Below are 130629 nucleotides of genomic sequence, written 5' to 3'. Positions count from 1 at the left end.
CCCCCCCAGGGACGCCAGCAGGGCCATCCAGAAGGGCTATGTGAAGGGCCCAGGAAGCAGTCACTTGCCTCATCACAAAGGTGATTGCTGTGGATGGCCGACCCATCTCCCTAATGGAGGACATAGCTTTTCACCGGCTGCTGTATCACCTAGCTCCCTGATACTCTGTGCCCTCATGGAAGACCATGAGCCAGTGAGTCTTGCCTGCCATCCGCTGCTCCGCAGTGGTGATGATCAAGGCTAAGCTCTTCAGAGTGCAAGACAGAACTGTGCACTTCATGGCAGACCTCTGGAGCAGTTAGTGGCACAGCTACTTCTCCCTCAGTGCCCACTGGTAGCAACCCGAGGACCTGTCTGTCTGGACTGTCAGGGCATGGCCCAGGCCCCAGGAGGGGACAGTCCTGACACCAGGCTACAAAGTGGTTCTGCTTCATGAGCAGTTCTACTCCATGAGTGGAGGATGGATGTAGACCACATGGTGTAAAACATTGCTACCATGATATAGAGTAGCCTGAAGGAATGAGTGGGTGGTGGCAACATTGTCCGTGGCTACATGGTCACAGATGCTGGTGTCAGCATGCTGGCAGCCAGGGCCGGCTCGCCTGCTAGGTGAACTAGGCCTTCACCTAGAGCGCGAGCCGGCCATTAGGGCGTGGGTGGAGAGGTGGGGTGGCCACCGGCGTGCCTGGCCAGCAGCTGGGAGGAGCACCAGGGCTGGGAGGAGCTCTGCCAGCTGCAGGAGGAGGACTCGCGGTGCTGCTGGCATGGGCGGCGCTGTAGCTGGCCGGCGGAGGAGCAAGAGAGGGGATGGAGATGGAGGCAGGGGCGGCTGCCGGCGCACCTGGCCAGCGTGGGCAGGGCGCGACGCTTTCCTCCCCCTGTGCCGCCTTTCTCCCCCACGTGCCGCCTTTCTCCCCCTCGTGCCGCCTTTATCGGTCTCTCCTGCCTGGCTGTGGCAGGGAGGGAGGGAGGGGCCCCTTCTCCGGCCCAGCCAACCTCTCTAGGGGAGGAGGAGGCCCCACCCGTAGCCCTCAGGAGAAATGGGTTTTTTCCCCCAGCCGGGGGTGTCAGGGCCTCTCCAGGCCATGGCGGCCCCCTCCCTCAGCGGGCCAGAGGCAGGGAGGACGGGCTGGGTGACCGGGAGAGGGTGAGGCAGCCGGGGGACCCCACCCCAGGCCCAGACGGCTCAAAGTGCCAGATGGAGGGCAGCCAGGCCGCCGAGGCCACCGGGGGGGCAAGCAGCAGGTCTCTCCCCCTCCCCGGTGGGCCTCTGCAGGGTGCTGCTGGCACTGCCTGTGCTGCCCCCCACACCCCGCGCGCAGTCTCCGGCCGTCCAGGGGGAGGGGCTTCCCTTGGCACCACCTCTCCGGCTGGCTCTCCCTTCCTCTGCCCACGCCGTCCAAGCGCAAGAAGCCGTGCACGTCCTTCTCGCGGGTGCAGGTTGGCGAGCTGCTACTTGGAGGCCGGCTTGGAGGAGGCGCCCCCGCCTGCAGCTCTGCCAGGCGTGCTGGGATGGTCTCCAGGCCCCATGAGGAGGTTGGCATCTGGGCTCACCTAGAGCGCAGGACAACGTCGGGCCGGCTCTGCTGGCAGCAGTGAAGTCTGTGCATCTCAAGGGCATTGTCTGCCTGGCAGACACTTTACCTAGTGGTGAAGAATGCTCTGGGCCTGGGGAGCACTGTCAAGGCCACCTGGGTCACTGCCATCCTCAATTTGTGTCCTTGCTGGAGACCTGCTGGTACCTGTCTGCCCACTTCTTGGGCAGCATGAAGTCTCCCTGTCTGCTGTGTGAGGCAAAGGAATGAGACTGAACATATGGCCAGCCCAGGGCAAGTCATCCCCCTGGTTTGAGGGCTGGACCGGGTGCTGGCCTCCACACTGGAGCTGTTCTCCCGCAGGTCAGGGCCTTGGCAGAGAGGTTGCAGGTGTGCATCACTACCAGGTTGCATCTTCTCTGAAAAGAAGGGGTATAAAAACTGGCTGGTATCTGTGACCCCCAGATGAAAAGGAGCATTCTCTCCAGAATGCAGAGCTAATGCAATGGAAGTATGAGCTCTGCAAAGAACTATGGAGAGTTCAGGCTAACAGATGGGGTCAGAGGGATCAGTGGGTAGAAGTAGCTGGGGAGGGGGGAGGATCTGCAGCCCAGCGCCTCTGCCTCAAGGAGCACAACCAGGGAGAAGCCCCGCTACTGGTTGTCAGAGGTGAACTGGGAGGTCAACTGCAGGGATGCCAGGCATATGATGGCAAAGGTTTCGACAGTGGTAATGATGATGGAGTACCTTGTTTACTCTCCTGAGCCTGCTTCTGCCAGTCCCCTGGAGTAGTGGTCATGCAAGGCTGCCATCTGGCCCGACCTCTCTTGCATGGCCATGAGTCTCCTTTCCTGTCCTCCCACCAGTGTCCAGAGCAAGTGGGTGTCCTCATACCTGGGCAACATTCTCAGCCCCTGCCACTCCTGCCTGGACCCAGCCTCAGGGTCAACCTCCCCCTGCTAGGTTACCCATCTCTGGCACTTGAGGGGTAAGATCCAGGCCTCATGTTGTAGCCCTTTGTGCGCCCCTCCTCATTCCTCCTCTCTGGGTGATCTGGCATGCAGCCTGCGGGTTTCACCCTTGGTGCTTGCACTGGAGGTTGGCCACCTCTGCTAGGTGGGGGTGAGCTCCCTCACCCAACACCTACCTCATGAAAAAATATCTGTCTCCTGTCAAAACACCTACCTCATGAAATAGTACCTACCTCTTGGAACAACATCCACTTCAACAACCTCTGCCTGTACATGCAAGCCACAGTTTGATTACCCCTTTCCATTGCGTTTGTACAGATTCACAAATGATCTCTTATCTGTACAATGTGTTCTGCTAATGGTGAATAACCAGAAATTTCACCGAGGGGTGGGCTGTGACTGGAGGATCTATGTGTTTGGGCCTGAAGGGGCCTGGGAGCATTGTGGGCACGCCTTGCTGGGTTCCTGCCAAGCTGTTGTGGGGTTACTTTGGGGAGCCCTTGTCAGAAATTTTGTTTTGTTTGCCTTTCTGTCATTCCAAATTTGCCTTTGGAGAATTGTGGATGGCCCAGCCAGCCCAACAGGTGTTTACTGTGTGGAGTAGAAGAATACATTGTGGTGTGTCAGCCCTTGGAGGGGCTGTGAGAGTTGTGGGCATGCTTCCCTTGCTTGTCTTGTGTGGCTAGGGTGCCTACCAAGCTGCCGCAGGATTACTTTGGAGAGCCCCTGTTTGAACTCTGGAAATGTCTGCCTTTCTGTCCTTCAGAATTTGCTTTTGGAGACTTGGGAGGGAGACTGAGAGCATGGGGGGTTGCTTGCCTTGCTTCCATTGTCTGGCTGGGGGGTCCTGCCCAGGTAAAGATACCCTATGAGTTTGGTGTTACTGGATTGTTCCTGAGCCGGTCCATAGACTCCTGTAACTGCAGCTGTCTTTTCCAGAGAGAACACTGGGGAGATCTTTTTTGGGGAAGTCTTTAACTGGGACCCCAGAAATGTAATCCACCCTCAGCTTGGAGAGATTGTAGAGGAGTGAGTGGCAGGATGAGGTTCCCTGTGCGTTTGGTGTGTATAGCTTGCAGGGGAGCCATTCTGTACACTTTTGAACCTGTGCCTGACATTTCCCTCAAGAAAACTTTCCTGGCTTGACCTTAGTGTCTACTGCAGAGATTCTTGAGGACTTTGATTCTGTTCTGTTGGACTTCTATTGCCCTTAGTGTTTTTGCTGTTTTTTCCTTCATTGGAAACAATGGAGGATAGGGTACCTTCTTTGTGGGGGCATAACTTGGTCCCCGTAAATTCAATCTTCACCAAACGTGGAGGACAAGTCGATAAGAGTCAGCCAGAGATCTCCTGTGAGTTTGGTGTCTCTACCTTGCACAGAGTCTGTTCTATACACTCCTGAACCTTCTGAATGTTCACCTGTCATTTCCCCAGGAATTACTTTCCTGGGGGCATCTTATTGAGGGGCCATAACTTGGACCCTGTAAGTCCAGTCATCACCAAACTTTGAGGACAGGTAGAGGAGAGTTAGCCGGGGGAGGGTTCTACCCCATCATATACCTCATGAACCAAACTGATTCATTTAGCACCAAAATGTTCGTGACAGTCCATGGTTCACAAATCAGGGACACCGTGAACCAAACTGCATTTTCCCTGTTTGTTTCCACCCCCAGAAATAATAAATCATTAATGTTTAGGTAGACTTTACACTCATAAGTGCTAATAATATATGTTAGATGTTGTATTTGGAATACTCTCCAATGGGATGCTTGCAAGGACAAGAAAATGGAGCATGGCAGTTCCAATTTCCCATTACCTAGACTGATGACCCTGTTGTCTATTGGGGCACTTGAACTGGGAGACTTCTGGATGCTCCACAGATGCTGTGCTTTGCATATGTATGCAGGAATGAATAAAAGACAGGTGCTACTGCCAGAGGATTACAGCTTAAATTGGGATAGATGAGTAATGGAATTAGCAGCATTTATTTTTTCCAGTGAAAATTCCTTTCCGTGCATGATGTGGTAGCTGTGTAATGTAGAGTGTTAGTACAGCAAAGGTGGATACTTCATTAGTAAAACACTGTATGCTATGCTGCTGTATCTGGAAAGGCAAGTTTAAAGCAGGGTGTGGTTGTATTATATTAATTTAGAATTGTATATGGTGCACATTCTTCAAAGGCCACTGTTAAGAACTTCTATTTGTAATGCCAAAAGGGTGTAACTCAATGAGTCAGCAGCTCATGAGAACAAGCAGTGCTTGTGTGGACAGAGAGTTTTGCTTTTCTACAATCTGTTGCTCTTAGAGTCCCTCAAAATATCTATAGTGAAATATTCTGTAGGCCAATCTGTGTCAGTCTATTGTAGCAAAATTACAGAGTGTTCTGTGGCTGCTTAAATACAAACAAGTTTACTGTGCAGTCTTAAACAGAATTACACCCTTCTAAGACCACTGACTTCAGTGTATTTAGAAAGGTACAACTCTGTTTAGGATTGCACTGACAATGCAGGATGAACTGTTAAGGGTGAGATTTCCCTTGGTCAAATGACTGAAGTGGCTACCTGAGGGGATAGTTATAGTCAGTGTAGAGAAAAGGGGGGAGAGGTTTCAGTGTAGTTTGACTTTAAAAAAAACCCCTTTATATAGTTTGATGCTCAACAAAAGTTTTTGCCACACTAAATTTGTTAATATTTGAGGTGCCCCAGTACTTTTTTTGTTCTAAATAGCTGTTTTCTTTCTATGATGTCTACGTTTGTGGAACACCTAGTTCCATGATTTGTCTACTGAAAAGCCCAAGCATTGTTTTCTGTTACAGTGATGTTGGTGTGTGTACGTGCACATGTGTGCACAGAGTGTATTTAAAGCTTTTTTTTAACCACTGATTACAGTTACTGTTGCACAATGTCATATGGTGAGGACTTATGTTTTGTATGAGTTTGTTGATATTATTTTGCAATCCCAAACTGATCAACTCCTCTGTATGAAGTAATGTTTAAGAGCTAAACTAACCAGGATAGGGTGCAGTTAACATCCACAAAGGACAGTGCATCATACTGCACACTTATAGAATTACTCATACAGAATGGGAACACACTTGTGGTGTGTAGAATCTAAAACATTTATGATCCTGGTTGGCAAATAATGTTTAACTGGGATCAGAGTTTGAACTGAGATAGGGCTGGAGGCTTGGAAAGCATACCTAGTGACTTATTCCTGCATACACCAACACAGGAAAAATACTGTTTCACCCCTTCCTTCATAGGCCCAATTTGCATCTAGCATTTGCTCTGCTGTTTTACCAAACCCACACTGGAACAGAAAAAGATGCGGCTCAAAACCACATTCAGATACCCCCGTGCAAATGCCATACTGACTGCAGAGTCACCCCTGAATGGCCATAAAACGGCCATAAGTCTATGCAGACGGCTACCATAAAACCGAGAGATCAAACGAAGTGAAAGTGGCATGCAGTCTGGACACTGCCATAAAATCTGACAATCAATCAAAGTGAAAGTGGCATGCAGTGCAGAGGGGAATTTCTGTTCCAGCGTGGGTTTGGTAAAACAGCGGAGCAAACGCTAGATGCAGATTGGGCCATAGTGTGAGCAGTGCTAGCTTCTGCTTTGGTATGGACAGCCAAGGTGCACAAGGGAAGAACTATGACTGAGACTAGGACAGGATGGTAAAGAACTAGTTCAGCCTTATCTGTTTTATGCTACTTTTTCTCTTGTAGGGAAGCATTTACAAGTGACATTCTCCACAAGCTTGTATCTGTTGAAGGGAGCACTGTCCCCAAATCTTGTTGGTTTCAAAGGTGCTTCTGGACTCAAATCTAGCTGTTCCCCTCTAGTTGTCCAAAGCTGTCCATTGTCCCATTTCAGATTGTACTACCAGGCTCTGTGTCATGTGTAGAGATACAGGACAGAGAGAGGAGGGCTTATTTTAGCCTCCCTTTCCCCTACCTCTGTTTCTCAGCTGAAGACCATATGGTACCATATCTGAAGAGTTCTTTGGTTGTAGTACTGGGCTTGTATGGCGTCACCTTGCCAACCTCTACAGTGACTTTGGTGCCAAAAGATGAAAGAGAATCTCCTTCCCGTTCTCTTCAGCTTTAGATCATGGGGGCAGCCTAATCAAACAAGCTTATCCCTTGTGCATGAGGTGCTCCAAAGACAAGTTATGAACTGAAGGTGGGAGAGAGAAAAAATTCTCCCACTGGCCCTGAACCCATCACAGCACTTTTGCTAGGTGGAAAGGAAGAGAGGGACAGCCACACAAATTTTCAGCCCTGGTTGAGGGCTGTACCTGTGTTCTCCAATAGATTTTTTGTAACTGCAGAGGAGAGCCTGCATACTTTGAACTGGGGATGCAAGGGATAAGAATAATCACATAGTATTTTTGGACAAATGTTGATACCCAGCAATCTTGCATGCTTCCCATGATTGACAAAAAGATTTTGAGAGCAATTAATCATTAATATATATTTTATTATAGTAGAATTAGATGTAGCCAGACTCAGTCATTCTGAGTATTAGAAAATCAAAATTCCCCTTAGGAAAACCTGTCTTTATGAAAAGACTGAAATGCTGCATTTGCACTGATTATTTGAGACAGAGACTCTAAATCCATGAATTGTGCCATGTTGTTGAAAATTTAACCCAGCTGCATTGCTTTGAAGGCAATTCTTCTTTTTACCCTTGTATGTCAGATCTTTGTTTCTAACCAGGCTGCCTGACTTGGTTGGAGGATTTGGGTGATTTTTTTTTTTTTTTGCTTCACATGGTTAGGAGTGCCTTTCTTATTAAAGTCTGAAAACTGAGGATGTGATTTAGACCTATAAGCACCGTATGTTTTGCATATATTCAGATGTGAGCATTACAGTAGTCCAGTCTTGAGGTGACCATTGCATGGCTCGCTGTCGCCAAGTAGTTGCATTCGAGGAAGGGAACCAACTGCCTAATCAGCTGGAGGTGGTAAAAGGCTGATTTTGCAATGGCTGCTACCTGGGCCTCCATTGTTACTGAGGCATCCAGGAGCACTCCTAAGCTTCTAACCTCCGGCACTGGCACCAATGGTGCCCCATCAAAGGTCAGAAGTAGGATCCCTACCCTCAGGCCACCCCGGTTCAGGCACAGGACCTCCGTCTTCGTCGGATTCAATTTCAGTTGGGCCAACCAGCCACAGTTTGCAATGCCCGGTCCAGATTTTCTGTTGTAGAGTCAGACTGGCTACCCAACAACTGATAGAGCTGGGTGTCATCTGCATACTGGTGACTTCCCACACCATGGCCCTGGGCAATCTGGGCAAGGGGGCACATGTAGATGTTAAATAGCATTGGGGACAGCAACGCCCCTTGGGGCACTCCACAAATCAGTGGGTCCCTTTGGGATAGCTGCTCCCCTAGCACCACCCTTTGTCCCCAACCCTGAAGGAAGGAAGCCAGCCATTGCAAGGCAGGTCCCTGGACTCCAGTGTCGGCGAAGTGGTGGATCAGTAACTGATGGTCGACCATGTCGAATGCTGCCGACATGTCCAACAGCAACATCACTGCCAGTCTGTCCCAATCCAGATGCCTCCGGAGGTCATCTGTGAGGGCGACCAGTGCTGTCTCTGTCCCGTGGCCTGGGCAGAAACCGGACTGGAAAGGATTTAGAATGGAAGTGTCATCCAAAAAGCTCTGTAGTTGAATTGCCATGGCCCTCTCAATTATTTTGCCCAAATAGGGCAGATTGGAGACCAGCCGGAAATTAGCCAATTCGGCCAGATCCAGAGATGTCCTTTTCAGGAGGGGATAAACCACAGATTCCTTGAGTGCCCTGGGGAACTGTCCCTCTGAGAGGGACTTGTTGATAATCTCCCTTAGGGCATCTCGAAACGGTCAGCTTTAATTAGCCATGATGGGCATGGGTCAAGGCAGCACGTGGTAGGGCGTACAGTTAAGAGCAGTTTGTCAACTTCCTCCAGGCTGAGTGGACTAAAATAATCCATAACCTGACTAGAAGACTTGCATGGAGCCTCGAGTTCACTTACTGTCTCAACTGTGGCAGGGAGGTCACGGCAGAGCATCAGGACTTTATCTGCAAAGTAGCTCGCAAAGGCCTCACAGCCAGTGTCCAATTCCCTAACATTTGGTTTGCCTTGTGGCATAACAGTCATAGACCAAATTATTCTAGATAATTGGGCTGGGCATGAGCTTGCAGACACAATCGTGGCCACATAATACTCAGTGGCTTTGATTGCCATTTCATAGGATCTCATAAACGTCCTATAAGATGTTGTTGTAGCTTCGTCGCAGGTGCACCGCTACTGCCACTCTAGCCATCTTAGCCTTCGCTTCATCAGCCGCAACTCCTGGGTAAAGCAAGGAGCCAGCCTAGAGTGAGGGCGCAGAGGATGTCGGGGAGCAAACTCATCAATGGCTGCTGAGAGTCAGCTGTGCCAATCCTCCACAAGCTCATCTAATGAGCCGCCGGGGGCATCGGATCCCGCAGGGCCATTTGAAGCCACATAGGGTCCATTTGGATCCGCAGAGTTGGGGTGAAACATTCATATGGGCCTTCAGGGTATGATGGTCTGACCATGGCACTGCTAAGGCAGTGATCCGGTGCACTGTGACCCCTTCTGTGAAGATCAGATTGTGTCTGGCCCGGTGAGTGTGAGTCGTTACATATTGGGAGGGTCTCAGCACCACCACGGATGACACTAGGTCTATTGCCTGAGTGGAGGCCACATCGTCCACATGGACATTGAAATCATGCAGGACAATCAGTCTAGGGTGTTCCAGTGCCCAGCCCGACACAGGTATGGCAGGCTGTTGTCCGGTTCTTTTTTGGTCAGTTTTTTTGGAATTTTGGTCAGTAAAATCAGTATTTTTGACCCTCTGACTAGTTTCCACCCCTGTTATCTCAGTTCCTCTAAAATCAGCCTTTCACAGCCTCTTTCAAAGCAGTGTTTGCTAGATGAAATCTTCCTAAAGCAGTGAGTGGTACAGAGCAGACTGATGTTCTCAGCAGTCTGTATGTGTATCCTATGTGGAAACTAATTATAGGAGTAAACAAAGGACTGCAGAATTGAGAAATAACTACATTGTGCATTCCTGACACTTGTAAGGTTGTAAGGTTAGATGGGAGAGTCATCAGGAAGTGGCCCATTGCAAGCTTGCTGCGTTACATATTGCAACTGGGATATGATTTATATTGTGCTTTGTTTTATGAAGAGTGGTTGAAGAGAAAGTATCAGATTTTACAGTTGGGCTGATGTAATAGGCCACAAGGAATTTGGTTAGTTCTTCATTTTTATTAGAACATTTGAGATCACAGTTGTATGCACATGTAATTGTTCAGTGAACTTTAGGATTTATTTCTGAAGGAATCAGATTTGGTGTATTTGTTACCCAGGATACTCAGCAAAGTGTGAATGGGCAATGGTCTCTTTGTCTGTGATACTCATATCTGCATGTGTCTTTTGTTAGCCACATGCAAGTTGAGACCCTGTGTGTTGTAGTGCTTAGAAGGTCGGACTAGAATCCGGGCAACCCAGGTCAGATCTCCAGTCTTCCTTGAAGCTCGCTGGGTGACTCTGGGTGAGTCAGTCTTTGAGCCTGACTTACAGAATTGCTGTTAGTTTATGAGGAAAGGAGAGAAAAATAAATATACTCCTCCCTGAGCTTCTTGAGGGAAGGGCAGGATAAAAATATGTATCAAATAATGGGTTCGATCCTGGGATCCATTAGCAGAGGGCACTGGCAGTCATCTGCTTTCCCAGCAGTCTTTTTCAGTTCTGAGAGACGTGGCACTCCTGTGGAGTGATAGTCATGTGTGTTGGGAGGCTGCTTTGGGGAGGAGGAAGAAACAAAATTGTTTCCTTCTTCCTGTGCCATCAGTAGAGCTCCACTCACAGAACTGCAACCTCCCAATGCACATGGCTGTTACTTCAAGGAGGTTCTTCTGCTGGATTCAACATAGTAAATAAGTAGTATATTTTCATTGCACACATTTTATTGCAGCTGTTGAAACAATGTTTCAACGGAACCCACAAAATATTTCATATTTTACCATGTTTGCAAGTTCACTCCTATGACTTAGTTACCTTTCTACTTTCTGACAGGGATCAAAAAAGAACTCTAGCAGTTGCAAAACTTTTTTACTCCTTTTATCTGTTGGGTGATAAGTGATTAACAACTAGTATCAATTGTTCAAGATCAATGTATCATAGAGTTTTTATTGGATAAGAGGGAAGGAAAGAACCCACAATATGAACTTTGACATACAATGAAAAGCAAATAATTGTACTTTAAAAAAGAATTGCTAGTTAACTGTAAGTCCTTCAACTTAGCAACTTTAGCTTCTTTTTGTTACAATGTAGATAGATGCTCAGCAGCAGTTCAAGTAAGTTTTTTTTAAATGGGAAAAGCAATTCCCCCTGTCTCTAAAACAAAACAAATGATTTCACCGGTACTAGGTGATTTTGAGCATCTTATGTTTTTTACAGCTCTGCATCCTGTGAGCTATTTTTGTCTTTTTTTCTTCTTGGACAATGGTACTGATGTTTTCTTTTTTTACTTTTCAAGCCAAGGCCCTCTGTCTTCCATTAAAGCAGTCATCAAGAGGAGTAAGTATGCTTTCATACAGCTTTATCTACTTTTGGGGCAGGTGTCTAACTTTATGAGAAAAGAAAATGATTAGGCAAGTATTTTATAGCTTCATTAAGCAGACTGCAAATATATTTTGCTTTGTACTGTTGTAAGTCTTTTGGTTGCTGATAAACTGTTCTCTGTTGCAATGCTAATATTTTTTTCCTGACCTGCACTCTGTAAATATCTCAGATTCCAGAAGATCTGCCATCATGGGTTATATATATTGTTTATATAAAAACATAGCTTGTGTTGCTTTTGTGGGTCAATCGCAAAACACCCCCCTGTCTTGTTTACATTAATCTGTGCTGAATGTTTTGAAAGTTATATTTAAAATAGGCTACTTGTACATAAAGTTTCCTTCACAGTACTACCTTCTGGTCCAGGTCAGTCTCTCGCCAACCCTTTAAATGAACTATTTCTTCCTCACTCTTTTTGTTAGAGTGTGGTGGTTTGTTTAATTTGATTCTATGGTGCCCACCCCTGATGTTTGAGAGTCCTAATATTTTGTAGTTTTCTCCTGTAGACTATCAGTGCTTTTGCTTTTTAAAATTGTTGTTGTTGGTGATGGTTACGTATTGGTATTTTATTAGCCAGCTCAAGAAACAGCATTTGTTGAGGGGCAAAACTGAAATATTTTAATAAATATTTTCTTCTAAGCCCTTCTACCCTTACATACAGAATAGTGGCAGATGGAAACCAGAGACCAAGACTTGGATCCTGCCTACATTTCTGTATGTGTGGGCTGAGTATTGCAAACTCTTCCCCTCTTGTGGAGGCCCCCAACACACCCTGAAATGCTGCTCCTGGGGAGTGGGGGGCCCCAGGAGTAGCTTGAGGGGGAATATGAGTTTTCCCAGGGCAGGAAGGGATCAGAAAAAATTGCCCCACTCCTTGGGAATCTCAGCAGGATCAAACAAGGGCTTTTTCAGTGTTGGTACCTTGCCTTTGAAATTACCTGCTCCTTGATTTTGTATGACACCTTCTTTTCTGGCTTTTTAGGTGCCAGAACGTTTACTTTTGCTTACCCCAAAATATTTTTAAAAATGACATTTGTGTTCCCTCCTCCTAACAATATTTTGCGTGCTTCATAAGTGTACAGAGGCCCTGTGTCCTCTCTTCTAGCAACTGGTATTCAGAGATGTACTTTCTATAGACATGGAGATTCCATTTAGTTACTGTTAGGGATGGGCATGAAGTGTCTCACAAGCCAAAATTTGGGCTGAACTTGGGCCAGTTTGGGGGTCGGGAAGTGATGTTTGGTGAAACACATGTTCCCCAAACATTTACTGAACGTTGGGCTGTTCAGTTTGGCTCTTCAGGGCTGTTCAGAGGTCTCTCTCTCTGCCAGCTCAGTTGTCTTGGATTCCCTCGTGCAGTCCCTTTCAACACTGTTAACTGCTACGCCACACTGGCTGTCTTATAGACAGGTATTTGGATATGAGCCACATCAAAAGTTTGACTTGACTAGTTAAACAGATTATAGATTTTTAAATCAAATACCATGGAAGATACTCTGGGCTCCTTGGAGTACAGGTGAGCCAGCAGAAAGAGACCCCGCTGTCCCAGCTGTCTTGGGCTCCCTCATGTAGCCCATTTAAAGAGGCAGTGCAAGGGAAGCCAAGAGAGCTGAGCCAGCAGACACAGACCTCTGCCCCATTGGCCCAGCTCCCTTGGGCTCCCTTGTGCAGCTTGTTGAAAGGGCTGCGAAAGGGAGCCTGAGACAACTGAGCCAGTGGGGAGAGACCTCTCCCTGCTGGACCAGCTGTCTCAGGCTCCCTCGTGCAGTCCTTTTCAACAGGCTGCCCCTTTAACCCTCTGGTTTTGCTTCTTCCCCTTCAAAGAGGCAGGGAGCAAAACCAGAGGGTTAAATGGCTGCGAGCCATTTAAACCTCAGTCTTGCTCCCCACTCCTTTGAGGGGGGGGGGAGCAGGACCAGAGGGTTAAATGGAGCTTTTTTATCATCTGGTTCTGCTCCTTGCCACCTCAAAATGGTGGGGAGCAGAACTGAAGGGTTTAAATGGCCCAGAGCCATTTAAACCCATGCTTTCTGTTCCCACTGCTTTCACAGGGAGCAGAAAGCAGGGTTTTATGGCTCATGAAGATAAATGCTTTGGTTCATGGTTCAGGTCCATCCCTAGTTGCCGTAGCTGATTGATAGACCTATCCTCCATAAATTTGACTCATCTTAAAGAATTAAGGTTTTCATATTAGTTGTCTTACTGCATTGAAGTCAGAGAACATATCTAGGTTTTTTATCTCAAGAATAATCAAAACATTGCTATGAACAGTCTTGAATTTATCCCTGACATTGGAAGTGGCAGAATCATGTGCCAGCATGACCAGATTCTACTCCCATGGAAATTAAGGTTCCGTAGATTTGTGTTTGACATCATCCAGTTTAAGATATTAAAATGTTCTAACCTTTGCTGAAGCCCCTAATTATCTTTCTCATCATAGAAAATGACATCAAAAAGAATAACTGCAAAACCAAGCCCTTCAGGCTGAATTTGCTGTCATTGGAGATAAATTTTAAACATGATTTGTGTGCATACACTGGGTTGCAAAAACCTACCTATTAGCATGAGTAGCAGAAACGAATTCCTGCTTAAACACAGTAGCATGAGATGGTTTAAGATAACTATTCCTTTGGCAAAAGTGGGTCAAGGAGAATGTGGGCTATTGAACTTTGTTGTTAAAATCCTGATCAAGCTGCTGTTCTAAACACACAAAACCGACATTAAAATTTGTTCCATTTTTAAGACAGGCATTTTAAACAGTTGCTAGAGTATTCCTTGTGGAGAAAAAAATACTATTCTCTTCTTGTGCGAGTAACAACAGAAATCCAGTGACCTTTACTAGAAGCATGGGTTGTTCCTTTTCACCATCTTCCCCCCCCCTTTCCTCTTCCTTTGCCATAACCCCTTCTTTTTTCCCCTCAGCACTCATGAATAGTGCACTTCAAATATGCCCCGTGGAAGAGGTATGTTTGAGCCATTCTTCCCCTGCTGGTGCTTTTACTGACTTCGACTATGAATCTGCAATGGCATAATTGTGGCACTTTGCTTCTTGCACAAGAAAATTAGACTTCCTAAATCATATGCTATGCAAATGTTCCTCCTGGTTAATTACTTATTCTTTTTAATTATAGAAGACAAATTAGAAAGGTTACATTCAAATAAAATTGTTAATAACGCTAATAAAAAATACACTGAGCCGAAGCTGTAGTGGACTCATTTTGCTTTAATAAAATGCCTAATATCAGCATCATTTAACATCTGCAGTAGTGCCTGAGGAGCATTAGGGCTGAGCTCAGAATCACAGCATGGCTCACAGCCGCCTGCCTGCTCCTGGGCTCTCCTGGGGTTTTGACCCTCAGAGCTGTTGGAAGGAAGAAGCAGATAATTCCTCCCCCCCAAAAAAAAAAATACTAGGCTGGATTAAAAAGTAAGCATTTCTATTTATTTTATTTTAGGAACTGTGAATACATAATGATACCCCCCCCCCAACTTCATGGGTTGCCTCATTAATTCCAGTGGTAGAAATGGCTCTGTTTCTGAGCACGCAGTGTAAGCTGCTCCTCTTCCTCTTTTGAATTGAAGGGGGTAGGGTCTAAGGATTTTGCAAGAAATGCAGAGCACCAGAGTTTTGCATTAGGGATTCTCTGTGTTGGATCAAATCCAAGGGTGCCCTTCTACTCACAGATGGACCCCCCAAAAAAAAATCAATGGAAGGGCATCTTTAGATGCAGACCAATATTTTAAATAATCTGTTGTTTGAGTATCACCTATATTTTAATGTTGTTACAATCACTGCTTTGCTGAGCTATTGGGAAATCACTTTCAAAGGCCAAGGTAGGTTTGAGAAACTTCCTGTGTTTTAAATGATCGTTACTCATATGAGTGAATTATTTTGCTAATGATCAAGTGTCAAATACAATCAGACACTTTAAATTATTTGTTAAGAATATGAGAACTGAAATATTGCATTAGTGCTTGTTCCAATTAACTGCTTATTTCTTCTTTTTAAAAATTAGCTTCCCGTACTTCTGGCTATGGTGAACAGCAAAGAGAGAGAAGGTATGATCTGTGATCATTGCTGTTTCATTTATTCATTAGGTAATTAGTAGGGATGTGCCAGACATTTTATCCTGGTTCTGATCTGAGTCACAATGTTTGTTAATAAATTTGTTCAGGTCTTTTGATATAACAATGTTATGTGTTTGGATTAATCAAGCCATTTTCTTTCCCACCGATTTGGGAAGAAATTCCTCAGGGGCTGTGCTATGACTTAAATCCCCCCCTCCCTTTGCATCATAGACAGGAAAACTTCAAGTTAAGGAGAGACCTCAGATCCTTATTCGGGGGGCCTGGCACATGAAGAGATTTATCTGATTGTGGATATCTTGCTTGACTGTTCCTGTGGGTGTGGGTGTACATTTGTGTGTTTCTTTTTAAAAAAATTCTTTTTAAACTAAGCTAAGAGAATCTTAGATGTGGCTCTGCAAAGCTGGAAGGTCTACAACTATAAGATGGTGAATGGTGTACATTAAGGTTGGTTTCTGGCTCTTCCACCCTAGCAGCAGAGCAGCTCTTCCCACCTTATGGATCAAAGCCTATGCCTCTTTCCATGAAGGTGCCAAGAGGCAGGCATGGGGTGAGCAGAAACTGGACAAGGTCCCCTGCCTTCCATTTTCTACCAGTAGCTCCAAGAAGCTCCCACACTTGCAGAAAACATAAGACTTCTGCTAAATCAGATCAGTTCCACAAAGCAGCCAACCAGTTGCCCTGGAGGGCCAACAAACAGTGTAGTGAGGCCAATGATGCTGTTTCCTAGAACTGATATTCAGAAGTTCTCTTAAATTACCATAGCTAGTAGCTGCTGATGAACCTATCATTAGAGTTGCAAACCTCCAGGTGGGGGTCTGGAGATCTCCTGGAACTACAACTGATCTCCAGACTACAGAGATCCGTTCTCCTGGAGAAAATGGCTGCTTAGTAAGGTCAGCTTTATGGCATTATACCATGCTGAGGTCCCTCCCCTCCCTAAACCCCACTCTCCCCAGGCTCCACCCCCAAATCTCCAGGAATTTCTCCACCTGGAGTTGGCAGCCTTGTCTTTATATTAATTTTAATCATAGTACTTGAGGATTTTGAATTGTTTATTCATTGCTTATAAATTCCTAATTTTTTTAGTTGTTAGCTGTATTCAGGCATCATGTACAAACAATGGCTTGGATTCAGTGGATTTCCATGGCTTGTTAGGAGAGTGGTTTTCACTAATTTACCCCCTCTTGCAGCAGATGTCAGACTCTCCCCTCATATTGTTCCCTGGGGTCCTTTGTTCCCCAGGAGCATCATTTGGGGAGCAGGATTTGGGGCTGCAGGAGGAAGCAAGGAAGTTACACTCTATGGACAGAAATCATCTATTGAACAATGATTGTAATTTTTGACAAGAAAGAAATCCAGGAAGTTCTCAGCCTTACATACTCTGTCTTTCTTTCCACCGCCACCCTTTAACATACCACATTGATATATATCCTGATCTAGAACTCATCACAATTTTTGTGATGTCCAAGTTGAGTACTTAAGCAATTAGTGGATTGTTTCTTGCCTGAAAACCAGTATTCTAAAGTATGGTTGAATTCAGGTTTAGCAGTCTGATTTTTAGGCAAGATATAAATTGCAGTTGGTTTAAGTGCTCAGTTCCAATGCTCAGTTCACAAATTGTGGTTATTTCTAATGAAGAAAGTGTTGAATATCCCAGTGGTGTACAAGGGGAAGAAGCACCTGAGCCAGAGTATGTCCTGGTTCATTTTTATGCAGAACATAACATGGGAGTATGTCAACTGGTGTTTTAAAAGTAAAATGGTGTGATATTTATCAAATATTGTGTATTTTTTGTGATTAAATTATCAGTATCGATGCAGGGAAGCAAAATGTAATTGCAGCGTTATTTAACATATAATTACAAACTATATTCCACATTTTTCCATATTTGAATTATTCATACAGATGTACTTTGAAAGCTAATAGTGCTATGAATGCACTTTGAACTTTGTATTTAATGTGTGTGTACAAATTCAACACTGATATATAGAATCATAGAATCACAGAGTTGGAAGGGGCCATACAGACCATCTAGTCCAACCCCCTGCCCAATGCAGGACCAGCCTAAAGCATCTCTGACAGATATTCGTCCAAATATGTTACAACCCTGGGACCTCCATTGGTGCCACTGCCTATTGCTCAATCCCTATTGGGCAGTTAAATTTTGGCTGCACGTATCCTCTTCAGTCTTGGGCACTCAGCTACAGGATGGTTCCATAACCACTAGGTGAGGGAGGGAAAAGCAGGTGTCAGTGAGGGAACAAGCATCTTTTTTCTTAGAACATAAGAAAAGCCCTGCTGGATCAGACCAATGGTCCATCTAGTCCAGCATCTTGTCTTTCACAGTGGCCAACCAGTTCCTCTGATGTTCCCCGATGTTGCCTCCTGGCTATGGAATTCAGAGGCTTAGTGCCTCTGAATGAGGAGGTTCCCCTGAGTCACCATGGCTAGTAGCCACTGATAGACTTATCCTCCATTACTCTTTCTAATCCCCCTTTAAAGCTGTTTATTCCTGTAGCCATCACTACATCCTCTGGTAGTGAATTCCAGATTTTTATCACTCTCTGTGTAAAGTGATATTTCTTTTTGTCCATCCTGAACCTACTGCCCATCAGCTTTGTTGGATTTTGTTTCCTTCTCACACCATAGCTTCTGCCTTTTATTGATGGGCATAAAAGCATCCCCACTGCCAAATGTCTGAAATGGAAGAGAAGGTATAAGTAGCTAGTGGTGGTAGCATATAACAGTCACACATATATTAAAAAATACAACTCAAAGAACATTCACAAGTACTGTGAGCCATTTCTGTGATACTTTGTGTACATCTGAAGACTTCTTTCAGTGAGAACTAATGAAACACCCATCCTTATGACTGATGTATTAGAAAGGAAGAAAAATTTTTTGCAGGGCACCCGGATATATGTGTGTGTATACTGCAAAATGTGTCTGTAAGTAATGCCTCAGTCCCTACTCCCTCTGTGTAAAGCCTTGAATTATCCAGCTGCCCTACCAACTGACAGCTCAGGGCAAACTTTTGTGTTTATTGCAAAAATTCTACCATGCTTTGCAGGGCGTGGGTGAGGCTGCATGAACCACTGAGACTGCTGTTAATTTTTATAGGTGTGCGTGCTAGAATATAAGCCATTAGAATATCAAAGCACAGAAACAGAAGGCTGTGAATATTCCTGTTCATTGAGTTTTATTTATAAAGTGGGTGGAAATACAGTTTGGTCTAGAAGGGCTTAACGTCTTTCCTGAAGGACTAGGAATAAATATCAAGTGTCCTGACTTCCCAAAATACTTGGACTTCATGTTGTTTATTCCCCCCCCCCTCCAGACGCCCTGAAATCACTATAGTTGCTGCTGAGCCGCTTCGGCCGTCGTCCTGGTTTCCGAGTGGCGGCCGTGTCCCTCAGCAAGGGCTGGTTTCCCCACCGTCTCCCATCCCAGGTTCCTGGAGAACAAATGAGCTTGTTCTGGCTGAGGTGAGCAGTCACAAGGTTTCCTGCTGTTTGCGCTTGATATTAATGGAATATCCAAATTAATTTTCATCAGCACTTGGGATGTAGAAGAGATTTGCCGAGATGATTTTTTAAAATAATTTCAGACACGTTGCATTTGTAAATGTCCTGTGTTTCTGATGCACCCAAATCAGATCTACACTTTTGTTTCTCAGCCACCTTCATATGAACAGGTAATCAAAGAGATCAATCAAGTGCAAGTCGGTACAACCAGTCACAACAATGCTGTTGGCACTGCTAATTCCAAATGTACTGCTACATCATCGACACAGACTGACTTTCCAGAGGAGATAATCAGCAATTCGCTAGGAGTTAATGAGAAAAGTAATCCGCATGCTGTTTGTGAATGTGAAACCACTCCAGGTACATAACTCTTAATTGTACTTGAATGATGTTTCAAAACCATTTATATTTGGCATAAAAGTTCTCCATTTTTATAAGCATTTTACATGGATTTCTGTGATCCTGGTTGCCGCTCAGCAGCTCCAGTAACTTTTTAATTGTTATCCAGGTTGAGTATTCACAGACAGTGTAGCATTGGACTGTGTAGTGAGTTCAAACTAGCACAAGGTTAGATCATACAAGTTCCAGTCTTTGATTTTTGGAACTGGCTCTGTGTCACGGGCTGTGCTTGGCTCAGAGGCAGGAGTCAGGTCCGGTCCAAGGTTGTTGCCAGGAGAGTCAGAGCGAGGGGCGAATCATGAGTCCAAAAGAGGGGTCATCTGAGGCAGAGGTCAGGAAGCCAGAAATCCGAGCAAGAGTGGGGGTCTGCGAGCAGGAGCCGAAGGTGGATGTGAGGTCCACACGGAGGTGAGTCGTTGCTTCCACGGAGAGTCTAATCCCAAGTGGGAGCTATGTAGGCCTCCAGCCATGTCTCCTTTGGCGTTGGTGCCACTCCTGCTAGTACTCAGGACTCAACGCTCGCCTTCCCTGCCAGCATGTGCCTTGGCAGCGGGTGGCTAAGTCCCTGCAGAGTCACTCTCTCAGCCGAACCACCCATGGGGGTGAGTCAGGTGGGCTCCCCGGTTGCACCTGTACCTCATTGGCTGCTGCAGGACCATGTGTAGGGTTTACAGGCTCGGGCGATGGCAGCGGCAAGCTGTCAACTCCCAAGGAGTCAGAAGGGCCAGCTTCTGGCTCTGGCAATGCCAGCGCCTTTGACTGTGCTGCCAACTCAGATGGGGGCCTGGCGTGGTTGTGCTTGCCCATGACACTCTGCGATGCAGAAAGTGCCTGATAATATAATTATCCCAATTTTGATTTTTCCCACATCTGTAAAAAGAATTATGGGAAAATATGATTGTGTATTTATTGTAACAATTTTTTTAAAATGATAAAATTACATTTTAAAACTGTTAAAATCAGCCTCCCTCCCAAACACATCATTAAATCATTAAAACAATTACAAAACAGAGTTAAAAGACATACAAAACATAAAAAGATGGCTAGGAAGGACGGATCATTGAGGGAATGTCAAACACAACAAAAAACTTCATCTTCTTGCCTATCATCTCCAAGGTCCACAATCCTTGAAATTTAAAGAAGTGGGAGTAAAAAGTTATTAAATAGTATTGAAATAATATGTAAATCTGTAGAGAAATGTTTTTGGTTGAGGCTATTTCATAGTAATAGGTTGTGCCATACCTCTCTGTTCAGCTAAATGTAGAACCACAGACTGGCAGAAAGGGTCTTTTCCATTGTAGGAAGTCCTGCACATAGCTGAGTGGAGTGGTAGGATACAGCCCGGTGCTTGCTAAGGGACCTCATTTTTCTGAGCATACTGTAAATGGAAATACTTAATTTTTGATCTTAACATGACACCAGTTGTAATGAGGGCCCTGTGATGATGCATAGCTAGGGTTGCCAACCTCCAGGTGAGGCCTGGAGATCTCCTGCTTTTACAACTGATGTAACCGAATGATGTAAGCTAGAAAGGAAGAGGGAGTAGAAAAAATACTAAAGGTGTAAGGTCTCACCTGATGAAACCTTGAGTGAAACAGTCCATTGAGCGCTGTACCGTCAGAAAGAAAAACTTGAGACCAATTTACTTCAAAGAAAATACCTTTATGATTTGTTATTCACTGGATAATTAAAGAAGATATATTTTTCTCTAACAAGGTTTCGTTATCACATCACGGTTGTTTTTCCTTACAAAGTTCCCCCTGGAGAAAATGGCTGCTTTGAAGGGTGGGCTCTATGGCATTGTACCGTGCTGAGGCCCCCTTCCCTCCCCAAACCCCACCCTCTCCTGGATCCACCCCAAAAGTCTCCAGGTATTTTCCAACCCAGACCTGGCAACCCTACGCATAGTTCTTCTATAAATAAAATATCTTTTATCTCTTACGCAATAGAAAAGTGATATGCCTTTTTTCTGGTGTTTACTACATTTTGATCTTTGAAAATGGGAGATATAAAAATGTTGTGCAGTGATTTTTGTCAGCAGCCCAGTCCATAAATGTAATCAGTGCTTTAACTGCCACATGTAGCATAATCGTGTGAGGGCCACTGTATGTGGCAAGCCATTTTGCAAAACTGTTCTTCATGCATTTTTGGTGACTTTAGCTACATCAGTGTATCCTCTTTTCTGTGTTCGTTGCTTTCACATGACTAAAACTGCTACAGCTGCATGGAGAGCTGTTTGTTACAAACTTCTTGCCATGTCAGCCAGCTCCTCACATGGTCATGGCAGCTGCGTCACTGGTTATGTTGTAAGCAGCAGTAGCAACAGAATCATACTAAGTAAAGTAAATGAAACCACAGGGGCTGTGTCTGGTTAGGCTAGAATGACCAGAAGCATAAACATATGTGTTCTGTTAAGGTGACTACATTTTAACTCACTGAGTTCTTTTTTCAGCTGTACAAATTCCTCGCACTCCACCTAGGCCATTTCCCTCTCTGCTGAACAACAATCCTTCCAAAAATGAGGACCTCCTAGTTGTCTTGGAAGAGCAGACATGTCAGGAGAAGCCTAATGCTGCCTTATGCCCAGTGCCAAAACCAAGATCAAAAGCCAATCTGAAGCCTGTTGTTAAAGAAACTCAAAATAATACAGAAGACAATCATGAAGAAACAAGCCAGTCAAGGAACTCCTCCTCAGTTCAGCTGGAATCCCTGCTAGATGATAGCTTATTGGATAGTCATGTGGTGATGGTCAGTATGGATATAAACAAGAGCCAAAGCAGTATAGTATCACGGACCAAAGCTTTGGAAACACAGGCAAATGCAGAAACTTCAGGACTAGTAAAGCAGCCAGAAATTCCTCCACGTCCATTAGCCCACAAGCCTATATTTAGTGTAATAAAACCTGTGGTTGCTCCAAAGCCAGGAGTGACCAGAACTTCAGGTGAGTGGGATTCATGGACAGAAAACAAATTTAAGGTTTCCCAGGAAAGACACCTTCAACCTCAGGAAGCCGGGAGCAGCATTACAACCAAGCCTGAACTGCCAAAGAAACCCAAGCCAGACACTGTAAAAAGCAGTACCAATGGGCCACTTAATACAGGGGGCAGATCGACTTCAGAGAACACAGAAGGACAGAAAAAATACCCTATTCCTGCTCCTAGGCCTCTTGTACCCAAGAAGTCAATCTCTTTTGAAAGTCCTGCAGCTCCTCTTATTCCACTGCAACCACCCACTTCTGCTTCCAGACTCTCTGTAGCTGCCCAGGCAAATGCTTCCAGGTCTCTGGGGGAGCCAACTGCAAGCAGCCTCTCAGCACCTCCACGGCAGAGCACACCATCTAGGGAAGGAGATCTGATCAGTTTTGATGATGACGTTTCACCAGTTAACTCAGATGGGGCTGTTCCAGAACTTGCCCATTCAGAATCAGGTAAGATTAAAAACAAAGAGAGGAGTTTTTAAGGATGGTTACAATTGTGTATGTATGTTGAAGAACTGTATGCGTTCCATGCGCCTTGGTGTTTAGTCATGCCGGCCACATGACCACGGAAATGTCTTCGGACAGTGCTGGCTCTTCGGCTTTGAAACGGAGATGAGCACCCTAGAGTCGGATTCGACTGACTTTCGAGCAAGGGAACTTCACCTTTACCTTTACAATTGTGTATGTATATTGAAGAACTGTATGAAATCAAATTCATTTTTGGCCTGCATATTAGACATCTGTGTATGATGTGGAATTAAATAAGACTGGCATCTAGATTTCCAGTGGAGGAACTGGAAAGTAAAGTAACTCTCATGGAGAAACGCTAAAGCTTAGTTAAAGTATTTATTTTGCATGCAAAAGGTCCCATGTTCGATCCCTGGCATCTCAGATAACACATGCTGGAAAATTCTTTCTCTGAATACCATCAGCTTGTCTGTGTTGCAGAACTATTGTAAAGATTACTGGGGGGAAAGTGTGATGATTTGAAAATTTAAGAAAAGCACTATGTAAATTGTTGCTAGTGACTTGACTTAGCACAAGTTATTAATTGCATAAGAACTTCTGGCATTTGTGAGGTGTGAAGATATATATGTTTGTGCTAATTTAAATAGTGATAGCATGTGTCGGTTGACGAGTGAGCCAGTCTTACAACACATGACAAAGGCAGGAATTGTCTGTTCAGAAGGACACTGTCAAGTTAACATTTTGTTCAGTATCTTCTGCATGTGTTTGTGGAATGAATGGCCCCCATACTTATACAACTGTATAAATGCTGTCCAGTGCACTGGTTTTTCTCTTGAGACTTCCTTGGTCTTCTGAATACTTTGTGATTTTAGCCATGCAAGAGAGACTCCAAACACTGTCATAAATAGGAATGGAATGTGTTTGTGAAATTCAAAAAGCATTTATCGCTTTCTCACTAATTGCGTTGGATTGGTGTGACTGGTTGTAGGGCAAAATTTGTCATGTGCTTATATCCTGTAGTCTTTCCGCTAGAGGTCATTTCAGGGGGGATCGCGGGGGATTGCAGTTCCCCCAGGTGAGGTACGGGGGTGGGGCACATGACGAAGCCCCGCCCCCTGCTTCCGGCCGCCCCACTTCCGGCCCTCATTCAGCCAGGAGGAGGCAGGAGAAGAGGGAGGGTAAGTTGCTTCCTCCCTGCCTCTCCCCACACCTGCCTGCCTGGGGCCAGGGAGGGCCTTCGCGGGGCTTCCTTGCACTCCCGCCGGCCTTGCAGGTCCACCGCCGGGCCCCTCATGGGCTTGGCAGTGAAGCTGCAAGGCCGCCGCTGGCGGCCAGGACCGTTGGGGGCGGGGTGTGTGGCCTTATGACACACTTCTGGTGATGTCAGGGGGTGTGGCCTTATGACACACTTCCGGTGATGTCAGGGTGTGTGGCATATGCTAATAAGTTATGCTAATGAGTTCCCCTAGCTCTTTTTCTACGAAATGACCCCTGCTTTCCGCACAGGTCTTGCTTGCTCTGACCCATGAAGAGTTTGAGAAACTGAATTATTAAGTTGCCTCTGCACCCTTACATGGGTGGATAATTTGGGATAATACTGAGAAGAAACTCCTATGAGAGTGTCTCTTCTAAAATGTGAAATACATCTTATTAAGTGAGGGAAAAGCTTGTCTAACAAAGCATTTTACTCATACCCAATGTACAGCATGAACTGAAAATTTTGGGAGCACTGGGGGGAAAACACCCTCCTGTACTGTGGATATATACAATATTGTCAATATTTTTTGTTTAAATATAATAATTTTGCAATGATTAATAAGCTGTAATATATTTAATGATTATACATTTTTAAAAGTTCAGTATTTTAAAAAGTTAATATCCAAACTGGCAGTGCTACCTATATTTCCCACTCAAATTCTGGGTTTTTTCCCTTAAATAAAAAGAAAAATTATGTGCCCCTCACCCATTGACTTCAAACTCTCTCGAAACTCTCCTTCACCTGAGCTTCCACTATGTGTGGTTCTACCTCCTGTGGCAACTATTTTGTGGTTACGCCCATCATCCTGTGTTAGAATCCCAAGGGTGCCCACAGGGTGAAAAGGGTTGGCAACTCCCTACTATAGAACTTATTGCAGCCAAATATTCAAATATGTGAAATTCAGCACCATCCCACTGGTTTGCCATCCCTGCCTTCTGTCTCCACATTTCCTTAGTTTTGAACCTTCCTCTTGCCTCTGGCGCTCTAATCTAAGCACTGCATGAAACTTTCCCCTTACTCTTTCTTCTCTCTCCTCAGTTGCACGTATGTGATCACTTTTCAGTTACTTGGTCTCCGTGATCCCTTTCTTTCCTGTCATCAAGCAGGGTTGCCAGCTCTTCATCAACTGAGCGTGGGAAGGACCCCATGATGTGAAGTACTTAGAAGATTCTCACTGTACTTAAAGCAGAAAGCCCAGCAAAAAGCTCACTGAGCTTCAGAATATCTATATCTACCCAGTTTGGAGGCCAGGGGTTCAAATGATAGCTGATAGGGGAAGAAGATCAGCAACAGGAAGTGGAACAAGAAGAGGGGTGGAGCCTCTGGCTGTCTCTTGAGAAGACAGCAGTCTAGTTTTCTGAGGCACTAGATCTTTCTGAGCAGGAGCTCTTGACTATTCCAGACAGTGATCTCTGGTTGAAGTTATGGCTTGCTTTGAAGCCACTCTTCTTAGTATATGGATATCTGGCCTCTCTGTAAAGTAATCTTGAACCAGCAGGTCAGGAAACAAAGGCAAGGGATTTTAAAAGGCATTTCTTCTTACCTTCATACCTGTACATTAACCTTTGACTCACTATCTTCCTCGAAGGACCTGCCCTAGGAAAATGTGGGTCCACCTAATCACTTTAAACTGTTGTCTGCTGTGTCTGGCAGCTTCTCCCTTCATTGATATTCCTAACCTTGCCATGGGAGGATGATGCTTCTAACCTGGCAAAGATTGTGCCTGAGGACTTATGCATGCAAAGCATGTGCTGTGCCACTGAGTACTAGTGATTTTTAGTTTTGATGGCATTGCTGAATATAAATATATTTTTTTTAATCTGTGTATGTGCAGTCAAGTCACAACTGACGTATGGCGACCCCAGCAAGGGGCTTTCAGGGTAAATGAGAAGCAGAGGTAGTTTGCCATTGCCTTCCTCTGCTGAGTCTTCCTTGGTTGTCTCCCTTCCAAGTACTGACTCTGCTTAGCTTCCAAGATCGGATGAGGGAGGGCTATACAATGCCACCTTCCCTCCAATCAACTTCTTAGGAAAAATATATTCAGTATTGGTTGTCTTTGTATTTTGTGGGACAGAAACATTTGTGCTTTGTTTCTATGTAACTGAGTTGGAGACATGATAGTTTTATCTAATGTAGATAGCCAAGCTGAATATAATGTGCAGCTGCACTGCTTGGTATAAAAAGAGAAGTCAGCTCTTTCTATTTGGGTTTTCCTCTCAGATGTTTGTAATATTTCTAAGCAAGTACTCAGCTAGACAAAACAGTATAAACGTGTAGGATTGCAAAATTTCAAACAAACATTTCCAGCACTGTTTTGTTGTCAGAACTGACTCAGATCATTACAGCAAAGAGTAATAAGAACTGGGGTTGTTTTAAGCAAATATACATTAGAAGGAATCATGAGACTCTACTGCCTCCGAAAAACAGAATAATCTTGCCACAAGAATGTTTGTATCTGTATTTGGGGGCTTTTCAATCAAATAACCCCACTCCTAAAAAGCATGTGTGTATCCCAGTCCTCCTACCTTGGCAGATACGTTGCATAACCAGGTTGCTATCTCTCTGTGTGCAAATAATTTGGGCAACTGCACAATATGGGAGGGATCCCAAGTGCATCTAGATAGTGGTGCTGAAATAGAAATCAGCTGAACACTCTGTAAGATGTTACCCTCTTGTCTGTGGGTTTGTGGGACAAGTTTGCCAAGTGCCTTAATAGGTAAAGGAAGAGTAGTAATGTCTTTGAGGGAGAATTCCACTTTAAACAAATGTCATAAAGAAAAAATATTAGCTGCATGCATCCTGCCTGCTCTTTCCCTTCCCTACAAAATGTATGTTTATTTTACAAAATGTATACCCCACCTTTCAGCCCTCACAAGGGCCATCAAGGTGGCTGACAAAGTAAAACGCACATAATAATGTATGTACTCTTTTGTAAACAAGGGTAGGAGCTTCCAGCCTTCAAAATCCCCCAAAATGTATCAAATTATTGTAGACAATAAGCAGAGAACTCTGACTGACACTGATGATCCCCTTGCAGGTTTGTTTTCTGGAATGGAGATTAATTATACAATATACAACTTGGTATTACTGATAATTGATAATGTCATTTAATAATCCACAGAGTTTACATAGCCCAAGCATTTGTTGTTGCAAGTCCTTTATTATCGTTGTTGTTGCTGCTGTTAATTTAAATTTCTAAATTTCCCTCCCCCAGAGGGCTCAGAGTGATGTACATCATATCCAACGTACAGTTCAGATAAAAACATTCAGAATATAAATTAATTAGATTCAAACCCAACCATTGATCATAAACCATTAACCTTCAGTCCTACTTGGCATTCGGCATGTGGTCACTTCCTCCAGGGTCTCGCAATAAGTGATAAATACACACAAGAGCACCCTGCACAACTGTTTTAGTGCACAGTCTTAAACCTGTGCATGATTTTCTCTTGGGTTACTGGCAACTCTTTACTTCTGTGGTTTCCCTCTCTGCAAAATATTTCTAAGAATACAGTCTTTTCCATAAAAGATTCTAATGCCATTCGGTTTAAACATTTTTATACTAGCATCCCACCAATCCCTCCAATATAGCTTAGTGTAAAGATTTCTTAGTCTTTTTAAAAAGAAACGTATTTGTTTCTGTGTTGAGCCACATCTGGTTCTAGATCTGTAGACTGCAGATCCCTAATTTAGTGAGTATATTAAGTTTTACTGTCATGTTTTATGCATTTTGCTCAGTGTCCCTCAACTACTGTTTAAAAAGCGTTCAGCCATTGCATACAACACAAATGATTAGTTCGGTAGGGCTATCTATACAATACATTGTGCTGTTTGAAATTACTGAAAAGTGAGTAATGCAGAGAGGTTACTGGCTGGCAGCATTCTTTTTCATCTCAGGACTTTGATGGGTAGAACAGTGGAAATGGGCAAGTAGCTGACCTGCCCCGTTCTGCAGAAGCCTTCTTTATGTGCAAACAACAGTTATGATCCTGGTGAAACACTCAGATTCTTCCCATGATCGCACTATTATGGCTGAGTGCATTCTACTGTGACTAATTCTTCCTTGATTACAGCAGAGGTTGCGTAATTTGTATCTTCAGTTCTCCACTATTAAAGCATTGATTTAGTGCAAAGAGAATTGCATGGAATAAATGATACTAAATTCAGCAAACATTCAAAAATGAAGGATAGAGTGTCTGATACCCTAAATGGCGTTTTACAAAACAAATGTACAGTAGAGGTATTTTTCATATTTTTGTCGTATAGATTTTGTCGTTAGAAGAAGCAATGTTTCCTATAACATATATACGATATCCTGTAATACTCAACATAATACAATATAATGTAGTGTGTGTATAGTATACATTATATACTTTAATAAATCTATGTGTCTTGAATTGAAGATAATATGCTGAATTTTGTATTTTCGTTAGATCTTTTAAATTTGCCCTCCAAAAAAGAACCCGCAAAAGAACAGGTAATCCAACCAGCTATAGTGCGGAAGCCTACTGTGATCAGAATCCCATCAAAAACAGCAAAAGGTAGGTTCTTTTATTATGCTTGTTTTGTTACTCTTCAGTTTTGAATCAGAATGTACCAACTCATTTTCTCGAGATTTGTTTTTGACACAGAGTTGGATGCAAAGTGGACTTTGAACGGGGGGAGGGGAGTATGTAAACAGATTTATTTCTCCAGCTGCAGCCTTCTGCTTGGTTCCCTTCCATCCTATGTCCCATCCCAAGATGTGGGTGTGAGGACTAGGAATTTTTACCCCCCTTCAACATTGCTGCTGTGTAATGCCAGGTCCATCAATAATAAGACCTCTTCACTACGACTTTATATTGCGGCACAAAAAGTGGACCTGGCATGCGTGACCGAGACCTGGACAAGGGAAAGCGAAATGGTCACCTTAAAAGAACGGTCTCTTCCAGGTTTCTTGGTCCTCCATCAGTCTCAAACAGTGGGGCGCAGTGGAGGGTGGGCAATACTCATCCGAGAGAGTTTTTCCTTCAGGGTGCTCCCCGCCCCAAAGATCACCGGCATTGATTGTGTTGGCCTAGGGTGCATTTGGCTGTCTTTCTGGTGTACTGTACACCTAGTGCCCCAGCAGACAGCCTCCTCAGCCTGCTTGAGGTGGCAGCCAGCTGGGCCTTGGAGTTCCCTAGGCTTATAATCCTTGGGGACTTTAATGTCCATGCTGATGTTGCCTCATCACAGCAGGCTGTGGACCTGGTGTCATCCAGGGACTCACCCAGATTGTATCAGGTTCCATGCATCAAGCAGGCTACATGCTGTATTTGGTCTTCAGTATGGGGGTTGATATGGATCTGGTGGCCAAGATGTTGGTGTCGTGATAAGATCATTGCACCCCGAGGATCCGGCTGGGTGTCCCTGACCACCATCTAGGTGAGGAGTGGATTTATGCTCACCTGCAAAGACTAATGGATCCAGTTGGATTCCAGAATGCTCTGTGGGAGCCAATGCCCTCTAGCAATTCCTTAGATGAGCTGATAGAGAACTGGAACTCCCGGGTCTTTGAAACCATTGATGAAATCACCCTCCCCCTGCCACGTCCTCTCTGTCGCTGGCAGAAAACATGCCCCTTGTATACGATGAAACAGGAACTCAGACGACTGGAGTATATTTGGCAATGAGTTCGCAACAAAGCTAAAAGAGCATCTTATAGGATGTTTATGAAATCTTATGAGATGGTGGTGAAGGCTGCTAAAAAAGAGTTTTATGTGGCCACCATTGCATCTGCTAGCTCTCGCCCGGCTCAGTTATTTAGGATAATTTGGTCTCTTACATCCCTCTCAGAGAGGACCCAGAATAATAATAATAATAGTTGGAAATAATAAAAAATAATATACTAATTATTATTATTTTATTCAACTGTAAGCTGTGAGGCATTTGCGAGCTTTTTTGCAGATAAAGTCTTGTTGCTCTACCGTGACCTCCCAGCCAACATTGATACAGTTTGTGAACTGGAGGCCCTTGGCTGTTTAGATACCTTCAGCCAGCTCTCCCAAGCTGATGGTAACAGGATTCTGGGTGCTGTGAGGTCAACCACCTGTCTCCTTGATTTGTGCCCCTCATGGCTGGTGAAAGCCAGAGGTGAGGGGCTACAAGGTCCCCTGGAAGATATCACTAATTTGTCCCTGGGTACAGGGACTTTTCCAGTGGGACCGGAGGAGGCAGTGGTTACCCTGCTGTTGAAAAAACTGAACGCAGACCCTATGGATCTGTCCAATTATCTCCCAGTTTCCAATCTTCCATTTTTGGGTAATTGAGAGAGCAGTGGCCGAACAACTCCAGAAATTACTGGATGACACATTGGTGTTGGATCCATTCCAATCTGGCTTCCACCACAGGACGGAGACGGCGCTGGTTGCCCTCAGTAGGCAGCTGGATTGATATGGGTTGGCGCCAGCCCCATAGCTAGGGATTTTTGGGGGAGGGGGCCTTGGGGGGGCCCCACCAGCTGATTACATCAAAGGCTCCAGGGCAAGGGGGGTCTGCCTGGCATGCACCCACACAACCCCCACTAGAGCTTTCCTCTGAGGTAAGCCAGAATCCTAATGTTAATAGACACTAAAAGGTCTAGAAAAGCTGCCGTGTTTCCTCCCTCCCTCCCTCCCTCCCTCCCACACACACACACACACACACACACAGAGAGAGAGAGAGACAGACCCTTATTGGCATTACTCCTCCCTCACTACTTCCCTGAGCCAATGAGCCTGAAGCAGAAAATCCAACAGGGGGAGCTAACTGCTGCAATCCAACCAATGTGTGTGTGACTCAGCCAACCACCAGTTGCTGCTGGGTCCTAAAGAGACTCAGCTCATCGCAAATGAGCTGAAACGGGGAGATGCCGACTCAGATCAATCAGGGGGTGAGGGGGCCAGAGGGGAGGGAGGGGGAGCTGAGGATCGCCCCCCCCACAAAAATAGTGGGGGGTCGGGCCCCTGGGCCCCATGTTAGCTATGGGCCTGGTTGGCACTGCTAATAGTACTTGCTCTTAGAGCGGTGGTCGACTGCATCTATTGACTCACCGCCTTGCCGATGTGGGAATTCGTGGGGTGGCCTTGTAATGGCTTACCTCATTTCTCCATGGTTGGGGACAGAAGGTGGCATTGGGAGGGTCAGTGTCAGGAGGCACCCACCTTGTTTTCCTATGATTACAGCCCATTTCCCCATTTTAAAAAAAATATTCTTTCTAAACAATTTTTTTCCCTTTAAAACTTGTTTTAACAAAAAAATGCAGTTTTAAGGAGTTCCCCAAAAAGTAGCATTTGCAACCCTGAAATAACTAAAGTTATTGTGTGTTCAGAAGAACAGAAACCTGTACATTATCTGAAGAAGTGTGCTGAAACTTATGAAATCTCATACCGCGCCACAAATTTTCTAGTCATTAAGGTGTTACTGGACATTAAAATCTCCTTCAAGCCAACAATGAAATGAATGTACTTTTAGATTTGAAATGTAAAATTTGAAGTTCTGAACAAGAACTTCAACAGTATAACTGTACATGTGTGCAGTGTATTTGGTTGAATAAGCATTGTGAATGCTTCAGCAATCAGTTCAGGCTTGTTTTTATAGATTTATTTCAGTTCTACAGTATGTAAATGCTTCACTGCTCAATGTTAGCAGAAATCTTTATGTGTCTCTGCAAAATTGACTGCCCTTGTCTTTCAACACAGGCCAACTTCCACAAGGATAGGGAATTACAGATAAGAGGCACAAGAGCAGTTTGTGTATGTGTGGCAACATTCAAAATGTAATTATGATTTTTTTCCTTTTTCCGTTAGTTGGAAAATCTTAACATTTCTCTTGTTCAGGGACCGTACAGATTATGGGAAAGTGTGTGTAGGGGCTATTGGAAAGCATCCTGAGAGATCTATAAATTGAGGAAAGTTTTGCCTAAGCCAGCATTTTAGGGTTTAGGGGAATTGGTGAGGAAACTCCTTTGGGTAGGGCAGAATCCCTGAACTCTAAGGCTAACCAACCTGGGAGGAGGGCAAGCTGCTAGTCTCTTTTAGCACAGCTGTTTGATGTGCAGGACGTAAAAGGTGAGGCACAGACATCACTTGTGCTGATATTTGAGACGAGTGGGTTTGCCCAGCATTCTGAGCTGTAAGATCTCCAGAACAGCAGTTTTAAGGCTACCCAAATTAGGATCTAGGAGCTGCGGTGGCTCAAGTGGTTAAGACGCTGAACTGCAGGCTGTGGAAGGTCGGTAGTTCAGCAGTTCGAGACCCAGGTGCCGCATGATGGAATGAGCTCCCGTCTAGTTCCAACTCCTGCCAACCTAGCAGTTCGAAAGCAAGAAATTGCAAGTAGATAAATAGGTACCACTTTGGTGGGAAGGTAACAACGTTCTGTGCGCCTTGGTGTTTAGTCATGCCGGCCACATGACCACGGAAACGTCTTCAGACAGCGCTGGCTCTTCGGCTTTGAAACAGAGATGAGCACCGCAACCCTAGAGTCGGATTCGACTGGCTTTCGAGCAAGGGAACCTTTACCTTTACCTTTAATTGGGATCTGGGAAGAAGGTTATTAACTAGGTTTTGCTGCTACAGATCAGTGGTTTGTTTATAATGTTGTCCCTCCTTTATACAAATATGGAGTGCTTTCATTCTGAGATGCAAGGGCCAGAGCAGTTTGTTTATTTGTGGTCACATTCAAAATGTAATTATTTGATTTCCCTCTCCCGTTTTCCATTTCATTAGAAAGTCTTTATGCCTAATTTTCTGAGTTTGGCCTTGCTATTATGGCAGACAGAAGCACTGGTGTTTATTTTCATAAAACTGTAGTAAAAATATTGGCAAGAGAAGTAACAGTATTGATTCCCACACTGATGATAAAGATTTAACAACAGCTATATTCTTTTGTGCATAGTAAGATTACTGACTGAATCTGAAGAGACTAGTTTTAAAATAATCAAAATAGTATCCCTTTGTTCATACCTTGGTATTATCTTGCATGCAATCCTTCAGCTTCTCGCAAAGCTCCAGCTGGAAACAAGGCTTTTTTGGGTATTATAGAAAATTCAAATAATTATACAACTGAAAAAAGATGCAGCAAATCCTTTCTCAGTTATTCTTACAGTGCCCAGCTTGTACACTGTAATACAGAGCAGGTCCCTGAGAGCTGAAAGCAACCTTCCCCTGTGCATGAAAGCTATGAATATTGAAGAGAGCTATATTAATGCTGCAACTTACATCAAGGGTCTTATGGCACTTTGAAGTCTAACAATTTAGATTTTTGTGGTCACATGTGTAAAACATTGCCTTCAGTTTTTAGGTAGATATAAAATTATACACGTATAGTTAGAAGGGACCGAAGTGACTCAGAGGTTAAGATGCTGAGCTGCAGACCTTCTGGTCTGTAGTTTGACAGTTTGGGACCTGAGTGCCACGTGACAGGAGTGAGCTCCCGTCTTTGGCCCCAGCTCCTGCCAACCTAGCAGTTTGAAAGCAAGAAATTGCAAGTAGATAAATAGTGGGAAGGTAACAGGGTCCCATGCACCTTGGCATTTAGTCATGCTGGCCACATGACCACGGAAACGTCTTTGGACAGCACTGGCTCTTCGACTTGGAAACAGAGATGAGCACCGCATCCCTAGAGTCGGATTCAACTGGCTTTCGAGCAAGGGAAATGTTTACCTTTAGTTAGAAGTAGAATGGTAGGGGTGTTATTCCAAAGCAAGTACAGAAGATCCAGTGATCCAAGCTGTGTTACATCACTATGCAGAGCACTAATAAAATAAGATCCAGTCGAAGTGAGTGTAGATTGTTCCCAACTGGTGTTGAATCCATAAAGCAAGATTATTTGTTTCGTAGTGCATTAATTACTTGCAGGCCCTGTTGAGCCCAAGTTTAATTGCATCAAATCTGCATATGTATAATGGTCAAGAAGGGGATTCAGAAGGACTTGTGAGGGAACTCATTTCCCCCTCCCTCACTATTTTCTCTTTTCCTTAAGAACATTAGAGCCCTGCTGGATCAGACCAGCATCCTGTCTCACACAGTGGCCAACCAGTTCCTCTGGAGAGCCAATAAAAGGGTATAGAGACCAAGGTCTTCCACTGATGTTGCTTCTTGGCTCTGGGATTCAGAGGTTTAGTGCCTGTGAGTGTGGTGGTTCCTCTCAGTCACCATGGCTAGTAGCCATTGATAGACTTATTCTCCATTAATCTATTTAATCCCCTTTTGAAGCTGTTTATTCCTGTGGTCATCACTACATCCTCTGGCAGTGAATTCCACATTTTAATCATTCTCTCTGTAAAGTAGTATTTTCTTTTGTCTGTCTTGAATCTACTGCCCATCAGCTTCATTAGATGCCCTTGAGTTCTAGTATTTTGGGAGAGGGAGAAAAAATTCTCTTTGTCAACTCTTTCTAACCCATGCATAATTTTATAAACCTCTAGCATGCCGCCCCTTAATCGTCTTGTTTTCTAAAATGAAAAGTCTCAGACACCTCAGCCTTTCCTCATAGGGAAGGTGCTCCAACCCCCTAATCATCTTGGTTGCCCTCCTCTGTAGTTTCTCTAGCTCTGCCATGTCCTTCTTGAGATACAGTGACCAGAACTGTACACAGTATTCCAAATGAGGCTGCACCATAGATCTATCCAGAGGCATTACAATATTGGCTGTTTTATTCTCTATTGCTGACATAGAGTTGCCTTTTTCACCAGTGCAGCATTGAGCTGTCCACTTTCATTGAGCTACCCACTGTGACTCCCAAGATCTTTCCCCCCTAAGTCTCAGCAAGTTCAGAGCCCATTAGCCTATTGTTGAAGCTGGGATTTTTTGTCCCAATGTGCATGACCTTACACTTACCAATACTGAACTTCATTTGCCACATTGTTGTCCACTCACCCAGTTTGTGGAGGTTCTCTTGGAGCTCTTCACAGTCAGCCTTGGATTTCGCCATCCTGAATCATTTTGTGGTATCTGCAAACTTGGCCCCTACACTGCTCACCCCTAGTTCCAGATCATTTATGAATAAATTAAATAGTACCAGCTCCAATACCAATCCTTGTGGGACCCCACTGCTTGCTTCCCTCCTTTGTGAGAAATGCCCATTTATTCCTACTCTTTGCTTCATGTCAGTTTTTAATCCATTAGAGAACCTGTCCTTTTATCCCATGACTGAAAGTTTACTCAGGAGTCTTTGGAGAGATACCTTGTCAAAAGCCTTTTGAAAGTGAATATGTATAATGGCTCATCATTGTCTACATGCTTGTTTACTTTCTCAAAGAACTCTAAAAGGTTGGTGAGGCAGGACTTCCCTTTGCATAAGCTATGCTGATTTCCTCTGAGCTGACTTTGTCCCTCTTTGTGCCTAACTATTTTATTTTTTATTCCTGTTTCTACTAATTTGCCTGGGACAGATGCTAGGCTGACTGGCCCGTAGTTTCCTGGTTCCCCTCTGGATCCATTTTTTAAAAATGGTGTAACATTTACTACTCTCCAGTCTTCTGGTACAGCAGTTGAATTTAGTGATAGATTACATGCATGGGTTAGTAGATCAACTGTTTGAGTTACATGCATGGGTTAGTAGATCAACTGAACTCTGAGTTCCTTAAGAAGTCTTGGGTGTATACCATCAGGACCTGTAGACTTATCAGTTTTTAATTTCCCCCATAGGACTAGAACTTCATCTCTGGTCACCTCAATTTGGCCAAGTTCTTCAGACTCCCTGCCTGAAAATAGGGGTGTGGCATGGGTACGTGCCCCACACTTTGTACAGTAAACACAGAAGCCAAAAAAAATATTGAGCTTCTCTGCCATCTTCCCATCTTCCTTTAGCAATCCCTTGATTCCTTATCATCCAAAGTCCCCTCTGCTTTTCTGGCTGGTTTCTGGCTCCGTATATATATTTAAAAATGTTTATTGTTTTTCTTTCTTCTTTTTTTTGAAACCCCCGAAAGGGTATTTTTATTGTTTTTCAATAGACTACAAAACTATAAAGAAAAATTTGGGAAGGGACTACATCTATGGATAAAGAGAAGATACCCACACTAACTAAAAACCCAAGAGTGAGAGATCATATCCCAGTTAAACTAAATGTTAGTATTACATTTGTTAATAAGACAATATACTTGTAGAGTTCTTGCTTTGCACTGCTTCTATGTTAGTAAATTAGTTATCTTGAGAAGACTTTCTGAGCATCTTCATTTCTTCAAAGAGCAATTTTCAGAGTCCTTCTGCCCTTACTTTGGCTTTCTGTCTCTAAAATCATACACAGTTTTCGTCGCACCCATAGCCGCTTCAGCCGCAGAGTCCTCATCCGATCCAGAAGTTGAGGTTGCTGAGTCACTTGAATTGGTTTCTTCCTCCTTAGATTCTTTCCCCGTTCCCAGCTGGCGTCTCAAGAATTCCTTGGCTTTAAAAATGGAATCAATCTTCTCTCTTTTATCGTTGATTTTAAAGATGACACCCTCGGGGATAACCTGTACTGAATTCTGTTGTTTTTCTTGATGCTTTTAGCAACCCAGTTCTCAAAATCTCTTTTTGCATGCCTAATTATTGACTTACATTCCTTCTTCAAGAGCCCAAGGTCCCTCCTGTTCATTGCAGCAGACTTTCAGCTTTTTAAAAGAAGCCTCTTTACTTTTTATAGCTTCCTTGACTTGACTTGCTAACCATGTCGGCCTTCTTTTAGACTTAGCAGTGCCTTTCCTAACCTGTGCAATGCATTCTATTTGGGCTTCAATTAGTGTGGTTTTAAATAGCTTCCAAGCAGGGGTCATTTCGTAGAAAAAGAGCTAGGGGAACTCATTAGCATAACTCATTCCGGCCACGGGCGGCGACCTTGCAGCTCCACTGCCGAGCCCCATGAGGGGCCTGGTGGTGGACCTGCAAGGCCGGTGGGAGTGCAAGGAAGCCCCGCGAAGGCCCTCCCTGGCCCCAGGCAGGCAGGAGTGGGGAGAGGCAGGGAGGAAGCAACTTACCCTCCCTCTTCTCCTGCTTCCTCCTGGCTGAATGAGGGCTGGAAGCGGGGCAGCCGGAAGCAGGGGGCGGGGCTTCGTCATGTGCCCCGCCCCCATACCTCACCCGGGGGAACTGCGATCCCCCCCGAAATGACCTCTGCTTCCAAGCATCATCTAGGGATTTGATTCTCTTATATTTCCCTTCCAGCTTCCTTTTTACTATTTCCTTCATTTTTGAAAAGTTCCGTTTTTTGAAATCAAATGTGACAGTTTTGGACTTTAGGGGTAACTTTCCATTGACCTGAATGCTGAACTTAATAGCATTATAGTCATTGTTCCCAAGTGGTGTAAGAATCTCTAAATCTCTCATCAGCTCTTGGGACCCACTCAGAACCAAGTCTAAGATCACTATCCCTCTGGTTGGCTCTGTGACCAACTGTTCCAGTGTATAATCATTTATGATGTCTAGGAATCTCATTTCTACAGCATGACTCGAGCACATGTTTACCCAGTCAATGTGGGGGTAGTTAAAATCTTCCAGTATAATAACATTATCTGTTTTAGTCACCTCCTTTATTTCCTGCTCCATTTCAAGGTCAGCCTTTAAGTAACCATTTGGGCCCAGTATTTTCACCCATATCACTTCTGTTGGGGAGTTAATTCCCCTGATGTTTTCTAACTTATTTGCTTCTATGCCCTCTTTAGTATACAAAACAACACCTCCCCAACTCATCCTTTCCTGTTCTGCCTATAAAGCTTATATCCAGGAATGACTGTATACCATAGATTTTCCCCATTCCACCATGTTTCTAAGATACCTACTGTATCTAAATTGCCTTTGAACACCAAGCACTCCAGCTTCCCTGTCTTGGCTCAGAGACTTCTAGCATTGACATACAGGCACCTGTTATATGTTTCCCTCTCCAGTAACCTTCATCTCCCTCAGCCCCTTAGTTGCCACACATGGCCCTCAGTTGCCATCCTGCCATCACTCCTAAATTCTATTATGCACCTATCGATATTACCCCGAGTGTTTACATACTCATCCCTTTAGACTGACTTGTTCTGAACCAGAGGCTCCCCAGCTCCTGTTGGCTTTGCCCCTGGGATTAGTTTAAAAGCTGCTCTGCTACTTTTTTTGATATTAATCCTTCCCTGAAAGCCACTGTAGCCTCTCCCTTTTCCTGTTTTCTCCTCTCCTTCCCACCCAGCAGCCAACCTACCTTTATATGTCCTTCTGTCTACAGTTTTTTATCCTTCCTCTACCCTTTGGCAGCCTCTGCTTGGGAAAACTATGGCCCAGTTGTGCAGTGCTGTCTGCAGGGCCCACTTGCACAGTGGGAAACCTGCAAGGATTTGCAGAGTGCATCTCTTTCTCCTATATCCACCTCTCCACACTCTTCTCTTTCTTCTTGTTGCAGGCCACATATCTTCACCCTTCCTTGTTTCCATCTGTCCTTCCTGCACATCCATCAACCAGCCTAACTTTTATCTTCACTGAGAGGGCATTCACTTGTTAAAGTTTCAGACACTGCTTCTATTGTTTGCAGGGTTTAATCCCCTCCAATGTATTTTTTTCCAGATTTGTCTGCAAACCTGGGGCTTTTCTCAGGTAGAAGGATCTGGCTGGTTTGTTCATGATTCCAGTCTCCAGATCTAAGTATCCACAGATGGGGCCAGGTTGATAATTAGATACATTGGTTGGATTCTGTGTACCCCAAGAACAGTAGCATACATGGAATGGATCTTTCTCACCTCCCCCTTTCCTGCAGTACCCTATGGTGCTCACCAGAATCCCACTGCTGAGAGTTGTGTCACCCTCAGGACACCAGGAAGTGTTGCAGGGGGTGAAATAGCAGGATTCTCACACAAGCAGAAGTTTGGCTTGCCTGAGCAGAACAACATAGAGGATCTCACCCAATGTGTAGGGAGTATAATCCAGTGGTTCTGAAACTTCAGCAACCCAAGGATCCCCATGTTAATTTTTTAAAAAAAATCACAGACCCTCTTCCAACCTTTTTCTCTTCCTTTCTTGTTGATAGGCATCACATGCTGGTGAGCCACTTTTCAAAATATGTATAACAAGCTATGTGTACCCCGTGAATTGTTATGTCCTCCCATATCATCAAAACAATTAGTGAGGAACTTATCAGCTACACTTTAAAAGCAAGTTTAAGAGCAAAAATGTTTTGATTTTATGTAGCCTGACTTGGATGGACCAAGAGCCTGCCTGTGCAAGAAAGGCGGGATATAAATTGATGATGACGATGATAATAATAATAATAATATAGATCTCAGAAGCTAAGCAGGGTTGGCCCTGGTTAGTACTTGGATGGGAGACCACCAAGGAATTCCAGGCTCACTACACAGAGGCAGGGAGTGGCAAACCACTTCTGAACGTCTCTTGCCTTGAAAACCCTATGGCTGCCATTAGTCAGGTGCAATCTGACAGCATTTTCCACCCCCACATAGCCTGCAAAATCAGGACTTGGTGGGTATTTGATTATATAGGGGCTGACCCATTTTCTAATTGAGCTCACTTCTTGACTGGAAGAGGCTTTGCACCGGAGACTGCAAACTTTATCAACCAATAAGAAAGTTTTGGATTGAGCAGCTTGGGAAAGGACCTGGAAAAACAATGAGCTGCTCATTGAAATGGAAAAGCATCACATACAACCTGTACTTTCAGTAATGCTGTTGAAAGTAATCTTTGGCTGTTATTGTCTGTGAATGCAGAAATCCTTAGCATTAGAAAACAGAATGACAACCAGTTCAGTTTATACCAGAAGGAACCACTAGGACCTTAGTTTCTTGATACTGCTTAGCCAGTTAGAGCAGAGGACATCAGCCTATGGTCCGGGAGCTTCAGATGGGACACAGGATTACACCTGCTGAGGCTCAAGCTCCTGTAGAGCTGTCATTTGTTTCTCTGCATTTTGGAAGACCTGCAGGAAATGTGCACGTGTGAAGAACAAGAGGGCCTTTCCTCCTGGCTGTTGAATGGACACTGAGAGGAATAACAACTCAGTGAACTTGAGGGAGAAGCCAATTCTGTCCTCTCCCCTTGAGGTGGAGAGTCCCTGCCCCCCTTCTAGAACACTGAGTAAGGCTCTGTTTTCACATTTGCTGGATGATAGAGAGGAGTTTATCAAATGTCCCAAATTCAGTGAGGAGAGAGACAGAGATGGATTACCCTGATACTTGAGAAGAATGAGCTCACAAATATTAATCAGAACTTTTCTTTTCTTTTATGAGATAAGGACCCAAATATCACCAGGTCACTGGCATCCTACCTTTTAGCAACCCAGTTTAAGATTTAAAAACTTTTGTGACTGGAGTGAGCTCCCTGCCACCACCACCCCTTCTCTCTGTGTGATTAGGCTTCCGGCTGTGCTCCAAAGAGCTGTATCATTAAAGGGGGAAAAGGAAAAGGAGAGGATTTTACCTTCTGTCTTTATAAAGAACTTGTGGACCCTCTGGAGCACCCTTGAGGACTACCAGGGGTTCCCAGACTTCAGATTGCAAAAACATGGTATAATCCATATAAAGTAACATGACTATGTATCATGGTTTGCGACTTCTGGGACTGTCATCAGGTTCTTGATCATGCCAGCTGGATACAAGACATGTGTGTCACCTCATTTATGCACATAAATTTACATAATTTTCAATTAGATTACGTAAATTAGCTACAGGCTCATATTCGGTTTCCCTAGATGGCCTTGTATTTAGTGGTTTCCCTCCTTTTTCAAGTTTAAAAGAGAATAAAATGTTACTTCTAGAAGTCTGCAGTATTGATTGTCTAAAAGAAGTCAAACTGCTGTAACTGTGTCAAGAACTAAAAACTGTGCTTAACTAAACCTCAGATGTTCTTTTTAAAATCACAAGTATGCACTAAGAGAGAAAAAATTATGAAATTTTGAGGTTTTATAATCCCTTGCTCTCAAATTTATAGCTACAACAAAGATTTGTTCATAAAATCATTGTCTTTGTTCTTTTATGAATTATTCTTCCTATGAGTTCTCTACCTAGATCTCCAGTGAAGAAAGATTTTAAGATGCGTTCTCTCATGATGACATTCCATATAGTAAACAGCTCCTTAGGGACATGCAAATATACTCCATTAGAATGTGGCTTCCATTATCTGGGTATTCTAGAATGCCTTTTAAATAACACTGCATTCAATAATATTCAGGTTGACTTAAGGAAAATACAACTTGTTTGCAAAAAACAATTTTAAACAAAACTGACTAATAATCCAGATCCAGAAACAGGAAATTTAGACTAGCACTACCATAAGAATTCTGGCCCACTCCAACATGTGTCAGAAAGACCGACATAATTCATATTTTCCGGTGTAACCTTAGTGAAGAGGTCCAAAGCTTTCATGCTTGACTTTTTGCCTTTATTTCACTGTTCTTTCGTTGATGTTCCTGATTATAGATGAGCCTGATCAAGATAAAGAATCTGTGCTTGCCAAGATGTGATGCAATTTTATTTGATCAATAATATCCATTGATACTTTACTACCTCTGCAATATACATTGTGATATTTACAAATTACTATTTTTTCAGCTTTAAATGAAGTTTCAGAAAGTCCTCCACCACTTCCTGCCGAGAAGCCTATTGGGAACACATGCAGTATATCAACTGAAAAGCCCAATAATATCAAAGCACCAAAAAAGGTGGTACATTTATTTAAAGATTAAAGAAAATTAAAGCTGATGTAGGGTGTAATATTTAATCAATCTAAAACCAAAAAGAACTGTGACGATGTGGCGCTAATACATTTCTTTAAGAATCAAAACTATACAAAGAGTGAACAATATAGTAGAAAATATACAGAATAATAGGAAATGTGACGGTAGTCTCCGGAATGCCTTGCAAATAGGAAATTGTAATAGTGTTTGTTGCATTTTATAGAAAATCATCATTGATATCTATGAATCTTTGATACGTCACCAGAGGAGATGAATTGTTGAGAGACAGTATATGTAAGATTTCATACTAATTTTATTAATATTTGTATTGGAATTATCCATATAGAGTCATAAGTTTTACAAAATTTATGTTGTTATATTTGATAAGGTCTCACATCTTTGTTCGGAAGAAGATCAACTATCGAAACGGCAAGGCATTCCGGAGACCACCGTCACATTTTCTATTATTCTGTATATTTTCTACTATATTGTTCGCTCTTTGGATAATTTTGATTCTTAAAGAAATTTATTAACGTCACATCGTCACAGTTCTTTTTGGTTTTCGATTGTCTTATGACTGTGCCAATCAACTTGATATTATAAACTGTACATTGGGTATAATATTTAAACATATATTTTTAAATCACAGCTCTAAGCTATTTGGATTCATTTTCTTGAGCAGCCTTGGTATGCTAGATTTGCAAACTATGCACTGTGATACAATAATGTGCTGCTGTGTGAGAATTGCTAATGTGGCACAACAAAAAATTAAGGCTTTTGGAGTTCAAAACTGCCTCCTGCAATCAGGGTACCTGTTTGTATCTCTTCATGTTTTACAGAACAGCTCTGGCCTCTTATCTTTCTAATACATAATGTAATTCTGCCATCTCTCTCATCGTGTATGGCTAGCTCATTCAGCCACAGAGCCGCTGCTGTTTGAGAAGGCTGCCCCCTGGTTTCCTAGAGTGTCTAAAAGTAAAGTATTTCTGGTGTAAGAGCAATGTATGCCTCTACTTCTAATTCAGGGGGAGAAATTGAATGTGTTAGCAATCAGTTTGAGAGCAATGGAACAAATTAGTTCTCTGTGCCAGAAAGCACATTAATGAGTTCTATCATTTGCAGTTTTCTATGTTTTTTTAGTGCTTACAATTATTTACATTAATTTTCAAACCTCTACGAAGTACATTTTCTAGCATGAATTAAATGAATTTTCCATTCACCCATTTGAAAATCTATCTTATTTCTCTTCTCTAGAGGGATGGAAACACTAGTCATTTGTACTACAGGGAAGAGTTTGACAGTAGATTTTCTTGAGACATGTTGGACCCCCTAAGCAGCAGTCAATAGACTTTCCACATATATCCTTCTCCTGAGAAAAATAATATTTTGAAATGTTTGCCCCATCTCATTCAAAGTTCTAGTAACCTTTTAAAAAGATTCTGAGAGCAGCTTACCAAGCACTGCTGCTATACAGATTCCATTTGTTTCCTTGGATTGTGGGAATGAGAGGGTTCAAGACACAACTATGCAACCAGGCCATTGTCCTGTGGCAGTTCACTGTCTTGGTTCCCTGTCTGCTAAAGTAATAGTAACCTGCCTCCTATTTTTTTTTGTAAGGGTAAATTAGAGAATTTAAACATTTGTATTATAATCATCAAAGGCCAAGACAAAAATGAAATCCCGTCCCTGGCACTGAAAACTCATCAAGCACCACACAATATATACAGTTGGGAAAGGGAGTCCTTAAGGAGCCCTGTTCGATGGGACAGGCAATACTTTAGTTACCTTAGTTCCAGATCATATAGGGCTTTAAAGGTAATAACAAACACCCTGAATTGCATCTGGAATTGGCAGCCAATTAGTTATTTTAAGAACTAGTGAGATATATTCCAAGTTAGCCAATACTGGCTATTAATTTCACTGTCATATTTTGTGCTACTTGAAGCATCCAAAGTTAGTACCACAAAGAGCATTATAGTAGTCTGTAATTACTAATTATGGTCAGTGCATGGATAACTGTGGCCAATTCCTTAAAGTCCTTTGCAAGTATTAAGTGCTATGTACAATAGTATGAATTCTCCAATGGGGAAGTAACTGTATTTACATTGAGAATGAAAATTCCTATGCCCTCTTGACTTAAATTTTCCTTTGAAGAAAAAAAATTGTGAATTTTTAAATGTGATTTTCAAGTGGTAATACAACATTTTATGTATTCATAGGAATCTGAGTGTTCTGGTTTGACACAGTTATCTAAGAATGAACCTACAATGCCCTCAAGGTGAGTCAAATATTATGATGATCAAAAACATCACTGCTGAACTGTTAAGAGCTGGTAGAACTTTTAAAAAGGTATTAATTGTACCACCACCATATGATATGGAGAAATGGGCTAAATATTTTTAATTAATTAAAGACTATTCTTTGTAGGTCTCAATTATCACGGCCCCTGTTCAATTATGTGCATGTTCACACCTATCTCTTCACACAGTAGTTCACCCCACATTAACGTTAATGATAAAGTACTTCTGTACTATTGGCATCAACACTTTAATGGGGCACAAATCACTGCTGTTCAGTTGTGCATTGTACCCCATATCCCAGATGTGATTTTTTTCCCCGCCCATCTATATATCTAATAGTCAAGTGGCCCCGTGAGTGCGGATTGATAAATCCGCGCTCCAGGGCCACCTGGGGGGGCAGGGGGAGGTTTGTGCACTCTTGGGGCAGTCCCCAGGGGTGCACAAAAATCGCAAAACTAAAAAAAATATCGGGGGGATGTTTAAATCCCCCCGAAAGTGCAAGCTCTACGAACCCGCCGCCACCACTTGGAAGGCAAGGGGCAGGGCGGCGCCGCCACTTGGAAGGGGAGAAGGGGAAGGGGCGGGGAAGGGGTGAGTAGACCTGGCCTCTGGAGGCCATGTCTACCCATGCAATACGAAGGAGTGAGTAGACCTGGACTCCTCCGGAGGCCAGGTCTACCCATGCAAAGGGAAGGGGTGGGTAGACCTGGCCTCCGGAGGCCAGGTCTACCAATGCAGTGGGAAGCGGTGGGTAGACCTGGACTCCGGAGGCCAGGTGTACCAATGCAATGGGAAGGAGTGGGTAGACCTGGACTCCGGAGGCCAGGTCTACCAATGCAGTGGGAAGCGGTGGGTAGACCTGGACTCCGGAGGCCAGGTGTACCAATGCAATGGGAAGGAGTGGGTAGACCTGGACTCCGGAGGCCAGGTCTACCAATGTAGTGGGAAGGGGTGGGTAGACCTGGACTCCGGAGGCCAGGTCTACCCATGCAGTGGAAAGGGGTGGGTAGACCTGGACTCTGGAGGGGGGGTGCGCTCCAGGGCAGGGGGAGGGGAAGATCGAGCCAGGGGGTGGAGGAGACGGGGAACCGGCGGGATAGGGGGGGAACTTACCTCCTCCTGCTGCTTCCTCCTCTTCCTCATAGGTGTGGAGGTCCCCCTCTACCGCGAGTATCGCAGGTCCCCCCCCTTGTATTTCTCTGAATTGTGTGAAGGCGTATGGATGATACTGTTTTTGAGGACACTTTCTCCAACTAGTTCTGCTTAGGAGGACAAAAGAAGTTATATATTGTCAAGCAAAAGGCAGAAAAACAGCATTATCTTCTGGCAATAATTTAATGCCAAATAAACACTGGTCAAAGTGTGAATTATAGAGTAGTAAACTCAGCAATAAACTTCAATGAGAAATGGTATGTATGAAGCTGCTTCAGGTATTATTCTGATGCAAGGGTCCCCAGCCTTTTTGAGGCTGTGGGCACCTTTGGGATTCTAAGGGTATTGTGGGTACAGCCACAAAATGGATGCTGCAGGAGATGAAGCTAACCATAAAAAGTCAAGGAGCTGAGGGCATGCATAACTCTAATACCGGTAGTAACTCTTCAACATATCCGGCAGAAGTCTGCTTAACAGGATGCCTTTTTAAACAATCATACGGTTTTAAAGTCTCTTCTTGTTTATACACCACTTACTTTCCATCACTCAGTAAAGATCTTTGTGCTGGGGTAACAGCTGTTGCTGAAGCAATTTTCTTAAAACTCCAGAGCCAACCAGAAGCCCAGCTAGACAAAGCCCCACCTGGCCCCAGTAATTTGCAAAAACCTGTTTGCCTGGAAAGGTGCCTAGAAAGGTGTCAGCAGGTGCCATGGTGACCACGGGTGCCACAGTGAAGTGGTGGTTTCAGCTTCACAACACAGTCCTCCTTTTTAGGATGTTGTTTCTTTCAAAGAGCTTTCCATGCAACACTGTGTTCATATCATTCCACTTTCAAATAGTCACTGTTGTACTAGGGTAACATAGGAGCTGGGCCTTAAAGTAAAGGTAAAGGTTCCCTTGCTCGAAAGCCAGTCGAATCCGACTCTAGGGTTGCGGTGCTCATCTCCGTTTCAAAGCCGAAGAGCCAGCGCTGTCCGAAGACGTTTCCGTGGTCATGTGGCCGGCATGACTAAACACCAAGGCGCACGGAACGCTGTTACCTTCCCACCGAAGTGGTACCTATTTATCTACTTGCAATTTCTTGCTTTCGAACTGCTAGGTTGGCTGGGCCTTAGGGAAATGTTTATGAAGTTCTGCTCTACAGAACAGTGCTAAACCTTATAGACAGCAGTTTTACAGTAAATTAGAACTATAGTGCTGATCTTCTTAGACAGCTTGCTCCAATTGTGGAACTGGATCTGTCCAGTCTAGCATATTAGAAAGACAAAGCTCTCTTTCAATTTTCAGTGGTTAAGAAGTGATGATAATAGGTGTAAGCTCTAGAGCATTGTTGCAGCAAGATTCAGCTCATCTCAAAAGGAGATGATTCATCATTCTTGTTTACCTAAGCATGGCTTTTTATTTTCTATGCTTAGTATTTTATGTTTGGCTTGTTGCTTTTAAGTTTGCTAACAGTCTAGTAAATATAAAATATGCCCTCTCCTTTTTCGCATTCAAATGCTTTCCAATTGTTGTCTTTTAAAGGTGCATAATAAAGCAAATATTTCCTTGATGGAAAATCGCTTTTCCAGAACCTTGTATTCAGTTGGGATGCTTCATATGGGGGTGTGGTGGGTGGATATTAGAGAAGAGGAGATTGGATTTATACCCCGCCCTTCACTACTTGAAAGAGTCTCAGAGCAGTTTACAATCTCCTTTCTCTTCCCTTCCCCACAACAGACACCCTGTGAGGTAGGTGGGAATGAGAGAGCTCTGAGAGAGCTGCTCTTGAGAGAACAGCTCTGTGAGAACTGTGACTGACCCAAGGTCACCCAGCTGGAGTTGGGAATCAAACCTAGCTCTCCAAATTAGAGTCTGCCCCTCTGAACCACTACTACACCAAAGAAAGATGGTGGAAAGAGAGACAGTGCAAGATTTCTGTGCAAACCAGTTGAGTGAGGGAACCAGGAACTCGTGTGTAAACAGTGAGAAATCAGTTTGTAGTATAAACTGCACCACCATTCTGTAACAAAAGGTGTGGGGAAATTGTGGACTTTCCAGTTCAGTATATGAGCTGAGGCTTTTAGTCAAATTAATCACTGTATGAAATGAACAGGATAGTAGAAGAATTACTGGGACAAAGATTATCTTTGAACAGGATTACTACTACAGAGCCAGCAACTGGAGAGGAAGAAGGAGCTGGATTAGCCAGGGAGTAGAGCTGTTCACTATACTTTCCCTGGTCTTTTCATGAGGATATATTCAACACAAGGATAAGGAACCATTAAAAGAAACAAAATATTCCCTACCTTCCTCTCACCAACAACATTAATGTTTGGTGAAGTAACTCGTGTTAGGAAGGTGAAGACTCAGCTTATACAGAAAGTCCTGGGGAAGGGGGGCGGAGTTTCTAGACTTAGCAAATTTTGAGCTGCTAAAAAATGTGCCTATCTGTATAATCAGAGTTGGCCCAAGACATTTTGTTGCTTGATGCAAACAATACCCACCCTGGGGTTTAGACATAATTAAATTAAATAATGTGATGCCTTTTAATAGTACTAGAAGTTTTTCAAAGTTGACTGCTTCACATTGCCTAATGGTAACACTGGTCATAGGTTTTCCTTCCAATTTTGATTACCCTTTAAAACAACAGTACTTAGATTTTAGATAATACTTTGAGTATTCAGAGTACATAGAATACTGAGGAAAAGCCATCTGGTGTTTCAAACATAATACAGTGCAAAAGCGGGAAGCTTTTTTGTACAGATAGGGATAGCCAAAGGTGTTTCTGCAGAGGCAACTGAACTACCTGTTTGGTCGACTGATTGAATAACTGAAGCACTGATCTCTATGCAGGAACATACCCCTGCCAACAACCACTTGCTGTGACTTACTGCTGTTTTAACTGTTGTCCCATTAAATTACATCAGTAGAATTTTACTGATTGTTTTAGTAACCCAATAGAAAGAAGTTAAGAAAAGGCTAGATGACATTTGTTAGGGATGCTTTAGATTATTCTGCATTGTGCAGGGGGTTATTAGGCTCCTTCTAACTTATTATTTCTGTGAAATGTTGTGGGGAAAACAGCTGTTTGTAGCATTTTTGTAATGTTGTGTAAATATTTTGTTCTAAACTCTGTCCATAATCCCCTAATATTCTGTCCTGGGGCGTGGCATCGCCTGGCAAGTATGGCAGACGCTTGGTGCTAGTTCTCCTTGTTTTCCACCATCGATAACAGCAATAACTGCTCTCAAAATCACAACTTAAAGGCTAAACAGATATGAAAAAAATCTGGCGGACTGAAGAAAATAATAAAAAACTTGAAAACTACTGACTTAAAGTCTTTTTTGAACAAAATGGAAGCGGCTCCACAAACCTCTACAAAGACTCCTCAGCAAAACAAAATGGCCACCAAGACAGAAAACATAGATGAAAAAGTGATACAGTCGTAAAATGACAAACTAATCAACATTTTATCCTCACTGACGCCAGATATATTGGACCATATTGATGCAAGATTAAAACCAATAGGGGAACAACTGGAAAACATCACTACCAGTGACGTGAACAGCTAACATAGCTATGAAAATGGACGTAGCTGCTCAAGAAGAGATCCAATACTTACAGAAGAAAGATGACTGAGCAACAGATAAAATCTTGATGATAGAAACTAATTAAAAGAAAACTCACTAAAGTTTTGAGGACTGGAGGAAAAGGAGGAAGGAAGCATGGAACTCATAACTTTTATGGAACACTGACTTACAGAAATACTGAGTCCAGATGAAGATATTGTGCCACTGATACTTAGTGCATATAGAATTGGTTCCACAGCATCCTCTCCAAACAAAAGATCAAGAGAAGTCTTCACAGAATTCAAAGATGCAAGAATAGTACAAGCAGTACGCAGACTAGCAAGAAAAGAAGGCACACTTAAATATAAAAATCAGAGGTTACAAGTTTACCTGGACCTGCCCAGAGAAAATCTTCAAATCCGAGCAGTATTGACGCCAATTATCTACAAACTAAGAGAAGCCAATATTCAATCTAAATGGTTCCCTTCTGGTGCTGTACAACCTTGTCACTAAGAATCCACATTTGCGACCAAGATCTCGAAAGTGGACAAGCCCTCCTACAGTATTTGAACCTTGATCTGGTGCAAGACCTCCCTGTCAAAAAAGCAGCCAAAAGAAAATCGTATCTCCAGAATTCACCATTGTGTTGATCTAAGATACCAGTATGGAGTCAGCCATGACTGTGACTGGTCCAGCTCTGCTTTAATTACACTTGAGTATTACCACAAGTTTATACTAAGCCCTAAAATAAGTTACTTTTGTATATAAACACTGGGTTACAACGGGAGCAGAATTTCATTTAAAATATTTTTATACAGAGGGTGGTGGAAGGGGAATTAAACCTGGTTTGCTCCAGTTTACTTTTGTATTCTACCTTTGTATTTATTCTTATTTTGTTTCGGAAGACTTAAGAATGGAGAAAATGTCCTGTCTTGCCACTTTGGCAGGTCTACCTATTTTGCTTTTTTTTTTTGTTCTATTTTTCCTGTGTATTTCTTTTTGCTTTTTGTTATCTATTTCTTGGACTTGTATATTTCAGTAGTACAGGAACAAGTCTCGAGTTCTCATAATGATTGACTATGTTACATTAGGTTTTCTATAATAGTTAATGTTTTAAGAAGTCAGGAAGGGGGTGGGGGAGAATTTTTTTATGTTTAGTTTCATAATGTTAAATCGAAAACTGCATTATAGATTTATACTGTTTATGCAAAGGAGACTGAAAAAGACTTTTACTTATTTTGGGGTTAAATACAAAATGACAAGATGCTACATTGCTAAGAAAAATTAGTGTTTTTATACATACAATAATATTGCTCAAACACAATAAAAATTGCTTAGCTCTTCTACTTTTCTTAGAAAGCTGTACCCCCCCCCAATCTAGAAATTCATAATTTAGGAGTTTTACACGCACTTTATTCATATCTGAAAGAAGGTTGGAAAAAATTGCTTTTACTACATATATCAGATTTCAATTTATGGGACTTCGGTTTAGCTACTTTATACAATACCTACCTCATAATATTTTAATCTTATTTATATCTTTAAAGATTAATAAAGTCTTGCAGGTAAATGAATTGAAATATATATCAAAAGAATCAAATTTATATTTTTATTGTAAAATCAATATTATATATCTATTTTTAAATAATGAAAACTAATTTAAAAATTGTTTCCTATAATGCAAGGGGCATGAATAATAATATTAAAAGAAAGAGAATTGAATCAGCTATGTTTAAAATCAGCTGGACATTCTTTGCATTCAAGAAACACATTTAAAAAATAATATATTAAAAAAATACAGAACAAGCAAATTCCCCTGCTAATATCATACAGCAGGAACATCTAAATCATATGGACTCATTTCAAATTAATTTTAAACAAACATCAATACAGGGAGCCAGTTTAGTATAGTGGTTAGGAGCGTGGACTCTAATCTGGGAGAACTGGGTTTGATTCCCCACTCCTCCACATGCAGCTGCTGGTGTGACCTTGGGTCAGTCACAAGCTCTCTCTGCGCTGTTCTCTCAAGAGCAGTTCTTGAAATAACTCTCTCAGACCCACCTACCTCACAGGGTATCTGTTGTGGGGAGGGGAAGGGAAAGGAGATTGTAAGCCGCTCTGAGACTTATTCAGGTAATGAAGGGTGGGGTATTAATCCAATCTCCTCATCATCATCATCTTCTGATAGATCCAAAAGGAAGGTTTCTGTTTGTATCTGGCAGTTTTGAAAATAAACCTATTACTATTGCTACAATATATGCACCTAATGATGAACAGCTACCATTTATAGAAGACACTCCAACAAAATTAAACCATTTTGCAACAGGGCAAATTATAATAGGAGCTTTCAACTATATAACAGACAGTGCTCGGGATAAATCTAAGAAGAAAGTAGCAAAATCCAACTCTAAATACAAATTAAACTCTAGAACACAATTAGCGCCTATTTTATACAAGCTTAACTTTGTAGATCTATGGAGAATTTGTAACCCTACAACAGAAGACTATACCAACTTCTTGGGATGAGACCAAATTCATACAAAAATTGACTTTATATCTTTAAATATAAACCAAAGTAAAACAAACTCGTATATAGGCCCAAAAATATATTCTGACCATGCTTGGGTTTTAGGCAAGGCTCCCTCTAAGCTGTGGAGCTTTGTGAGCAAAAATTCTACTTTGTGAGCTACTGGCATTAAAGTTGTGAGCGAGCAATTTGGCTTTTGCATAAATTAGTTGGCTCTGGAGCCATCCCTTCCTGAGAGACAACAAAAATGTGTGAGCCGGAGGCTAAAAATCTGTGAGCTAGCTCACACTAACTCATTTTAGAGGGAACACTGGTTTCAGGTACACTACAATGGGCAGCATCCAATTTTATACTTTACCAATGGAAGCTATATCTGTAAATACTTTTAAATGATTATATATAAATTGAAATAGATCTAGTCATCCAATGATACTTTAAAAATAACTAACTGGAGTTCCACAAGCAACAGTGTGGGATGCCCTAAAAGCAGTGTTAAGGGGGTATTTTATTTCACTTGCAACATATAACAAGAAACAAGAAGAGTTACTACGTTTAGAACTACTTAAAAAAATAAAGAGAAGAGATACACAAGAAAACAACTAGTAAAAATATATATCAAAGGCTACAATTAGAAAGACAAAACTTAGAGAATCTTGAGCTTTCTCAAATAAAACAAAATATATTACAGTTTAAACAGGAAAAATGGATCAAATCACCCAAGTATTTGAAACTTCTAGCATGTAGGATTAAAAATAATATATACTCCCCAATCTCAGTGATAAAAAATGAACAAGGAAACTTTTGTACCAATACAGATCAAATTTTACAGGCATTCCTACACTATTATAAAAAATTATATCACATCTCCAAATCTCACAAAAATCAAAACATATTTAAATAAAAAAAGATGAGATTCTCAAATTCAAACACTATCAGGTCCGACTGACCTTGCGGGTAAGTTTACAGCTCAGCAGAAAAACTCTCGGAATGCAGCCAAAATATATTTTAAAATATTGAATTGAATAAAAACATTTAAATTCACAGGATGCATAAAGTCCAGAAAATCATCCAACATCTGTGTAATTGGCAATGAAACGTTCAAGTGGCAAGATAGGCTAACAATTCTTAAAAGGGAGGTTGCAGTTTCTTACAGATTAAGTCCTCATAACAAGCTCTGTAGCAAAGTCATAATAGAACAGGTCAATTCCATCTTCGGAGGCAGTTTACCACTTCAACGCCAAACATACTCTGGTCCCTCCTGCAAAGTTAGCAGCAGTGGTAGCCCAAGCCAAAGGACGAGAAAAACAGCAACAGAAGCTCCCTGGACTGGTGTCACTCTCTTCAGATAATAGAACCTTGCAGCTGCCTGCAGTTACCACAACCAATCTCTATCCTCCTCCCTGCCAGGTAAGGTCCTGCCAAATTTATGACTGTCTCCCAAACGTCAGGGCTTATCAAATTGTAGGCTTATTTGGCCCTCATCCCTTACACCTCACCCACTCCATCAGTCTGGAGAATAAACCATGCTGATGGGATCATAATGTTCACTTGCCAGATTCTTGGCCATTTATCCTCCAATGAATACCTGGAGGATATTATTAAGCCTTCACAGCTGATTAGACCGAATGGGGATATATTAGCTCCAAACTTTCAGTCAAGCTCTTCATAACATCTAGATAGGGAATCAGCCAGGGTGTTGTCTTTCCCTTTTACATGTATCACATTGCAGGAGAAGTCTTGGAGGCTTAATGCCCACCTTAAGACTCTAGAATTGTTCTCCTTCATTTTGTGCATAAATGTCAATGGATTATGATCTATTTCGAGATTCAGATGCTCTCCCCTTGGACATGTTTTGAGCTTATTCAGTCCCCATACCAAGGCTAATGATTCCTATTCCGTAACACTGTTATATTTTCTCCCTTGGTAGCATCTTGTGGCCGAGATGTACCACTGAATGAAGATACCCACTGAGGTCCCTTTGCATGAGAACCACCCCCAACCCATTTTTAAATGCATCTGTTCTTATTGTAAAAGGTTGTTTGTAGTCCGGGGATCTTAAAATGGGAGCTTGAGTCAAATGTTGTTTTAAGGCCTTAAAAGCTTGTTGGCAATCAGGCCTCTGATGGGAGTGTTCATTTTACATAAATCTGTGAGCGGGGCAGCTAACTCACTAAATCCTGGTATGAACCAAAGATAAAACCCACATGCTCCCAGAAAACTTAGGATCTGCTTCTTCATTATCGGGATTGGCCATTTAATGATAGCCTCCACCTTTACCTGATGGGATTCGATTCCCCCCCCCCATTTGATGTCCTAAATAGAAATCTGGGGATTGCTCCAAATGTGCAGGAAAATCTCTTTGCCCCCTAGGTGCCCCCGATGTGCGGATTTAGATATCCGCACGCAGGGTGTACCTTGGCTATTAGATTTATAGATATATATGGCTCTTTTGTAGCAGGAACTCCTTTGCATATTAGGCAACACACCCCTAATGTAGCCAATCCTCCAAGAGCTTACAGAGCTCTTCTTACAGGGGCTACTGTAAGCTCTTGGAGGATTGGCTACATTAAGGGTGTGTCGCCTAATATGCAAAGGAGTTCCTGCTACAAAAAGAGCCCTGTCGTGTGTATGTATATGTGTGTGTGTCTCTCTCTCTCTCTCTCTCTGTGTATATATATATGGATATATACTTTGCATGAGCCGATCTCTCCAAAATTTCTTCTATATTTGGGGTTCGACACTGATCCACTTTACAGAGCTTATTAAATTTTCTATAATCTACACAGTCTGTACTGTAAGGGATCTGCCTCATTCAGCCTCTTCTTGGGTACTATGACTAAGTTGCTAGACCATGGAGAAGAGGTTGGTTCAATAATACCCATTTCCAGTATTTGTTGGATTTCTTCTTGAACTACCTGACGCAAAGGCCCATGAATTGAGAGACTAGATGATTTTACTGGCTCAGCATTTCTGATATCAAGATCATGTTTAATTAGGTCTGTCAGACCTGACTGATTGGTAAACACTTTTTCATATTTCCTAACAAGGCTAAGAAATTCACTAGATTTTTGGGCAATTACATTTTTACCCCAGTGGCAATTGAACCAGGCCATCTGGTCATTGGCTCCCTGTTAACAAATTGGGCACTTCAAAATCTTGCTTTGGCCAGACGTCTGTAGAGAAATGCTTTTCCACTCTGGGTACAGTTTTTTTAAGCGATTAATGTGGAGTAATAAAATGCCCCTTGATCATAGATTTTATCATTATTGTCTGCACAACACTCCACTACCTCATAAGGCCCAAGCCAGTGCAAATCTAAGTTTCCCACAGTTCTCGGTTTTAACACCAAGGCCAGGTCTCCTTTTTGCTGTGTACAAGGTCTGGCTGCCCTGTCAAAATACTTCTTCTGTTTACCCCACTCCTCAATTAATGCCTTCTGAGCGATGTCATGCACTTTTTTCAAGTTCTCTTGTCAGTTAGCAAAGAATTGAGTTACTGATATGGGAACCTCCGATGGGCTCCCTCCCTCCCAATTTCTCCTTAACAGGCTTAGAACACCTGGCAGTTTTCTTCCAAAAACCACTTCTTTGGGGGAGGAACCCTCTTAAAGAATGGATATGGGGCTTCTCTTTAGGCATTGATCCCAATATCTTTGTCGCTCATTGCAAAAGGCTTTTATCATCCATACCAATGTTCCACCCCAATGTTCACTCTATCCGTGGGATTGCATATCATATGTAGTACTCAGTTTCTTGTTTATACCAGCAATTTCATAGAGCTTTTGCACTAATTTGTTAACAAATTATGTTCCCCTATCCGAGGTTATGATCTGTGCCATTCCATAATTGCCAAAATATTCAAGCAAAGCCTTAGCTACATTTAATGTTCTTTGCCAAGTCTTCCAATTTGTGCCTGTCCTTGCCATAATTTTCAAAGCATAAGGTGTCCTTTCATCTGGAGACAACCTCATTATAATCCCTGAAACATACAGTAGCAGCTCTCCAGGCCTCTTCTAAGAGTAGGCCTGAACCATGAGACTCTGCAGGAGATAGTGTGGGACCGCCAAATGTTTCTACTTCTTTCATCAAATCAACTTCAAAGTGAGAGTCATTGGTGCCAATCACTGGCTTCTCGTCCTGGCTTATTCCCTCTTTTTCTTTCTTTTTATTAAAAAAGAGGAGGCGGAAAAACTTATTGCTGTACTTTCTTTAAAATATTATCACAACATTCAGCTGGTGCTACTGATTACATTCTACAATCCTTTTACAACTGCTGCCACCATATCAGGTCCAACTGACTTTGAGGTTCACTTCAGTGGGTAAATTTACAGCTCATCAGCAGAAAAAGAAATTCTCAGCATGCAGCCAAAATATTTTTTTAAAAAACTATTTCATTTAATTGAGTAAAAACATTTAAACTCACAGGATGTATGCACTCCAGAAAATCATCCAGCATCTGAGCAATTGGCAATAAAACATTAAAGTGCCAGGATAGGCTAACAGTTCTTAAAAGGGAGGTTGCAGCTTCTTACAGATTAAGTCCTCATGACAAGCTCTGTAGCAAAGTCATAACAGAACAGGAGTTGATTCCATCTTCGGAGGCAGCTTACCACTTCAACGCCAAACATACTCTGGTGCCTCCTGCAAAGTTAGCAACAGTGCTAGCCCAAGCCAAAGGAAGAGAAAAACAGCAACAGAAGCTCCCTGGACTCCCTTCAGATAACAGAACCTTGCAGCGGCTGGCAATTACCACAACCAATCTATATCCCCCTCCCTGCCAGGTAAGGTCCTGCCAAACTTATGACTCTCTCCCAAACGTCAGGACTTACCAAATTATAGGCTTATTTGGTCCTCATCCCTTACACAAAGATTTCTTAGATGCTCCTATTATATCAAGTGAGGTAGAACATGTTATTAATTTTTTTTTATAAATTACAAAACACCGGGTAATGACGGGTTTGCGAGAGAATTTTATAAGGCATACAAACATTTAATAGTGAGTTCATTAACAGAAAGCTGTAATGAAATATTGAAGTCTGGTGTAATGCCAAAAACATGGAATGATGCAATAATTATACTTATTCCTAAACCAGGGAAAGACAAAACAGATCCTAGGTCATATTGCCCATTAAATTTATTAAATCAAGATATATATTTTCAGCTGTATTAGCAACAAGATTGGGTCAAATTATTCATAATTACATTAATAGCGATCAAAAGGGGATTTATCCCACAATACAATATGGCTGATAATGTTAGAAAATCTCTTAATATAATTAATTACTGCAGACAAAAAGAAATAACTTCAATTCTTCTCTCGTTGGATGTAGAAGAGGCATTCGATTCCGTACAGCCATCCTGTTTACACCAACTATTGGACTATATGAATTTTGGCAAAGGATTTCGCACAGGTATTTCAACCCTATATAACTTGCCACAAACTCGATTAAAAATTAATGGTTCCTTTTCTGAATTTTTTAGCCCCATGAAAGGCACTAGACAGGGGTGTCCACTGTCACCCCTGCTGTTTGTCTTGTGCTTGGAACCACTAGCATCACCTGTTAGAGTTAACGCAGAGAAAACTGGTGTCATTTGGGCATAGAGATCCCAGTAAGCTTAGAGAATCTTTTTAATGAAAACTTTGGCATAGTACAAAAACTAATTAAAAATCAACTTTATGATTGATCAAAACTGACATTATAAAAAATTTTATACTACCGAAATATATTTTTTATTCCAAACAATCCCTGTATTCAGTCCTTTATCAACAATCAAATCATGGCAATCAATATTGAACCAATTTATTTGTAACTATAAAACAGCTAGGGTATCATTTAACACACTATATGGACAAACTAAGGAGGATGGAATGGCATACCCTAATCTGTTGCTTTATCATGATGCGGCACAATTAAGAAACCTGGTCAAAATGCTGAACATATATACAGCTCCAGATTGGTGTATAATAGAACAAGCATTCTTCCCTAAGAAAACTCTACAAGAATTAATTTGGGACAAGAGTGGAAAGACCAGTAGAATTGAATCAAAATCCATTTTTATTGAACACATTGAAAGTTTGGGAATGTAAGTGCAAAAAAAAAAGTTCCTTCTATTTCTCCTCTCACAGTTTTTGTGAGACAACAATGGTTTTTACCTGCAAGATAAAAAAGTTCTTTTACATTACTTCGCAAACATAATCTGGTTAGAATAACTGACATTGTGAAAAATTGCTAGATACGATAAAAATAGATTCTATGCTAGAGGAGCCTTTGCCATGGTATGTACATTTACAACTTAGACATTTATTAAACCAACCTTCTTTCAAGGAATGTATTGCAAGACCACTAACAGAATTTGAGCAATTATTAAAAATAAAACCTTTGTGTTATAAACGTTACATATCTATTTTATATTCAGTACTATTGCAATCCATGAATACCACACCGCCATCATATGTATCCCATTGGAATAAAGACTGTACTGTTTTAATCATTCTACAAGAGTGGCAAAAACTCTGGACCTCTGCAACATTTCAATCTAAAAACATATTTGTTAAGACCCAACTATTTAAGGTATTATCTAGATGGTACTTAACACCCTTAAAAATCCATTGTATGACAAAAGAAGCATCTCCTATGTGTTGGCCAGTTTGGTGTAGTGGTTAAGTGCGCGGACTCTAATCTGGGAGGCCCGGGTTTGATTCCCCACTCCTCTGCTTGCACCTGCTGGATGACCTTGGACAAGCCATAGTTCTGATAAGAGCTGTCCTTTAAAAAGAGCAGTTTCTGTCAGAGCGCTCTCAGCCCCACCTACCTCACAGGGTGTCTGTTGTAGGGAGGGGAAGGGAAAGGAGCTTGTAAACCGCTCTGAGACTCCTTTGGGTAGTGAAGGGCAGGGTATAAATCCAATCTCTTCGTCGTCTTCTTCTTGGCAGGGTTGTGGGGGGAAAGTACATACTGGCATACCTGGTGGTCATTTTAAAAAGTGCAAATTTTTTGGAAAGGTTATCACTTTTTGTTATCTATCAAATAACTAACTACGAAATATCTCTAGATCAAAGTACACTAGTGCTTAACCTATGGAGGAAACAAGTCTCCAAAAATAAACGACAAAACTCTCTTAGGAAACTTATTTGCAGCAGCTAGATTAACAATAGCTAAATCATGGAGGAGCTCTAAACCATTATTGATTTCTGACTAGATATCTAAGATGTGTGAACTCTGTATAGGAGATAAAATATCAAAGTATTTAGTGCAAAGAAATAGGGAGGAATATCAGTCAACATTTATTTCAGTATGGTTTCCTTTTTTGGAATATCTTTCATTAAAAGTTTAGACACAATTATTGTAATATGATATTTGTTACTTTGTCTTTTAATTCAAAGTTTTAATGACATCTATAGTTTGGTGACATTTTAAAATGTATTCATGTTTATTACTTTCAATAAAATATATTTTTTTAAAAAAATTCTGTCCTGGCTCAGCAACCCTTTCACTTCAGGCATCTTAGCCACTGTACATCCTTCATCATCAATAAACTCAAACAAACCTGTTTAATGATGGCTTGCTGACCTGAGGTTTTTTTGTAGCAGACTATAATTGGGAAACTGGTCAACAGGAATGGAGTTCTAAATGCTACTGAGTAAGACCATATTGATTCCCCAGTTCCCCAAGTATCTGAAGCTCTTGGGTTTTTTAGAAATTTCCAGTAACCAAAGTCTACATTATTTGTCTACATAACTGTTTTCAATATGCTTTTCTTACATGACTGTAATTTTTTTATCACTTGATTATCTTCTAGGCCTGTTGAGGGGAAAAACATACCAGCTCGACCTCCTCCCCCTAAGGGTGCCCCAGGAAGGCCACCACCACCAAAGAACACTAAGACTAAGCCCTCATCAAGAACGGACAATTTTTGTCGCTCATCATCTGACACAATCCTCCACAAAAAACACAGCATGTTTGGATTAGGAGTTAAGAGGGCAAAGAGTCAGATCAATAAAAATCAAGATCCAGCATTACCTCCTCGGCCTAAACCAGGTCATCCTCTCTACAGTAAATATATGGTGAGGAACGACACCAGTGTACTGTAGCTGTAGAATAAAAATGTGTTTCATAAGGTGAGGGGTTGAAACCCTTTGCAATAGGCAGTACTGGATAGATTGTCTGACTTTGTAAGCACTAACATCTAATGTGTAAATATTTATTTCTGGTGTTCCGATTAAGTTATATGGTAGATTTTGTTGGCATTTGGTAGAGATCGTTTGTTTTAATAAAATACAAATACTTTATCTTAAGCTTCCTGTGCCCCATGGAATTGCCAAGGAAGATATTTCTCCTAAAAATACTGGAGGCCTTTCCTGCAAGGTAAAGCAGTTTTCTTTCTTCTGGGTGCTTGTAGATATACACATGGAAGTTAAATAATCTGCCTTACAGTGATTTTGTATTTTAAAGCGCGGTGATGTCCTTGTCCTTGTGGACCATATTGACAGCAATTACATTGAATGCCAAAGGGGAGAAGAAACTGGCAAAGTGAGATTATCCCAGGTGGAGATAATAACACCAATAGATGAGAGTTCAAGGAACAGAGAGAAAGTATGTATTAATGTTTTATGCAAAAATTGCATAACAAAAATTGAACAGAAAGTAGCTACAATAGAGTGACATGGTCCACATATCTTAATACTAATTTCTATAGTACAGTCAATGTTTTTTCTATAGTACAGTCAGTCTTTTCTTTTAAATCACCAGGACAAAACATAGTTCAAGATTGCACTGAAGTAACAGTTGATGTGTTGCTGACATAAGTATGGAACTGTTTAACATTTCATAATTTTGGAGCAATTTTATGATTGCGCGTTCAGAGATGTACTAGCAGGACTTACCTATAATACATATATAGACACTAACTTGTGCTAAGTCTCCAATAAGAATTGAAATTGCGGATAGTATTAAAGGGTCAACACCTCTGAGAATTGGGAAATGTCCCAAATGTGAAAAAGCTGACACACATCTCATTTACAGTAACAAAGTAGCTGCAGCAGTTTCCAAAGACTTGATTTTTTTCCTGTTGATGTACGTACTATGCTGGTTTAAGACCATTGATTTTTTATGAGATCAGGCAGTATTAAATCAGGATTAACTGAGAAAAGAATCAGGCCTACATTTCATGAGTAGCAGGCAGATTCCTTGAAGCTGGCATTTAGAATAATAAATCTGTATGCTGGTCTTAAGACCATAATAATAATAAACTAACCTAAACTAAATCAGTGAAGGATTTATTTAAATCTGTGGTGGCTGCTCCAAACAGAAAAGTAGCTTCCCAGCAAAATACATTAGGCATCATAATATGCAAATCTATTTTGTTTTTAAGGATTCAGACAATACGCAGACGATCTCTGACACAAGTGTTCCTCATGCTGTAGTCCTGCATGATTTTCTAGCAGGTGAGTATGGATTCGCAATAACCATGTAATTGCGAAATAAAGTTTTGCTTTCTTTTTCCTTGGAGAACAAACTATTGTAATCTGAATCCAGGCCCATAGCCAGTGGTGGGTCATTGGGGGCGGCACCCCCTATCGAACCTGTAGTTTCCCCATCCTGCAGCCTCTCCTTGCCCCACTCCGAGTTGGCCAAGTGGATGTGGGCATGGCCAGCCAAGGAGAAGCTGGCATCATTGTCGGATAGAGGTGAGGAGCGGCCATCCCTCTTCCAGCTGCTGCTCTGCGGCCCAGTGAGCCAGGGTGCCATTTGCTGCCACTGCTGGCAGAAGCAACACAGGCAACCACCGCCCTGGCATTGCCCTCCTCCTGATCAGCAGGGCTTGCTGCAGTGCAGACAGTGCTCCTCCCCCTTCCCCCTTCTATGTTTCTCTCTGCTCCTCCAGGCTGCTTGACAGGGGATGGAAATGGCAGAACAGGTCCCAGGGGTTTTGTGGGCGGAGGCTGCAGTGCCTTCCTTGTCCAGTTCATGCTATTGGGGCCTGCTTTTCCCCCCCAGGAAGCAGGAGTGTGGTATGTCATTCCCCTTGCAAAAAAACTCAAGAGCATTTGCATTGTCTTGTGCTCACTTGGGTGGTGGTGTTTTTTTAAGTTAGTATTCCAACCCCCAGGGCTCCTCTGCATCTGCCTAATAATGTAGTAAATGGTCAAAGCACTTCACTTTGCATTCTCTCAGCAATCCTTGCAACAGCCCTATATCATGCCTCCCAACTGCGGTTGCTGTTGAAGGGCTGCTGTGGTCAGCTTCCTCTGCTATAGCAGAGCTTGCTTCCATGCAGACAGTGTTCCTCCCCCTTCCGGGCTTCCCTCCACTCCTTCAGGCTGCTTGACAAGGGATGGAGACAGCAGAAGAGTTCCCAGAGATTTTGCGGGAGGAGGCTGCAGTGCCTGCCCTGTACAGATCGTGCTGCTGGGCTCCCCCCACCCCCACGAAGCAGGAGCATGGTATGTCATTTCCCTTGCAAACAAACTCAAGAGCATTCCATTGCATTGTGCTCGCTCCTCACTTGGGTGGTTTTTTCAAAGTTAGTACACCAGCCTCCGGGGCTTTTCTGCATCTGTCCAATAATGTAGCACTTCACTTTGCATTCTCTCAGCAGTCCTTGCAACAGCCCTGTAGCATGCCTTCCAACTGTGGTTGCTGTTGAACGGCTGCTGTGGTCAGCTTCCTCTGCTATGGCTGAGCTAGAGAAAGAGTTATTGTAGACCTAGAGATAGAATCTGGGCATGGTGGTTTCCTTTATCACTCCCAATAACATAAAACCCAAGTACCTAGCCTTTGCTGAAGTTATATGAATAACTTGCAAATAAATACTTGCAGATAACTACTTCCTTTCACTGCCACTCATCCTCTCCATTAACTCATAAAACAGAAACAAACAGATCACTAGTCATAACTCACAAATAAGCACGGTAGTTCTGCATAGACACATAATGGCTGCCCCTCAAGCAAAAAACCTTGCCCCCTGAACAAAAAAATCCCTGGCTAAGGGCCTGTCTGAATCACTTGGCAATCCGTATCTTTCAGGTTAAATTGCATGCTAGGTGTAATGAGTCTTTGAAGACAATGGATTTAGTAGGGTATAATTGTGTAAGACTGCTTTGCTAGGCTGCAACTTGCTGATTCTCTTCTCATTTTCTCTTCTCATTTTCTTTTTACTAACATAGTCTGAGCAATCAGGGTAAACATAGCTAAGGCTATTGCTGCATGAGTACAGTGCAGAGGCTTAAAAAGAATGGGCCTTTTCACATAGAGGCTTCCCCCACTATTTGGATGCCAGTATGCAGCAGTTTTTCTCTGTGTTTCCTCAAGATGTCATTTTCCGTTTGTTGACTTTTTGTGTTTTCTTCATGGTTTGTTCATGCTTTTTCAGCCCACCTTTGATTTAAGGAACTTTGGGAGTTCAGCATCCAGTATATATTTAACGAATGTATTATAGATACCAGTGGGGTATAATTAAGAGTGTCATACTATGATCTGAGAGACCTGAATTCAAACCCCACTTCACCATGAAGCTCCTCAGGTGATCTTGGGCATGTCACCCATATCTCAACATAGCCTAGGTCACAAGATCAGTTTTGAGGATAAAAAGGGGAAGGAAGGAACTAAGAATAGTGCCCCAAGCTCTTTAGAGGAAGGGTGGAATAAAAAGGCACTCTGTAACTAGAGACAGAAACCAAGAAATGAAAGAGCTGAATGAATAAAGGAATACCCGGCATTAGAGAGCCATAGCAACAGAGTCCCTTTCATGAGATTTCCATAGAAATTGTTCACATATAGATCCACCACTGCAACATCTTCTCAGCCTAGGGAGATCCCAGTTTGAATAGGCTTCTGGCAGAGGTCTTCACCACCTTAAAATGGAATAATTCATTGTACCTGTCAGACAAGATGACTGTTAGAAACTATATGCTGCTTTAAAGTACTTGTAGCTAGCTAGATATCTCCAAGGCTATTGGAAAGGCCTTTCTATGAGCCAGGCAGTTATATATCCCTAGAGAATACAGCAAAAACATACTTTCCCTGGTGCTGTTGGAAGGACTGAGAAGACTCCAGTGCTGTATAATGGGAACTGTGTTTCACTTATCACAGGCCCTTCTTCAAATCCTAACATGCTGTCTTCCCAAACCTCTCAAGAACCTTTGTGGGTTGTTTTTAGGGGAGGGGGGAGAGAATGTTTGTTTTTGCATCTTAAATGAGATTTGTAAAATAGATTTTACTTGGCAACACCTGCTGCACTAGGCATTGAAAATAACAAATAGAAACCCCCTTTTTTTCCTCTACAGAAGATCCTGATGATTTGGGCCTAAATTCTGGAGAGACTGTTTATCTTCTGAAGAAAATAGATGATGAGTGGTACAGAGGAAAATGCAAAAATCGCACAGGGATCTTTCCTGCCAGCTTTGTCAAAGTTATTGTAAGTAGGCCACTTCTAGTGAAATATAGCACATTCCATCTGTGTGCACATCCCAGTTCTAATTTAATTTCTCCCCTGTGCATTTTATTGAGCATGCCATGTACATAAATCTTGTATGAGTGCACAAAGAAGATATCAACTTGCTTGTGAGGTGCTGTAAACCTGCTTAATCTTGCAACTCTGCCTGACTGTTTATGGGCATCATTTTCATGATAATTTAAAGTTAAGTGAGAACCTATCCTTTACTTAATTCAAGAGTGCTCATAAATCAGTCTGGAGCATGTTGTGCTGTTTCTCACCCTAGCAGTTTTTCTTTTAGATTTTGTCCTTAAGACTGTTGCTTTCCACTGATATCCTTAAGCCAATAAGAGTGGGTCAGTATGTTTCCTTGGAAGTTAACACTAATTTACTAATTCTTTCACTGCAAAAATCTGGATTCTAAAATATGTAGCATCACTAAATGTCAAAGGGAATTCCATGAGAAATGACACAAATTCAAGGGAATTTTATAGTGTATTTATATATTCTGGCACTACCTTTTTGAAAAAAAATGTTATAGAGGCAGGAGTCTAAACAACTAGGGAAAAACAAGGAGGAACAAGAAATGGCTACTCACATAAGACTTCAAGCTAAGATAGAATTAACATGATATATAAAGATAAGAGCTTTACTAATTCTTGCAGCATGCTGCACATTCTGCTTTAAGATATCACCACATTCATGAATCCATGGAATAATCTGATAATCTTAGAAACAGCTGGGTAGATTACTATCTTCCTGGATTAAAACAATATGTCAGGAAAAGAGTTTTACTAATTCTTGCAGTGTGCTGCAATTCTTCATGGTTTAATACAGTATATCAGGATAAGAGCTTTATTAATTCTTCATGAATAAATGCATTACTATCTTTCTTCCTGCCCTGTTCTGACAAGTATGTTACATTAGATTTGTCTACCTAACAACTAGGTCTCCATAGCCAAACTAGTTAGCAAATAGGTCTCCATAGCAAACTAGTTAGTTACCTTTCAGTCTTATAAATATCTAAGCCACACATTCTGTTTTAAGAGTGAACAGCAAAGGCTCTAGACAAAATGCTCCAAGGAGTTTTATGTGTCAGAGCATTCCATCTGAGAATACTGGAATTTGTTAACCATATGGACCTGTGGAAGAGCTGTGCTTTTTGTTTCAGACTCTTCTGCTCACATATGTCTAGGAATATTTTAATTCTGACATATTCTTTGTTTGAAATGGGAATTCAACATCTGTTCCCTCCAATTTCCTTTTCTAAAAAATTTAGACGTCTGTTTTTGTGTATATAACTGATAAAATATTCATCTGGTTGGAAAAGAGAATCTAGAATAAACAGCAATTAAGAGCTTAAAAATACAGGCTAGATCCAGTGATCCATCAATGCCAGGAGAACAGATCTTTACAGTATTTGCATCCACTCAGCTGTTGCTTTCGAGCCTAGGGAGGTTGATTTCCAGGGCTGTGTGACCTTTGTGGACTATCAGCCATGTGAGTTGGAGAAGGCTTTCCTCGGGAGAAATCACTCCCTCTCCCAAAATACTAAAACTCAAGGGCATCCAATAAAGCTGGTAGGCAGTAGGTTTCAGGACAGACAGAAGGAAATACTATTTTACACAGAGAGTGATAAAAATGTGTGTTTTGCTACCAGAGGATGTAGTGATGGCTTTAAAAGAGGATTAGATAGATTCATGGAAGATTAGTCTATCAATGGCTGCTAGCCATGGTGACTGAGGGGAACCTCCACATTCAGAGGCACTAAGCCTCTGAATCCCAGAGCCAGGAGGCAACATCAGGGGAAGGCCTCAGCTTCTAAGCCCTGTTGTTGGCCATCCAGAGGAACTGGCTGGCCACCATGTGAGATAGGATGCTGGACTAGATGGACTATTTGTCTGATCCAGCAGGACTCTTCTTATGTTCCCTGTTCTGCAAGCAGAGCTCCACTGATGGAAGAGGAATGAGGGACAATTCTACCCCATCCCCCTCTTCAGCGAAGTCCCCTGACCTGCACCCTGTTCATTCATGTGGGTCTTGTGACCCTAGGAGTAAACTTTCTTGGGATTGGAAGGGACTGCTGGAGAAGAGAGCACACCAAACTTCTGTATCCACCAGTCCACATAAACCAGGGGTGGCCAAACTTGTTTAACATAAGAGCCACATAGAATAAACGTCAGATGTTTGAGAGCCGCAAGACATGAGCAAATATCACACACACATTTTTATTGAAAAATATGCAAATTTGCTTTTTCTTAACATTAAATGGGACTGCTGGAAATAAGAACAAAAGGGATAAAAATAGATATTGACAATGATATTTATTTGTCCAATGATATTTATTTGTTTGCTAATGGTATTAAGAGAGAGAGAGAAAGAGAGGGGATGGAAAGAAAGAATGAAAGAGGTGGAAAGAAAGAGAGAGAGAGAGAGAGAGAGAGAGAGAGAGAGCAAATAGATGGGGAGGGAAGGAAGGAAGAAAAAAAGAAAAGTGGAAAGAAAGCAAATAGATGGGAGAGGGAGGAAGGAAGGAAGGGGGAAGATAGAGAGAAAAACAAAGAAAGCAAATAGATGGAGGAGGCAGAGGAAGGAAGGGAGAGAGAGAGAGAGAAACAAAGAAAGCAAATAGATGGGAAGGAGAGGGGTGGCTTGGGGGCGTTCCTTCCTTCTCCCCCCCAAATCCCCCCACCAGAGTGACGAGGGGACCTGGAAATCCTACGGCATGCTTCCTCAGCTGCCCTGCTGGGAGCCGCACAATATGTGTAAAAGAGCTCCATTTGGGCTCCCGAGCCAGAGTTTGGCCACCCCTGGCATATACCCTCAGTACTGACCTAGACATTTGTGCTTTGATTTGTGACTTCATTAATCCAAAATACATGGACTTAAGCATAAATTGTTTTCCTCCAATTCAGCAGTTTTGTATCTGTATAGAAGACTTAGCATGCTCACACAACATTTCCATGTATTCAGTGGAGGCAGCAGCTTCACACTTAGCAGCTGTTTCCTCCATTGAATTGGCAGCAGTTTTATATAAGCACTAGGAATAAGGCCCATTCTGGAAATAAATACAATGAGCGCTAGAAAGAGGCTCTGGGAGAGTGCCAAGTCCGTGGGCACTCAGAATCAGTTTGCCATGGCAACCTCAGCAGGGTATAAGGACACAGAGTCCACCATTTTCTCCAGGGGAACGGATCAATGCCATCTGGAGAGCAGTTGTAATTCTGAGTGATCTCCAGCCCCCACCTGAAGATTGGCAACAGTGGTTCACCATTACGGAATGGCTGGTTTGGAGGGCAGAGTCTATGGCATTGTACCTGTCTGAGGCCCCACTCCTCCTCAAACCTCAGCCTCTCCAGGCTCCATCTCTCAAATTTTCAGGATTTTCCCATCTGGAGTTGGCAACCCTACCTACTTCCCAGCCAAGCATCAGCCTACCTTCCCCCCTCATTGATCAGCTTTCCATTTCCCCCCCACCAGCAGCCCCCACCGTGCTCTGAAGCCCTGCTGGCACCTTTTCCTATCATTTTTTGCCTTGTGGTATTCTCCTTGTGGTGTGATCTGTCTTTTTTGTGGTGTGGCATGATTGTATTATTGGGTTTGTTTCTTTTGAAGGGAAAGTGATGTGTTGTGAGTGAGGACATATTTTACCTCAGAATACAGCAGGTCCTATATGCAACTGACAGTTCCAACTGTCTTGTGGGGGGAGGGAGTTTGAGGTGCAGAATGGAGTGAAATCCAGTCAGCTTCCATATGCAAATGACCTTGAAACGCTGGCCCAATCAGAGAAGAGTGGCCTAGGCTGCAGTGGGTGGGAGAGAACTCAGGCAACACAGCCAGTGGATAGAGACACCTTGTGATTGACACATCACGGAGCCAACTGATTTTGGAGTGCATAGAACATTGTGGGACCACTACTCAATTATATATAAGGAGAGATGAGACTATACATGAAGCTATGGACTGAGAGCAATAATGGCTATGGAGCTGAATCATCTGAAATAACAAATTGACCTTCAAGTGTTGGTACCTTCCTGCCCCTGGCCCCACCTAGGTCAGTTTTGCTGCTGGGCCCAGGGGTGTAGTTGTTCACACACCTACCTCTGATGGGCTTCCAAGTGGATGGGTAAATAGACTTGCTGTTTTTAAAGTGATATTCCTACCAGGTATTATTGTCTGCTTACAACCATTTGATATTATGTCTTCAGTGTTCCTAAAATATTTTGGTCAGGCACATAAGAGGTATTATAGAGATTGGGACACAGATACTCTTTCCAAAGTGAGACTTGAGCTTAGCCCAATATGTAAAAGTAAAATAATTAAGACATTTCTAATACTTTAATAGGACCCTGTCCAAACTCTGAACCTGCAGTAAAACTGCAGTCTCCTATGGGTATACTTCAGTTTTCCAGAGAAGAGTAAATTTAACTGCCGCTGTACTGGATGATACAAAATATGGCTCTAGTTGCAGTTACTGTTTTTCAGCAAATATTTGGAAAAGTCATCCTAGGACCTCTGTAGCCATTTGTAGCACAGCTCTGAATGATGCTATGCTTTTGACATTAACTAAATTATAATGGCCAAGTTCATGGATAATTTGTATTTATTCCCTGCCTTCTCCAAATTTTACTTTTGTATGACTGAAGTAGTAGTATTTGTGACATATGTTTGTTTGTTTTTGGCTAGCAGATGGCTAGATAGGAGCTCAAATCCCTGGAATGGATATGTCTGCATAATAATTTTGACTATTGTGACTTGCATTAGCAGATAATGGGCTGTAATATCAATTAGGAGCAGGTGCCAAAGGCAACAGCATGTAATTACACTCAGCTCTGATTTCTGCCAGTCATACATGCAGCCAAGAGAAGACTGTTTATATTGAAATATTCTAGTAGGAACAAAAAAGGTATAGAACACTGTGTTCTCCAGAATACCAAATCAAAGAGTTATAATTGGGATATGATCAGCAACCAAAGCATTCTTAGTAATTGAATGTTGCCACATGGAGGTTGCTGTTGGAACTGCAGATTAATCAATGAAGTCTGTATTTTAAAATTCTGATTTTTAATAAGAGGAACAAATAATTTAATTTTTCCTTATCTCTTTGCTAGGTTGATATTCCTGGAGAAAGCAACAGGAAAAAAGTACCGTCTTCATCACCAAGTGTTACGTAAGTTTTCATACAGGTCGCTATTTTCATTTTTTGACCTTAGGATAGTGTTAAAACCTATAAATACACTTGGGGAGCTTGCAGCCTGATCCTGATAAACAAAAAGCTTAGTTTGTAGAGTGTTGTAGCACTGCAAAGGATTGAGATCAATTCCATGGAGAGTTTCCACTGAAGGAAGTATATTTCAATCAGCTGTCACCCTAAATACTCCCTAAGAATAGCACTGGGCTGTTAGCAAGAGTGTGGAGATGAGGAAACAGCAATTGACTAATGAAAATACTTTAGTCAGGAGAAACACTTTGTGGGATCCGAACAATGATCTAAATGTAGCCCACTTCAATGTAGCATGCTTCAACATTTTGAGCAGATATACACACTTTAGATGTTTACGACTGGATGTCTTGGCTAGTCAAATAACAATCATTTTGGCACCTGTGCTACTTGATAGCCATTCTTTCAAAATAAGAATCTGATTTTCATTCCAGATCAATTATAACATAAGGTAAAGAACAATATGTTTTCAGTGTGTGAAATACAAACATTAGTTTGACTTGTTATGATTAAAGGAATTGGCAGATGTTTTCATCTCTTAAATGAGTCTTCCAAGGATTGACGTTAATTTGCTCTAGATGTGGTGCTTGTACTTGTGAAATATAGGCAATAAACTACATAAAAGTAAAGAATGACAACTAATTTTGATCAAGATTATGATTAGACAGTGATTTAAGGTAACAATTTCAAACTTTTTCTTTAGCTGTGAGGCAACTGCTGAATAAAAACAGTCGTATATATTCACTTCAAATATTGTTATGTAGCATTTTTACATTGCAATTAAAACACTAAATTGATTGAATTCAGATATGGAATGCCTGACTACTACAGGATTACATTCCAAAACAGATCTGTTCCTCTTGTTTTTCTCTAAAACAATTTACTTTTCTCCAATAGATTGCAGAAAATTAAATTAATACACACAGCAGTAATTCAATAAGGTGATGGGAAAATTTGTCTTCTCGGATAACCTTTTTATTTATAAGTTGCTACCATGGGAGGCAGAATGTCGTTTTTTTAGAAGATTGGGCTTTTTATGATGGTTTGATATTTCAAACAGACAGAATAAAAAGTGTTTTAAACTATTCCTATTTATTCTCAAAATGGAGATAAAGTACCTGCTACTACTTTATGGTCTCTGTCTATCCCACTGATCAGCTTTGTGCACTCATACAAAGCTTTGATTTGGAAACTTCTAGAGCTAGTTTTTAAGCATATATATGGTTTCACCTTTCCCATCCAGAGTATTCAGCTGTTCAAGTATGGACCGTCAACAAAATGTTGTGGAATCTGTTGTGGTTTTATTTTCATTAGTACTGTAATTTGGGCAGGACGGGATGGGAGTGGAGAAAAAAACCTCAACCAAGGAATGTATGCATCATAGAAAGCCGGGAGGAGGGGGGAACAGGGTTTCCCCTGGTTCCCTATAGTATGTAATCCCAGACTGAAAGGAGAAGGTGGGACATAAGGATGAAGAAACTGGCACAGATTGTGGGATTACATGGGGGGGGGGAGGACATTTGCAAATCCTACCCAGAGCCATTGGGAAGGGAAAGGGAAGAAGTCTTGTTTTCATTGGTCCAATATTTCAGGAACCTCTGTCTCTCTCTTACAGATATAAACATTTAAAATAAAATTAAAATGGGTTTTTGGCCCCCAAGGCATCATTTTCCACTTCTGGAGAATTTTATTTTATCCCATTGGGAATCTTTGCTCTCTGCTCTTTGCCATCATAAATAATTTGATGTCCTTTGCAGGCTTGGCCCTGTGAATGTGCATCTTTTCCAAAATATTAAATGCCACGGGTGCTAGTGCAGATCCCAGGACTGGGGACCCCACTGCATACTCCCCTGCTTTAGGGGGGGCATATATTCCCACTCTCAGATTCCTGTTCTCTGAAGCCAGCCATTTTCCCAAGAGAGAACCTGTCCCTAAAAATTTCTCCCCCCAGCCACCTTTCCTTGACTCACAATCCTCCCTGCCCCCCCTGCTTTGGGCCCAAAGTGGTGCAGATGGTCACAGGCAACAGGACCATTATTTACAATGTAATCAAGCAAGATAGCACTGTATCTGCGGCGAGTATAACATCTCTTTGTCTGATATGGCAACTGAAGACAACACCTTGGCAGAGTCTAACAGCTGCAAGGGGATGGTCAGACAGGAATGGTCCCTGTGTGACGCTTATATAGCCAGTATTCTATTGCTTACGGCAAACTACAAATTGCCCTGTTTGCCATGTCAGCCAGCACCATGTGCTAGACATTCTTCACTGGGGCAGGCATTAGTTATGGCTCTCTGGGCAATGCCTTTCTCCTTCACTGAATGTAGCAGTTCTATGACTTCCTTCCTATCCCTCTCTTATCTAAGATCATTTGGATAGGCAGGGACTCCATGAATCGGATTCTAATCCACCTATACTGATCAAGATAACTTTGGTTCAGCAAGCACCTCCAGCTCTTCAGGGGCTAATATTTCAGTCTGCCCAATGTTTTGGACTCAACATTATGACAAGATCTTGTACTTGGACACACAGATTCTGGAAGTTTAGAGGATACTTCTGGAGCACTGCTTTCAGATACCCTGAAAGAGGTATTCCAGAATGTGGGGGAAACTATCCACCAGGTCTTTTGAATTGCCAGGATACTCAGAGCTCATTCCACCAGGGTTGTTGCCACATCCTTGGCCATAAGCAGAGGGATTCCTCTACCTGAGCTGTGCCAAGGTGGATGTCTACAAATCACGTTGTGCCTTTGTGTCATGTGAGCCCAGCCCTCTACTTTCAGGAGGCACTACACCTTTGATGTCTGAGTCAGAACAGACTTTTCCTTTAGTTTGGCAGTACTCTGCACTCTGTTCACCTTGATGCTTCCCTGCCTGCCTCCAGGTAGGTCTACACCCATCAGTATGATGTACAGAAACAATAAAAAATTAAAAACAAAACACCTGTTGTTCAAGTGGTCATGTGTGCATTCACAAGACCCTTTCACTTCCCTGAAGCAAATCCTTTTAACTTGCTATAGCATTTTCTTTCTTTTTGAAGTAACTGAGCACAATGGTACAACTCCAAAGTCCAATCTGTGTCTTTAAGGGGAGAGGACTTTGTAAGCATGAAAGCTAGCTCGTAGTTTCTGAATTAAAGGTCTGCTCTGACACAAAGCACCTCAGTGTGAATGCACAGATGGCCACTCAAAGAACAAGTTACAGGTAAGCAAACTGTTTTTGTTACGCTATGATGATACCGTCTAGAATTATCAAGTATAATTGCTAAAACTATTGTAACAGCAGCTTAGTTAGAACACAGAGTATTCCTGCAGGGTTTCCCCCTCTTTAAATTCCTTTTTGTTTGGTTCAGTCTACCTTCTGGTGGCCAAAATGGATAGTAGAAAACCTGTGTTTTTCTGTCCTGAACTGTACAAGAACTGCTCACAAGAGCTGTTGTGCCCTTTGAGATAAAAGAAAAGCCAGGTTGAATTCCCATAGACATGAACTTTGCTTTCCTAATTCGTCCAGTCTTGTGCAGATTTACTCGGAAGTATCATTCTGATCATGGGGCTTAAACATAAGTGCATATAGGATCCCAGCTTACATTGCATAATGCAAAACATTTTTTAATTAGATGCTGTTTACACATGTAAACGCCACATCTTTTACATACACTGCAGTCACATACGCAGCTGTGTGAAGAAATGTTAGTGTGAATTGAAACATACCCTGAGATATCTGCCTGGATTCTCAGAACTGTAATATCTGGGGAAAGTAAAACTATGATTGCAGAAATGTCTGCTACTTGTCTCTGCATTGTTGTTGTTCAGTCGCACAGTTGAGTCCAACTCTTCGCGACCCCATGGACCAGGTTACGCCAGGCCCTCCTGTCTTCCGCCGTCCTCTGAAGTTGGCTCAATTTCATGTTCGTTGCATCTGACACTGTCTAACCATCTTTGACCTTCAGTCTTTCCCAGATTGAAATACCACCCAATTAATGCTAATTCTAGGAAGTCATGTAACAGTGTCAAGGGTCATGTAAAAAAAAATCAGAAGTTGTAAACTGCCTACTTTTTTTCAGAATGTTATGATTACCTTACCATCAACAGAATGGCTTGAGCTACATATTACTAATAGCAGTTTGCATTTGTGCTTGCTAAAGTTCTACCAGTTGATGGCAAATAGAGGGGAAGATGGTTTTGCCAATGCAAGGAGGCAAGCTGTTTGTTTGGGTTAGTGATGTCACCCACCAGCATTTTGCTCAGGAATTGAATCAACTTCTCTCGTATGAACCTGTTCATTTCTTAAGATCTAATTCAGAGGTTTTGTTCCAGTCCTTTTCGGTGGTTGCACCTCCCACCTAGCAACTACCTTTCTGGAGACCTGTATATGGCAACAACTCTTTATGATGCCTGGTTAAGAATGTTTTATTATCCAATACATTCCGTGCCTGATTTCTCTTGATATTTGTCTTCAATGTTTTTTTAACTGTCAAGCTTTGTGATACTGTATTAGTTTTCAGTTTCAATGATTGTAAGTCATCAGAGGTATTCAACAGAAATAAACTGTTACGATGCCTGAGATACAGAAATTTGGAAACTATTTCAAAAAGAAAACTGTTGCTCTTTATTTTGTTGTTTGTTTTTGTAGAGGCCCTAGATGTGTATCTCGATTTGAATACATTGGAGACAAAAATGACGAATTAAGCTTTTCAGAAGGTGAAATTATTATTTTAAAGGAATATGTCAATGAAGAATGGGCCAAAGGAGAGCTGAGAGGTGCTTCTGGAATTTTCCCCTTGAACTTCGTTGAAGTTATTGAAGATCTTCCAGCACCAGGTAAAAAATACAAAAGTTCACTGGTGGATCTCAAAGTACTCAGAACTCATGTAGCCAGCAAGACAACCTGACAATGGAAGATGCTTTCTTATGAATATTAAAATAAAATGAACTGATGAACTCTACAGGCTGAAAGGAATCATATAGCATAGACTTCTGTGGGTTTTTGTACATAAACCTTCTTGAGGCTGTTTCACAGATTGTGAAGTGGTTTGGTCTATTGCAAATATAACCTAAATATGAAACTAAAATGAACATTAGAACAATGTTTGACTCCATTGGCACCTTTAAGACCAACAAAGTTATACCCAGAATAAAACTGTTGGTCTTAAACATGCCACTAGACTCCAACTTTGTTCTGTTGCTTCAGACCAACATGGCTACCCACCTGAATCTATTTAAAATGAACACTGTGTGTGCGCACTGCAGAAACTTAAAGCTCCAGCTTTCTATGAACACACAGTGTAAATCTAGTGAGAACAAACATTTGTGTATTTTATATCCTGATACTAATACTTGCTATAACTCAAAACAAAACAAAAAAACCCTATGTCCACTACTAAGTACATTAGTGCAAAACAAGGGGGGACCTGCAAGAAACTTGCGGGAGTGGCTATCACATTCCCCCCACCTCTGCTTCTTCCCCTGTCCCCCTACTTCTCTCACTCTCTTTCTCCTTCCTGCCACCCCTTTTCTTACTCTCTCTCTCTCCCCTCACTTCCTTTCTGTCCCCCATCACTCTTTCTGCTGCTGTCACTGTCCTGGCCTCCCACCTACTTTCTCCCCCTCCCCTCCCCCAGCAGTGGCAGCAGCTGCTCTCCAGGGATCACAACAGATTGCCCAAATATAAAGATCAGTTCCTCTTACGGTTGCCAGCTCCATGTTGGGGAATTCCTGGAGATTTAGGGGAGGAGCCTTGGGAGGTTTCAGCTTGGCGACCTCAGCAGAGTATAATACCATAAACTCCACCCTTCAAAGCAACCATTTTCTCCAGAGGAACTGATCTCTGTCATCCAGATCTTCAGCCCTTGCCTGGAGGTTGGAAACATGTTCCCCTGGAAATGACTGCTTTGGAAGGTGGCATTATATCTGTTTGAAGTCCCTCCCTGCCTCAATCCCCACCATCCCCAGGCTTCACCCCTCAAATATCCAGGAATTTCCCAACCTAGAGTTGGCATCCCTCTCTCCTTCCCACCCCACAGCCAACCTACCTTGAACTGCCCCTCTGTCTTCAGCGTTTTTTCCGCCTGCAGCTTCTACTGAGGAAAGCCATAGTCTTTCTCCACAATGGGGACTAAGGCAGTTTATATTATTCTCTTCTCCTTTTTATCCACACAACAACCCTATCAGGTAGGTTAGGCTGAAAGTATGTGACTGGTCCAAAATCACCCAGTGAGCTTCCACAGCAAGATGGGGATCTAAACTTGGGTCTCGCAAACCCTGCTCTGAAGCGCTGACCATTATACTACACTGACTTCCATAGGGTGGCTGCTATTGAACAGCAGCAAGCAGCCTGGCCTAGTTGAATCATGCAAGTCAGATGGTATCTAGTCACCCAGAGGGTGCTGCTAGGCCTAGGTTTGCCAGCCTCCAGATGGGACTTAGAGATCCCCCAGAATTCCAACAGAACTCCAGACAACAGAGATCTGTCCTCCTGGAGAAAAGGGGCGGGCTCTGTGGCATTATATCCAGCAGAGGCCTCTGCCCTCCCCAAACTCTGCACTCCTCAGGCTTCACCACAGAATCTCCAGGAATTTCCCAACCTGGAGTGGGCAATCCTAGTCCCAGGCCTGGCTTCAAACTCCCTCCTATTTAGCCTGCAGGAGGAATCCTTCCCAATCCCAGATCCAGTCCTCCTTTTTGCTTCCTTCCCGGTCTGTCTGTCACTCTCTTTCTCTGGCTGTCACAAGTCTCTCTGTCAATGTGGTGGGGCCTGGAGTAGATCCCTGTGGTGACCATTTCAAAAGGTATTGGGGGGGGGGATTCAACTCTCCCTGTGGGTTGTTGGTTGTTTTTTTTTTTACTTTTTGGATTTTTCTGGAAACCCATGGAGTCCCTCGAGTCTGTAGAAAAACCTGTTGGGAGAGAGTGTACCCCCTATCTGCAGAAATAAGTATCTGCACAGAGAGGGGACTGTTGAGAATTAGATATATAGATAACAAACCCTAATGGCATGTCATATTATTGTCACAGGCAAATCTACCAGAGCTATATGCTTATTTAACCACATATGGGGCAAATACATGGTTGTTCGACAACATTGCATGGTTGTAAACACACGCTAGACAACTATCCATGGTAGCTTAACTTTGCTGACATAAACAAAGTCTATAACCTTGTTCCACAATTATTTTCTTTCCACACTAGTTGGGAATCAGAGATAAAAAATACTCAAGTTTATTAGTACCAGTGGCATTAAATTTGTTTTCTCTTTCTTTTATAAAGATGGTGGAGCATCACTGAAGAATGAGAAAGGGAATTGTGCTTCATTGACACAGGTAGGCTACTTAGTATTGGAGAGAGTTACAATGCTGTGAAGCATTCTACTTTTGAAGTATGTTCCTGAAACATTCTGAAGGGCAACTCCTCCCTGCAGTGCTCATTAATATACAGTTCCTGAGGTCAGCAGACCCTCAGGAAGTGTTGAGGGATCAGTAGTTGAAGGAGAGGTGGTGGAAAGCTTGCACAATTGGAAGTGCCGTTTGTGCAAAAGGCAATTTATAGTGTTATGGCAAGAGGAATTTCCTTTTCCAAAATATGCTTTTTTAGATATAGCCATTGATTTCTTTTTTTAAAATAGGGATTTTTTTCATACCTCTTTGATTTGTTTAAAGAAGAACCTTATCCTCCCTCCTTCCATAGCCACATTCAAGCTTACTCAACAAGCATAAGAACATAAGAATAGTCCTGTTGGATCAGACCAGTGGTCCATCTAGTCCAATATTTTGTCTCACACAGTGGCCAACAAATTCCTCTGGAGGTCCAACAACAGGGCATATGGACCAAGGGCTTCCCGATGTTGACTGCTGGCACTGGTCTTCAGAGGTTTACTGCCTCTGAACATGGAGGTTCCCTTTAGTCGCCATGGCTAGTAGCCACTGATTTAGCTTTCCTCCATAAGTCTATCAATCCCCCTTTAAAGTCATCACTACATCCTCTGGCAGCAAATTCCACATTTTAATCACTCTTTGTGAAGAAGTATTTCCTTTGTCTGTCCTGAATCTACTGCCCATCAGCTTCATTGGATGCCCTTGAATTCTAGTGTTTTGGGAGAGGAAGAAAAATTTCTCTTTGTCAAATTTCTCCACACAGTGCATAATTTTGTAGGCCTCTAATATTCTCCCCCCACACTTAAGTCATCTCTTTTCTGAACTGAAAAGTTCCAGACTTCATAGGGAAGGTACTCCAACCCCCTCATCACCTTGGTTGCCCTTTCCTGTCCTTTTCCCAGCTCTGTGATGTCTTTTTTGAGATACAGTGAACAGAACGGTGCAGAGTATTCCAAATGAGGCTGCACCACAGGTCTATACAGCTGTTTTATTTCAAATCCCTTTCCTAATGATCCTTAACAGAGAGTTCACTTTTTTCATCACTGCAGCACACTGGGTTGACACTTTCATTGAACTGTTTACTACGACCCCAAGATACTTTTTTCATCTCCCTTTTAATTTCACAGTTGGAACAGCATTCCGGAAAGTGGTGTGATGCGCTCTATGATTTCACAGCAGAAACCAATGAAGACTTATCCTTTAAAAGGGGAGATCACATCTTGATACTGGAGCGCGTGGACTCAGAATGGTACAAAGGGAGACTAAATGGGAAAGAAGGAATTTTTCCTGCCAATTTTGTACATGTTTGCGCAGGTACAGTCTGAAGGAGCATTCTGTATATACATGCATAAGACTATAGAAGCTGTAATATACTCTAGTATGCTATAAGCAGAGTCATATAGTAATGAAGAGTATGTGGTACAGGACTTGTGGGTCCATGTAACCTTTTGAAAGTGCCAGAATAAAAAAATCTCTCTGAAAGTGGAAAGTTTACATGTGACAAAGGACTCTATTCTGAAATGGTACAAGTCTCTGTATCCCAACTTTGGAAGTGCAAATTTAATCAATTTAGTAACAGTTGATGTTTGCTTCTTAGCATCATGCTTCTTTATGATTCCATCAATTTCCTGTAAGATTTTTCACAAAAAGCAGGTCTTACCTGACTCTTGGTCATCCCATCACACTTAGTTTGAGGGTGTTCTGACAGTTCAGTCATACTGTGGCTTTTCATAGCATGCATCTTTGCCCATCTGTTTATTAAAGTAGTTAAAGGTAAAGGTTCCCTTGCTCAAAAGCCAGTTAAGTCCAACTCTAGGGTTGCGGTGCTCATCTCCGTTTCAAAGCCGAAGAGCCAGCGCTGTCCGAAGACGTTTCCATGGTCATGTGGCCGGCATGACTAAACACCAAGGCGCACGGAACACTGTTACCTTCCCACCGAAGTGGTACCTATTTATCTACTTGCAATTTCTTGCTTTCGAACTGCTAGGTTGGCAGGAGCTAGAACTAGAGACAGGAACTCACTCCGTCATGCGGCAACTCAGGTCTTGAACTGCTGAACTACCGACCTTCCACAGCCTGCAGTTCAGCGTCTTAACCACTTGAGCCACCGCAGCTCCTTTAAAGTAGTTAGACATATATAAAATATGCAGGATTCTTATTTGGAGTGGTTTTGTTTAAATAATAACTCAGAAGTCTACATATTTAGAATGTTAGTTTGGTAATTTTCTAACCTTGCTCATTTTAGGCGAACCACTAGACCATCGTTTGACTTGGGAGTCAAAGCCTCCATGGAGATAAGTCTCACAGTAATCAGTAGAGCTTTGTTTTCCTGTCAATTCGCTTAGTGGAGACTAGGGGTGTGTGTTCGGTTTACCCAAACCAACAAAAAAAATTTTCAAAGTTTTTTAAGCCAAAAAGCCATTAGAGTTTCTTTTCGGCTACCAATATAGCTGAGCCCAAATAAAAGCTGATAAAGATTTGGCTTTTATTCGGGTGCAACTATGAGAAGTGAACTCTGAGTTCACTTGCTAAGTCATGCTGCAGCACTGCTTGGAAAAGGCATTTAAATGGCCTTTCACTTGCTGAGTCACACTGTTACCATGGTGGCGGCAGCACAACTTGGTGAGTGAACTCATAGCTTTTTTCTCCTCCATTGAAAGTAATGGAGGATGGGAGCACCTTCTTTGGGGGCCCATAGAATTAGAACCCCAGGTCCAATCTTTTTAAAACTTGGGGGATTTTTTGAGGTGAGGCACCAGCAGCTATGGTGCAAATTTGCTGTCTCCATCACAAAAAAACAGCTCCCTCAGAACTCAAATTGATTCTCCATTGTACCCTATGGTAATGGTAACCAATAAAATTCAGGTTTCCCAAATATTTCACAAATGTGAATACCATACCAGTATTGGGATTCATGAATATCAGGAAATACCAATATTTTTCAGGTTCGGTATATCCAAACCCAAAAAATACCTTTTCATTTTTGCACATTCCTAACTGGGAACACACTGATACAGGCAGGCAATAGGAGCATTGCAAGGAATGAGAGTTCAATGTTTCCTGTATTCATACCAAGCATGCAGTGATGAGAGCAATTTGCATAATGGTTGGAGAGAGATATGGAAGCATGTATATGCTTGTGTTGGGGCAGAAGTGACACATGTACTACTGGACTGAGTAGATAAGTGTCTGAAAAGCAGTTGCACTGCATGTACAAGCCTTTGTGGCATCTGTTAGAGTGGTTGTGCACTTCAGGCATAATAAAGCAGCCTGTTTGGAAATTTGTGGACTTGCAAAACAACAGAAAAGGTCTGAAGATGTGTGATCCTTTGTAAATTCTGCCATTACACTTTGTGAATCAATATCCAGATATCACCTGTTCTGGCCATTTTAAGGGTAGAACACCTTAAAAGCCTGGGTCAAAACTTAACCAGTAGCACTACAGTCTTGTAAGGGTTGAGCTTCAGTTTATTAGCCTGCCACCAGGCATTGGTCTCTCTGGGATCAGCCAGAAGTACAAGATAGAACCGAGTGTCATCTGCATATTGGTGATAACCCAGCCCAAATCTCCAGATGACCTCAACCAGCGGTTTCATATAGTCATTAAGAGCATGGGGACAAGATGGAACCTTGTGAGACCCCAAAGGTCTGTGCAGCCAGTCCTCAAGTATCACCTATAACCTATCAGCCAGGTAGGACTGAAACCACAGCAAAATGGTGCTTCCCAATCCCCTTAGAAAGGTCTGTCCAGGAGGATATACCATAACTGAGGGTACTAAAGGTCTGAGAGATCCAGGAGAATTAATAGTCACACTCCCTGTAATGAACAAGCCAACCCTGATCTCAGAGCAGACCACTGTTTCAAAATACAAATGGAACTCTGAAGTAAAGGAGGGGGGAGAGTACCCTTAGCAAGTAACTGCCAACAGTCAGTGGACAAAAAGGGCAGTTGGATTTTGAAGGGAAAAGGGACAGGAGGTATCCTGGACCAGGGAGGAACTCGGGACCATAGTGATTAATTTTTACAGGCAGAATTTGGGTGCTGGTCCCAGATAAAAACAGTGAAATTGTTCAAGGTTTTTGTCTTTGTTAAAAGCCACTGAAAGAAATAACATTAACTCTTAAGGATCTCCCAGCTCTGATACTGCATCAGCTAGGAGGCTGGTGTGGGAAGGAATCGAACATAACACCCACCAAATAAAATATTTGTTTCATTATATATGACTCCCATATCAACCTCAACCCAGATTACCCACTATACACTCTATAGGACCCAAGGAAAAGGGGTCTGGATTTGTAGTTAATGTGCTCTGTATTTCAAGAGTGACTAATCCTGTGTACGTGTCAATGTAGACACACTAAATAAAACAAATCCACTTAATCTCACATACCTAAAGAAGACTGTGATCCTAATATTAAGCAATATAAAAAGGAGGGTATTGACTGTTGAGGTGATACAGAACTCTCCACCTGAGGGACATGGTAAATTGGTAAAAGATACAACAATTAGAGAGAGGCATGGAATGGGGGCTATGGCACTCCCTGTTTCTATCTCCCAAGGTGACCAAGGCTGTTTCAGTTCAACCAGTTCTAAAACCAGATTAGAAAGGACCTAAACTGGTTGGCAGCTGGTTACTGCATATGTCATCAATTCTGAGAATAAATTAACCTGGAAAACAGGCTTGATTATATTCCTAAACAAAAAAGCAGTTTTAACCTACATAACTTGCTATCTCGAACACACAGTGCTTTAAATGGTAAAATATTTACTTGGAGACATCATTTATCTTGATATTAGATGGACCGTTGTTAGCAGTTTTCAGTTTCTTTGGTACCCAGACCACTTATATTACCCTCCCTGTATGACACACATTGTATGCATTTTTCTCTGCCACATCTTGTTGTGTTACTTTCACACCATACCAGGAATGTACATTTTTCTCTGATGCCATTGGCATATAGCCAAATCCCAACACTATTTTTGTCTGCGTCACTGTCTTGAAAACCATACACAAGCCAGCTACCTCATCTTGATCTCCCCCACCCCTTCTTTAAACAGTGATGAACTTATGCACACAGGTTTCTACTTTATTTGATAATTGTCAAAGGACAGTTTGATTTTTGTGTTTTTGGCAAAATTATTCTTTCGTTCCCGAAGTGGCAACTGAATTGCAATACAATCATGTTCTACAGAAGGACCAAAACCTGCACCTTGGAAGAGAAGATGCCAGGCCCTGCATGACTTCCAAGCAGAGAATGTAGATGAACTCTCCTTCAAAGTGAGTTTAGCCATGATACAGGAGATGTGTTTTAGCCTGCATCCCTTCTTCAGTTGTAAAGAAACTGAATGACTATGCCAAGAGTAGAATTTCACTGCAGTAACATCTGAAGTCCTTTCTGGAAGCTATCAAAGTTTAGGCATGACTGCATGGCCAGCAAACTCAAAATACATAAAATACAGCAATTTCTAATTGCTGACACGATCCATTAGCACCCACGTGTGATTTTAACACCTCCATGAACTCATCACTGCCTAATTTCAATTTCAGAGGGTGACTTTTTGCTGAGTCTTCATTTCCATTGGCCCCCCAATATTGTATTATGAACAACATACTAAAGAATGTACGACTGAGCTGAAAACAAGTACCAGTGGTGTGACAGTTTATTTACTTTTTTTTTTAATGTATAAATGGTACTGATATTTTATGCCAATAAAGGCTGACTTGACTTGATTTACTTTTTTTAACAGGCTGGTGATATGATTACCGACCTAGAATCTGTAGGTGAAGACTGGATGAGTGGAGAATTACATGGAAAGTCTGGAATATTCCCTAAAAACTTTGTTCAGATTTTACAATAATTCTGAAGCTGAAATCCAATTCTTAGGAGGCTGGCTATACAAGTGAACAGTTTTCCAACTCAAAAGACCATGATAGTTCAGACTGCAGAGTCTGACATCTGTGATCACTAGGTCTAATCTTTGACTATCAAATGTATTTTTGCACTATTTTTATAAACATATACAAGATTATACAAAATCTGTTTCTAATTAACTTGTTAGAAGCCCCACTTATGTATTGTACCAGATTCTGCTACTTGGAACGATAAAGTAGGTCATCCAAGTTTTTCTAAAATACAGTGAGTAGTCAAATGCAGCTCTCATTCATCTCTTCATTCCCAATGTGAATATGTAGCTGCACTCAACTGTGAGGCAGACTAATTGTGCTTGAAATAATGCCTAAGTGGGTTTAAGGCATTATTTTTAGTTTCCTGAAAGAGCAGGATTCCCTTGCCAGAGATCCAGTCCACATAGGCAAGAGCAGGTGACAGAACAGACAGCACTACTTTAAACTGCACATGCAGGATCATTTCCTTCCCTGCTTTGCCCCTTTGAAATCAGTGCAGCAAGCAAAAGCAAGAGAAAGGAACATTTAAAACTGAAATCTACCACCCGGAGTCCATCCTACTACCTCATTTTACTGCATGTATGTGCTAGGCCTCAGTTGTATATTAATCTTTTTCAACAAACTCCTGAAGAAGTTGTATATTAATCTTTTTCAACAAACTCACAGCTTCCCAGATAACCAATTCAGTTACCTAACAATTGTTACAGAAGTTCTGCAGTGTCTGTTCATCTAACTTTTTATCAAGCTGTTGAAGGATACATAGCATTAGAATTTCATGAAAACCTCAGACATTTGTTATGAGAATGGGAAGACGCAATCAACACCATTTATCATTATGGTATGAACTGAACACAATTGCAATTTGTATTGTAGTATCTGTTTGCCTCACTTTCTCTAAACAGATTTTATTTCTTTGGGTCTCTCAAATTCAAGAGTTTAACTTACAAAGACCAGGAACTATCACTACTACTGGGGAAAGTTCTGAATGTAAATTGACCTTCTGCAGCATTCAGTTCCAATGTGGGAGCTGGTTTTATAAGAAGTCTTTAGTTCTGTTTTTTTTTAACAAATCTGATTTGAGCATAGATAAAACCATATCAGAGCATTAATTATAAAAAGGTTTCTAATCTAAATACCAGAGACTAAGATGCAATAATGCTAATATGTAGCTAGCCACATGCTACTTCCCTTAAGCTGGCAATATAATCGTTAGTGCACAGATAAAGCAGTACGTCCATGCAATAGTAACTCTGCTTTGAACAAGGTGAAAAACTTTTTAAAATTTGCCTCACTACTTATAAGATTCATAAAGGGAACCCTGTTGTATCAGACCCAGCATCCTGTTTCCCAGGATAAAAACCCTAATGTTGTGCCCAGTGTCTCCTGCTAAACATGGAGATAACTGTTCCTTTTACTCAGAAATGCCAATAACTGTCTGCAAAATCAGCAGCAACTCTTTTTTTTGGGGCTAAAGTACAGATCCAAACTTCTTAGGAAGAACTGCCCAGTTGCTACTATTTATAGCCACTTCACTTTCTTCAAAATCGGCTTGGTTTAAAAAAACAACAGATATGGGCCAAAACTACAGTTCAGTATCTTTCCAATAACGGGCAGTATAGAAACAGACCTTTTCTCCTAAAGAGATAAGCAGATGACAAAATAGTAGAGATCATAGTATCTTCCATCCAGCTGAGCCATATGCAAATCACAGGAAAGTATCTGAACAGAACTCAAAGTAATCCTGGAGATACAGGACAACGAAGCACTTTATTGCACATAACACTAACACCTATTTTAGGTACTCTGTCTCGCTACTGGTTGAATCCAGTGCAGAATTTCCACCTGTAGCAGAGCTCCCGCACAAGTTAAGTGTCAGACACCACTGACATCACATGCACTAGATCAAGCTTACTGTATCTCCACTTGCACACTTCTGTTTGTGCAAGATCTTGCGCAACTGATTTATGAATAGATGAGGAAAGTGCTAGGTGCTACACAAGATCTTGCACATGTAGAACTCGTTCTTTTATTTCTGCTTGCCCATCACTGGATTCAAGCCTATGTTTTGATATAAGCCTAACAGGACTGAGCTGCATCACCAAAAACAAGACAGGAAATACACTGACCTGTCTACCAGCAAGAAACACTTCTTTCTGGACACTTGGGTCTTCATGAAAATGTTACTGATCAGTGCCTTTGTATACATACTTGCCCACTTGTTTTTTTGTCTGTGTATGAAGGCCAATATGTTATAGTGCAAAATGTGCATGGGCTGAAGTTTGGGATTACTCTCTGCAGAAATGTAAAGGCTCTGCAGCGGTTTCCAGCCTCGTCCTTCAGCTTTCAGATGTGCAAGATGCTTTTGTACTTTGTATAATTTTCTGTGGCCTTAACAGAGGCTTTAAGTAGCCCCTGCAACAGCTACCAGCTTGCACTACAAAAAATGTTGGTTGCTGAATCACAGCCTTAAGATTTTTCCTGTTTTCTATACACCAACACATACTTTTGTCTGCATTTTGAAAAAGGTATTGGCACACGTTACGAAAGTTCAGCTATTCCAAGCAGTGCAATGTTTACGTATTTGTTGACTGTATTTCTCTAATGTGTTCATAAAAGTACGTTGAGCAAGTAGTGATTTAGACATTTACAGGCAGTGGGGAATTATTGTTTAGCCTTGTTAATGAATAAGCATTAATTAGTATTGTAAGTTAGACAATATGGATAAATATTACATCCATTAGCATTTCATACATTTAAATAAGCATCTGGTTGAGCAACCCAAATATTCTCAGATGTGTACACCAGGACTGACAGATGCAGTAACTTCGCTCCAACAGTGCCATCTAAAGGACTCTTAATGCAGTTGTATTAAATGTGGGCTAAACTTGAAAAGACTCAGTATTTAAATGCATTTAACTAGTTGACGCAGGGCTTTGAATATAAAGATAATTCTATTAGCATATTCCTCTAAATTTATAAATTATCATTATGAAATCTTGAATAGAGTGTTTTAATGACAGAAACGTTATGTTCCATGCAGTAGCTTAGATCCAGAAAACTATTACTTTTCCACCTTGCTATGAGAGGGGGAAAATACTGCAAGATGCGTAAGGAAATGGAAAAACCTGGCAGAGGTTGGAGGGAGGGTGCTAAGGGAGAGAAAATGCAGCTCCATTTCCCTTATCAAATCATGCGAGTTCACCAAAAGTATCCCCTCCCCCATGGTGTTTCAGGAGCTACAGCAGGGACGTGGTGGTGAAAAATCTGACACATTATCATATTTACTTTTCTGAACCCGGTTTTTTTACTTATAGAATAATCTGCCCATCAATGAGAAATTTGTGCAACTATTTTGCTTTTCTAGAAATTATAATTTTACACTGTTCTACAATACCAGTAAGTTTGTATTTAACCAATAAACATCTATTTGTCTGAAAACTGAAACTGATTCATTTTTAAGCAGTGCATGATATAAAATCTACAATGTCAAATTCAACTGTGTCTATTGCTACATATTCAGAAATGACAGATGGATAATGTGTGACATTTTCTAGAGCTTTCCAATCCTGAATTTCCAAATCTAAATACCACAGCAGATGCAACTGCTTAAAACAAGAACTGCAGAAACTGGTATTAAGGAGCACCAATTCGTAAAATATTAGTCAATGCACCAACTAAAGTTATCATCTGCAAAGTAATACCAAAGCATTTTACTTGAACAGTCTTGTTCAACAGCCATCCATGTCAAATGGAAACTTGCATTCACGCTGAACTTTCTCAGATGATTTTGAGGTCCATTTCAGCTGCATGATACTGGACAACAGTAGTTACTGAACAAAACTCCATTGAAACATAAGAGAACTACGGTTATTTTTAAAAGTTAAAACTAAGCAGCAGGCTCGTAGCAAAGCAGTTTAAATTAGTGAATGTGACACACTTCTAGACTTACTGTACTTCTTGGACCTACTTCTAAACTAAAATGCATTTGCTAACGTCACACAGCACTTTCTCCCTTCCCAACATAATTCATGCAGAAGCCAGCCCAAATTTGTCACTTAGATTCCCACCTCATGTTGTTCATCCTGGCCTCATGATCCCAGAGTCACAATCTAACTGGGATCCCAACCCAGTTTTGAGAACCCCTGGCTTAAATATGAATTGCAAATACCATTCTGTGTTACTTACAAAAGCACATAACCATATTTCGTTTATATTAAATCTTTTATTTTTGTATCCAGCTTTAGACAGACTCTTGCACAGGGGGCTCATACCCATCAGCTCGTTCCACTTTTGCACCCGTTTCATCACCTGATGGCTTGCCAGCACCACCACCTTCACCATGCAGCTCCATCAACTTGCCCACTACAAATAATAATAAGGCGACAGTATAAATAAATAGATCACATTGTTAACGTAGACTATTGGCATAAGTAAAAACGAAAGTGTGATTACTTTGAAAGATTATTTATAGCAAATCTTTCCAAAACCATTGAGAAGTTTCACTCTTAGTTTTATGGGAATGTCAGCATTGGGAGAAGAACTAATCATTATTTCATATGGGACCGAAACACGTTGTCATCATTCATTCCCACATTAAATAAAATACAGAATACTATTTCGACAGACACAGGTATGCTTACATTCAAATTTGGGCTTCTTAAGCATCTTGACTTTCCGAACATAGACATCATGAAGGGGATAGATTGACTGACATGCTTTCTCTATGTCTTTACCAATGCTGTCTGGGATCCTAGGATGGTAAAAGTGAACAGTTCATCAATTAGTATCCTCGGATCCATAAACGCAATACTAGCAAGCAACAATATATTCCACTGAACTCTGAAAAGCTAGCACACCATACTGCTTTCGACAGCCATCTGTGGAAGTGCCACCATATGTATCATACCCTTTACCCTTGCGCATAAAAGCGGCTTCACCCAACTACAGTCAGAAAGGATGGCAATTAGGACCCTGAATTGCGGTCGGAGCCAAGGTCAGGTTTAGTTACAGTGCTCCCAGTCAGCCATGTTAAAATGTACTTGCAAAATGAGGTGAAGAAAGCAACTTGGGCACATTTATGGTGCACATTTCAGAGCTGAACCAGAGATACCCACAGATAACTGATGTAATTCAATGAAGTGAAACAAAAGTTACTCCAACAATCTACCCAAGGGTACAATGGGGTGAACTAGATGGAAATTTATCAGGATTGTAGAGACTATTGGATAGGGAAGAACCTGACTGGCAGGAGAAACCTAAACAAAGATTTTTGGCAACTGTAAAACATCACATGGCATCCAGAGATCCATGGTCATCCTCCCTGGAAGCTTCTTGAACTTTTTTCTGCCACCACCTTAAACTGTGACATAACCATCTGAGCATAAATGATACAACATCCCTAAAAACAGTGCTTATAACAATAACTTAATAACTACAACTGGAAGACAGAGCAGCTCTTACTAATAATTATAACCAACTGTGTAAATTCTAAGTTTAGTCCTTACTTTGGTAATGAAGCTAAAATCTTAAGGACAGTTCTCGTGTTAGTCACTGCTACATACAACAGAAAATATTTAGATCTATATTGGTCTATCTCAAATTGAGATGGCTCATACGGCTAGCAACAATGTGTTTCTAAAAAAAATTACAGTAATATAAAGGTGACTCCATTTCATCAAATTAAAAATTAATCTGAAAATGTTACTGTTATATTTGTATAAACTGCTTATGGAAACAAATTAATATTGAATGAAAACAGCCTTCTTGAAGATTAGGGACAAAACTCAACATACAGCTTACTGACAACTTCTTTCAGGTCATTTGTTTGTACTTCTCGTGTCATGATTTCCACCATTTTCTTCCGAATCTGGCGGACCTGCTGATGCTGGGCATAGGAAGTCTTGCGAATCTGGTTGTTTCGCTTCTTGGTGAAGCCAACACAGAAAAGGCGTAGAAGATACCCATCAGTGGTTTTGACATCAACATGGGCTTCAATCATTGTCTGGAAAATAGGAGTTACAACTCACTGTTCCCTTTATAAGCATCAAGTTAGTTTTACAGCTTAGTACATTTAATACCTAAAATATTACTAACCTGCCACTTTTTGACCATTGAGCACATTTTGTCACGTGTGAGATCCATGCCATGGAAATTTGTCAGGCAGTTCTTTCCTTGCACATCCTCTGTGATCAGTTTGAATTTGCGGAAGGCAACTTCATCATTCTGTAGGTCAGCAAGACTTACTTCAAATACACGGCCCTTAAGTCCATCGGAGGCAATTTCTACAAATACAGAACTGTATTAATGCATTATGGGCAAACTCTAAAGTGCTCACTGATAATACTGAGTAAACATCTAGTGATCATGACACAGTATTTACTGAGATTTACTTCCAAGTAAGTGTGCATAGCATAATAGACTGTACAATTCTAAGCAGAATTACACCATTCTTCAGCTATTAAATGGATTTAGACAGTGTACCTATACATATGTATATTTTGATTACAGTTTTACTTCTCTAAATAACTATTAATAACCCTGATTAAAGTCATCTATGCTTGTGGCCATGTCTACCTCCACAGGCAGTGAATTCCACAATTTAGTTACTCTTTGGATAAACAAGGGGCTCTTCTGGTGTATCCTATACCTATTGCCATGAACTTTAATGCATGCACACACACTCACAAAATCATGTTTTCATGTTGCAGACCTTAGAATGGTAACTCAAGACAGATGGAAATTAAATATTTAACAATATGACCTACTTGTTCCCTGGGTCCTGGTGACCAGTGTCTTGCCAATGTTTCGAATATTGAACATTGCTGGTGCCTTGACATCATACCAGTCCTTCTTTGAAAAGGGATCAACCCTGATTGGGAGAAGAAGGAAGAAAACACTCTTATACTGGTTCTCTTTCCTAGTGTAAATCCCAAAGTATGACTTAAAGCACTGCAACTTTCTCACTAACCAACAAAAGCAGATCCAATATTTTTAGAACATATATTTACAATCCTTATTTCATTTACTTACACAAGGCTTGTAAGCTTGTTCTTCATCCTGATCTGTAGTGTTATTCATATAAACTATCATTAATACAGATTAAATGCATGGACTGGATTCAGTGTTCGAGCTTCCCATGTGCAAAACCAGAACCACTTCCTCTCATCTTTACCAGTACAGTACAGCAAGAAACACAGAAACTCTGGTTGGGTTGGCCCAAGTACCACTTTACAGTAACCAGCAATACTTTCTTCTTAACATTATCCACAACAATGCCTACAATTCAGATACTTCCTGAACACGCATGATGGTCTGTTCTTATTCTTACTTCATTTGTCATTAAGAAAGTCTGAATATCAACCCCAGCCGCAGTCACTGCATTCACTTGGGCTGCGGCTATCCTAGTAATAGCACTCCGACTTACCAAGTGACTGTCTCCTATCCCCTGGCGACTGAATACTTTACCCAGACACGTGCGTAAAAATGGACTTGCACCCAAAATTTCTACAAAAGGAGGCGAGACAACAGGCAGAGATCTGAATGCGACCAGCCTTCTTTTCCTCTGCAAGCCCGTCCATTCCATTTCCAGAAACAGGCGCAACCCCTGTTTCACATGGGGAGCCGCTCGTGCGCCTTTTGGCACCCACTAGCCTCCGTTTCTCGACGCCCGCCATGTCAGCGTTGCTTCCTTTCCATCGCTCCCCTACCCCGTCTGCAATCCATCCGACATCGGCGGCATCCCACATTCCCAGACCACGGCTCCCACCGAGTACCGTTCCTCTTACCCCAGCGCTGCCGCTTAGCCACACTTACACTTTTTTCTTAGCGCCTTTCTTGCCTCCTTTCGTGAGGCGCTTGTTCTTGCCGACCGCCATTGTACCGCGCCGGGAACCAAAGAGGCCGGAATTACTAAACGACGCGAGATTATACGAGAACTGGGCTCGCGCGAGAGCTCCGAAACCGGGAAAATTCGCGAGACTAGTGGCCGTGATTTGCGTGGCCGCGTCTGCGTCAGGGAACCTGCGGCGACACCTGGTGCGGGTTTGAGTGTGATGCAGTTTTTGGTTAGGCTAAAAGGGCATAACGTATGAGCGCTTTGCTGCAGAGCGATAGCCGAAACGAAACTAATATAAAACAGGTACAAAGTTTGAGTCCAGTGGCACCTTTACGACCAACAAAATGTTATTCAAGGCATAAGCTTTCGTATGCAGGCACACTTCTTCGGATACTCACCTGAATCTATAAACAGGTACAATACTTCAGTTTCCTCAATATTAAGTGGGGTTAAAACAAGGCTTTCCCGATAGCGTGACGTTCATGAACAAAAGTCTATTGAAGGACAATTCATGTGAGTCCTCTGGGAGCGCAAAAGAATCAAATTAATAAAAACAAAGCACCAAAAGTATCAATGACAGTAGACTCATCCTCCAGCCCTCTTGCCTACATAAGCTTCTCAGCATAAGCCCATTTTATAGGGCGATTGTGATGAAAGCTCAACCAGATTCAGTGTGTCCTTCAAAACACAACTCATAATCCACTTTATGTAGGATTACTGTATCTGGGTTGGGAAATTCCTGGCGATTTGAGGGTGGAGCCTGAGGAGGGTGGAGTTTTGGGGAAAGAAGAAACTCGGTAGGCGTGTGATGCCATGGAATCGCTGCTCTCTGAAGCAGTTCATAGGGTTGCCAGCCTCCAGACAAGAGATTAATTCCCCTGGAGGAAATGGCATCTTAAATCACATCCCCACTGAAATCACATCCCCACTAGCCTCCCCCTCCAAACCCCACCTTTTCTGGGCTCTGCCCCCCAAAACTCCCAAGACCTTCCCAAGCCAGAGTTTGTAACCCTATTTTCCTCTAGGGAAACTGATAACACTAGTCTAGAGATCATTGTAATTTCAAGAGAACTCCAGCCATCCCTGAAGGTTGGCAAACCTACACTAAGCTAAGTGGTTTTAGAATAGCGCAATCACTACATATCCCATGCAAGTAAAAAAATAAGATTATAGAGATGGGTGAACTTTTTTTTTAATTATGACCTTCAGTGGTTAAAAAAAATTGTGCTATAAATACAGTCAGGATTCATAAGAACCACCCTGCTGAATCAGGCCAATGGTCCTTCTAGTCTAGGATCCTGTCTCACATAGTGGCCAACCAGTTACTCTGGATAGCCAGCAACAGCCCCTGATGTTGCCTCCTGGCACCAGTATTCAGAGGTTTACTGCTCCTAATATGGAGGTTCTCTTTAGTCACCACAGTTAGTAGCCACTGATGGCTGTCCTGCACCTACTGTCCATCAACTTCATTGGATGGCCCCAAGTTCTAATATTTTGAGAGCTGGAAAACTAGTTCTCCATCCATTCTTTCTACCCTGTGCATCATTTTATAAACCTCTGTCATGTCCCTACTTAGATGCCCCTTTTCGGACCTGAAAAGTCCCAGACAATTCAGCCATTCCTCATAGGAAAGGCTCTTCAACCCCTTAATCATGTTAGTTGCCCTGTTCCATACTTTTTCCAGCTCTGCAGTGTCCTTTTTCAGATATGATGACCACAACTGCACATAGTATTCCAAATGAGGCCACACTATGAATCTATACAGGGGCATTATAGTATTGGCTGTTTTATTTTCAATCCCTTTCCTGATAATCCCCAGCATGGAATTTTCCTTTCTCACTGCAGCAGCACACTGAATTGATGTTTTTCATTGACCTGTTAACTATGACCCAAGGTCTCTTTCTTTCTCAGTTTCAGCGAGTTCAGACCCCTTTTAGCATGTGGGATTTTTTGTTCAATTAAACTGCTCTAGGTTAAGGAGTTGTGATGACATTACCCAAAGACAGCAAAACTACTGAAGTACCTAGAAATAAATATGCAAATTGAATCACCTGGCATACAAGCTTCTAATCTCTGTTGGTGTATTTATTTACTGAAATAGATTTAAACCATTTGTATCTTGCCTTTCCTCACAATTAGGACCCTCAAGGCAGTATATGCCCATGCCAGGCCTGGCAACTAGTGGGAGGTGGGGGGTTAGAATTTATACCCTCGTGTCATTATACCCACATGATGCTGCAACTCCCACTGCGATCTAGAAGTTGCGTAATCATGTGAGATGACAATTGTGTCTCTCCCCTTTGGCTGGCCAGTTTCTGCCCACTGAGTAGGTGAGCATTGGCAGGCAGTGGCCACAACTACCTGGAGGTCTCCTGCCATAAATGGGCAAATGGGAACCCTACTGTGCCTTTGAAATTTTGACAAGTATTTCAGATGATGGCAGTGTTCTTTTATTTGTTTTGTGTAGAAAAGGGATATGCTGCCTCTCCAGAAACATGCTTGAAGCAGCTCATAAGGTATAAACAATACTACTACAACAACAAAAATCTGAAACACAAGCAAAAATAACTGTTAAAACCAGAACTAAAACAAGCAAAGAGCCCACTAGAGACACAAAAGCAGCATAAGAACAATATTGAGAAGTGTAAAACAGTCTTCCTAAACAGCCCTCAGGCTAGTCAAAACAACAAAAGCCAGACCTAAAAATAAATGTTTTTCCCTGGCCTCTAAAAGACAGAGAAGTAGGCTCCAGGCAACCCTCAAACGATAAGGGTGTTTCAAACCAAGGGCACCATCAAAAGCCCCACCTCTGGTTGCCAACCACCACTGCATTGACAGAGAAAGCACCATTTTCTCAATTTTTTATTCTTCAATTTAAAGAGTTTCTTACTCAGAAATTTGTAGTATAATCCTTGACAAAGTTATACCCATTGACTTCAATTGACTTAGAAGTCACTCAAAAGGCTAGGGAAATGTCACTTGGTGGGAATAACTTTCTCGAGTTTCTGCAAATGGAAAGATATATTCAAACTCACAAGGTTCCCAAAGGACTGGAGAATGGGAAAACATACACATATCTGCTCATTAACAGTGAAGCAGCACCACTGATGTTTAACCTGAATACCTCTAGCATTTTAATTCCTCCATCTACAAAAATGCTTGAAAATGTCATTGCCTTTTCAATGTTTACTTTTCTTATTAGCTGGATTACTTTTCCTATCATGCAGGAGTCATGCTACCCTGTTGCAGTTAGGCCTCAGTCCCTCCCTCCAGGGATAGGCATAGCTTGAGCTTTCAAGCAAGTCTCAGTGGTCTACACATCAGTGTGACTCCAGAAGATCAAAAGATTGCATGGAAAAGTTCAATTGCCATGTTATCCACCCAGTCCAAAAACCCATTTGCCATTCTACATATATGAGATATAGTGGCATTAGGATTTCAAGTTATATTGCACCTAAGGGGACAGGCGGAAGTGCAATTTCTGGCCTTTGTGGCCACCAGCCATTTGATATGATACCATCAGACTCTGCCCCTTGAGGAGAAAGGAATGGTGCAGGAGATGGTTAGGTAAGAGTTTCACACTTGAGAAGCCAGAATTTCTGAAGAAGATAAACCGTTAAATGGTTTTCAGAAGTAAACTCTTCAGGCAACACACAGAAATAATAAGCACTAATAGCTTGAACTGTATGGTCCTCAACTTCAGTGGCAAACTACCTCTGCTTCTCCCTTGCCTTGAAAGCCCCTTTCTGGGGTTGCCATAAATTGATTACAACTTGATGGCACATGCATATGTGTGGTTCCCAACTTAATACCAAAAGAGATTCTTTATTGCAGGGTTTCCCAGTGTGATACATGTGGGTGCCATGGTGCCTACTAGTACTTCCATTGGCGCTTGTCCACAAAATTGGGGGATCCCCTGCCCCCACCAGGCAAATAGCGACCCTAGGAGGACTGGAAAGTAGCTGGGCTTTCCTTAGTCAGTATGCATTTCCATTTCCTCTTCAAGATTTCCTTTTTTCCCAGTAAGTGTGAGGAAGAAATTATTCCATTTGGCTCCACCTCCTGAAGCAGCTATTTTTGGTTTGGCTCCATCTCCCGTAGCAACCATCTTGGGGAGGCTCTCACCACTACCCCTCAAAATTCCAAAGATGTCCACAGGCTCAGAAAGATTGTGGGCCCCTGCTCTATTGCCTTTGGGATATATAATTTATCCTCGTATATATTAAAAACTCTAACATATTATTAGTTACAATATGACTGGTCTCGGGAAATTTCCAAGATGAATAGAATACTATCATCTTTATCTTTGTTGCATTGACCTTCATAAACCCATGGGGGGGCTTTTCTCTTTAGAATACTTTAAAGTCATGACCTGCTGGATCAAACCAGTGCTCCACCTAGCCCAGCATCCTGTTTTACATAGTGGCTGATCAGTTGCTCTGGAGGGCCAATAAACAGAATAGAATAGAATATCAGAATTCAGGGAAATTCGCAACGGCGAATAATCACTGCAAACTACATTTTATAAATCGATAATTGTATAAATATCCTAATGGTATTTTAAAAGTAATTTATAATAAAGCAACTTTAAACCTATCCAATTATGTATAGAAAAAATGTTGTATATGGGGAGATGTTTCACAATAATCCCCGTTCGCGGGGAAGGCGGGGTATAAATGTAATAAAATAAATAAATAAATAATCGAATTCCATCTTACCTTAGCAACAAAATGTGTTTTGTAAACTGCAAGATGGATGTTGATCTGTTTTCAAACATTAGAGAATATCTTCTACATCACTGGGTGATATCCACCAGGCATGGGTGTCAGACGTTTAAGAACTTCCTTTAAATTCCAGTTCCCCAAAAATGTGAAAATCATTATTGAAACATCAGAAAGGTTTTTATTGTAAAATGTTTCGTTTTTCATTCACACTTCTTGGGGGGGAAAGCTGAATGCTATATATAATGTATCCTAGTCTTAAATCCCTTTTTTATATTTAAAGATTAATTTATAATTTGTATTCTCTTGTAAAATCTTCCCTCTCTATAGGGCTGTACGTCACAAGTAACTGTTTACGCCCCTGAGACAAATATTACCTGCAAGGTACAAAAAGTACTTGTAGCTCAATGCCAAGCATGCTGCTCAGAAGTAAGTCACAATGAGTGGGACATAATCCAAAATTCATGCACAGAGGATTGCAACATAACAGCTTTGTTTGGTTAGAACTAAATACCATTGATGTCAAAGGCTTCCAGGTTATAGTTTCAGGGGTTGTTAAATATATGCAAGTTCTTTATTTAGACTCTTGTCACATGGAAATATATTTTTGTACTTAGTCTCCCAGTACTGTTATGTATTTCATATACATATTTCCGCAATCTGAAATTGTACACTTTGTTTTGTACATATCTGTATACCCATACCCTGATAAATCTGAACTAATTCCTCAAGTATATCCAACCAGTTTCAGATCACAGGAAGCAATGAAAGCTGTGCCCAACTCCATGCAAGTTCTGGTAACATATAGCACTAAAACATAGATTCAGTTGGGTAGCTGTGTTGATCTGAATAGATTCAGGTGGGTAGCCGTGTTGGTCTGAAGCAACAGAACAAAGTTTGAGTCCAGTGGCGCCTTTAAGACCAACAAAGTTTAATTCTGGGTATAAGCTTTTGTGTGCACTTTGTTCTAACACTAAAACATGTTAGTCTGCATGTCCAGCTCAAGAAAGTTATACCCCAATGGTATCTTGTTTTGTAATAACAAGCAACGGAATTGCCAAAACCATTTTTAATTTGGATTGATTAATCCACTGTCTAGAAATAATACTGATGGCCTATTCCTGTATGCATTTTTGCCATTTACTTGCAGATGTGGATGAGAAAATGTACGTAGAATTTTTATATCCTTCCACATCACCCTACAATTTGTTTAAACTCAGTTGACATGTTTAAGCAATCAAGTGATGTGAAATCACTGGAGGACCAGGTAATGAGATAAGAATAATTTGTTCAAGGGAGGGAAACCTATCAAATGAACAATGCCTAATCAGCAAACTTCCACGCTTCAGGTATGTCTAAACGCATTGATTTAATTAGGTAGTAGTTAGAGATTTCCTGGGATAACAGGAATGACAGAGATTAGTTTCCCTGGAGAAAATGGCTGCTTTGGAAGGTGGACTCTGTGGTATTATACCCTCTTGAAGTCCCTCCCCAGACTCCACCCCCCAAATATCCAGGATTTTCCCAACCCTGAGCTGGCAGTCTTAGTTAATTGTTGACTAATTAGTCCTAGGTTGGCTTCTGGCAGTTCATTTTTCACCAACTGTTATGTAGACACACTGGTTTCTGTAGGCTCTTTGAGTTCTCTTCATGTGGAGGCAACTCAAAGGCACTCTGGGGTGCATAACATGCAGCTCATGGGCTGCAAGCAGCCTGACAGACCTCTGTTGTCTGGCCCACGCCAACCCACCTAGGAGTCAGTGCTGTTCTATCTAGGGTTGCCAGCTGCCTGGAGGCTTGATAGAGATGTTATTCAATGAAAAGCTTCAGTTCAACATTTCCACACATTAAACCTCTACCAAAGGGAGAGGACACTTTCCCCCAGGCCTTTTGGCAACCCTAGTTCTCATCCTTTCCCTCAAAACTTTTTGTTGTGTCTCAGGAAGCGATCAGAATCCTACATGCGGCTGGGAGTCTGTGTTCTGATTTCCCCATCCCACACTTCACAATGCATCCCTCCTAGATTGCAAAAAGAAGCTGGGGGGAGAGATCGGAACATGAGCTCCCAGTTGTGAGTCAGCATTCTTATCCCACTCACCCAGGCTTGTTCCTGTGTTTTGGCAGCAACACAGCAAACCATTTTCCTGGTTTGCCTACCATGGTTTATTGAAGGAAAACAAACATCGTATATCATACTTATTGTCAAACCTTGAATATGACTCTCTGCAGAACTGGACTGTTTTATGTGCATGAATACTTGATGATGTGGGCAGAGGTCATTTCGTAGAAAAAGAGGTGCAGGAGCTCATTAGCATACCTATAACTCAGCATATGCCACACCCCCTGACATCATCAGAAGTGTGTCAGAAGGGGAACAAAAAAAAGGGGGGGGGAGGCATCTTCAAAAGCCTCCCCTTCCCCAGCAGGCCTGCCAAGGCAGGGTGGGGGAGAAGCAAAGAGAGAAGGGGTTTAAAGTTTAAACCCCTTCTCTCTAGAGCAGTGGTTCTCAACCTGTGGATCGCGACCCCTTTGGGGGTCGAACAACCCTTTCACAGGGGTTGCCTAAGACCATCGGAAAACACAAATTTTCGATGATCTTATGATAGCAACGAAAATAATTTTATGGTTGGGGGTCACCAAAACATGAGGAACTGTATTAAAGGGTTGCGGCATTAGGAAGGTTGAGAACCTCTGCTCTAGAGTCACGCTGCAGGGCAGCACGATCTTTCCATTGTATTCTATGGCCTGGAGAAGATCGGGCTGGGAAGTCAGGCATTTAAACCCCCCCTCCCCCGAGTCTCTCCGCAAAAGTGGAGAGGCTCAGGGGGAAAGGCAGGCAGATTATGCCTGGCTTCCCTGCCTGATCTTCTCCAGGTGCCCTGCGGGAAGGGAAAGGTGCCCATCTGGGGAAGGGAAAGAAAGGCATTTAAATACCCCCCCTTCCCTGAGTTTCTCCACCAAAGCTGAGAGGCTCGGGGGAAAGGGTGCATGTCTGCCCGCCTCCCCTTCCCCTCTCCAGCCAACTGGCTGCAGCGCGCTGGCTGGAGAAGGCAAGGGCAGGGCAGGCAGGCAGACATGCCTGGGTTCCCTTCCTGGTCTTCTCCAGGTGCCCTGTGGCTGTGGGGCACCTAGAGAGAATTGGGCAGGAAACGCAGGCATGTTTAAAATGCCTTTCTTTTCCTTCCCCAGATGGGGAAGGGAAATGCAGGCATTTAAATCAACCCAGGCGGCGGGGTGGGGTGGGGGGTGGCACCTCTGGGCTCCTTACTGCCGGAGCAGTATAGGGCAGTTTCATCTGTTTATGACTGTATTTTCAGGATCATAATTTTGGAAGAAAAAAAGTTATGCCTATGTTTAATATTTTTAAATGTATATACCCTTATGAATTAGAAGCACTAAATGCAACTGTTAGCACTGTTCTACTATCAATTTGATTAATATTTCTCTTTTTCTTTGTTCCTGGAGTAGAAGTGCTAGGCTGAACTGTACACTATATATTTCTTTGACGTCATTTGTTTGTACTTAGATTTTTAATTGTACTTTGAAAATGTGATTTAAATGGTACTCCATGGGCATACAGAATCAATTTTGACTTCTAAGTTGTTCTTTGGCTTACAAATAAGATTCGCATGTGCTTTATTGGTTCAGGTGATACAGAAGACATCCTTTCAGAATCCTGTCTCAAATCTCCAGGTATTTCCAAACCTAGAGCTGGCCACCCTACTTGTTAATCATTTTCCCCAAAGGCCCTTTTGTGTGTGCGCACATGTACTCAGTTGTTCTTGCTAATGTTGTTATGTTTTATTTTGTTCTTTGCAACAGTTCTGCTTTAAAAATAACACAATGAAAATGTCATGAAGTATGACATAACACATTACAGGCTGATTCATTTATTTTGGCCTGAACTTTTGTAAGGAGCATTACATTTCAACAGAAGCCCTTCCTGTGGAGTGGTGAGAAGTCTTAGGGACTAGTGCCCACCTGAGTTTGTTTCCTTAGAAGCAGAAGCAGTAGAAAAGAGTATTTGGTTTATTTAAAAGTATACAGATAGGGCACCCATGGAGACAAAGAAATATTCCTACCGGGCAGTTGATCTGCTACCCCACATCAGATCCCCAGAGAGAGATCCTACACCTGCTAGGTGCTTCCGCTCACTCCTCTGCCTTGGCTGTCTGCTTCTCTCATGTTCCAGTCTAAAAATGCTGGCTTTGTTGTCACAAAGATTCAGACACAGCTGTCTTCAGATAGGGATAAGGTCCTAATGACTGCTTAGCCAGAGCCATCAAGGCATATTGTAAAGGGAGAGATCTACAATCACTATGTTATGCTCAGAGGCTGCCCCTGGGGGATGCTGCCTTCCACCGTCTCACGTGGGGCACAGGCCTCAGGAGGGGAGGGATTCGAGCCACCCTAGACCTCCTCCTCCTGACTAGAAGACATTGTTTGCCAACCAGTGGCCCTGGTAAGTCCGTGGGCCTGGGGTTTGGGGTGACCTCAGGGCCCTCCCCAAGTCTGTGGGCATTGGGACCCACCTGTGGTCCTGACCCTGGATACACTAAGAAGCATTGCTATGCTTGTTTGTCATATAGGATAGACTGAGGGACAAACTAGATGTGACATCTGCCATGAACTGGGTTGGGATTCCATGACTTGATTTAGAGGCAGACATTCCATTGAGGAACTAAGGTTCCCAAATGCTCTGGGGCCTGGTTTGGCTTGGGAGCACAGCACAGAGGAAGCAGTGGCTGTGGAAGGCCCTATTTGCACTCAGGTCCTGAAGTGCTTGGGAACATTAGTCCCCCAATGTAATGTCTTTCTTAGGGTACACGTCAGAAGTGACATCATCCCATTGCTGGCAACGTAGCTTGGGCCTCTCCCGGTCCTGGTAAGTCCCCTCTCTCCCCCGTCAGTTGCCAGGAGGGACCTGGCAACCCTAGTGTGCCTTGTGGCAGATGCCATGTCTAGTTTGGCCCAGAGTCGCATCTGAACTCCTTACAGTTCCAGTGGCCTTCACATTTTCATGGGAATAAATCCAAAAAGATTTCTAAAAGGCCATGTATCAGCTTAGGCTGTATGATGCTGCAGCATTTCCCACTTTGTTGCTGCCATGGACTTACTGTTTTCTAACATCTGACTGCATGTATGGTCTTCATTTTAGACTTGCCCTGCCCCATGGGGATAATATTAAGGAAATTTTAAGGCTTTCAGCACAGTCCTAGGCAAGTCTACTCAGAAGTAAGTCACGTAATGGTGAAAGGGGCTTAGTCCCAGGTAAATGTCCATAGGATTGTAACCTTCAAGTCTAATTCATACGGCACACTGAGGATGACTGAATGCTAATGGGGTGAACCCATGAACTTTCCATTGAATGGCTGCATGAATCCAGTGTGCAACAACTGTATGTGTGTAGTCCATGCAGGTTTGGGGTTGAGGAGGAACCTTCTGCTGCGATACTGCTACCCGCTTGATATGCATGCATTCACCAAGGATATGTTATCCAAAAAGCACTACACTAGTAGTCCAATCCTATGCATATTCACTCTGCCATACCATTTAATCTTACTGTCAAGTAAATGTGCATGTGCCTTAGTTGCTGTGCTGTTTGGAAGTTCAGAGTTTCATCAGGATAAAGGGGGAACTATTGGAGCTACTTTTCACATATGCTAAAGAACAAGATATGAAAAACAAGCAGCTTGAAGCTGAAACAAGATGGAAGTTATACTAGCTGGGAAGGCAGATGTCTTGAAGGACACTGTGCTTCCCACTTTGGGTGACATTCAGCTGAGCCTTGCTTACTCAGTTAAGAGTCTTTGGTTATACTGGATCCAGCATTACTGCTGGAGAAGCAAGTTAATGTAGCTGCAAGAAACACTTTCTTCCAACTCAGTCTAGGCCACAAGATGTCTCCCTGCCTAGGCTGACCTGGCAACTGGGGTCCACACTGTGGTAACATTGAGAGTAGATTACTGTAATGCACTGTGTATAGGTCTCTCCTCAAAGTCAATTTGGAGACTACTGCTAGTATAGAACCCTGCAGCTAGGTTATTATCAGGAGTTCATTCTGCAGTCACTCCTTTGGGTGCTTATCAGTTACTGGGCTCAATTCAAGGTATGGGCTGTCACAGACAAAGCCCTTCTTGCCTTAGTCCTTCATATCTCTAGGACTGCTTCTCTCACTAGGCTCCACCACAACAGCTTTGCTCATCTCAACAGTGCCTTCTATAGGTGTCATTCTGCAAATGGATAAAATCAGTAACGCCCGTCCGTACCTGTACATTATCTGTTCTGGCCCCCACCTTATGGAATGGCATGCCTGATAAGGTTAGGAAGGCTCCCACTCTCCTGGCTTTCTACAAACTATGCAAAAGTGAATGATTCAAGAGGACTTTTTTGCACAGGTAATAGAACTATACTGTGTAATGTAATAGTTCAGAAAGTTGCATTGGTAAAGAGATAGGGACTGTGGCCCATACTGCTGTATTGTTGCCTTTCATTGCAAGTATAATCTGACTATGTAGTTTCTACATGTGTCATGTTTAAATGCTTACGCTTGTTCCAGGTTTGTTTCAGCTCTGTTTTAGATTTCTGCTTGTTTTCAGATTTCCATAGTTCAAACCCTGTTGCACTGTTCACTAGGTGTTCTATCTTGCTGATTATATTTGACCTATGTTTTGTCAATATGAGTCTCACTTTGAAAGATTGACTAGAGGCCGCAGATAAGTGTGGGAAGGAGGTGTTTTTAGACATGGGTTTTATAGGAGGAGGAGGAAAGTATATAAAAGCTATAGAATAGATTTAATCCTACAGTTATTCCAGTTTGCATCATTAATAATTGTGTTCCACTCAGGTTTATGTTGTTGTTAAATGTGATTAGTAAATTATCCAAGATGGATCAGAAATCATCATTAAAATAATTCAATAGAGTAGGAAGGCTGGGCCTTCTTTATGGCAGCTGAATGAGATCTGGGCTGAGCTCTTATTTAGCCTGAGTGTAGCCAGAGGCATGAGCAGAAGGCATGAGCATGAACATCTGGCCTTGTACAGATGTGGTATATTGTACTTTACCCCCATATTTGTTCATTTAATTTTTTTTAAAAAGTTCTTTTGGTTCCCATTGGAGATAATTATGGGGTAAAAATACTTAAATAAATAAAATCTATTAAAAATTTAAACACCAATATAAAGAAAGCTTAAAATTAGGCCAGGAGCAGCATGACAGCGTGCCAGGGAGTGGGTAACAACAAATAAAGAAACTAATAGCCCCTACTGAGTTTACTTCATTCTAACCAACTATATGTGATATTTTTTTTTCAACTCAGGAAGAAAATTTTAAGCTGCAAATATTTTATCTAAAGTTCTCTTGCTTAAGTATTCTGGACATGCCTCCTGAATTTATTAAAGCTATAATGGGTCAACTATATTTCTTTTGGAACAAAAATCCATCCTGGCAGTTAAATAACACCTTCCATCTCCACTACCTGCTGCACAAGCCTGTGTGCCTCTGGTGATCAAACTTAATAAGGAAACATTATTTTGCTCTAAGAAATCAGTGGAAAATTGAAACTGGCATTGCTGTCAGAAAAGGTAAACTGTATTATCTAGCTACTGAACTGTGAAGTCTGAAGGACCTGGTGAACATAATAGAAGGACACTAGAAAGTCATCTTGTTTTTAAAGCTCAGTTTCTAAAAAATTAAGAATACATGCAGCATAGGACTCTCATATCTACTTGTATAAATTTATTTTGGTCTCAGCCAGTAATAGACATCCTGATCCGAAGGACTGCCAAACTGACATGCTGCTGATACTGGTATGACTCCTGTATGGCTACTGGGTATCCTGTGCTTTACCAGCAGGGAAATTATAAAATTAAATTTAAAAAGACTATTTTGTTTGGGTGTGAGGGAGTTTAGTATAGGAGTTTTAATTCTGCCTGATTGGATGCAAATTGTATGTTTTTGGACCATTGGTTGTTGTTGCACGAAATCTATTTGTTGTACCATGGGCTGCTGGGGTGGACAGGGGTGGAGGAGGCAATCAGTATGGAATGGAGCAGCATTGGTCTGGGGATCCTATTGATAGGGTACAGAGGGAGGTACAGCAGTGGGAAAAGGTCTTGGAGAGGAAGGAGACAGAGATATAGGTATGCTCAGTCCCCTTCTGACCTTCTTCCCATCCCGAGGTACGTTGGTGAGAAGGCTAGGAATTTAAACTCCCCTTCAACACTGATGTTGCACAATGCCAGATCCATTCATAATAAGACCAAGATGCTGCAAGACTTTCTGACAGCACAGAGGAGAATGATGTAAGCCATTTTGGATCCCTATTGGGGAGAAAGGTGGGGAATAAATGAATTAAATAAATATCCGCAGATTCACCTTTCTGCATTGTACATACTAACCCATGTCTTTGTGTGGGAGACACCAGTAGTAGTGGTTGAAGGATGAAGGGCTGCTAAACCAGAACACAGTAACCCCATATTAAGAGGGAGGAAACGGCCCCATGAAAGACATTTGCAGTAGCCCAACTTTGAAATATGGAATTGTTCTTTCTTGTGTTTCTGCGTGGCATGCATTCTCCTTTGATCCCAAACTGGAGCAAACTGTTCCAGAGTTCTATTCAGTAGAATTCTGATTTATCTTAAAAGTATACAACATGAAGCCAGAGACGTACCAGTATGCCCCGTGGAAAGGCACTGGGATAGCATGGACAAGGTTCCTGGTTTGATCTAAGTGTGCAAGCCAGAGACCTCAGAGAAAGAGTCCAATGCAGCCTGCCCTATCATCTAAACTATAGGGCATCCTGGCTTGAGTTTATGCAATGTGTGTGTGTGTGTGGGAGGCTTGAATACTGCTGGGGAGTGGTATGATAGCCTACAACTGCAGTTGGCATCCTCTGCAATGCTGGGGCTTGGGGGAAGGATTGTGCATGTAGAGGGGCATTTCAGTTTTTCTGTAGCATGACTGCCTATGGGTTATGGTGACATTATGAGTGTATTACACTAGCTGGAATCGTCGGACAGGATAAATCCTCCAACGGGTACCCACTACATCAAATCAGAACGGTTTGAACTTTCCCCTCCTTTTTCCTTTTTTTTTGCCACCAGGGCCAGAAATAAGGCCACTGCTTTGGTAACTGAATCCACTCTATCAGATAAGAGAACAGAAATTGACCAGGGAAGGGGGGGGGAGATTTTCTTTTATCAAGATAGGTATAATATACTTCTGCCTCTCCATACTCCAGTTGGAGCAAGCTAGCAATATATGATCCATCGTCTCCACCCTACCTTGATTACAGTCGCATAACCGTTCAGAGAACGGGATGCCATGAAAGCGGCCCGAGACTATATTCCATGGGAACGTATTCAGTCTAGCCAACGTGAAGGCTCTACGAAGTGCTGAAATCTTGAGAGTGTAGCAATAAGTGGGGATCAGTAATGATAAACCATAATTTGGCTTCCAAAACATGGTTCATGTCCCAGACGTATACACCACAAACCATGATTTATACTCCTTGCCTCCTTTCCCATCAGAACCCTCAAATTCTGACCCAGGTGGCTCAGCCTTGTCTGTCATCTTCCATAGTAGCTTTTTTTCTTTCCGTAACACTGCATCCCATAATGAATATTTTGGGATATTTGTTTCAAAAACATAATGGGTGGAACATATTTATTTACTTCAGTTATTGCCCGCCTTTCTGCTGTGACTGAATGTGGATTACAACATTTAAAAATGACAGAAACACTATAAAACATTCAATAAACAATGCAACAAACTTGGATTACAAAACCAGAGAACAATGCAATAAAAACGCTATAAAACATACCATATAATGCAAAAACTGGATTACATAAATCCAGAAACAATGCAGTATGAACAAGGCACACAATAAAGAATGCAATGAAGTACAACCATATTCCCTTAAAAATGCTCCACCTTGACTAATTCAATTTTACTACAACCTTATTTCCTTTATAAAAATATGTTTATGTGTGCCGCACTGCTCTGATTCTCCCGATGTGTTTTCCCCCTTTAGTGTCAGTGCAGACTCACTGGGACTGTGACCAGGCAGAGGGTGGAAGGGGAAAGTGTTTTTGGAAAATATAAATGAGAGCTGCTAGTCTCGTTTTGTTTTCTGTTCTCTTTAGGCTTGCAGCATCCAAGGGCAGAGAGTGTCATCTCAGACTATGGCTTGACGATTTAATTGTAATGCCAAACTAGAGCCTGTTGAAGCTACAATTTGGAAACCACTATTTTAGATTCTGGTTTGGTGTGTACTACCAGGCTATGTTGGTAGAGGATTGGGATGTAATGACAAAACATAGTGGTGGCAAATAGCCATCTCCCATTACATGTAAAACCACTTAGAGTCAGTGTGGTGTAGAGTGTCAGACTAGGATCTGGAAGGCTCAGGTTCAAATCCCCACCCTGTCACAGAAATTCTCTAGGTAACTTTGGCCCAATCATACACTCTCAGCCTAGCCTGCCTCACAGAGTTGTTACCGTGAGGATAAAATGCAGGAAGTGAAAATGATGCTGTAAGCCACTTTGGGCCCCCATTGGGAAGAAAAGTGGGATATAAGTAAATAAATAAAACATTATATGTATGTTATACTAAACACTATTTCCCATTTTTTTAATTGTTTGCTTCCTTGGGGACCCTACATTGAATTGAAAATAAAATTTTATCAATAAAATTATTGCATCAGTATTTGCATCCAACTACTTTAACAGAACAAATGATAGGATCCCAATAATTATTTCTGGTTTTATGCTATATGATCTTAGTAGCAGATCAGCAAACCCCTACTGTAGTAAATGGCACATTTTTTAGAAGTATTTTTACAACTGACATGGACTACACTTGCCTATACCTGCCAAAATTCTCCTCTCAAAATACCTATTAAAGATACAGACATCTGGCCAACCATGTCTAGTTGTGCTTTGTACAGTATATGGTCACATCACAGCAAAAATTCTATCTTAGAAGACTACACATGGTTTTGCATAGATTTATGGGCTCAAGTAAACTATTTATTTTACTCCCAAGGAGCAAGATAATATAGAGACGGGGAGGTTATCATTCAGTACTGAACTCCTGATTTAATAATCAACAATAATGGCACAACAAAAGCTGAAAAAAACCATAAAGTATCTTCAACAGAATAATGAACAAAGATGATAGTAGATAGTATTAACTTCAGCACTCTGAGCAATTGCATTAAAATTTCAAGAACACTCCAAAAGAAAGCTAAATATGAACATCTAAAAGTCCATGGGAATCTGTGTGATTACTGTCACATTTATTTCAGGTATCGCCCAGAGGGGACTTTGAGGAAGAAACATTGCTATGACTGCTAGCAGAACAATCCCACCCCAATATCGGCGTGTCAAAGAACATAAAGTATGTCCGGCACATAATAAGGTCTGGACAGGGAAGATCTGGATAAATGAAACTATACTGCCTACGCATACATTTTAAATCAGCCCAGTACACTGGGACTCTCTTCATCGAGCTTTATAAGAAAAATTTATGTCAGACCGAAATAAAATTATGGCAAATTGTCAAAACAACAGTGCTTGTGGCACATTTCTCCCACCTCTAGAGTGAGAATATATTTCCATATATACTGCTTGTCTTTCCACAGACACCATCTGAATTGCAGCTTCCTTATTTCCTATTCTCATGACAAATTCTGACTGAGATGTACTAATTCAGACACAGCAATTCGCAACACTGTTTATGGCTTCCAGATAGCTGCAACACTTTCTATATAAAGGCTACCGACACAAGCACTGTGCAGTGACTTGGGGTTGGTGCAAATGCATTTGGGGAGTGAAGGGAATGAGCGACAGCCACAGTCATTGCTACTGTGACAAATGGTGATCAAAACTTTGAGTGGGAGGAGCTGACAATAACAATCCCTTATTGACAATGTACTGTACAAGCACTTAATACTGCTTGTCTCAAAATACATATCCAGGAAACAACTTGGAGCACAGCTAAAAATAAACGTGTGAAAACAAGGGCTGCAGTTTACTTAGCAGTACATTGCATCAAAATGAATGGAAATTAATTGCAAATAAATATGCTTAATATTAGGCGACTTCTTTATTAATTAGCGGTTAAGTTCTAGTGAAATAAATTGGAGCACTGCAAAGTAATCTGTCACTTACATGCAGAGTGGGCAAGCATCAGAAGCCAGCATGGTCATGAAGCACTTGCTGAGGCCCATAATCTGGAAAGAAGATGCCGTTTCTCTGCCAGGCCGTTCTTAAAGACAAACACTCTCAGTTCGGCCATCTGACTCCTCCTGTTTCCAAACAAAATATCAACACAAGGCTCTTGCTGGTTGATATATTTATAGTCCAAAATACAAAAAAAGCAGTCGAAGATGTACTGGCTATACAACCTTTTCGAGAATCCTTTCTCAAGACTGGACTGGATTTATATTGAAGCCACACCTACAAACTCGATCTCCAGCGCTGAAGCTCCTAATTCTGGCACAGCGTCAATCTCTCTAATGAGGCAATTTGGAGGCGAACTGAGGGCGTTTACCTTTAAGAATGGCCTGGCAGAGAAACGGTGTCTTATCTCAAGTGAATGACTGTTATTGTTTTTCACTGGAAGTCCTTGGATACTTACTTGAGGCCCATAATCTGTCAGAAGGCCATCACTGACCAAGGATACTTGGCTTGTCCTATCTCACAAGAACAGTGGGAGTTTTTCCCCCCAGGGCCCTCTGAGACAATTTCCATTTTGCTAATGGTAGGGATGCCAGAGAGAAGCAGCAAGAGAACCACACTACATCAGAGAGACAGGAGCCCTGATTCTCTTCCCCACTGACGAGAGAGAGAGAGAGAGAGAGAGAGAGAAGGAGGGAGGGAGGGAGTTGCACAGGGTCCGGGAGAGAGAGAGAGAGAGAGAGAGAGAGAGATGTTTGTGTGTATATGTATGTGAATGTGGCAGATGGTGAGGAGGAGGATGACCCATGGCATGTTTAATGAGGGAGTCTTAAAGAGTGTCTTGCCCAGGGCCCCCAGAACCTGGAGAAAGCCCTGTCATAGCTAGCAAACCTAGACCATACGTTTATAATTGAACTCTTTAACTCAACTGTACTGACTAGCAGAGCTTAGATATGTATGATGTATCTGGGTGGGCTGAAAGAGAGTGACTGTTCTTGAGTTACCCAATGCCCTTAATGGCAGGGTGACCAAGATCCTAGTCTGACACTCAAACTACTAAATCACATTGACTCCAATGAGAAACAGGACTCTGCTATACTCATTTTACTTGTAGGGAAGTAAGGTGAGTGAGAACAACTGCAGCTGGCCACACAACAAGTCCCTAGGGAGGAGGGAACAATGGCAAATCTAATTCCTGTCTGTACTGGAGATTCCCTTATATTGACAGCAGTTGAATGATGGATTGTATCCTACAGGGTGAATCCAATAACAATGAGTTTTCCTCTAGTGAAAGGTGGTAGAAGAGCTGTTGCTTTGAAGCAAAACATCCTTGTTGCAGGTAAAGCTCCATAGGATCCAACCCATAAAATGCTAGGTACTGTACAGACTACAGAATGGACAAAGTCACGAAGGAAGACTGAAAACTAAACAAAATGCAGAGAACCAAAGTTGGGTCAAAGAATTGAGCTGGAGAATGAAAGTGTAGACATATGAATCTGGTAGTTCATAAGAGGCTTGGGGAAAACATAAGATTTATTTTATTTAGAACACATCCCACTTTATCTCCTCAGATTCAAGGCAGCTAACAATGAAACACCAGGTTGCAAGGACACAAAAACCTACAAGTTCAACTAACACTTTTAAAAACGCACACATTAAAAACAATGAATTAAAAACAATAGATTACAGATTAAAAAGCACCATACATTTAATAAAAAGCTCATAATTTTAAATAAACACTCAGAACTGAAAAGAAAGCCAGATTTGCTCAATCAAATGCCTTCTGGCCTGAAGTGATTTAAAGGAGGAGAGGAAATAGGAATAAAGCAAAAAATGTAGGTAAAGGCACATTGATTGTCAGTGCTATGACACAAGGACACTTCAAGGGAGCATTAGCGTGTTTCTTAATGCACTGTACTGCTTCCCTAGCATTCTAATGACAGAGAGTGGCATGCACTTTCCTAATCAAAAGCCAGTTCTTTTAGTGTGTCATAAGCATCCTGAGAATGTTGAAGATCCTTTTCTACATAGAACAATTAGTTTCTGAGGAAAAGTGTGAATGTGAAACCAGCATTTGGTGAAGCAGATGTAAGACTTTCAGAATCCAGGTGCCTCCTCCTTCTAGTGGTAGGTTTCAGCATACAGAGCAGAGTCTGTGATCAATGAAAACACATGGAGAATCACTTAAATATTTGGCAGGAAATATGCACAGAACTAAAGCCTCTTAAATTACATGATTCACTTAGGGATGTTTATTAAATAATATTCAATAGAAGGGCAGTAGCTGAGCAGTATCTCTAGGAATATTGATGGTCTGGTGAAGACAGTGTCCAGAATTACCTTCTGTTCTTGAAATATCTGCCCCTACCTGGTTCTCAAGGCTCTACCAATGAGTTCTGTAAAATGTTAAACATTATGGTTCCAATCATATCTATTTTTACCTGAAAGTAACCCTTATTGAATACCGTGGAGCTTACTTGTGAGTGTGTATACACACACACACACACACAGAGTTGAATTGCATAGCTGGGATCCTATATATCTGGAATAACCCCATGAAATACAGTGAGACTTACTTTCTGAATAAACATGCTTTGGACAGCTCTATTACTTCCAGCATTATATTTACTCATTGTAAGAAAAAGACTTCCTTGTTCATTGTTTACCTTTCAAATAGTTAAAGTATCTAGGCCAACACGCTCAACTTGATTTAATGATGTAAACCTAATTACATCATATAACAGCAACCTATTCAAACGAATAAGTAGTTACATAACTGATGAGGTTTTGCAAAGGACACATCCTGTGGTTTTTGTTACTGATTTGCAGACTTTTGAACTCAGGAAAATAAAATAACAACAGGATGTTCAACATCAGAGACATGAAAAGACACACTATATGGTTTCACACAAGGAACTCCTCCATACCATGTGCGTTCATATATAATTGTCAGGGTTTCATATGAGAAATGTAGCTTTGCAATCTCATGGACATTTTTGTGCTGAGTTGGTGAACCTGAATTGCTAAATATGTATTCTTCAGATTTATGTAAATGTTACTTCTCAGCCATGAGGCCATGAGTTTGAAAGTGAATAGCACATGGGGAAAAGGCTTGAGGGGAAGAAAACAACAACCCAGAAGTAGCAGTGATGATTCAGTAGATGAGACTGAGTCAATTTTTGCCTGATGCAAAGAGTGCTTGCAAGGTTACTGGAACTGCTCTCTTCTGAATTAAACATAAACTAATTTATAAAGCAAATAAGACTCAAATATGTCCTAAGTATATATTTTACTAATTCATATACAACAGTAATAATGCTGTTGGTAAAGACAATGGAAATATTTTACTGCATCTCATTTCATTTAATTCTTTTCAGACTACTTTGTGCTATAGATACCTACAATTTTTCTTTCCAGTACAGCTTAACCCTTCCAGTAGTGCTGCAGAAGAACTCCGTCAGCACTTACAGTCCCATCCTAAGAACACTTTTCTGGGAGTAAGCCCTACTGAATATACTGACCCATTGCGTCACCGACTTTGGAGTCCGCAGAGTAGTCATAAAGTGGCTTATCTCATTTCTCCAGGGTTACGAACAGAGGGTGGTGCTGGGAGAGATGATGACACCCAGGCACCCCTTGGTATGTGGGGTTCCTCAGGGGATGATCATCTCATAGATGTTATTCAACATCCATATGTGCCCCCTCACCCAACTGGTGTGGCGTTTCGGGCTGGGATGTCACCAGTACGCTCATGACATCCAGCTTTATCTGTTGATGGCTGGGTTGGCCAGATTCCGCCCCAGGAAAATTGGCTGAGGGGCCAGAGGCTGTGGTGGGATGGTTGACACAGAGCTGACTGAAACTGAATCCTTCTAAGATGGAGGTTTTGTGGCTGGGGCAGGGGGATTCCAGTTTGGGATGCCCACTCCCAGCCCTTGAGACCGGCACCAATCATCAGAAGCCTGGGTGTGATCCTGGATGCCTCCTTAACAGTAGAGGCCCAGGTCACAAATGTTGCCAGACTGGCGTTCTTCCAACTGTGCCAGGTCAAGCAACTGGCCCCCTACCTGTCGCCCTTGTTAGCCAAATTGTTCTATTTCTTTAATAAAAGGCATAGCTATAGGATTAGACCTGTGATACCAGACTTAGAATTCCCAAGAAACCAGGAATAGACACAGAGACTGGGTGGCTAAAATAATGATTTCTTTACTAAATATTCCCAAGCACACAAACAATAATTAAACATTCATGCACACAATACAGACTTAAGGGAGCAGAGGTGATTGATAGCTAATGGAGGTGTTATGGGGTGATACTACCTGTCCAGATGTGCAGAGGTCCATGAAGAAAGGATTGTGGCCCACCCAGAGGATTCTAGGGGTGGACTGCCAGTTGGCATTAGGGCAAAAGCACATGGTCTAAAGGCCATGTGTACACTGGGATATAGACATTGAAAAACAATGCAGACCAATGGAAGGTCTTGGGGGCTGGTTTCAGGTGAGAACAAAAGATTACCTGGGCCAATACGGGGTCCCAGGGGTGTGTGGCATCAGAATGGGCAAGGCCTAGATGTGACCAATGACGTTCCAGAGAGGGAGGGTTAGGCTATACTGAGATTTGACAGTATCTTGATTGGATTAGCTAGGTGCTGGATGATTGTACTGGGGCTAGTTAAATTGATTTTCTGACCACTAATGGTCCAGCCAGGGTAGTTTGAAAAGGCTCCCAAGTATAGACAAAAGGTGGGAGATGAGTCCTTGATTAGCGTCAGGAAGAACTGCTAAACATTTGAATGACTGATTGGTTTATCTTGGTATCCGGAGGGATGGAGCAAGGAAGGGCAAAGAATTCATACATAGACATGAGATGAGACAAAAGAGGGCTGGGTGAGGTTCTGGAGACAGGATTATTCACCAGGTGGCCTCTGAATAGACTTTAGAAATATAGATACTTCACCTGGTGGAACCCATTGTTATTCCATAAGCATATCTCTGCTGGGTGGAGGGGGAAGACTGGAAGTTTGCCCTGAGGTTGCCTTTATTGTCATCTGAATATGAAATCCCTTTTTGCAGAGTACTTGCAGCCTGACTCTGTGGTTCAAGCTGAGAGTGCTTGACTTTTGGGGACTTTGGTTCAGATTAGAAAGTAGGGTGCCACTGCTTTGGGGCTACCCGAGAGTAAAAGGCAGTGCCTTTGGCAACACCCTGATCTAGCCACAGTAATACACACAGCGATCAACTCCAGACTGGATTACTGTAACTTGATCTGTGTGGGCCTATCCTTGAGATGGACCTGGAAACCTGTTACAGAATGTAGCCGCGTGGGTCCCCATGGGGACTCCGCATATAGCACATATCCATCCTGTGCTGTGTGAGCTGCATTGGCTTCCAGTGGAGTACTGCACCAAGTTCAAGGTTCTGGTACTGACCTTTAAGGCCCTTAACAGTCCAGGAGGTACGCATCTTTGGGAATGCTCTCTCTAAGCTGTGGAGTCTTGTGAGCAAAAAATCTACTTTATGAGCTACTGGCATTAAAATTGTGAGCAAGTTATTTGGCTATTGCATAAATTAGTTTGATCTGGAGCTATCTTTCCCGAGTGAAGACAAAAATGTGTGAGCCAGAGGCTAAAAAACTGTGAGCTAGCTCACACTAACTTAGCTTTGAGGGAACACTGCCCCCAGGAGGGCACTGTGCCCAGCAGATCAAAATTTGCTGGTGGTCCCCGGACTGAAAGCTATTTGGCCATCCTCAACCAGAGCCGAGGTGTTTTCCACCCTGGCTCCAACCTGGTGTAACTCTCTGCCAAATAACATCCATGCTCTGTGGGGCTTGATACAGTTCCACAGGGCCTGTAAGACAGAGATATTCCACCAGGAATTTGGTTGAGGACAACGACTGTTCCATCTTTTCTAGTATTCCCACCCCCTGCCTCCACATGAGGCTAGTGACATCATCAGGAAATTTTAATGTCATCTTTTGGTACTACTATGTTTTTATTGGTTTTAACTTTTTTTAATAATGTTCATATAATATTATGCTGTACACCACCCTGAGCCCAGTCCCTCCGGGGGAGGGCAGTCTAAAAATCAAATTTAGAAAATAAATAAGTACTTGAGTGAGATTCTGAGTAGGATTGCCCTCAGTTGATTTTTCATTATCACTGAAAGATACCAATGTTTCTCTAGAAGTCTGTGATGATATGAAGCACAATATGAGCCAGTTTTGTGTAGTGGTTAAGTGCACGGACTCTAATCAGGGAGAACTGGGTTTGATTCCCCACTCCTCCACTTGCAGCTGCTGGATGACCTTGGGCAAGCCATGATTCTGTCAGAGCTGCTCCTGAAAGAGCAGTTTTCGAAAGAGCTCTCTCAGCCCTGCCTATCTCACAGGGTGTCTGTTGTGGGGAGGGGAAGGAGTCTGTAAGCCGCTCTGAGACTCCGAGTGGTATAAATCCAATCTCTTCTATGCAGAGCAGGACAAGCAATGCAAAGTAAGTTCAGGCCTATTCACTGGAGTTTTGTCAACCATCCACCCCCCCCCCCCAAAAAAGCAAGAGTTACAATTTATGAAGAAAAAAGAAACAAGAAACTGGTGAGGAAAAAAAGACAACAGTGGGTGAAGTTATCAAATAACTTCTCACACCTACATGTTTGAGTGTTATATCTCTGTTTATGGGCTGGCTGTCAGGACACTTCACATAATAAAAGTTTCCTATGTAGAAGTAATCACTGTGAAGGAAAATAAAAATACTGTATTGGAGGAAAGTGCAAAATGGTCATCTCATGACTAGGCAATTTTTACTTTGGCCTCCCAAACAATATCCGTGGTCCAAAAATATTTTCATTGCACTTTTCACATTGAATTAATAATTACCTAAACAGAGATATGTCCATTTACCATATTGACATCATCCGTGAAGCACAAAGAACACTGAGTAATGCACTACCAATGCTCAAGTCAGTTCATGATTTCTTTGCATTATACTCTTATCCCACATCTGCCATTCTCAGTTTAATTACAGCAAAACTGTACCACAGAATGGCAAATGTCGTTCAAGGCCCATCAGTGCAAACCTCTGAAGTCAATTCTGAAAAATTTCATCCACGATACAATAAGCCTGACCCTATGTATATTTACTCAGAAGTTCCATTGAGTTCAATGGGACTTACTACAAAGTTGAAGCATGCATACCACAGACTAAAAATGTTTGATTTTTTCTTGTACTTGTGTTATGTTTGCTCTAAGTCTGGTACAGAACAGAATACAAGCCAAATAATTAAAAAACCTAATTACACATTCTAAATTATTCATTTTTTTTACATTAATCTGTTACAAGTGCAAAAGATTCATCATGTTGGGTGGAACAACAACTTCCTTGTGATTAATAGCTGAATTTACCCAAATCCCTCTTAATTGAATAAAACGGACTCGTCATCAAGGATACATTTTTAATGTAGTGCTTCAAAGTAACAATGGCAGTTCATGAACCCCAAAGCTACTAATATTTCACAGTCCACCCTACCGATCTCCTCGCTCTCAGCCTTCCCGGAACTGTCTAAATACTGGCTGGCCGCTCTGGACTCAAGAGCTTACTTTAGCCGCCTAATCCGAAACTAGAAAAGGATTAACACGGCACTCCTTCTTAACAGCAGCTGCTCACAGCGGCCTTTGCTGAAAACTCCATCCTCCTGCAGGCAGAGAAATCGATGAAAGAGACCTTTCCCCTCCCTTCCTCCTTAGGCTGCGCCTGCCGCTCACCTGGACACACCTGAACTCACCTGAGCCTGCGCAGGCACCGCCTTTCCCTAAACCTCTGCGCCCTTCTCGCCTCCCCGCCCCTCCCGCTCCGTGCCGCGCAGGCGCACTCCCGCTCGCCGGGCAACACTCCTGGGGCTTAGCTCAGCGCTGTCATGGCGGCAGAGAGCAGCAGTAGCAACTGCTGAGGCGGGCAGGAAGCAAGCGATGGAGGAGCGAGCGGTGGCTGCGGAGTGAGGCGGCTGCACAAACTTCAGGCTCCTTTCCTAGCCCTGAAGCTCCACCCCTCCGCCTCCCGATCCGGGCAGGCAGTGCCAAGGTGGTGGGGGTAGCACCGACAGAAGCAACACCTTCCCGCCCCTTGAAGCCGCCTGGCGTCAGACGAGCCCTTTCACTCCCCCTTGGCCCCGTTTGCAGGCGAGGCGAGAAGCGGCGCTGGGTGAGTCTGAACTTCCTTGCCGGCCCTACTTTGTCCTTGCACCTGTGACTGACTGAGGGGCAGAGAGCAGCACGCTTTCTCTGGTGCCTCAGCTGGCGAGATGCAAGGACGGGAGCAGGAGGCACTGCAGAAGAAGAACCGGGCAAGGAGGAGGAGCGAATTCTCTCTAAGAAATTCTCTTTAGGAGTCCAGCTCCGGCTTCCTTGCGCGCAAGTTTAATGTTCTACCAAGAATGCAGCAGGGAGGCGCTTACCTGCATGATGCAGTTGCGCCTGCCCTTATTGCTTTGGGAGCGGAGCGGAGGGAGGGGTGGGGAGCGGGTGTGTGCAAAGGTAATGGAGGCGAGTTGTACAGTTAGACGGCAGGTCTTTAAAACCATGTTTGCCCGCATAATGATTGCTGCTGTATGGAATCTTTAGGTTCCAAGGATTACAGATCCTGCTGGTGAGGAAGGAAGAAACAAGATTTCTAGGACTCAGGACACCTGGCTGCGTTTGAGCTGCTTCAGGAAGTAGACCTCAAGATTCAGGCTGGTGATTGAACACCCTTACTTTCGAAGGGCTGGCTTCCTTTGGCAACTTTAAGTGAACTAGCCATGGCTAGTGAAGAGAAACAGGCTTCTCCTCCTCGGCCAACAGGTGATGATGGAAGAGGGGGAAGTGATACTGGTGGAGGAAAAGAAAGAACCACCTCTGAACCCGGGAGCCAGCTACAGCCTTTGAATCCAGGAATTCCTATCCGGGGTATCAGGATGAAATTTGCTGTTCTGATAGGACTGGTGGAAGTTGGTGAAGTGTCCAACAGGGATATTGTAGAAACCGTATTTAATCTGGTAAGTCTGTCTCCTTCTGATCTGCTCCAAATAGGGTTGCCAGGTCCCCCTGGCCACTGGTGGGGATGGATGGGTAAGGGTGCCAGGTCCAGGTTGGGAAACTCCTGGAGATTTGGGGATGGAGCCTGGAGAGGAAAGGGGCCTCAATGGGATACAGTGCCATAGAGTCCAGTCTCCAAAGCAGCCATTTTATCCAGGGGCACTGATCTCTGTAGTTTGGAGGTGAGCTATAATTCTGGAGAATCCCCAGGTCCCAACTGGAGGCTGGTATCTCTAGGTCCAAGAGGAGGGAGGGCTTGAAGGAAGCATATGTAAAGTCTAGTCACACTCGTATTGCTTTAACCGTGCAACTTCAGTACAAAATATTTGCTTGCCTACTTTTTTTCTCATAAGACAGTGAGTGAGGTAACCTGCAGTCTGGAAGGAAGGAATTCTTTCATAGGCCGGGTGATAAGAAACTATAAGAGAGACTTACTTTTCCTCTCTCCTTCCTTCTTCTCAGTCCTTGTCTCTTCACTAATACTTTTATTTTAAGGTACAGCGTCTGTCAAACAACTTTCCTGTTTCATTCAGCTTTATAGAAGTAAATAAGAGAATGCTTAGGTACTTCAGACTAGTATCTTGATCCAAATATACGTGCTGATGTATTTGTACTGCTGATGTAACATATTATGCTTAATATTAGACTAATAAAGTAATTAGCGTGAAGCATAATAAGCTCATGATAGATATAGCAAATTTTAATTCTGTAATGTAACATTCTGATTATGAAGAGGTGCACTGGTATTCTCCTAATATGATTTTTAGGGGAATTAGAAGAAGGAGGAGGTTACCTTTTCCCAGACATTCTACTAGTTCATGCTATTGCCTGTGTCAATTGCTATATTTTCAACTGTTTCCCAAAATAAATGAAGAGAGGCAGAATTCCTCAATGGGAGACTTTTAGGACTCCAGGGAACTGGGCATGTTCTGAGCTACTGCTCTATGGAACAAACTTCTGGGAAACTCCCAGACATTGGAAATAGAGGATTAGTACAAACCATGAGCAAGTTCATGGAAACTCTTCAGCCCAAGTGAGCTGCAGCATATACGGGGATCCATGTTCTCTTTAGGTCCTTCCAGTCATTGTGACTGTAGCTAAAGTTGAGAACAAGTCTCTTACTGCATGTTCTCAAGTACTTTACAGCACCAGATGTGACAATGCCCACCCACACTGCCTGTACAAATGAAAGACCTGTGCAACATGAACTTCAGAACAGAGGGCTGAGGAGTGGAGGGATCTATTACCCACACCAATGTTCCCTCTAAGCTGTGGAGCCCTGTGAGCAAAAATTCTCCCTTGTGAGCTAGCAGCATTAAAGTTGTGAGCAGGTGATTTGGCTACTGCATATATTAGTTTGCTCTGGAGCCCATTCTTCCTGAGCTAAGACAAAAATGTGTGAGCTGGAGACTAAAAAACTCTGTGCTAGCTCACACGAACTCAGCTTAGGGGGAACACTGACCCACACTATTCTGCATGGGGGGTGACTCATAAACATCCAGGTTCCAGGAGCAATTTCTTGGTGAGGGCACATGGTGCCAATCCAGGCAGTAATCAAAGGAGATCAGAGAAGAAAACAGGTACTGTAGGATTAAATTTTGGGAGCAAAGTTCAGAAGGCTAGCACATGTTGGAATGATGGAATCTGTTCTTGTTATAGAGTTCAGATTATGAAAGTGAAAGTTTAATTTTCTCAAGTTTGGTGGATGAGGTCAAGTGTAAACTTTCTGCCTGGCACATGGGGGAGAAAGTTTGTCTGAGAGGGGTTTTCATTGTGGAAGACTTTTCAGAGAAGAAAGGCCAGAAGGAAGAGGGTAGCAGGTGGGCAATGGTGTCAGCTTTGGGAGTACACATCATTACTTTGGAAGCTAAAGTCAATGGGGCTTCTTTTGTTAGGTAAGACGTATTGTAAGGCAAGACAACATTTTATTGTGCCAATATCACCATGATTAGCTCAACATGCTTATAATAATAGTTGTAGAGTTGACTGTGTTCAGGTGGGTCATTTTCTCTCTGAGTTTTTCCTTTGCACCAGAACTACACCTTTCTGCAATGGAGCTAGTTAGCCACTGTACATCATACAATGAAGGGGTCTGTTCTGCTTGTTTTTCTTTCTGTCTTCTTTTGTACGGGTATCTTCAGTTAGAAGAATAAAGCTAAGACTTGTACCTGAGGCCTTGGAGGGCCACTGCCATTTAGAATAAAAAAATACTGACCTTGATGGACTAATGGTCTGATGCAGTATAAGGTAGCTTTGTGTGTTCAAATGCTCTCTGGAGCAGCCCCCAGACTGAGGGGGGTTGGTCTTTCAGTGGACTTTGGGATACAAACTGATACCAGCAAAATGGAGGCAGAATGAGCATGGCAACAGAGCTGTAGGTACAAGTTGTGTATATTTATGTATCCATTTTCTTACCTTATATTGCTGAAAGCTAAAATTGGTCACATGATATAGATGGAAGGGACATGACTCAGTAACCTTGGTGGTGTCAAAACATGTCTGGTCAGTGCTTGCCTGGGAAACATCATGGGAACTGAGTATGCCACCTCAAGTTTTTTGAAGAAGGAAAGTGGGATATAAAGGTAATGAATATTCAACAGGTGGCAGTATCCTCTAGGGTTGACAGCTTTCAAGTGAGGCCTGGAGATCTTGAATAACAACTGTTCTCAAGATGACAGAGTTGAGTTCCTCTGGAGAAAATGCGTGCTTTGGTGGCTGGACTCTTTGGAATTATATCTTGCTGAGGCCCCTCCCACTATCTTCCCCAGGTTCCATCCCCAAAACTCCGGGGTTTCCCAATTCAGAGGTGGCAAGCTAGTTGTCACAGAGGCAAGCAAAGTAACTTGCATAAAATATATTATTTGAACTTTCTTTCTCAAAGCCTTTTGTTAAATGCACACTAAATAACTTTACCATTAAAGCTGTAGAAATGACAGACAGTGTGATGCAGTGGTTAAGAATGTCAGACTGGTATATGGAGGACCCAGGTTCAAAAACCCATTCATGCCATGGAAACTTGCTGGATGACCTTGAATCAGTCATATTCTCTCAGCCTAACCTTCCTTAGAGGGTGGTTGTGAGGAAACAATTGAGAGGCGAATGATGTAAGCCACCTTAGGTCCCCATTAGGGAGAAAGGCAGGATATGAATAAATAAGATAAATAAAAATATTACAGTTGGGACAGGCTCAGGGTGGTGATCGATGGAGGGAGGTCTTACAGAGGGCATAAAAAGGGTCTCTATTTAAGCTGTAGTTCACTTGTGTTGAGAAATTTTCTTAAACTTAGACTAGTAGAGGGATTGCACAGTACCCTTGTTGCCATTGTTTGGGAGCTTCTCAGCTCTATGCAACTGTGCAGTCCCTCTATTGTCGAGTTTATGGGCCAATAGCAGAGGGACCACATAGCTTCTTGGTGCTTTAAGGCCCCTTGGAAGCCTTTGCATAAGCTATAATTAGTATCCAGGGCTTGGCCAAAAGATAGAGGTAGAAACATTGCCAGTTGTGTGTAGTTTGTTTATATGCGCTTCTTAGATCTAACTCCATTATTGAACATAATTTTATATAAATGTCTATAGAGCAACTTGGTCAGCATGAATGCTGTTTTGTAGGTGCATAAACAGAATTTTCTTTCCAAGTTGGAGAGGAACTTCTAGTAAACTATATAATAATCCGACCATTATGAACTGGACAGTTCTTATTCCTGATTATGTAACTAAGAACTTCTGCTGACATTACCAGTTAGAAGAAATGAATTGACTTTAAAGAGCACTTTTTGAAATTATTTACAATTCAAGGCTGGCTTTAGAAAGTGAGGCCCAGAGGCATAATGTGTAGTCTTCCATATTGTTTTTTCTCTGGAAATTTAACTCCTGGTCCTTCTTTTGTGAATCATTGAAACCAGGGGTCATTTTGTAGAAAAAGAGCTAGGGGAACTCATTAGCATAACTCATTAGCATATGCCACACCCCCTGACATCAGGGGCCTGGCGGTGGACCTGCAAGGCCAGCGGGAGTGCGAGGAAGCCCTGCCAAGGCCCTCCCTGGCCCCAGGCGGGCAGGGGTGGGGAGAGGCGGGGGGGGAGCAACTTACCCTCCCTCTTCTCCTGCCTCCTCCTGGCTGAATGAGGGCTGGAAGTGGGGCAGCTGGAAGCAGGGGGCGGGGCTTTGTCATGTGCCCCGCCCCCCTGCACCTCACCCGGGGGAACTGCGTTCCCCCGCGTTCCCCCCCGAAATGACCTCTGGTCGTTTCCTTCCCATTGTTGCATAGGTATTTGTTCTTTGAAATTTTGCATCCATTTAATCATTCATTTTTTCACTTGTTCTTTGTTTCTATCTGGAGTAAAATCTTATATATCCATTGTAATTTTTGTTTTGTTTTGTAGTCACCTATTCAGATTCAGTGTTTATGATCTTCTTTAATCTTGAGGCTGATTGATAATATAGCCACCATTGTATGTTTATACCTTTATCTCTGATAAACTCATAACATGATTTTCCCCTAAGCAATTCTGGGAGTCCAAAAATATCCCAAATATCGCAGTTCCGAGAGTCCAAAATATTGCAAAGATTACTGAATCCAGATTGATTTAGGGGGAAAAAAGAATTTTTTTAAAAAAGATCAGTTGGGGTCAGCTGACCTCATCAGCAAAAAGCCCCCCTTATCTCAACTGCCCTTGATATTTCCAGAACCCTGGTGGAAACCTGACTTATCAGCCCCCCCCCAACCGTGGGTTTACCTGTTGGGTCCCCCCCATGGGGGAGAATTAAGGATAGAGAAGTAAATTCCCACCTTTCCGGGTGTTGTTCGTCCTACAGTGAGAAAGGACTGGAGCCTTTGAAAGTGCTCCTTATCAGGTTGTCTTGTTCCTCGGAAACCCCATGAAATCTAGCTTCAAAGGCCGAACTGTAATTTTGCATCTACTCATGAGAGTTTTGTTAATATTGGCTGATTTTCAGTTGGTGCTGTTCCCTAAAAATTGATTGAATCAGCATCTCTAAAACTAGTCCCTCCCACTACCCCTTTGAAAATTGTCTGTGTCTTATCTTCCATGCTATTCAGTTTTCATATAAAGCCTCTAGGGTAAATCCTTTGTAGTTTTTGAAGTAAGCCTTCATTTGGGTTGCCTCTGCAGGTTGGGAAATACCTGGAGATTTTGAGGGTGGAGTGTGGAGGGCAGTGTTTGGGGAGGGGAGGGGTTTCACTTGGGTATAATGCCACAGAGTCCACCTTCCAAAATGGCCATTCTCTTCAAGTGAACTGATCTGATGCCTGGAAATCAGTTGTAATCGCAAGAGATCTCCAGCCACCACCTGGAAGTTGGCAGCCCTAGCTGTCATTGATATGCCAATGACACTCAGCTATATATCTCTTTATCCAAACTGCTTGGTGACGCTGTAGAGGTCCTGAACCAGTGCTTGACTAAATCGAAACTGAATCTTGACAAGACAGAGGTAATATTGGTTGGGAGGGTTCAGGTCTTGTAGGACATTGTGTTTCTCATTTTCAGTGGGGTCTGAATGATGCTCACTGACTTGATTAAGGGCTAAGGGACTATACTGAATTCACCTTTCTTGCTAGAGGAGCAAGTTAGTGCAGCTGCAAAAGAGGCATTCTTTCAACTTCAGTGACCTCAGAAGATGGCCACCTTGATTTGACTGATCTGGTTACTTGGATAGATGGTATAGTTACCTGGAGGCTAGATTTTGTAATTCTGTGTACGTGGGTCTGTTCTCAAAGTCAGCTTGGAGATCCGGTTGGTACAGAATGCTACTATTGGGAACAGAGCAGACCATGGATGTTGCACCCATTCTGCAGACACTCCACTGGTTACTGATCAGTTATCAAGTTCAATTCAATGTTCTGATCTAATTGCCTTGGACTGCCTCTCCTGCTATGTGCTGCTGCAAGAGCTTCACTCTTCTGAGCAAAGCTTTCTAAAAGTGCCATCCTGCAAATGGGTAAGATTGGCAACTGCCTCTTCACACAAATTCTCTGTGGTGGCTCTTACCCTGTGGAATTTTGTAGAAGATGCATGACAGAAATGTTCAGGAGGGCATTTTTTAAGGATTAAAGCCATAATATAATGGAACAGCTGTCAAGTCCTGGATGAAATCACTCTCACAAACACTCTTGTAGCAGCAAGATTTGTTTATTAAGAGGTAGAAAGGCTCCAGGCATAGACAACTTCTGTGTCGGAACTGGGGCCCAGATGCCAGTTCCGTCAATATACTGAAAGCAAGAAATTCCACAAATGCCAAGCAACCAATAATTGCTCCCATTCAGCCCGCCACACGTCTGCCCCTGCCCTTGCAACCGCCCCTAACACCTGCAAGCTAATGGTTACATTATCTAGAAGCTTCCCAGACTACAGGGCCACACAGAATGATGAAATCATATACTTCCCAAGGTGTTCTCAACACACTTGGGAGGCTCCTGTATGAGAACTATTACGAGCTGACACTAACCAAGCAAAGCAGACAGCAGTACAGATCCACTCCCCCCCATTCCCAGCAGAGATAATAACCAGCAGTGAAGAAGAGCAAGGTTGCGTGCAACGTAGGAGTTGTAAAACAATACATGTGAATCCATAACATATCCAATGGAATAATGAAATGTGGGTCAATAACCGCTAATGCAATAGGACATGAGTGTAAGAAAACAGGAAATATTTGGCAAGCGAGGCCTGAGCTTGACAACAGCTTAGCAATGGTATTGTAGTCTGTTGTAATGTTCATTGTACATATTGTCTCCATTGCTACTACAATGTCATCTACTTTTGTTATCCCTTGTTTCATTATGGTGTGTCATGCTTCTGACAGCTTTTGTTGTATTAAACAGTTTTTGATGCATAGTTTTTCAGATCTGTAAATCCTAGTCCTACTGCACTGCTTATTGGAGGCTTTTGTTGTCTGCCTGAATTATTTTTCATAGATAATAAAAACCCCTTGGCACAGAGGGGGGAAGTTCTTGTTGGCTTATTCCTTCTAAGCGGCAGGAGCTCTTACATGTAGGCTCCTGCTGGCCACCAGTGCCATGTGGAGGGCTGCAGACCTGAACAAAGACTCCAAGGTAATGGGAAGCTTTTAAAACACCGTAATTTCTAAGCTAAAGAGCACACTTGAGGGCATGTACAGAGTGAAGGACAGAGTAATTTCGTCTCCAAAGATCAGGAAAGCAGAAAGCAGAGGCCCGGACAGCCATTGGTGCCCAGATGTCTTGGAGGGTAAGATGGACCAGGACCAGCCATTCAGTGGGCCTGTTGCACCACATATGTATTTCTTGTGTTTCTCTTTGAAGAATATATAGGACAACATACTCCTGAAGTTCTAATGCTAGGATATAATACAAATGTGTCAAATTATTTCCTAAATTAAGCTTGTGTATAACTATGAACAAGGCTGAAGAAGTTACTGCAAAATTTGTAACTGTGTTTGCTTTTGTTTAAACTTAAGAGATTGTGTAGTGACCTGATAGGCTGCATTTGAACGTTGCATTAAGCTAACATCAAGGCTTGTTCCCAAGTTCATGAGCCTGCCTTCTCCCTTCTTGTATGGAATGTGATAAATGAATTGTGGTTTAAATCTTAACTCCAGTTGTGTGTGACATTTAAGTGTGGATACATAGCTTGTGTTTCCCTGCATAAATTAGGATTCTAACTGAGGGTTAACCCACCCTTTGAATACTCATTTGTGTGTAGGAAGCTATTTCTGGTTAAGAGGTGTGCCTATTTTCATACATTCTGGGTAACCAAAAGTAGCTTTCAGACAGGATTCCTCTGTGCAAGAAGAGGGAAAAGAGTGGGGCACTTGTGTCAGCCCAAGAGTAAACTGAATTTGTGCACATTCAGGCTTATTGTTGGCTTGACCAGACATCTGATCGCAGCCCTAGTGCCTCTTGCTCTTGGTATCCTAGCAGTTTGGTCTCTCATTTTCCTTCCTTGCCTGCTTCAGGCAGAGTCAGAAAGTTCTCTGTTTTTCCCTTTCTTTCTGCAGGAGTTGGATGTGATAGGCACCTGGACCCCTAAGGTACTGAGGAGAGAAAAAGAGTTCCTCCTAGATACAGGACTTAGTCTCTAAGCTGTTTTGAAGTAATGATTTTAAAACTGATGCTCATATATACTCATAGACAGGCATGCATATCTGTTATACAGGAAACTCTTCGCTGGAGTCTTATCTGCTATCTGTAGGTATATCTGCTGTATAATTGGAGTGAATATTTTTCCCAGCATGTAACAGCTGTGTGGTTGAAAGCCCCTATACAAATGTGGCTTGAAGGTAAAGGATCGGGATGAAATTTTATTAAAGGGAAATTGCTAGACCACTCCAGGTGTTAGCCTTATTGATGAGTTTTAGAAAGGAAGATGAATGTCCTTATTAGAAGTCTGCTAAATAATTAACCAAGTAATTATACTTTTATACAAGTGTGGATAAGCCTATTAGAGAACCTGTTGTTTATGTGTTTTATATATTGTTCTCTTTTCCTTTTTATTAATGTTTTTATTGAGGAAACAAAGATTTGACATGCATGTTACCATGAGAAGATACATAGTCTTGCAGTTAAAGGACAAAAGAAAAAATAGCTACAGCTTACTAACAGAATAGATGGATAACTTCAACTTACAATTGTAACAGATCTAAAGGTGCTCTTTCCTTATCCCAAAGTGAAGTTCTTATATGAAAGCAGTGGTTTTTCCTATTATTTGTTCTCATTAAAAAAAAAACTATGGACATTTTAAAAATTCTGTCTCAGCTATTTTCTATAAATAATGTTTGGCTACCTCTTTTTAAACTTACTGCCAGTTTTCAAAAGAACAACCTGGTCCAGCTGTTGCAGCATTATATTACACCCAGTCTAATTGTCTGCTTACTTAATGTTTTTTCTACTAGCTACGAAGGTAATTTTTAAAACACAAAATGAAAACCTCCTGTGGGTTTGCATCAATAAAATGTCTATAAATGTTCATTCTGTTGTTCGAACTATTCTGTTGTTGCTAAGTGAGGAAAATCAGTTAATACTAATACGATCATTTCCTATTCAATGAAAGCGTGCCCTGCTGCCATTGCACAATCTCTTCTAGGTCACTGGTGAATACACCTCTAACTCTGGCTGTCGTAGTTCTGTCACTTCAGTCTATGTATTGTGTCTATGACAAAGTAATGCTGGTTTTACCTAGGCTAGCTATGTAGTATGAAATTACAATGGCTTAGTTGAAAGCTTGTGTAGAGACAAGGCTATAGTCAGTGAGGTCTACAGGTGAAATAAGGAAAAATGCTTTCAAACGTGTAGCCAGCACGCTTTTAAAAATCTTTCTGTAAAGATTTATAAGCATATTAATTGGTATATTCTTGCTAGTGGTAGGTGTACTGACATTCAATAAGTGATTTGCAACACTGTTTTATGTTCTTTTCTCCACTTGCCACAACCTCCCAGTTTTGGATTTTCAATATAACTATCACTTGTTATCCTACCAGCTCTCTCCCATTCTGATGAATGTTGGGACTCTATGACCCAAGCCACTTTGACAATCTCATGTTATAGGCTTTTGGGACAGGAATTGTGTTGTTGCTCTATACCCTTTCTTATGCTTTTGGCACACAAAGAATCAGCAGAAATAGATGCCAACATAAGAATAAAATGGCTACAAACCAGTATAGACAAAGCATGCATCCTTGGATGTATTTCAGTAACTTCAGTTATTTTTTTCTACTCCCCAATTTGAAAAGTGTTAGAAATGAAAGTCTCTCTCTCTCTGTCTGTTTTTGAAATCACATTTTATCACTAGTGCATTGTGACACCATTTAATGTAAGAACACAATAACGTTATTAGATATAGTGATTTAAAAACTAGGGTAATAATAAAAGATGAATACACCTGGTATTCATCTTGAGATTCTTTACCTATCTTATTTTAATGCACTGAGGCAGGCACGGACTGGCAAGTCATGTGTCTGAGAGAGCTTCTTGTGGGCTGATGCTATGGAGGGCTGCCACTGTCTGTATTTCAGTGACATGATCTGTATGTCTAATTCTGAGTCTGGCCCCAGAGTGCGGATCAAAATGTTTCTATAATTTTTATTTTAAAAGGAAATAAAACGGAACAATAATAATACATCTTTTCCCCAGTTGTGATACTGCTTCTATAAAATGTTAACAAAAATATTGTTTTAAAAACAATTAAAATCCTTAGATCTTGTGAGATTTACTCATGAGAGATTGGCAGGCATTTTGGGGCACAGGTGATCTAAAATGCCTGCCTCAGTTTCACTTTGAAACTGGAAGTGAGTTCATAGGAAGGGAAGAATAGACAGGCAAGAAAGATGAAGGAAGTTTGGGTTGCGGTTAGTCACCAATAACATACATGGTTCTGTGCCCTTTGACTTTCTAGGCTCCACCCTGATTAAGAGCACATGGACAGTTTGGTGGGGACAGCCTTACTGTCTTGTAAATGCAAAAGTACTTTCTCCATAGAGTTCCCCTGGGGGGGATCCCCTGCTTTTGTGGGCTCTTGCCCGCTGGTGGCCAGCTGGCTGGTGGGAGGAAATCCCCCACTCCCCCCAAACAGCGATATCGTGGATGACATGCTGACATCACCCAGAAGTGATGTAGGTACATCGGAGACGTTAGGGGGGTGACAGTCTGGGTTTTGGGCAAAACTCTATGGTTTGAGGGCAATTTTATTATAGGGTTTTGCCCAAAAACCAGAGCGTTGCCCCTGACGTCACTGGCGTGCCTGTCACTTCCAGGTGACGTAGGCACATCCTGCAACATTGCACCCACTTTTGGAACGCCCCCCCACCCCTCTGCCAGCATGACGATTGGACCTGGCAACCCTAGTTCCCTTGCCAGCTTGTAGCCCAGGAAGATGGGGAAGAAGGCCACTTCTTGCCTCTTTTCTGTCCTCTCTGATGGCGTGCCACCACCTCAGGGTAAAATCTGTTCCTTCTCTCTGTTAGTGTTGCCTGAGATTTGTCATACAAAGGCTACATTTTGTTAATATCACCAAGTAGCAAGGCTGTAAGAAAGTGTGCGGCTCTTTAAATGAATAAGCCACTTTACCTATGCAAACTCAGGATAGCTACAAGACAAGTATGGCTAAGCAAAACAAAGAGTAGAAAATTACTGGCTAGTTACTTGCCGTCATTGAACATCTTGTCTTTGCCACTTGCATGGTGGCCCCACGCCAGGACACACCGACAAGCATCCTCCAGCATAATTCTCCTCTGTCATCCCTCACTAGAACACACACGAGTGCGTGTGCTTCTCCAAACAATAATCCAACCAACAAAGGACTGGCTCCCCTTTTCAAACCCCTCTCTGGGTGGGCTCCTAGGGCCTTAGCCAATCTGAGTGCCAGGTCCTGGGACTGAAGCCCACCACAACATGTTCCCTCCAGTCAAGAGGTATTAACACAATAGTGTGTTTTCCGTTTAGGTTGTAAATGGCCCTCTCTGTCTGGAGAACTGTATCTTTCCCGTACTCTGCCCATCTCAGGGACGCCAAACCACCATTCTGTCATCACAACATATCTTGCCCATCTGCCCCTCATCAACAACAGGCAACTTAGATTCCTCCCCCCAGTCTGTTTTAACTTCATAGTCTGCTCCTCTAGTGAGGAAAGTTTATAAACTACTGTTTCCCTACCTTGCATTGGTAAAGTTTATTTAGGGCAGCCTTTAGTTTCTCAGTATAACACACTTTTAAGGTTCAGACTAGATGCCATACATGACCACCTTGGGCCCCACTGCCCCATCACACCACCTTTGTGAGTTGCCTCTGGGAACTCTATTCTGCAGTGCTGTGAGGACCCTATTCAGATTGGTAATGTGGCGTGGGAGGAGGAGATGCTTCAGCCTGCCCCCTCTACTGTTCTCCAGAACCAAAGGTCTTGGGGGTGCTTTGTTGGAAGGTGGCTGTGTGCCATAGTGCAGCTCTTTTTCCACTCTGCACTGCAGTCCTGATCTGAATAGAGCCCTTGCCAAAATTTGAAAAGGAGTTTCCAGGGGGGGAATTGATGCAATGTGACTGCCTGTCTCTGTGACAGTCACATGGTAGACATCATGCCCAGTGTAACCCTCAGTGATGCTGTAATTCCTATACATTATCCTATTTCCTGTCATATTATGTAATGCAACTCTGAATAATTGGCTGAATTATTATTATTACTCATTTGTCTCCATTCACAGTTGAAGGTGAAACTTTTCCATAGTATGACGTGGCTTTAAAGATTTCAGGACTTCTGCAACTTTCCTTAGTGTTAGCATGACTCTGTCTTGTAAAGTTACCTTCCAAACTTTAGTTGACTATATTAAGTTAGGTATGTATTGTTCATATCCAAAGTAATTTGCAAGCACTGAAGCTGTTATTAACTCAGTTGTTATTTATACTTGCATGCATCTCAGCAGTCCTGAAGTTGCATCCTTTTATAAACCTGGTAGGTTTGGCTTTTTTCACATTTGGATTCTTTAATAGTAGTGTTTAGGTTTTTTTTAAAAAAATCCTCCATTAGAGTTCTCAGTCTCTGGGTTAATGAAAGTAATATGTTTCCCCCCCAATGATGGTGGTGTTTCCAGTCCTTTGGAAGTATAATTCATAGTTCCTTGAGGTGCTAGTCACCATCTGTGCTTCCATATGCACCAATGTACAATAATGAAGCTAGAGCTTTCTGATAAAAATCAAACTGTCGTGAAGCAATAAAGACGACTGTCTATATTTTAATAAAGTTTGAGTCCAGTGGGACCTTTAAGACCAACGAAGTTTTATTATTTTAATAAAGAGTCTAGGTTTCCAGTAATAACAATATCTGTGTTCAATAGGATTATGATGTGTAACTTTAGCAAACTCGATTACTTACTGTTAGTCTAAACTATACTCCTCTCTGGCTTTGTTCAGTTGGTAGCCTCCATATAGTCCAGAGCCACCAAAACCCTGGAGTTTGAGGCTATTGGTCTGAGAGGACTATTTCAGTCACTTCAGTTCTCTAGGGCTGCACCAAGGCCTCCTTTCAACTTCCAGGAAGTTGGTGCAAAATATTTGCCAGCACATGCCTGCTTTTCTTACAGCTCTGTACTTCTTCTGACACAAGAGCCAGCCTTTCACTACATCCTGCTGCCTGCTCCATGCTGTAGCTACAAGACAACCAGCCCCAAACGCTTGTACAAGCCTTCTGGATAGAAGACACACCCTAATCCCAAGAGCCGCTTTTAGATCAGGCAGATAATTTTAAGTAGTTCTTTAAGAAGTAATTTTATCTTCTTGCAGCAATCCAAACTATTGCTTGTGTAGTCTTCATAACTGATGTGCTTAGGGTCATAAGTACCTTTTCATTTCTTGTTACGAACATGTGTGGGCACCTAGCTCCTGGTTGTTGCCTGTTGCTCTCCTTAGGTTGCCTGCAGTGAACTATGAAGGAACATGTTCACAGAACAAATCTCTCCCTCCAAATTTATTTTATCCATGTACTTTATTTGTAGTCTGCCTTTCTTACAGAGACTAAAGGTGCATTACATAGTGTAGGTCAAACATAACCAACAGGATGGGACATTCAGTAAACTTTGGTTTGCAGAAATCTGAAAGCAAGGAGAAATGTGAAACAGAGCTGAAGAAAACCTGAAACAAATCATAAGCATTTAAACAAGACACATTAAACGAAGCAGAAATGGCATGGTAGGTGCATACTTGCAGTAACAGACAGTTCACAGTAATATAGGATACAGTCCCTATCCCTTTACCAGCACATCTTTCATCTTTCTGAACCATTCCATTACACTACAGCCCTATTACCTGTGTCAAAAAGCTCTCCTGAATAATTCAGTTTTGCATAGTTTGTGGAAAGCCAGGTCAATGCGAGCCTTCCTAACCTCGTCGGGTAGGCCATTCCATAAGGTGAGGCCCATATCAGAGAATGTATGTGTATAGGCAGTTGTTGCTTTTGTCCATTTGCAGGGTGGCACCTGTAGAAGGCCCTGCTCAGATGAGCAAAGCCATTGTGGCAGAGCATAGGAAGAGAGTAGGTCCTGCAGACATGTGGGACCAAGGCCATGAAGGCCTTTGTACGTGATAGCTGATACCTTGACTTGAGCCTGGTAGCTGGTGGGTAGGCAATGGAGTGACTGCGGAGTGGGAATAATATGCATGCTTTACCTAACTCCTAATAATAACTGTTCTGTGCCAGCTGGGGTTTCCAAATTAGCTTTGGGGGAGACCTATGCAGAATGTATTATTGTGTTCTAGTCTTGATATTGTCTCGGTGTGGATACAGGTGGCTAGACTGGCCATCTCAAGATAGGGGAGCATCTTGTGAGCTAGACTGAAGTGCAAGAGAGCTTTTTTTTGCAGGTACATTAACTTGCTTCCCCAGCAGCAACGCTGGATCCAGTATAACCCCTAGGATCATAATGGAGTTAGGAAGGATCTGCTGAACCTCATTGAAAGTGGGAAGTTCAGTATCCTTCAGAATCTGTGCCTTCCTAACTAGCATCATCTCTGTCTTATCTGGGGTGAGTTTCAATTTATTTGCTTTCAGCCATTTGACCACAGCAGTCAGGCAGTGCCTCAAGACCTTCACTGCATCGCCAGGGGATTTCAGTAGAGAGTTATGGAGTTGGGTGTCATCTGCATATTGATGAAATCCAGTTTCAAAGCTGTAAATGATTTTTCCTAAAGGCTTTATGTAGAGGTTGAATAATGTGGGGGATCCCCACAAGATTACTCCCGCACTGAAAATAACTTGATTTCCAATGGCAACCTTTTGAGGCCAATCCATGAGGAAGGATGTCATTCCAAGGCACATCCCCTAGTACCTACTTTTGCCTCCAAATCCCTATACAGGATGGCATAATCTACTGTATCAAAGAT

The 130629-nt window shown here is 42.2% G+C and overlaps 3 protein-coding genes and 1 long non-coding RNA gene across 5 annotated transcripts in view; 3 read left to right on the top strand and 1 right to left on the bottom strand.

The window, feature by feature from the left end:
* The first annotated feature begins 11066 nt into the window (after nucleotides 1-11066).
* LOC107108587 lies at nucleotides 11067-18726 on the top strand. Its single transcript, XR_001482444.1, has 3 exons — nucleotides 11067-11116; nucleotides 15175-15217; nucleotides 18585-18726. It is a non-coding gene; the product is annotated as an uncharacterized LOC107108587 (long non-coding RNA).
* Nucleotides 18727-18947: 221 nt separating this feature from the next.
* On the top strand, nucleotides 18948-85385 carry SH3D19 (SH3 domain containing 19). 2 transcript variants are annotated; one of them, XM_015409046.1, is made up of 17 exons: nucleotides 18948-19131; nucleotides 21623-22597; nucleotides 28307-28414; nucleotides 41386-41495; nucleotides 43730-43788; nucleotides 56370-56450; nucleotides 58840-59104; nucleotides 59337-59405; nucleotides 59493-59633; nucleotides 60412-60484; nucleotides 63326-63456; nucleotides 68586-68644; nucleotides 73328-73515; nucleotides 75961-76013; nucleotides 77192-77378; nucleotides 81258-81343; nucleotides 81814-85385. In XM_015409046.1, exons 2-17 carry the CDS (start codon nucleotides 21916-21918, stop codon nucleotides 81922-81924), a joined length of 2403 nt encoding a protein of 800 aa, XP_015264532.1. In that variant the 5' UTR covers nucleotides 18948-19131; nucleotides 21623-21915; the 3' UTR covers nucleotides 81925-85385. The 2 variants fall into 2 exon arrangements, with proteins under 2 accessions (XP_015264532.1, XP_015264533.1); XM_015409047.1 differs by lacking the exons at nucleotides 18948-19131; nucleotides 81258-81343 and having other exon boundaries at nucleotides 21835-22597; nucleotides 81814-81887.
* A 791-nt stretch (nucleotides 85386-86176) lies between these two features.
* Nucleotides 86177-89880, bottom strand: RPS3A (ribosomal protein S3A). The gene is made up of 6 exons (XM_015409038.1): nucleotides 89783-89880; nucleotides 88735-88838; nucleotides 88064-88251; nucleotides 87763-87971; nucleotides 86611-86720; nucleotides 86177-86332 (listed from the first exon to the last, which is right to left on the bottom strand). Exons 1-6 carry the CDS (start codon nucleotides 89842-89844, stop codon nucleotides 86211-86213), a joined length of 795 nt encoding a protein of 264 aa, XP_015264524.1. The 5' UTR covers nucleotides 89845-89880; the 3' UTR covers nucleotides 86177-86210.
* A 25557-nt stretch (nucleotides 89881-115437) lies between these two features.
* The window catches only part of LRBA (LPS-responsive vesicle trafficking, beach and anchor containing), a 558585-nt gene continuing 543393 nt past the window's right edge, over nucleotides 115438-130629 (top strand). Inside the window, 1 exon segment of the mRNA XM_015409048.1 lies at nucleotides 115438-115735. Within this exon segment, the coding sequence (XP_015264534.1) occupies nucleotides 115499-115735 (237 nt within the window). The 5' untranslated portion in view covers nucleotides 115438-115498.

The sequence above is a fragment of the Gekko japonicus genome, unplaced genomic scaffold (genome assembly GCF_001447785.1).
Source record: "Gekko japonicus isolate JY-2015 unplaced genomic scaffold, Gekko_japonicus_V1.1 scaffold24, whole genome shotgun sequence".
Taxonomy (NCBI): domain Eukaryota; kingdom Metazoa; phylum Chordata; class Lepidosauria; order Squamata; family Gekkonidae; genus Gekko; species Gekko japonicus.
Note: the sequence above shows the minus strand (reverse complement) of the source record. Positions and strands in the feature narration are given on the sequence as shown.

What these genes read in the sequence shown, in the direction of transcription:
- RPS3A (XM_015409038.1), bottom strand. Translation starts at nt 89,844, where the DNA reads ATGGCGGTCGGCAAGAACAAGCGCCTCACGAAAGGAGGCAAGAAAGGC. An exon ending in CAATGGTCAAAAAGTGGCAG is followed by an intron (nt 87,972 to 88,063) that starts GTTAGTAATATT and finishes CCTATTTTCCAG; the next exon opens with ACAATGATTGAAGCCCATGT. An exon ending in TAAGAAGCCCAAATTTGAAT is followed by an intron (nt 86,333 to 86,610) that starts GTAAGCATACCT and finishes TATTATTTGTAG; the next exon opens with TGGGCAAGTTGATGGAGCTG.
- SH3D19 (XM_015409046.1), top strand. Translation starts at nt 21,916, where the DNA reads ATGGTCAGTATGGATATAAACAAGAGCCAAAGCAGTATAGTATCACGG. An exon ending in ACTTGCCCATTCAGAATCAG is followed by an intron (nt 22,598 to 28,306) that starts GTAAGATTAAAA and finishes TATTTTCGTTAG; the next exon opens with ATCTTTTAAATTTGCCCTCC. An exon ending in TTTTGTACATGTTTGCGCAG is followed by an intron (nt 77,379 to 81,257) that starts GTACAGTCTGAA and finishes CATGTTCTACAG; the next exon opens with AAGGACCAAAACCTGCACCT.